The sequence below is a fragment of the Hemitrygon akajei genome, chromosome 15, assembly GCF_048418815.1.
Source record: "Hemitrygon akajei chromosome 15, sHemAka1.3, whole genome shotgun sequence".
Classification (NCBI taxonomy): Eukaryota; Metazoa; Chordata; class Chondrichthyes; order Myliobatiformes; family Dasyatidae; genus Hemitrygon; species Hemitrygon akajei.
The window spans coordinates 41,172,194-41,316,372 of record NC_133138.1 but is presented as its reverse complement, the minus strand read 5'-3'; the positions used below and the strand labels follow the sequence as shown (position 1 = coordinate 41,316,372).

Here is a 144,179-nt window from a genome sequence, read left to right as displayed (position 1 = left end):
ATCCTGGAGCAACATCTGAGATCTCGGTCCAAAAGAGTGGAAAGCAACTTTGTAAATCTGACAGGAGAAAAGAATGGTGAGGGTGGAGTGCCACAGGAGAGTAGTGGGACAGGTGGCGGAGAACGAGGGCTGGGATGCAGGCTGACAGGGGTGAAGACACACCCAGCCCTAATACACCAGGCAAGGTCATTTGATTCCACACAATTGGTTTATTACGGAATATCTCTCTGGAGCTTCCTGTTTCCTTCCCCCTTCGATTCTCAATTCTCAGTGAACAATAGAGACCCATATCAGAATCAGGTTTACCATCATTCACATATGTCATGAACTTTGTTTTTTTTATGTATCAGCAGTAGAGTGCAATACACAGAGCACCCCCTCCACTCCACCAACTCTGGCATCGCCATCCCTGGGCAGATGCAGCAGGCAATCCTACAGCATGAGGGTCTAATCCACACCACTCAGCTCCCCCACCATTGATCTCACCAATGCACCAGTGAAGCAGACTTGCAGCATTTGACATTACCAATGTCAAACAAGGTCCCGTGATCACATGAAAATGTCTAAGGCAATTCTTTACACCACTTGATTGACCACACATCACCTCTGACACATTCCTCCTTGGGTGACGGTAGTTGCTGGCAACATGGTGCGGAACAGGCCCAGCTCCACTGCCTTTGAGCAGCCTAACAGGATAACAGGCTGTAGCAGTGGTATTTAAAATGTTAGGTGTCAGAGGAATGGGGGATAGCTAATCTTGTTCTGTTGTTAAAGGAAGGCTCTTAAGAATAAGCCAGGAAATTATAGGCTTAACGTCAGTAGTGGGTAAGTTATTGGAAGGTATTCTAAGGGTCTGAATATATAAGTATTTGGGTAAACAGGGACTGATTAGGGATAGTCAACACAGTTTTGTGCATGGTAGGTCATGTCTAACCAATCTTATTTTATAGTGTTTTTTTACCAGGAAAGTTGATGAAGGCAAGGCACTGAATGTTTATCTACATGGACTTCAGCAAGGCCTTTGACAAGGTCTTGCATGGGACGTTGATCAAGAAGGTTCAGTCACTTAATATTCTGGATGAGGTAGTAAATTGGATTAGACATAAGCTTTGGGGGAGCAATCAGAGAATGATTGTAGATGACTGGAGCCTCTTTGACTGGAGGACTATGACTAGTGGTGTGTCAAAGGATTTGGTGCTGTATTCATTGTTATTTGGATCTGCAAGTTTGCCAAAAATGCCAAAATTGGGGGTACAGTGGACGGCAAGGAAGACTATCAAGGCTTGCGAAAGGATCTTGAGGCAGTGATGGAGTGGACAGTCAGAGACATTCTCCCAGGGCAGAATGGCTAATGTGAGGGGGCATAAATTTAAGGTGATTGAAGGAATGACTAGGGGGCGGGGTGTCCGAGGTAAAGTATTTAAGACAGAGATTAGTGGGTGCGTGGAACATCCTGAACAGAGAGGGAGCTCTGTGGACAAGAATGAGATTCCCAGGTGCCAGAGTCCGGGACATCTCAGATCGAGTCCTCAGCATTCTCAAGTTGGAGGGTGAGTGGCCAGAGGTAGTGGTCCATATTGGTACCAATGTTATAGGATGGAAGTGAAGTGAGGTTCTGCAAAGTGAGTTCAGGGCGTTGGTGCTAAGTTAAAGGACAGGACCTCCAGGGATTGCGACCTGTGCCTTGTAATAGTGAGGCCAGAAATGGGAAGATCATACTGTTAAAGTTTCTGTAACTCTCCGAACTGAAACCTTGATGATCCAATGACATGATGTATGCGCACATCAATCATCAGTCAAACCGTTCAATGTGAGGTGGGTCTGTCTCCTCTTCCCATCACCGTGGCAACTCTTCCCGCTGTCCTGTAGCAGACAGTTGATCCCGTAGATGTGTGATCACTGCAGGGTAAAGAGAACACAGACTCAGGAGAATATGGAGAAGAACAGACCTCTGGTGGAACTCAGTGGGTTGGTGGGAACTCGGTGGGTCAGTGGAGTATGGGATGGTTGAAGTTTCAGGTTGAGACCCTGCATTAGGTGTGTTGCACCAGGAGGGTTAAGAGTATCATCGAGGATACTGTGGTTGCATCACCGTCTGGTATGGAGGCACCAGTGCACAGCATCGCAAAAGGTTGCAGAGGGCCATAAACTCAGCCAGCTCCATCATGGGCACAACCCTCCCCACCATTGATATCTTCAGAAAGTGCTGGCTCAGATTTAAGAGGTACACAAACGTAAAGGAGAGTGAAATAATTGATGCTCTGAATCTGATGCAGCGACAAAAAATAAATAAACACAATAAGATAAAGAACACAATAACTAAAACATAATAAAACATAAAAGCATAGCTTATATACATATGTGTTTGTTTGTATGTATGTCCATAAAGTGACACTAGGCACAGGAGTGTCTTCGCATAAGGTGACGGACAGGAAATGATAAAGTATTGGTGGTTGTGGGTGTGGAGGGGTGTGTTAGTGGGTGGAGGTGTTGATCAGCCTCACTGCTTGGGGAAAGTAACTGTTTTTGAGTCTGGTTGTCCTGGCGTGGATGCTATGTAGCCTCCTCGCTGATGCGAGTGGGACAAAAAGTCCATGAGCAGGGTGGGTGGGATCCTTCATGCTGTTACTGGCCCTTTTCCAGCACCTTTCTCTATATAGGTCCTTGAAGGTTGGTAGGCTGGTGCTGGTGAAGAGTTGAGAAGAATTAATGATCTGATGCAGAGCTTTCCTGTCCAATGCAGCTTAGACCATAAGACATAGGAGCACAATTGGGCCATTTGGCCCGTCAAGTCTGTTCTGCCATTCTATCATGAGCGATCCTTTTTTTCTCCTCCTCAGCCCCACTCCCCAGCCTTCTCCCTGTAACCTTTGATGCTCTGTCCAATCAAGAACTTAACAATCTCTACCTTAAATACACCCAGTGACTTGGCCTCCACAGCTGGCTGTGGTAACAAATTCAACAAATTCACCACCCTCCGGCTAAAGAAATTTCTCCACATCTCTATTGTAAATGGACGCCCCTATATCCTGAGGCTCTGCCCTCTTGTCCTAGACCCCCAACATGGGAAATATGCTTTAAACATCTACTCTGTCTAGGCCTTTCAACATTCGAAAGGATTCAATGAGATCCCCCCTCACCCTTCTAAGTTTCAGTGAGTACAGACCCAGAGGCATCAAATGTTCCTCGTATGATGATCCTTTCATTCCTGGAATAATTCTTGAGAACCTCCTCTGAACTCTCTCCAATGCCAGCACATTTTTTCTTAGACGAGGAGCCCAAAACTGTTCCCAATACTCTAGGTGATGCCTCACCAGTACCTTATAAATACTCAGCATCACATCCTTGTTCTTGAACTCTAGACCTCTTGAAATGAATGCTAACATTGCATTTGCCTTCCTCACCAACAACTCAATCTGCAAATTATTCTTAAGGGTGGTCTGCACAAGGACTCCCAAGTCATATTGCATCTCAGTTTTATGTTTTTTCTCCCCATTTAGAAAATAGTCTGCATGTTTATTTCTTCTACCAAAGTGTATGACCATGCATTTTCCATCATTGTATTTCATTTGCCACTTTCTTGCTCATTCTCCTAACACTAACTGCCCTTTCACCGATCTTCGTATCATCTACAAACTTGGCAACAAGCCATGTATTCCATCATCTAAATCATTTATATACAGCATAAGAAGCAGTCCCAACACCAACCCCTGCGGAACATCACTAATCACTGGCAGCCACCCAGAAAAAGGTCCTTTTATTCCCACTTGCTGCCTCCTACCAATCAGCCAATGCTCTAACCATGCCAGTAACTTTACTGTAATATCGTGGACCTTAACTTGGTAAGCAGCTTCCTGTGTGGCATCTTGTCAAAGGCCTTCTGAAAGACGAAATATACAACATCCACTGTTTCCCATTTAGCTATCCTACCTGTAATGTCCTCAAAGAATTCCAACAGGTTCATCAGGCAATATTTTCCCTGAAGGAAACCTGCTGACTTTGTCCTATCTTGTCCTGTGTCACCAAGTACTCCATAACAATTGACTCCAACATCTTCCCAAACACTGAGGTCAGGCTAACTGGTCTATAATTTCCTTTCTGCTGCCTTCTTCCTTTCTTTAAGAGTGGAGTAACATTTGCAATTTTCCAGTCCTCTGGCACCATGCCAGGATCCAATAATTTTTGAAAGATCATTTCTAATTCCTCCACAATCTCTACTGCTACCTCTTTCAGAACCCTAGGGTGCATTTCATCTGGCTCAGGTGACTTATGTACCCTTAGGTTTTTCAGCTTTTTGAGCAGCTTCTTCCTTGTAACAGTAACTGCACCCACTTCTCTTCCCTCACACCCCTCAACATCTGGCACACTGCTAATATCCTCCACAGTGAAGCCTGAAGCAAAATACTCATTTAGTTCATCTGCCATCTCCTTGTCCCCCATTATTATTTCTTCAGCCTCATTTTCTATATCCACTCTCCTCTCTTTTTTATTTTTTACTTTTACTATCCATGTTGATGATGTTTGATAGCTTGCTTTCATATTTCATCTTTTTAATCCTGATGATTCTTTTAGTTGCACTCTGTAGTTTTTTAAAAGCTTCCCAATCCTCCATCTTCCCGCTAATTTTTGCTTTGTTGTATGCCCTCTCTTTTTCTTTCACATCAGCTTTGACTTGACAGCCACAGTCTTACTATTCTGCCATTTGAGTATTTCTTCATTTTTGGAATACATCTGTGCTGCACCTTCCTTGTTTTTTCCCAGAAACACATGCCATTGCTGCTCTGCTGTCATCCCTTCCAGAAGCTTCTTCCAATTTACTTTAGCCAACTCCTCTCTCACTCAACTACAATTTCCCTTACTCCACTGAAATATTGCTACGTCAGACTTTACTTTCTCCCTATCAAACTTCAAGGTAAACTCAATCATATTGTGATCATTGGTTCCTAAAGGGCTCTTTTACCTTAAGCTCCCTAATCACCTCCAGTTCATTACATAACACCCAATCCAGTACAGCTGATCCCCTAGTAGGCTCAACGCCAACCTGCTCTAAAAAGCCACCTCGTAGGCATTCAACAAACTCACCCACTTGAGATCCATTGCCAACCTGATTTTCCCAATCAACGTACATGTTGAAAACTCCCATGATTATGGTAACGTTGCTCCTTTGATAGGCTGTTTCTATTTCCCGTTGTAATCTGTGGTCCACATCTCAGCTACTGCTGGGAGGCCTCTACATAACTACCATCAGGATCATTTTACACTTGCAGTTTCTTAACTCAACCCACAAGGATTCAAGGTATTCTGATCCTACATCACATCTTTCTACTGATTTGATGCCATTTTATACCAGCAGAGCCGTGCCATCCCCTCTGCCTACCTTCCTATCGCTTCGATATAACGTGTAACCTTAGACATTCAGCTCCCAAGTACAACCATCCTTCAGCCACGATTCAGTGATGGCCACAACATCATACCTGACAGTCTGTAAAAGTGCAACAAGATCATCCACCTTATTTCGTATACTCCATGCATTGAAATATAACACTTTGAGTGCTGTATTTGCTACCCTTTTTGATTCTGCATCCCTAATGCACTGAAGCACACCCTGCTGGCTGCAATATTGTCCTATCGTCTGCCTGCCCATCCTGACAGTCTGACTGCATGCTATCTTTGCTTTTTCACCATCCATGCCAGAGTCGTTTAAACCCTCCCCAACAACTCTAACAAACCTGTTAGGATACTCTCTACTGTGCCTCTGTAGAAAGTCATGTGTACTGATTATCAACCTTGAGATTCATTTTCTTGCAGGCATTCACATTATTTATGCTGTATTGGATACAGAGTAACAGTTATTTTCTTCTCCTTTACACTTGTGTACTGGAAATTACATTAAACAGCCTGGAATGTACATACTTTGATAATAAATTTACTTTGACTTTGATGTCCTACTTAATGTAATCTGCCCTTTTATAGAATTCCCGGTAGAGTGTAAATAATCTCTCGCTGTTCTACATTTTAGCTGATTTAAATTACTTTCTCTCTTTCTCCACTGCACTCTTTTAGGACCTCATTATCCAGATTTACTTTGATATATTCAACTGAATGTTGATACATTAGGGACATTTAAGAAACTCTTTGATAAGCACATGGATGAAAGAACATGGCAACAAAGCGTTGGTCAGATCACACTTGGGAGTTCGTGAGCTGTTTTGGGCCCCTTATCTAAAAAATGTGCTGGCATTTGAGAATTATCCCGGAAATGAAAGAGTTAACGTACGAGGAGCGTTTGATGACTGTGGGCCTGCACTCACTGGAGTTCAGAAGAATGAGGGGGGATCCCAATGAAACCTACCGAATATTGAAAGGCCTCAATAGAGTGGATGTGGAGAGGATGTTTCCTACAGTGGGGGAGTCTGGGTCCAGAGAGCACAGCCTCAGAATAGAGAGACGTCCATTTAGAACAGAGATGAGGAGGAATGATTTTAGCCAGAGGGTGGTGAATCTGTGGAATTCATTACCATAGATGCCTGTGGAGGCCAAGTCATTGGGTAGATTTAAAGTGGAGGTTGATAGGTTCTTGATTAGTCCGGTTGTCAAAGGTTAAGGGGAGAAGGCAGGAGAATGGGATTCAGTGGGATAATAAATCAGCCATGATGGAATGGTGAAGCAGACTAGATGGGCTGAATGGTCTAACTGTGCTCCTGTGCCTTATGATCATTTGGTCTAAACTTGATTTTGACATTGAAGGTTGGCTTCATCAATCACCTTAACCTCCCTCACTCCAAACCTCAACCTCAGCTGCACTCTCCTCCATTCAGATCCCATCTGCACCAGCCCCTTACCCCTCCTCAGCTCTTTCATTCCCAGCTCCAGTTGGTGCTTCTGTGTCGCGAGGTAAACCGCGTCTGTAATCGCCTCTTGCAACAGACGCCGGTAACGCTCTTCCAATGCGCTCTGCTGCTGTCGAGACGCCTCTTCAAATTCGTGCAGGACCTGGGAGGTGGAGAGAAGAATGGATCCTTTTATAAAACTGTTATTAAATACCTTGTATTTTGTTCTCTAGACAAGTTATGTAATCAGGCCACACTCAGGTTGGAGGAGCAACACCTCATATTCCATCTGGGTAGCCTCCAACCTGATGGCATGAATTTCGATTTCTCCAACGTCTGAATACAGGAGGATGGGGTTAAGAGTGGAAATGGATCAGCCATGATGGAATGGCAGAGCAGATTCGAAGCCCAAGTGGTCTAATTAGAAGATCAAACTATAAGACATAGGAGCAGAATGAGGGCCATGTCTGCATAATAACAGAGGCCACACATTCACACATCTGCTCCACCATTCCATCATGGCTGATTTACCTTCCCTCTCCACCCCATTCTTCAGTCTTCTCCCTGTAATCTTTGATGGCCTGACAAATCAAGAACCTATCAACCTCTGCTTTAAATACACCCAATGATTTGTCCTCCACAGATGCCTATGGCAATGAATTCCACAGATTCACCACCCTCTGGCTAAAGAAATTCCTCCTCATCTCCGTTCTAAAGGGACAACTCTCTATTCTAAGGTTGAGCCTCTGGTCCCAGACTCCCCAGTGATTGGAAACCTCCTCTCCACATCCATTCTATCTAGGCCTTTCAATATTCGATAGGTTCATTGATATCCCCCCTCATCCTTCTAAACTCGTGTATACAGGCCCAGAGCCGTTAAACGCTCCTTGTGTGTTAACCCTTTCATTCATGGAAACATTCTTGCAAATCCTGCTCCTGTCTTAAGGCTGTGCTTTCAGAGTAGCTTGCCAGGCTGTGTTCCTCCTTTCCACATTGACCTGCAAAGCCTGCAGTTTGTGCTCCTCCAGTTCTGCTCTGTACTTCCGATGCATTGCTTGCAGGTCGTTCTCTGCCTCCTGCTTCTCCTTCCTCAGAGCCACCAGCTGTAGAACCATCACATCTCGCTCCCTCCTCAGCCTCGCGGCCTCGTCCGCCGTCTCTGTCATGGTTCCACTTCCGCCGGCCTGCTGAAATAGACCGTTGACCAGCTTTACACAGAGATTCAAGCTCGAGTTTATTGTCATTCAACTGTATAATGTTTATCACCAAAGGAAACAGCATTCCTCTGGACCAAGAACAATGGAGTACATACAGTATGACTCATAAGTGATATTATCACAAATAAATTAACAAACAATAAGGTGCACTTATAACACAAGTTAAAAAGTAAACAGTACAATCGTACTAGCGCTTCATTCGCAATGAGACCTGGGTGGTGACAGGGAGTTCAGTAGCCACGCAGCCTGGGGGAAGAAACTGTTTCCCATCCGAACAGTTCTTGTCCTAATGCTACGGTACCTCCTGCCTGATGGTAGGGGGTCAAAGAGAGATGGCAGGGATCATTAACAATGATAACAGCTCTGCATACCCAGCCCTCCTGATAAGCTATCTCAGCCGGGCGGAAGAGAGACCCTGATGATCCTCTCAGCAATCCTTGCAACTCTTTGTAAGAATTTGCAGTCAGATGCCTGACAATTTTCATGTGCATTGGGTCAGGACACCCTTGATGGTGTTCTTGTAAATTGGAAAGATAAAATAAAGCATAAAACTCCATCCAGCATTTCAAGTTCAAGTTTAATTGTCATTCAACTATACACATGGATACAACCAAACGAGACAGTATTCCTCTGGGACCAGGGTGCAAATCACACAGTACCAACAGTCACAAAGCATATATAATTACAATTAAAGAAAAACATACAGTCACGAAAGAAAAATTCACACAAGCCCCTGAGTGCCATGGTCTGTACATTGATGGTACATGGGATGTTGTCCTGGAGCCAGGTTTCTGCAAGGAAAAGCCCACAGCAGTTCCTCATCTCGCACCAGTGCGGCCACAGATGAATGCAATCCAGCCTGTCTTCCACTGAGCCAACACTGAACAGCAGCACCGACGGGAGGGACCAGCACGGATTCCTGCGTGTCCGAGGCACCTTTGCTCCCCACATTGCCTCTGGCATCTTCTCCTCTGGCTGGCCGCAACAGGCAACCCCGCAGCACGAGGGCCTACTCTGCGCAACGACCGTGGCCACACAGCTCCCCCACTTTCAGTCTTGCCAATGAACCAGCCAACTGAACTTGAAGTATTCTACATTACCAATATCCATCAGGGATTGTCATTAGGTAACAACCACCCAACACCCCAACCCCACCAACCCCACTACACCTCCATCAACGTTGCATCATGTTTGCAGAGTGAACCATTCGCACTAGCCCAGGCTTCCCAAAATGCTTCTTCAGGAGGGCAGGGTGGCAGGTGAAGGGGAATATGTTTAGAGGCAACATGGTAGCATACAGCTAGCGTAACACTTCACAGTGCCAGTGATCATCAATCAGGATTCAATTCCCACTGCTCTCTGTAAGGAGTTTGTACATTCTCCACGTGACTGTGTGGCTTCCCTCTGCTTGCTCCGGTTTCCTCCCCACTCGGACCGTGTTGGTCATTGACGAGAAAAGCCCCAATCAAGTTGATAGGGTGGTTAAGGAGGCATTTGGTGTGTCGGCCTTCATTAGACGGGGGATTGAGTTCAAAAGCCATGAAGTAATGTTTCAGTTCTAAAAGAAAAAACTACAAACTACACTTGGAATATTGTGTCACCTCATTATAAGAAGGATGTGGAAGCTTTAGAAGGTGCAGAGGAGGTTTACTAGAATGATGCCTGTATTAGAAAACATGTCTTATGAGGATAGGTTGAGTGAACTGGGACTTTTCTCTTTGAAGAGAAGGAGGATGAGAAGTGACATGACAGAGGTGTATAAGATGATAAGGGGCATAGATAAAGTGGACAGCCAGAGACTTTTTCCCAGGGTGGAAATGGCTAATACAAGGGGGGAATAACTTCAAGGCAACTGGAGCAAAGCATAGGGGGGGTATGTTTTTTACAGAGAGTAGTGGGTGTGTGGAACACACTGCCAGGGGTGGTGGTAGAGGCAGATACATTAGGGGGCACTCCAGATGCTGTTAGTTAGGCACATGGATGAAAGAGAGATGAAGAGCTAGGTAAGAGGAAAGGGTTAGATTGATCGTAGAGTAGGTTAAAGAGTTGGCATGATGTTCTGTACTGTGCTGTAATGTTTGATCATCTATCGCCCTCATGAATATTTTCTGCACCTGTTTCAGTGTGGTGACATCCTTCCTATGGTACGGTGGCCTGAGCAGCACGCGTTACCAAGTGTGGTCTCACCAATGTCTCATCTTCTCTGATAGCCTTTGTGGAGTGAATCATTTGTAACACGCTGTAAGAATTCACTGCTAATGTAATGGCTTCTTTGTAATGTTCCACTGCTAAGGCTAAGGTAATGGCTTCTCTGTGATGTTCACTGCTGAGGTAATGGTTTCTCTGTAGCAGCAATGTTTGGGTTATGGCTGGAGATAACAAGACTGTGGTATGCATGTTAGCCAATTGGAGATTGTTGCTCTGTCTTGTGAATCTGGAAGGATGTGTTTTCGCGGTCTTTTTGTCGAGGAGAGGTGAAGAGGGAAGACACATGTGGAGAGAGCTGGTAGACCACCGGACGGAGTGGACTGGGATCTGAGAGGCGAAGATCGGCAACGCTCGGAAGAGACCGATGGAGGAAGAAGGACTACTAAGTGAGCTCCAATGTGAACTTTTGACTTTTTCTTGAAATGGGCCCCTTTTTAAAATTTTCATTACTAACCCTATATTGAGATTAAGATTCATAAAGTTCAGTCATTTAATTGCATATGGTGTACAGTCTGATATTTTATATTGTGGGTTTGTAACTGGGCAGTACATTACACAGCATCCCCACAAACGTGAATTCTCAGTTTGGTGGGGCCAGAGGCTGTTTTCCCCTAGATGACCACGAGCTGGCCGAGCCTGAGTGTTACACCTACCTGTTGGAGCTCCAGCTCCTGCTCCATCCTCAGCAGTTCCTGTTGTACCAGGGCAGCATTATCTTCAGCCAGTCTTGTCCTCCTCTCCTGTGCCTCTGTATAGAGTCGGTCAAGGTCAGATTGCAATGGTACAGTGTCCTTATGTGTGTCATAGATAAAATCAAAGCATGAGGTAAGGATGACTGTGGAACTCAGAACAGTACAGCACAGTACAGACCCCTCCCTCCTACATCGTCCTCCATGTTCGTGTTTCTAACATCCATGTGCCTGTCTCAGCGTCTCTTTGATGTACCTGATGTATCTGCCTCTACCCCCACCCACCACCCTCTGTGTAAAAACTAGGACAAGCACCTCCAATCTGACAGCATGAACAACAGTTTCATTTTCTAATAATTACTCCCCTTCTCCCTTCTATCTCTTTCTCCATTCCCCATTCTGGTTTCCTCTCATCCCTCCTCTTCTCCCCACCTGCCCATCACCTCCCTCTGATGCCCCTTCTCCTTCATTTTCTCCCATGGTCCACTCTCCTCTCCTATCAGATTCCTTCTCTTCAGCCCTTTGCCTCTTCTACCTATCACCTCCCAGCTTGTACTCCTTGCTCTCCCCCACCTTCTAAGTCTGGCTTCTTCCCCTTCCTTTCCGGCCCTGATGAAAGGTCTCAGCCTGACCTGCTGAAATTGGTTTGAGGCAAACGAAGCATTTCATTATGTTCCTCGATGTACAATTGACAAATGAAGCTGATCTCTCTCTTTCTTTCCACACCAGCTCGAAAGCAAATAAAGCAAGCATGCGAATTATGTAGCCGAGTTAACTGACCCCAGAGCATAGACGGAATGATTGTCGATGGTGAGTGACACACACCTGGCTGAGTTCGGCCACGCTCTCCAGCGACTCCAGTTCCTCCCTGACGTGCTGAAAATGCTCTGTCTCCACCTGCAGCCTCTCCCTTAACTGCTGCATGTTGCTGAGCAGGGCCGCCTTCGCATCCGTACTCCTGCTCCCGGCTTTCCCCAAACAGTTAATGGGAAGAATGTAAACAAATGGAATGACTTCAGAATCAGGTTTAATATCACTGGCAAATGTTGTGTTGCTCTGCAGCAGCAGTACATTGCAGTACAGAATATTTATTTTTACAACCTATAAATTATACATATATACACATATCTATGGCAGAGGGGAATAAGCTGTTCCTGAATCATTGAGTGGGTGTCTTCAGGCTCCTGTACCATCTCCCTGATGGTAGCAATGAGAAGAGGGCATGTCCTGGGTGATGGGAGGACGGGAAGTCCTTCATGATGGAGTATTGCCTTTTGAGGATGTCCTCATTGTTGGGGAGACTAGTGCCTATGATGGAGCTGGACGAGTTTACAACTTTCTGCAGCTTTTTCCAAAACTTTCTGAAGTGGACCTTCCACACCAGATAGTAATGCAACCAGTTCAAATGCCCTCCACTAACACTGCAAAAAGTGTTTGGTGACATAGTGTCTACCTGAACTCCTCTTTGTTTATTTAATATTTCAATAATATTTCAGTAATCTTGTATATATATATATGAAACAGCAGAGCAGCCGGGATGTGGATTACAAATTACAGAAGGAGATAGAAACAGTGTGCCAGAAGAGAAATGTCATAATAATCATTGCGGATTTTAACATGAAAGTGGATTGGGAAAAGCAGGCCAATACTGGACCTCGAGAGAGAGAATTTGTAGAATGTCTAAGGGATCACTTTTTAGAACAGCTTGTTTTGAGCCCACTAGGGGATCGGCTGTGCTGGATTGGGTGTTGTGCAATGATCCGGAGGTGATAAGAGAGCTTAAGGTTGAGGAACCCTTGGGGAAAAATGATCACAATATGATTGAGTTCACTTTGAAATTTGAGAAGGAGAAACTAAAATCCAATGTGTCGGTATTTCAGTGGAATAAAGGAAATTACAATGGCATGTGAGGGGAACTGGTCAGTGTTTACTGGAAAGAGACACTAGCAGGAAGGACAGCAGAGGAGCAATGGATGGAGTTTCTGCAAAAAATGAGGGAAGTGTAAGACAGATATATTCCAAATTTTTTGAAATTTTTGAATGGAAGGAGGACACTACCATGGCTGACAAGTGAAGTCAGAGCCAAAGTAAAAGCAAAAGAGAGGGCATACAAGGAAGTCAGAGCTATTGGGAAGATAGAAGATTGGGAAGCATTTAAAAACTTGCACAAGGAAACTAAGAAGGTCATTAGGAAGGAAAAGATGAATTATGAAAGGAAGCTGGCAACTAATATCAAAGAAGATACTAAAAACTTATTTAAGATTAAAAATATAAAGGGTAAAAGAGAGTTGAGGGTAGATTTCGGACCAATACAAAATGATGCTGGAGATATTGTAATGAGAGATGCAGAGATGTCAGCCAAACTGAATGTATAATTTACATCAGTCTTCACAGTGGAAGACATCTGCAGTATACCAGACATTCAAGAGTGCCAAGGAAGTGAAGTATGTGCAGTGAAAATTATGACTGAGAAGGTGCTCAAGAAGCTTAATGGTCTGAAGGTGGATAAATCTCCTGGACCTGATGGAATATACCCTCAGGTTTTGAAGGATGTAGCTGGAGAGATTGCGGACAATGCATTAACAAAGATCTTTCAAGGGTCGATATACCTGTATTCTGGCTTTGTAGTGGATGACTGGAAAATTGCAAATGTTACTCCGCTATTTAAGAAGGGTGGGAGCCAGCAGAAAGGAAACTATAGACCTGTTAGCCTGACATCAATGGTTGGGAAGTTGTTGGAATCGATTGTTAGGGACGAGATTATAGCGTACCTGGAGGCACATGACAAGATAGGCCAAAGCCAGCATGGTTTCCTGAAAGGACAATCCTGCCTTACAAACCTACTGCATTTTTTTTTTGAGGAAATTACAAGCAGGGAAGACAAAGGAGATGCAGTAGACGTGGTGTACTTGGATTTTCAAAAGGCTTTTGACAAAGTGTCGCACATGAGGCTGCTGAGCAAGATAAGAGCCCATGGAATTACAGGGAAGTTACTAGCATGGGTGGAGCATTGGCTGATGGCAGAAAACAGAGAGTGGGAATAAAGGGATCCTATTCTGGCTGGCTGCCAGTTACCAATGAAATTCCACAGGTGTCGGTATTGGGACTGCTGCTTTTTATGATGTATGTCAATGAATTGGACTATGGGATTAATGGATTTGTGGCTAAATTTGCTGATGATACAAAGATAGGTGGAGGAGCAGTTAGTGTTCAGGAAACAGAGAGCCTGCAGAGAGATTTAGATAGTTTATGGGAATGGGCAAAGAAGTGGCAAATGAAATACAATGTTCGAAAGTGTATGGTCATGCACTTTGGGGGAAGAAATAAACAGGCAGACTATTTAGATGGGGAGAGATGCAGAGATGCAAATGGACTTGGGAATCCTTGGGCAGGATACCATAAAGGTTAACCTCCAGGTTGAGTCGGTTGTGAAGAAGGCGAATGCAATGTTGGCATTCATTTTTAGAGGTACAGAATATAAGAGCAGGGATGTGATGTTGAGGCTCCATAAGGCACTCATGAGACCACACTTGGAGTATGTTGTGCAGCTTTGGGCTCGTTATTTTAGAAAGGATATACTGACATGGGAGAGAGTTCAGAGAAGATTTACGAGAATGATTCCAGGAATGAAAGGGTTACCATATGAGGAACGTTTGGCAGCTCTTGGGTGTATTCCCTGGAGTTCAGGAGAATGAGGGGGGGATCTCATAGAAAAAGTCCTGAACAGATTAGATATGGCAAAGTTATTTCCCATGGTAGGGGAGTCTAGGACAAGAGGGCATGACTTCAGGATTGAAGGATGTCCATTTAGAACAGAGATGCAGAGAAATTACTTTAGTCAGAGGGTGGTAAATCTGTGGAACTTATTGCTACGAGTGGCTGTGGAGGCCAAGTCATTGGGTGTATTTAAGGCAGAGATAGATAGGTTCTTGATTAGCCAGGGCATCAAAGGGTATGGAGAGAAGGCAGAGGAGTGGGGATGTCTGGAAGAATTGGATCAGCCCACGGTTGAATGGCGGAGTACACTCAATGGGCCGAATGGCCTACTTCTGCTCCTATATCTTATGGTCTTCTGCTGCTGTAGCCCATCCACTTCAAGGTTCTATGTGTTGTGCATTTGGAATTGCTCTGCTGCACACCACTGTTGTAACGTGAGATTGTTTGAGTTACTGTCACCTTCCTGTCAGCTCGGACCAGTCTGGCCATTGCCCTCTGACCTCTCTCATTAACAAGACACTTTCACCCTTAGAACTGCTGCTCACTGGATGTTTTTTGTTTCTTGCACCATTCTCTGTAAACTCCAGAGACTGCTGTGTGTGAAAATTCCAGGAGATCAGCAGTTCCTGAGATACTCAAACCACCCTGTCTGGCGCCAACAATCATTTCATACTCAAAGTCACTTAGATTACATTTTTTCCTCATTCTGATGTTCAACAACTGAACCTCTTAACCATGTCTGCATGCTTTTATGCATTGAGTTGCTGCCACATGATTGGCTAATTAGATATTTGCATTAACGAGCAGGTGTACAGGTGTACCTAATAAAGTGGCCACTGAGTGTATATGTGTATGAGGAATTTGCTGTGGTGTGTTGGTGCAAGGTGTAACAAAAAATGACAACTTTCAACAATTATACAGAATAAAGAATTATATAAAATTAAAGTTCAGAATACAGATATGAATTTTATGTGCTAAACCTGTCGGTGCTGTGGGGCTTTCTCTCACCTTTGAGAGATTCTGCAACCTGATCTCTCAGCTCCTGCTTCATCTGCCTGATTTTATCCTTTTCCTGACTGTATCTTTGAAGGAGCACACATGGTGACTGTATGGAGCAATGCCGGTCTTCCAATGGGAGATTTCTGGGATCTGTGACCTGCTGGGAGAAGATGGGCACAGTCAACACATGACTTTGTGTCTGGTCAGCAGTCTGGACACATAACACATAGAATACACTGGACAACAATGATTTTGCTTCCTGAATACTCTAGGGGGTATCTCATAGGTTTTGGGAGGCTGGTCATGAAAATCACCCTACCATGCAGTATTTTTTCATAATTGTCTATACGTTAATTCAGCTCATAACTCAAATCAGAATAACTGATGCCAAGATTAAGGAAGGCATTTTTGTTGTTCCACAAATCAAACAGGTCATCAATGACAGGCAATTCTAGTGGGACTGGAGAAAATCGCAAGGAAGACATTCAAAAATGTTGTTTAAAATTTTCTTGGCAGCGACAAAGTACCAGACTACATGCAGCTGGTTGACAACATGCTTCAAGCATACAAAACCATGAAGTGGAAAAAGATTCATTTTCTGCAATCCCATTTAGACTTCTGCCCTGCAAATCTTGGTGCTGTCAGTGACGAGCATGGTGGAAGGTTTCACCTGGACATTGTGGTCATGGTAAAGTGATACCAAGGCAACTGGAATTCAACAATGCTGGCAGATTATTGTTGGACACTAAAGCGAGAAGCCGCAGACACTGAGTACAAACAAAAATCATCAACCAAACATTTTTAGCTTAATTGAACTATTGCAAAGTGTCAGCACCAGTATGCGTTTAAACACATTATAGTCTATAAAATTTAATTTCTTGTTTCTCCAGATTCTTATATTACACAAGTAGTCTGAAATTATAATTGTGTTCAGCTTCAAGAAGTCTTTCATAAATGAAAAGAATTCTGAGGAAGCAGCCCTTTTGGAAAAAAATTATTGTCCAGTGATATAAAACATAGATCAGTGCAGCATGGTACAGTACCCTTTGGCCCAAGTTGTTGTGCCAACCTTTAACCTACTCTAAGATCAATCTAACTCTTCCCTCCTACACAGTCTTCCATTTTTCTATCATCCCATTTAAGAAACTAAGTGTTTCTTAAATGCCCCTAATATATCTACCACCACACTTGACAGCACATTCCACACACCCACCACTCTCTATGTGAAAATCCTACCTCTGACATCCTTCCCCCCCCCCCCCCCCACCAATCACCTTAAGATTATGCCCCTTCGTATCAGCCATTTCCAATCGGGTGAAGTTCTCTGGCTGTCTGCTCGATCTATGACTCTTAGCATCATTTACCACATTGGAAATACTCAGCCAGTCAAGATCAAGTTTAACGTTGTCTGCACGAGTCCACGTGCAGTGAAAAACTGACTTTCAGCAGCATCTCCGGCACAGAGTGTGAGTTAAGCAGCATTCACAAGAAAAACAATATATATATTTTGTAAGAAAGAACACATTTGGAACTACAAAACCCGAAGTCTATTTAGTGCAAAATAATCAGTGACTCATGGAGAGAGGATCACATTCTGCTCTCTCTCCTGTGTGGGGGTGGAGCCTTGAATTGATCTTGGAGATTAAAAGGTTGACACACATTGTGGGCCAAAGGGACTGTAATGTTCCATGTTTTCTCTTCTCCCCTCTCCCATCGGGCAGAAGATACAAAAGCCTGAAAGCATGGACCACCAGGCTCAATGACAGCTTCTATCCCAGTTATCCAATATAGATGCACCATGGCCTGGTATGGAAACACCAATGGCCAGGAAAGGAAAAGTCTATAGAGAGTGGTGGATACAGTCCAGTCCCCCCCTCCCCCATTTACAAGGAGCGCCACCACAGGAAAGCAGTGTCCACCATCAGTGACCTCCACCATCCAGGCTAAGCTCTCTTTTCACCACCTTAAGTCCCTCACCACCAACTTGAGGAACAGTTATTGCCCCTCAACCATCAGGCTCCTGAACCGGGGGGATAACTTCACTCACCTCAGCTCAGAACTGATTCCGCAACCTATGGACTCACTTTCAAGGTTTCCACAAGCCATGTTATCAGTATTATTTGTTTTTAATTGTCTTCTTTGCACAGTGGTTGCTTGTCAGTCTTTGTTTAGTACACTCTGTGGCCACTTTATTAGGTACACCTGTATACCAGTTCGGTAATGCAAATATTTAATCAGCCAATCATGTGGCAGCAACTCAATGGAATGATTGTTGAGCCAAAGCCTGAACTCTCTATCACTGTCCACTCACACAATGGCACTCTGCTCACACCTCACTTCTTTTACTTGGCCCTGGCTAAATTACTATTAGCCCACACAATTGCCTGCTCTGAAAACAAGTCCCAACAGGCCTTGCTCGCTTTTAAAACAAGCGCGTAAGATCCACAAGGAACTGTCTCCTACTCACTCCACGATCTCTCGCTCTGCAGACAAGTCGCCTTCCTGTCAGCTTGAACCAGCCTGTCCATTCTGCCTTGACCTCTCTCATTAATGAGGCAATTTCACTCACAGAATTAGGTGCTCACTGGATTTTTTTTTGGTTTTCCACATTATTCTTTCTCCATAAACTCTTCCAACTGTTGTGTGTGAAAATCCCAGGAAATCAACAGTTTCTGAGATACTTAAACCACCCCATCTAGCATCAACAATCATTCCACAGTTAAAGTCATTTGGAACAGGAAAGTCTGTATATAAGGTGACTCGGTACATGGAGCTTAGAAAAACAGAGAGCTATGGGTAACCCTAGGTAATTTCTAAAGTAAGTACATGTTCGGCACAGCATTGGGGGCCAAAGGGCCTATATTGTGCTGTAGGGTTTCTATGTTTCTGTGTTCCCATGAAATGATAAAGTAGCGGTGGTTGGGGGTGTGGAGGGGTGGGTTAGTCTGTGGGAGTGTTGATCAGCCTCACTGCTTGGGGAAAGTAACTGTTTCTGAGTCTGGTGGTCCTGCCGTGGATGCCATGTAGTCCCTTCCCTGATGGAAGTTGGATAAACAGTCCATGAGCAGGGTGGATGGGATCCCTCGTGAAGTTACTGACCCTTTTCTGGCACCTTTCTGTATGTATGACCTTGATGGTGATGTATTGGAGAGTTTTGACTCCCCATTATGGAGTCTCCATGTCTGCCACAATGGAGTTTCTGTAACATGCAGTGATGCAGCTTGTTAGGATGTTCTCTACTGCACATCTGTAGACAGATGTCCGTATGTATGTTGATGGGTCTGCCTTTAACCCTTTCCTCCCTTTAATTCTTGCCCCTTGATAAAAAGAAATACTTTCTAGAATTCAGGAGGTTCAATCAGCAGGTGACTCGGAGGTCACAGACTCAATAGATTCTGCAGATGCTGGAAATCCAGAGTAACACACACAAAATGCTGGAGGAACTCAGCAGGCCAGGCAGCATTTTCAGAAATGAATAAACAGTCAATTTTTCTGGCTGACACCCTTCGTAAGACCATAAGACATAAGAGGAGAATGAGGCCATTTGGCCTGTCGAGTCTGCTCCACCATTCTATCATGGCTGATCATTTTTTCCCCACCTCAGCCCCACTCCCCAGCCTTTTCCCCATAACCTTTGATGCCCTGGCCAGTCAAGCTCTGCCTTAAATACTCCCAATGACCTGGCCACCACTGCCTGTGGTAATAAATTCCACAAATTCACCACCTACACGCTAAAGAAATTTCTCTGCATCTCTGTATTAAATGAACGCCCCTCTATCCTGAAATTGTTCCCTATTGTCCTAGGCTCCACCACCATGGGAAACATCCTTTCCATATGTACTCTGTCTAGCCATTCAACATTCAAAAGGTTTCAATGAGATCACCCCCATCCTTCTAAATTCCAGTGAGTACAGACCCAGAGCCATCGACTGTTCCTCCTAATGATAACCCTTTCTTTCCCAGAATCATCCTTGTGAACCTCCTCTGGACCCTCTCCAATGCCACCATATCTTTTCTTAGATGTGGACCTCAAAACTGTTCACAATACTCAAAGTGAGGCCTCACCAGTGCCTTATAAAGCCTCAGCATCACATCCCTGCTCTTGTATTCTAGATATCTTGAAATGAATGCGAACATTGCATTTGCTCTCCTCACCACCGACTCAAACTGCAAGCTAACCTTTACGTTGTTCTGCAAGCCCAATTGCATCTCAGATTTTTGGATTTTTTCTCCATTTAGAAAATAATCTGCACATTTATTTCTTCTACCAACGTACTTGATAATGTATTTTCCAAAATTGTATATCATTTGCCACTTTCTTGCTCATTCTCCTAATCTGTTTAAGTCCTTCTGTAGCCTACCTGTTTCCTCAACACTACCTGTCCTTCCACCAATCTTTCTATCATCTGCAAACCTGGCAACAAAGCCAAATATTCCATCATCTAAATCATTGATCTACAGCATAAAAATAAGTGGTCCCAACACCGACCCCTACAGAACACCACTGGTCACTGGCAGCCAACCAGAAAACAATCCTTTTATTCCCATTTGCTGCCTCCTACCAATCAGCCAATGCTCTAACTATGTTAGAAAATTTCCTGTAATACCATGAGCTTTTAACTTGGTAACCAGCCTCATGAGTGGCACTTTGTCAAATGCCTTCTGAAAGTCCAAATATACAACATATACTGCATCCCCTTTATCTATCCTACTTGTAATCTTCTGAAAGAATTCCAACAGTTTGTCAGACAAGGCTTACCCTTAAGGAAATCCTGCTGACATTGTCTTGTGTCACCAAGTACTCCTAACAATTGACTTCAATGTCTTCCCAACCACTGAGGTCAGGCTAACTGGTCTATAATTTCCTTTCTGCTGCCTTCCTCATTTCTTTAAGAGTGGAGTGACATTTGCAATTTTCCAGTCCTCTGGCACCATGCCAGAGTCCAATGATTTTTGAAAAGTTAATTATTAATGCCTCCACAATCTCTACCGCTACCTCTTTCAGAACCCTAGGGTGCAGTTCCTCTCGTCCGGGTGACTTATGTACCCTTGAGTCTTTCAGCTTTATGAGCACCTTCTCACTTATAATAGTAACTGCACTCACTTCTCTTCCCACACACCCCTCAACATCTGGCACACTGCTAGCGTCTTCCACAGTGAAGACTGATGTAAAATACTCATTTAGTTCATCTGCCATCACTTGTGCCCCATTATTATTTCTCCTGCCACATTTTCTAACGATCCTATATCCACTCTCATTTCTCTTTTTTTTTACATACTTGAAAAAGCTTTTATGATCCACTTTGATACTGTTTGCTAGCTTGCATTTATATTTTAACTTTTCACTCCCAAGGATTCTTTTAGTTGCTCTCTGTAGGTATTTAAAAGCTTCCCAATCCTCTGTCTTCCCAAGAAAATTTTGCTTTGTGTTATGCACTTCCTTTTGCTTTTACAATAGCTTTGATTTCCCCAAGTTACTGTTTTGCCATTTGAGTATTTTTTTGTTTTTGGAATGCAAAAACATGCATTTTCCTCATTTTCCCCAGAAACTCACACCATTTCTGCTCTGCTGTCATTCCTGCCAGCATCTCCTTCCAATTTACTCTGGTCAACTCCTCTTTCATACCACTGTGAATTCCTTTACTCCACTGAAATATTACTATGCCAAATTTTACTTTCCCTTTATCAAATTTCAAGTCGAACTCAAGCATATTGTGTTTACTGTCTCCTGAGGGTTCTCTTACCTTAAGCTCCCTAATCACCAGTTCATTACATAACACCCAATGTAGTATAGCTGATTGCCTAGTAGGCTCAACAACAAACTCCTCATAGAACATAAATCCTCATAGAGGGATCAGAAGTGGAGAGAGTGAGCAGCTTCAAGTTCCTGGGTGTCAGGATCTCTGAGGATCTAACCTGGTCCCAACATATCAATGTAGTTATAAAGAAAGTAGGACAGTGACAATACTTCATTAGGAGTTTGAAGAGATTTGGTATGTCAACAAATACACTCAAAAACTTCTATAGTTGTACCATGGAGAGCATCCTGACAGGCTGATTAACAGTCTGGTATGTATGGGGGGGGGGGGTGCTACTGCACAGGACCGAAAGAAGCTTCAGATGGTTGTAAATCTAGCAAGATTTTGGGAACTAGCCTATAAAGTACCCAGGATATCTTCAGGGAGCAGTGTCTCAGAAAGGCAGCTTCCATTATTAAGGACTCCAACACCTGGGGCATGCCCTTTTACTCACTGTTACCATCAAGGAGGAGGTACAGAAGCCTGAAGGCACACACTCAGTGATTCAGTAACAGCTTCTTCCCCTCTGCCATCTGCCATCAGGAACAGCTTCTTCCCCTCATTCCATCATGATGGAATGGCTGAGCAGACTTTATGGGCTGAATGGCCTAATTCTACTCTTATGCCTTATGTTTTCTGGTCTTATCATGACAAGAAAGGAATGGGGCAGAGGGGAGCTCTGCTGGTGCCCCTCTTCCTTCCCTTTCTTCCATGACCCACTGTTCTCTTCCAATCAGAATCCTTCTTCTCTTGATCTTTACCTTTTCCACCTATCACCACCCAGCTTCTTACTTCAACCCACCTTCCTCCTCACCCGGTCTTACTTCTCACCTGCCAGCTTGCACTCCTTCAGTGTGTTAGGTTTTGTGATGTGAACTGTCAGTGTGGTGCGATTGGTAAGTGCACTGTCCGTGAGGTGGGATTGGGATGTGAATGATTAATGTGGTGGGACTGGGATGTGGACTGTCCATGTGGTGGGATTGGGATGTGAACTTCAGTGTGGTGCGACTGTGAAGTGCACTGTCTGTGAGGTGGGATTGGGATGCGAATGGTTAGTGTGGTGGAGTTTGGATGTGAACTGTCAGTGTGGTGGGATTCAGACTGGGATGTGAACTGTCAGTATAGTGGGACTGGGATTGGGATGTGAACTGTCAGTATAGTGGGACTGGGATTGGGATGTGAACTGTCAGTATAGTGGGATTGGGATTGGGATATGAACTGTCAGTGTGGTGGGATTGGGATTGGGATATGAACTGTCCATGTGGTGGGATTGGGATGTGAACTGTCCATGTGGTGGGATTGGGATGTGGACTGTCCATGTGGTGGGATTGGGATGTGGACTGTCCATGTGGTGGGATTGGGAACAGTCAGTGTGGTGGGATTGGGATGTGAACTTCAGTGTGGTGGGATTGGGATGTGAACTGTCTGTGTGATGGGATTGAAAACGGTCAATGTGGTGGGGTTGGGCTGTGAACGGTTAGTGTGGTGGGATTGGGATGTGAACTTCAGTGTGGTGGGACTCAGACTGGGATGTGAACTGTCAGTATAGTGGGACTGGGATTGGGATGTGAACTGTCAGTATAGTGGGACTGGGATTGGGATGTGAACTGTCAGTATAGTGGGACTGGGATTGGGATATGAACTTTCAGTGAGGTGGGATTGGGATTGAGATGTGAACTGTCTGTGTGCTGGGATTGAGAACTATCCGTGTGGTGGGGTTGGGAACAGTCTGTGTGGTGGCATTGGGATGTGAACGGTCAGTATGGTGAGTATGTGAAGTGAACTGTCAGAGGAAGTAGTGGTGGTGGAGAAAATTCCAAAATTTCATGGCCATTTGGACAAGTTCATGGATAGAAAGACTTTAATATATGGTCCTAACAGAGACAAATGGGAGCAGCTCAGATAGACATCTGGGACATGAGTCAGTTCGGGCAAAGGTTCTGTTTATATACAATAACACTATTACAGCACCAGTGACTGCAGTTCAATTCCTGCTGCCGTCTGTAGGACGTTTGCATATTTTTCTCATGACGATGTAGATTTCTTCTGGGTGCTCTGGTTTCCAAAGGCATATGGGTGATGGTCACTCAGCCGTGTGCCGGTTATGTTGGTACTGGAAGCATGACAACACTTGCGGGCTGCCCGCAGTACGTCCTCTGACTGTGTTGGCCATTTACACAAACAACACATTTCACTGTATGTTTTGATGTACACGTGACAAATAAAGCTAATCTTTATCTTTCTCCGTGACTACAATATCAACAAAGGGTGCCACAGTGACACAGCAGTTAGCACAATACTATTACAGCTCAGGGCATCAGTGCGCAGAGTTCAATTCCGGCATCCTCTGTAAGGAATTTGTACGTTCTTCCCGTGTGTGCATGGGTTTCCTCCCACAGTCCAAAGACATGCCGGTTGGTAGGTTAATTGGTCATTGTAAATTGTCCTGTGACTAGGCTAGGGTTAAATCAATGTTTGTTGGTCTCGTTAGATTGGATGGCCTGTTCCACACAGTATCTCTAAATAGTAAATATATATTTGAGGTCAGTACTGAATACTGTATCTGATAAGGTTCTCAGTGGGGGGATTGACTAATTGTGTACACGCCTGCGAGTTCACCACTGGCCTGTAATTCCTGTACAAAGCGTCCTAATTGTTCCACATCTTGACCGCAGAGGTCGTTGGTCTTGCTCGCCCTCTTCCGCAGCTCTCCAATGGCGGAGCGGAGTTTCCGTGTGACCTCCTGCCAATCCCAGCAGAACCGGGACACCTGGTTTGTCAGTCCCGTCACTCTGTGGGCAAGGGACAGTGCAGAGACTGTCTGTCCAGTCCACAACTCTGGGAGACAGAACACACACACATTGTTAGACAAGGGAGAAAGTATTAGGACCACTCACACAAAATGCTGGTGGAACTCAGCAGGTCAGGCAGCATCTATGGAGATGAATAAACAGTCGATATTTCAGGCCTGAGTTCCTCCAGCTCTTGTGTACGTTGCTTGGATTTCCAGCATCTACAGAATTTCTCTTGTTTATAGTTGAAGTCAGGTGGGTGGGGGAGGGGGGATGAAGTATTAAGCTGGGAGGTGATAGGTGGAAAAGGTGAAGGTCTGGAGATGAAGCAAACTGATAGGACAGAAGAGTGGGCCATGGGGGAAAAGGGTAAGAGCAGGAGCAACTGGGAAAGTTGATTGACTGGTGAGGAGAAGAGGTCAGAGTGAAAACAGAAGAAGAGGGAAGGAGGAGGGAAAAAATTGGAGAAATCAATGTTCATTCCATCAGTTTGGAGGCTACCCAAACGGATATGGGGTGTTGTTCCTCCAGTCTGAGTGTGGCTCATCTTAGCAAAAGTGGAGGCCGTGGACTGAAAGGTTGGAATGAGATTGAGGATAGGTATTAAAATGGTTGGCCACTGGAAAATTCTGTTTCTTATGGATGGAACGGAACTGCTCGACAAAGCGGTTTCACCGATGTAGAGGAGGCCACATCGGGAGCACAAATACAATAGACAATACCAACTGATTCACAGGTGAAATGTTGCCTGTTTGGGGCCCTGATTGGAACAGCCTCTTCTCCTCTACCATAGATTTCTGAATGGTCCATGAACCCATCAACACTACCTCACTATTTTGCTCTGTTTTTGCACTATTTGTTCATTTACTGTATTTCCTATTTTAATTAATAGTAAATTTTATGTAGTGCACAGAATTTATTTCTCACACAAAACAACAAATATCATGCATATGCCAGTGATTATAAACCTGATTCTGATTGTAGGAGACACAAAAGACTTCAGATGTTGGAATCTGGAGTGAAAAAACAAACTGTTGGAGGAACCCCAGGACTTTCAAATATGGAAAGGTTAGAGAGGACAGGGAGAAAATGTTTCTATCAGCCTGGAATCTAACGGAGATGTAGGGGAATTTGTTCAGTCAGAGGGCGGTGAATTCATAGAAGTCTTTGCCACAGATCACTCTGGAGGTAAAGTCACTGGCAGAGATTGATAGGTTTTTCATAAACAGAAGAGATTTGAAAATCCAAAGCAACACACACAAAAGCTGGAGGAACTCAGCAGAGGTCAGGCAGCATCTATGGAAATGAATAGACAGTCAACGATTCAGGCCAAGGCCCTTCATCAGGACTGAGAAGGAAAGGGGAAGATGCCGGAATAAAACGGTTTTTGATTGGTAAGGGAGTTAAGGTTTACGAGATGAAGGTGAGAGAATGGGACTTGAGAAAAACAATGAGCCATGACTGAATGATGGGGCAGACTCCATGGACCAAATGGCTTGATTCTACTTCTATAGTTTATGGACTTATGGTCTAAGTCAGTGGGTTAGGCAGCATCTATGAAGGAAACCAGACAGTTAACACAAAGAATCCAGACAGTTGATGCCTCAGTCAAGACCTTATCGTTGAGCATAATGAGTTCACCTCATTGAGGTAACAGCTTTCTCAATATCAGTATTATCAATATCCTTTGATCTTTGTTACAATTCTGCATCCTGTAATGGTTTTTCTTTGTGCAAACTTAATAAATCTATGTTTTGGATTGATCTGTCTGGATTCAGATACATTTATTTATCACATGTACATCAAAACATACAGTGAAATGTGTCGTTTGTATTAGCATAATTGCATTATGTCCTGGGCCCAACATATGCTGTAAGTGCAATTACAAAGAAAGCATGGCAGCACCTCTACATCCTTTAGACTTTGCAAAGATTCAGCGTGACGTCTAAAACTTTAATGTACTTCTATAGATGTGTGGTGGAGAGTATATTGACTGGTTGTGTCACAGCCTGGTATGGAAACACCAATGCCCTTGAATGAAAAATCATACAAAAAGTAGTGGATTTGGCCAGTCCTTCATGGGTAAAATCCTCCCCTCCACTGAGCACATCTGCACAGAACATTGCTGCAAGAAAGGAGGATCCATTATCAGGGACCCAACCACCCAGATCATGTTCTTTTCTCACTGCTGCCATCAGGAAGAAGGTACAGGCGCCTAAGGACCCACACCACCAGATTCAGAAACAGTTATTACCCCTCAAACATCAGGCTCCTGAACCAAAGGGAATAACATCACTCAATCCACTTGCTCCATCATTAAACTGTTCCCACAAACTATGGACTCACTTTCAAAGACTCTTCATCTCATGTTCTCAATATTTATTGCTTATTTTTTCATTATTATTATTATTTTCTTTTTGTATTTGTAGTTTGTTGCCTTAAACACACCGGTTGGACATCCAAGTTGGTGCGGTCTTTCATTGATTCTGTTATGACTATTATTCTATGGATTCAGTGAGCATGTCCACAAGAAAATGAAATGAATCTCAATGTTGTACTTGGTGATACAGGTATTTTGATAATAAATTTACTTTGAACTTTGATCAACCAACACAACCTGGCGATAAGCTGAGGGCAGCCCAAAAGTGTAACCACACATTCCCTCATCAACAGAGCATGCCTCGGTGTTCAGCAGAACAACAGCCAAGCTAATCTCATCCCACCTCCCACCCAAACACACCGACAGATCTCCAGCCCCAGGATGGCATGTGGAACACTGTCAGCAAGCATTTGACATTAGCAAACCTACTGTGTTTACCTTGTCCAACAGCTACATGCTGCAAGCTCACAGAGTTAACCTGTCATTTTGAACTGTTCAGACATTCATTCAGTATTTTACAAAATTTAATACAACACACCCCTCAAGTTCTCCTTAAACATTTTACCTTTCACCCTTGACCCATAACCTCAGTGGCACATCCTGAGGGTATGTTGGTTGTTAATGCAACCAACGTTTTTCTTTGCATGATTTGATGTACATGTGATACGTAAATCTAAATCTGAATTTCCACATCTTTTCAGTAATAGGGATGAGCAGATTCACACACAACACTCCGTATGCAGCTTAACAATGGTTCTCCAATTCGAGATTACCTGGCAGTGTCAGGCAGCAGATCAAAGCTGAACAGCTGTTTCCTCGGAGACTCTGGTGCAGAAGTTGTTCTAAGGGTTTCTGTGTTGGTCCTTCACTGAGTACATTCTCCAGTGCGGAGACTCTACAGAGAGAGACAATGTCCATGTGATCAGTCCAGCACACAGGGAACTGCACAGGAAGGCACTAAGCGGGTAGTCAAAACTGCCCAATGCCTCACCAGCACCAGCTTACCCACCATCAAGGACATGTATACAGAAAGTTGCCAGAAAAGGGCCAGTAACATCATGAAGGATCCCATCCACCCTGCTCATGGACTGTTTGTCCCACTCCCATCAGGGAGGAGGCTACATAGCATCCACGCCAGGACCACCAGACTCAAAAACAGTTACTTTCCCCAAGCAGTAAGGTTGATCAACACCTCCACCCACTAACCCATCCCACCACAGCCCCAAACACTACTACTTTATCATTTCCTGTCAATCACCTTATGTACAGACACTCCTGTGCCTAGTGTCACTTTATGGACATAGAATCAATCTATGTGCATAAACAATATTATGTATCTACAGTATATTTACTATGTTTTTTTATTATTGTGGTCTTTATCTTATTGTGGGGTTTTTTTGTGCTGCATCAGTTCCAGAGTAACAATTATTTCATTCCCCTTTACACTTTTGTACTGGTAATGTCATTAAACAATCTTGAATCTTGACTCCTGAGTAACACACACAAAACCCAGCTGGTCAGGCAGCATCTATGGAGGGGAATAAACAGTCAATGTCTGGGCTGAGACCCTTCATCAGGACTAACACACAGGAGAGGTCTCCTAGCATGTCTATCAGCATTTCCACCAAGAGAAAGCAATACCAACTCTGATGCCTAAGGTCATTCAGATGCCTAACTCATCTCCCCAAACAGATCCTTTACTCCCAGCTGAAGGTCAGTGAGCCCCTGGTGGGGAAAGAAAACACTTCAACGGTAACATCAAAATCAGTCTGAAGAAATTCAACAACACATCTAAAAACTGGGAAGACTTTGCACTAAATAGATAGACCTGGAGGAAATCTGTTCAAGAGGGAGCTGTCCTACGTGAAAGTGACCTCTGCTGTGCCGCAGAGAATAAACGGCAGCTCTGAAAGGAGAGAATGAACAACCAAAAGACACAAACACTAACCACAGCCACCAGTTAACTTGTGTCACCCTACACTAGAATATGTGGATCCTGGATCGGCACCTATAACCCTGTTCCCTCTAAGCTGCCCGGGTGCCCGGCCACACAGTAACTGACGTGCTCCCCCATACATAGCCTTTGTTGCCGCACAGATGGAATTTTCTTTTATCTAATGTTTTAATAAAGTGCCGCACAGTTTTCAGGCTGCATGGAAATTTCCTGCTCAGAGCAATGGTTGGTACGTGAGGCTGTATAAAAAATTAGCAGGAATTTTATTCTAAAGCCAACTGAGGACCCAACAACAGGACAACCCCATAAGGAGACGATCATACTCGAATGAACTACTACTACCATACAGTGCAGAAGCAGGCCCATTTCACTAGTCATGAGCCAACGGCCAATTCCTCAATAATCCCATTTTATTCTCCCCACTGCTGGAAACCACTGCTTTTTTAAATAATATTTTTATAAGATTTGTACTTTTTAAACAAACCATTGTGTTTTTTACTCACTGACAGAAAGCAGTATGGCAGCTAAGCTATCGGTTTATTACCTTTCTCATTTTTAAGTGGCTAAGTATTAGCACATTACCCACGTGATGTAATTGTTTATTTATGTAGCCGCTGAACTAGTTTATTCACTACCTAAGGAATCTCCCTTATTTTATCTCTGTGAACGATTTTTCAGAGGCACCATCTTGGCTTTTTAATTCCTTTTGTCTCGGCTGCACATTCACCTCTCTGCATCATTTCTCAGCTCTTTATTTCATTTGCTTAGTATTTGTGTTTTTTTTGTACTCAAAAAAATATAAAATCCTGGAATTACAACTGCTCGTCATTCCTGATTCCTGGAAGAACACAAAGGATCAGAAGATGAGCAGAGGCCCAAAATTACATTCTGATCAATTTGCTACCCCCCCTCCCACCTTACATTCCAGATTCTGTCACTCACCCCTACACCAGGGGGTGACTTACACTGACTGATTAACGAATAAGCTCAAGTCTTTGGGATGTGGAAGCAAAACACACCTGAGGGAAACCGGGAAACACACACAGTCTCCGGTGGGGAGGTGGTGGGGGGTGGTGAGGAACATATAAACAAACAAACACACGAAATTAGTATTGGTTTACTGTCATCACAGTGAGAATTTTGTCTTGCACACTGTCCATACTGATCAGATCATTACACAGAGCACTGAGGTAGAACAAGGGAAAACAGTAACAATGCAGAATAAAGAAACAGACTCTGGTCTAATATCACTGGCATATGTCGTGAAATTTGTTGTTTGTGACATAAATTACAATAAGAGTATATATTAAAAATAAGCAACATGCACAACACGCTGGAGGAACTCAGTAGGTCAGGCAGCATCCGTGGAAACAAGCAGTCAACGTTTTGGGCCGAGACCCTTCGTCAGGACTGAAGAGGGAGGGGGCAGGGGCCCTATAAAGAAGGTGAGGGGAGGGTGGGAAGGAGAAGGCTGGTGGGTGTCAGGTTTGTTGTAATGTGAGTATTATTAAAAGCAAGTTAATACTAATCAGGAAGCTGTTGGTAGCAAGAAGCGGGATCCGGGGTTGGTGGGATTTTTACTTCCGCTCTTTTTACTCCCAATATGCATTGTATATAGTTCCTCCACCCATGCCGCACGAGGTACCTGGAAGCCTCTGTATTGTAAATATCATTTGCCGTCCCAGATAAAGATGCTCTTTTGGCCATCAAGTTGTCGAGTGGTCTTTTTGTAAAGTAGAAGTTACCACAAGGTTAAAAACCAATCAGAGGAAAGATCAAGGGGTGGGGGAGGGGAAGCAGGGAGGGGATAGGCAGGAAAGGTGAAGAAAGAACGTAAGGGGGAAGCACTGTGTAGTAGAAGAAGGCAGAATCATGAGAGAGGTGATAGGCAGCTGGAGGAGGAGGCAGATTGAAACTGGGATGGGGGAAGGGAGAGGGAGGGAATAACTGGAAGTTGGAGAATTCAATGTTCATGCCAAGGGGCTGGAGTCTACCCAGACGGTATATGAGGTGTTGCTCCTCCAACCTGAGTTTGGAACTCACACTGGCTCTCTGCCAGAGCGAGCTGGTCAACCCCATTCCAAAACTCATGAATTCAGCCATTCCTGCCCTTAGATGGAAGGTACATGGAGATTCTGGGTGGAGGGATGTAGGCTGAACGCAGAAGATTGTTGGGCATCGTGATCAGCAGGACCTGGATCCACACTGTACTCCTCTATGACTCTAAAAGTTGGGTGAGCATGGTTGCGGACTTACCCATTCGCCACGTCTCCCGGTGGGCCACCTGTCAGGTCAAAGATCCAAAAACAAGAACGTACACAGGCAGTGGCAGTCTCCTGTCGCTCCAGTGTTACAGTATTGCACCTGATACACAGAGGACAGCAAATGAACAGATTCTGCACTTGCATTGTCCCCCTTTAGGACCTGATACACAAAGGATAGCAGAAGCAGCATCCATCATTAACTATCCCCACAACCTAGGCCGTGCTCTCATCTCGCTGCTGCCATCAGGAAGGAGGTACAGGAGCCTCAGGACTCACATCACCAGGTTCAGGAACAGTCATTACCCCTCAACCATCAGGCTGCTGATGTAATGAGCTCTTCAAGCCTGTGTGGGGCGCCAGAGAGCATTGGGCTCAGGGATTCCTGCCTCTGACAATCGCGCTCCCTCACCCCACCCCCCTGTATTAGTCATTTCCGCCCTAGGAAAATGTCTGTGGCTTTTCTTCTCATGGAAATACAATTTGAGGTGTCTGTATGGAGACTGTACCACAGTGATCCAGTCAGCCATGTTGAAATTAAACTGCAAGAAGGAGCTCCTACCTGTCAAGATGTGCTCCTCCTAACCTCCGAGCTTCTGACCCCTGTTGGTACAAGCTCCAGGCATCTTCAGAACTGGACACAACCATCTCACTCAGCTCTGCCAGGACTCTGTAAGCAAAGGAGATGAAAGGAATGGACATCCTCTCAAAAATGCAGCACAGAAACTTACCAAAGCAACACTGAAAGCTCCGGACATTCTCTCTTCTCCCCCTTCCCATCCAACAGGAGATACAAAAACCACAAGGAACGAGTCCTAGAGCTGGGAGAGTGTCCATGTACATGGATGAGTGGGTGGGAGGGATGAAAGGGGATTCCCTTGTTGTTGCTTGTTGTGTTCTGTGTTGTTCTGCCGAGCATGGTGGACACTGGAACATGTGGTGACACTTGGGGGCTGCCCCAAGCACATCGTTAGGTTGTGTTGGTTGTTAACACAAACAACATATTTCACTGTGTGTTTCGATGTACACGTGATAAATAAATGAATCTGAAAGCACATACCACAAGGCACAAGAACAGCGTCTATCCCAGCCATAAGATATAGGAGCAGAACTGTGCCATTTGGCCCATTGGGTCTGCTCCACCATTTCATCATGGCTGATCTACTTTCCCTCTCAACTCCAATCTCCTGCCTTCTCTAAGACTACTAAATCGCAGCAGGAGTAAGCCATCTGGCCCATCAAGCTTGCTCCGCCATTCAATACGATCATGGCTAATCTGGCCATGCACTTATCTCCACCTACCTGCCTTTTCCCCATAACCCTTAATTCCCCTACTATGCAAAAAACTATCTAACCTTGTCTTAAATATATTTACTGAGGTAGCTTCCACTGCTTCATTGGGCAGAGAATTCCACAGATTCACCACTCTTTGGGAAAAGCAGTTCTTACTCACCTCTGTCCTAAATTTACACCCACGAATCTTGAGTCTATGTTCCCTATTTCTAGTCTCACCTACCAGTGGAAACAACTTTCCTGCCTCTAACTTATCTATCCCTTTCATAATTTTATATGTTTCTATAAGATCTCCTCTCATTCTTCTGAATTTCAATGAGTACAGTCCCAGGTGACTCAATCTGTCCTCACAGTCTAACCCCTTCATCTCTGGAATCAACCTGGTGAATCTCCTCTGCACCGTCTCCAAAGCCAGTATCTCCTTCCTCAAGTAAGGAGACCAGATCTGCACACAGTACTCCAGGTGCGACTTCACCAGTGCCCTGTACGGTTGCAGCATAACCTCCCTGCTCTTAAATTCAATCCTTCTAGCAATGAAGGCCAACATCCCATTTGCCTTCTTGATAGCCTGCTGCACCTGCAAACCAACCTTTTGTAATTCATGGACAAGCACTCCCAAGTCCCTCTGCACAGCAGCATGCTACGTACAATTTTTTACCATTTAAATAATAATCTGCTCTTTCATTTTTCCTTCCAAACTAGATGACCTCACATTTACCAACATTGTACTCCATCTGCCAGACCCTTGCCCACTCACTTAACCTATCTATATCTCTCTACAGACTCTCTATATCTTCTGCACAATTTGCTTTTCCACTCAATTTAGTATCATCAGCAAATTTAGATACACTACACTCAGTCCCCTCTTCCAGATCGTTAATGTATATCGTGAACAGTTGTGGGCCAGCACCGACCCCTGCAGCACACCGCTCACCACTGATTGCCAATCAGAGAAATGCCTATGTATCCTAACTCTCTGCTTTCTCTTAGTTAACCAATCCTCTATCCATGCTAATACATTACCCCCAACTCTATGCATCCTTACCTAATGGTAAGTCTTTCATGTAGCACCTTATCAAACTCCCTCTGGAAATCCAGTAAATAACGTTCCTCTGTTCCCCTCTATCCACTGTGCTCAATATATCCTCAAAGAACTCTGGTCAGTTTGTCAAACGGGACCTGGCTTTGCTGAATCCATGCTGCATCTGCCTGATGGATCCATTTGTTTCCAGATGCCACGCTATTTCTTCTTTAATGATAGCTTCAAGTATTTTCCCAATTATAGATGTTAAACTAAATGGTCTCTAGTTACCTACCTTTTGCTTACATCCTTTTTTTGAACAGTGGTGTAATATTCACCATCTTCCAATCTGCTGGGATCTGCCCAGAGTCCAGAGAATTTTGGTAAATCATCACCAAAGCCTCTACTATAACTTCTGCTATTTCTTTCGGTACCCTGGGATGCATTCCATCAGGACCAAGACACTTATCTATTTTCAGGCCCACAAGCTTTCTCAGCACCACCTCTTTAGTGATAACTATTGTATCGAGGTCCTCACCTCCCATCACGTCCATAACATCTTCTTTGGCATGTCTGATGTGTACTCCACCGTGAAGACCGTCACAAAGTAGTCATTCAAAGCCTCGGCCATTTCTTCAATACCCAATATCAATTCCATCTTCTCGTCCTCCAATTACTTAAGCCACCCCCTTCTGCTTTATATAATTCTATAATTACAAAATCTTTTACTATCCATTTTTAAATTTTGTGCTAGTTTATTTTCATACTCTATCTTCCCTTTCTTTATTGAATTACAACACGTAGGATTTGTGTAAATGGGTGTTGGTTGCTGCAGACTGGGTCAGCCAAAGGGCTACACTGTATTATGTGTCCGCTATGTCTTGGGGATGTAAAGGAGACAGGAGCACCGGGGGGAGGGGGGATACACATGCAGGGACAGGGAGTACGTGCAAACTCCACACAGACAGAGCTGATGTTGGGATTGAACCAGGGATCCTGGCACTAAGAGGCAGCGGCTCCCGGTGCATTTCCATGTCTTGGTGTAGCAATTAGCATGACGTAATGAGCACTCATGGCAATTACAGACAGAATATGGACACACTCAAAGCTTAACATGGGTTACATGCATCGACACCCCTGACATGCACAGGGCAACAAACCAGACCCCCGATTGAACGTTCCCAGCGCGTGCCCTCTCTCTCTCTCTCTCTCTCTCTCTCTCTCTCTCACACACACACACACACACAAACACACCCCCCCCCCCCACTTACAGCCCCAGTACTGAGTGTTGTAGGCACTGTATCTCTCTGGCATGGGGGCTCAGCAGGTCTACAATGGAACCGTCAGGACGAAACTGCGGAATTATAAAGAGCTGAATCATGGGCCGGGTTGAAAAATTACCTGTACTTCCACAAACACAAGAGATTCTGATCCGCCATTTTGCAGCGCATGGAGTAAGTCGCATTCTACAGCGGCTCCACTTTTCTTTATATTTTATATTCCACTGACAGATTCCTTTTAAGTTTGATGATTTATTACTTCTACTGAAGGATTTACGATTTAATTACGATGGCCGAAAGAAATCATTCTGGTATTGAACTGAGAAGTGGCAAGACTTTTCCTGAAACGGAGCAAACTGAACCAATAAAAAAGCGGAGGAACATGTTACTTTAGCAGGAATATTTTCTTCAATACAAGACATGAAGTCGGAATTCGGATCGCTTAACACTAAGATTGATAAGCTGATGGACTCCAACGGGAAGCTTGAAAAATCTATTTCTACCGTTCAAGATTCTCTAAAGAATTTGGACTTTCAACTTCAGACGCTTAAGCAGACTACAAATCGAATCAAGAACAAACATGATCAATTCAGGCAAACTATTAAAGACCAAGGAGTGAAGATGTCTTCGATGGAAAAGAAAATCAATGAAATTACCTCTGAACTATCTAAAACAAAGAAAAAATGGTTGATTTAGATAGTAGAGGGTGTCAGAGGAATTTGCGTATACTAGGACTGCCTGAAAATACTAAAGCTGGCGATCTGTTAAAGTTCTTTTCAGATATGTTGTATTCACTTTAGCCCTTTATTTGATAGAGTCCATAGAATTCCATTTTCTCGGCATTCATCTGAATTACATCCTCAACCAATTGTACTTTGTTTGCATTATTATACAACCAAAGAAGCCATACTTCGAAAGGCCAGAAGAAAGCGAAACATCATCTTCAAATCAACAGAAATTCGTATTGTTGAAGATTACCCCCCTGAGATCTTTGCCGAAAGAAGGAAATACCAAGGTCATGAGTGAAATGTATAAATTAAATTTACACCCCTCTCTTCGGTAACCAGCACGGCTGATAATTTTTCCTGAAGGGTCTAAGTCACTGAGAATCTACTCTCCATAGGAGAGGTGGGAGTACATTAAAAATCTTAAAGTTAAGCCGATTACTGAAGAGGTAATTCTGATGTATGAGATGTTTATAGATATCCTGAGTTAAGTCTATTCGATGCTTTTTAAGTCTTTGATATGAGACGTGGCCGAATAAACTTTTCTTTACTCATTAATAATTAGTGTGTGTATATATATAAATAAACAACTGTTTTGTGGAGAACTCTTACAGTATTATACTATAAAGGTCTGTATAGGATGTCGTGTATTCTTTTTATTTCTTTTGTTTGTTTCAATACTAATATAGTTTTAGGTTTGTTTTATATATATACTCATTTATCTTTTCTCCTTTTTTGAGAGAAAGAACTCTGTAATATTATTTGCTTGGATTTATTTTTCTTTGAATATGTGATTAATATATTTTAGACAAATTTAAGATGGCTGTCGCCAATTATGTTTTTACTACTGTTAGACATAACATTGTAACATTTGAAATCTGTTTGTTCCTTTTATTATGTCTATTTTGGGTGGGATTCATATTTTAAATTTAATAGAAGTAGCTGCAAAATGGAGGATAGGGTCAAGGGTTATCAGGTTAGCATGTGGCCAGTCTATTGGTTACTGTCTTTCTTGCTTTGTGGGGGGGTGGGGGGGATATTAGAATAGGTTTTTTTTCTTGATTGGGTGGGTCTTTTGATGGATTTTTTTTGCAAATACATCACTCCTTCCAGTTGTACCTGTACCTTTTGGATCAATCAGTGCTTGTGTAATAGTTTTTTTTCAAATATTAAATTTTAAACATGGATGTTAATAAAATTAATATAATCTCTTGGAATCTGAATGGTGTGAATCATCCTATTAAGTGTAAAAATATTTTTAAGAAATTAAAAACATTTAACGCAGATATTATTTTTGCACAGGAAAATCATATACGGAAACAGGATGAGGACAGGTTTTTCAAATTTTGGAAAGACCCTTTATTTCACTCGTTGTCGACTAATAAAGTTAGAGGCTTATCTATTTTTGTTAACTCCAAAATCCCTTTTGTACATTTTAATACTATTACTGATTCAATTGGAAGATATTTAATTGTTATAGGTTTATTATGCGAGCAAAAGGTAGCTCTGGTGTGTGTATACGCACCTAACGTAGATAATTCTGATTTTTTTAAGAAGCTTTTTTCTGAGCTACCGAATTTGAATGAATACAAGTTGATCATGGGCGGTGATTTTAATTGTTGTTTGAACCTGGTGATTGACAGGTCATCAACCAATCCGTCGCTTCCTAATAAAGCGGCTGTTTGTATTAATTCTTTTTTACTAGAATATGGCCTGGTCGATATCTGGAGATATAAACACCCTAACGACAAAGACTTCTCTTTTTTCCCCACACGTTCATCATAAGTATTCCAGAATTGACTACTTTTTTTTTAGATACACATTTGCTACACTCCGTTGTTGAGTGTGCGTATAACGTCATTGCGTTGTCGGATCACGTGCCTTTGAAGTTAACCCTGAAGCCCTCGGATAGCTTTTTGAAAATGTCACAGTGGAGATTGAATCCCATATTGTTACATGATCCAGCTTTTGTTAGTTTTATTAAGGAGCAAATTTCTATATTTTTTGAATTTAATACAACTGAAGGAATGTCAAACCTGGTTATATGGGACATGATGAAATCTTTTCTTAGGGGACAGATAGTTTCATACTCAGCAGCTTTAAGAAAGAAAACTAAAGCAGAATTGTCAGTGCTTACTAATAAAATTAGAGAGATAGATAAAGCGTATTCAGTTAAACCTACTGAAGACCTATATAAAGAAAGGGTCGAACTTCAATCGCAATATTTTGACCATTCCCATTGAACAGCAAATTCTTAAATCTAAAAGTTTATTTTAAATACATGGAGATAAATCTGGTAAACTTTTGGCAAGTCATTTAAAGGCTGGTAAGGTCAGAAGATAGATTTTAAAAATCCGTAGACCAGATAGAATTGAAACATAGAAACATATAAAATAGGTGCTAGAGTAGGCCATTTGGCCCTTCAAGCCTGCTTCAAGCATGATCATAGCCTTCAGTATGATCATGGCTGATCATCCAACTCAGAACCCTGTACCTGCTTTCTCTCCATTCCCCCGATCCCTTTAGCCATAAGGGCCATATCTAACTTTTATATGCATTTCAAGCAGTTCCTTCTTTTGTAATTTTAATACCAAGATAAGTGAAATAGTTTTTAGCAATATTAAAGGGTATTTGATCATAATAATCAGAATAGTTATTAATAGGAAATAATTCACTTTTGTGTAAGTTAAGTTTATATCCAGAAAAAATACTAAATTCCATAAATATAGATAACATAAAAGGAATAGATTTCCTAGGGTCTGAAATATAAACTAATAAATCATCTGCGTATAACAAAACCTTATGTAATTTATCCCCTCTTTTAATACCCTGCACAGACTTAGAATCCCTAAGAGCGATAGCAAGTGGTTCTAAAACCAAATTAAATAATAAAGGACTGAGAAGACAACCCTGGCGGGTTCCTCTATATAATCAAAAATAAGGAGATTTTTGATTGTTAGTTATGACTACAGCCGGGGTTTGATAAATCAATTTAATCCATGAAATAAATCCCGGACCAAAACTAAACCTCTTCAAAACCTGAAACAAATAAGGCCACTCCACCCTATCAAAGGCTTTCTCTGCATCCAGAGATACAATACATTCAGATTCTTTAACTGAGGGTGAATAAATGATATTTAACAGTCTTCAAATATTAAAATGTGAGTACCTATGTTTAATAAATCCTGTTTGATCATTTGAAGTAACAGTAGGCAAAATATTCTCAAGTCTATTAGGTAGAATCTTAGAGAGAATTTTAAAATCTACATTCAACAAAGAGATAGGTCTGTAGGATGTACATTCCAGTAGGTCTTTTGCTTTTTTTTAGGAATCAATGAAATTAATGCCTCATAAAAAGTTTTTGGGAGATTCCCAGAGGGCATAGAATCAGTAAAGTTAGTATAAGCATTTCATGAAAAGTCTTATAAAATTCCACCGTATAACCATCAGGTACCGGAGCTTTCCCGAATTGCATAGAGGATATAGCTTTAGCTATCTCCTCTTGTTTGATAGGTGCATCTAACATATCAACATCTTGAGCCAAAATTTTTGCTCCAAAAATATTTTCTGATAAAATAGATTCTATGATTTTGTCTACATTTGGAATAATAAAAGCTCCAGAGTGAATAAATTTTTATTGTAAAAATCAAAAACAGATGGAGGACTAGTGCTACCAAACTTTAGATTTTATTATTGGGCGATCAATATTCGTTATATCACTTTTTGGATTTATGGTATAGATAATCAGGATTGCCCTTCATGGTTACATTTGGAGGAGAATTCGGTAACGGGGTTTTCTTTAGTTTCTTTATTAGGAGCTCCCTTTCCTTTTTCCCTCTCCAGAATAGGTAGACAAGCTTTCAATCCGATTGTTAAACATACTTTAAAAATCTGGTTTCAGTTTCGTAGATTTTTTGAATTAAATAATTTTCTACTCTCTAGTAATATCTATTCTAATTTTTTCTTTAAACCATCAACTCTGGATAAGGCTTTTTTAACATGGAAAACTATGGGAATAAAAACTTTTTTAGATTTGTTTTCAGAGGATTGTTTAATGTCTTTTCACAGTTAATGGATAAATATGATATATCTAATACACATTTTTTAGATATTTACAAATTAGGAATTTTTTACATGATTTTTTACCGAATTATCCCCTGGCTTACCCATTAAATTTAGTTTATGCTATTTTTCAGCTTAAACCATTTCAAAAACGATTAATAGCTATTATTTATAAACAGTTAGTGAAAGCTCACATGTCGCCTAATGATAAGGTTAAACACACTTGGGAAATGGAACTTCAATATTCACTTTCAGATGATCAATGGAATAAAATTTATTATCTAGTTAATAATTCATCTATCTGTGCACGTCATTCCTTAATTCAGATTAAGATAGATTAAGATCTTTTGGCCCATATGTCAAAAGATAAATTAGCATATATTTTTTCTAATATAAGCCCTATTTGTGACAGATGCAATGCAGAGGTGGCTACTCTAACTCATATGTTTTGGTCCTGTGAAAACTTGAATAATTTTTGGAGGGATGTGTTTAGAATATTATCAAGTTACAGGTGTGGATTTACAACCCAATTCACTCACGTCAATTTTTGGGATTATTCCAGAGGAAACAGGTAGAGTTTCCGCTTCTGCTCAACATGTGATAGCCTTTTCAACTTTACTGGCTAGGAGAGCTATCTTGTTATACTGGAAAGATTCTAATTCACCTACTGTTTTTAACTGGCTCTCCTCTATTATGTCCTGTTTAAGTTTGGAGAAAATTAGAAGCCGGACCTTTGATACATCTTTTAATTTTGAGCTAGTCTGGCAACCCTTTATTCAATATTTTCATATGATTTAATATTTTATTTTTATTTATTTATTTGTTTATTTTTATATTTTTTATAAGGGAAATTTTTTCCTTATCCGTAAAGGTTCGCAGATGACTGGAAGGATGTTTTTTTTCTTCTTTTTTCTTCTAATTTTATCCTCAAATGGACTGCCCAATCTTTCTTTTTTCTGTTTTAGGTTAGTTTACCAGGGGGGGTTTTTCTTGTTATACAATAAAATTTCCAATCTTTTTTTTATGATTTATCTGGAGAAGTTGTGGTTTCTTGTTTATATTATATATACAACAGTGTAATACTATACCTAATTGACTTTGACAATATATACTTTTTTTTTGCTGTTTATACGTCTTTTGTATTATGTGTTTGTTTAAACTTTTTCATTGATTTATAATTTTTTCTTTATTGGAAAAGCATTAAGAAAAGATTGAAAATGAGAAAAAAATGAAAAAGCGATTCTGTAGATTCTGCAAATCCAGGCTGGAGAAGCAACCCCTCAAATTCCATCTTGGTCACATCCAACCTGATGGCATGAACATTGATTTCTCAAACTTGCAGTAATTTCTCCCCCTCCCCCTTCTCTCCTCCTCACCTACCCATCACCTCCTTCTGGTACCCCTCCTCCTTCCCTTTCTCCTATGGCCCGCTCTCCTCTGACAGATTCCTTCCTCCTCAGCCCTTTATCTCTTCTACCTGTCCCCTCCCAGACTCACTTCATCACCCTCCACCACCCACCCATACTCCCCCTCATCTGGTCTCACCTATCACCTCCCAGTGTCTCACTTCATCCCCCTCCCCCACCCACCCACCTTCCCCCTCACCTTGTTTCACCTATCACCTCCCAGTGTCTCACTTCATCCCCCCCCCCACCTTCCCCCTCACCTGGTCTCACCTATCACCTCCCAGTGTCTCACTTCATCCCCCTCCCCCACCCACCCACCTTCCCCCTCACCTTGTTTCACCTATCACCTCCCAGTGTCTCACTTCATCCCCCTCCCCTCCCACCCACCTTTCCCCTCACCTGGTCTCACCTATCACCTCCCAGTGTCTCACTTCATCCCCCTCCCCTCCCACCCACCTTTCTCCTCACCTGGTCTCACCTATCACCTCCCAGTGTCTCACTTCATCCCCCTCCCCTCCCACCCACCTGCCCCCTCACCTTGTTTCACCTATCACCTCCCAGTGTCTCACTTCATCCCCCTCCCTACCCACCCACCTTCCCCCTCACCTGGTCTCACCTAACACCTCCCAGCTGGTACTCTTCCCTCTCCCCCCAGCTCTTTATTCTGGCGTTTTCCTCTTTCCTGTCCAACTCTGATGAAGGGTTTCAACCCAAAACCCAACTCGCTATTCCTCTCTATAGATGCTGCCTGACCTGCTGAGTTCCTCCAGCATTTTGTGTGTGTTGCTCTGTGATCTCATATCACTCTAAGTGGCTTGCTACATTGTGATGATATTGTTGACGGTGTGGAGAGAAGTCTTACTGTTCACTGATTACCTGTGCTGTGCACTACATGTACTTTGAATTAGGGTTTATTTATGGTAATATTTTGTTTTATGTGCTGCGTGTGGTATTTGTATTGCGGTGCACCATTGTCTGGAGGAACCTAGCTTCCTTTGGTTTTATATATGTGTACAGTCAATTGACAATAAATTTGAACTTAATCGGGATATCAATGAGATGGGCTGAGAACTGGTGGATGGATAAATATGAGGGTGCACTTCCATGTCTCGGTGCACATGTGTAGCAGTTAGCTACACATGTAATTACAGCTCAGGGCGTTCCGGAGTTTGGAGTTCAATTCCAGCGCTGTTATGTAAGGAGTCTCTGTACGTGGGATTTCTCTGAGTGCTCCGGTTTCCTCCCACAGTCCAAAGACATACCAGGTAGGTTACTTGGTCATTGTAAATTGTCCTGTGATTAGGTTAGGGTTAAATTGGGGTTGCTGGGGTGGTAAGATTCAAAGGGCTCTGTGCTTGATCTCTAAATAGATAAAAATAAAGTTCATCTTTAAATCTCTTTAAGTTGCTGGTGTGGCCACACTTGGAGTACTGAGCACAGTTTTGTCACCATTACAGGGAAGATATGGCTGGACTGGAAAGAGGGCAGAGAATATTTACAAGTATGCTGCCAGGACTAGAGGGTCGGAGTTATAGGGAGAGGTTGGACGGTCTACGTCTTTATCCCTTGGAACATAGGAACATGATGGGTGACCTTCTGGAAATGCTTAAAGCTATGAGAAGTACAGATAACAGTCTTTACCCCAGGGCAGGGGAGTCCAAAACTAGAGGGCACAGATTTGGGAAAAATCTTTATGGGGACCTGAGGGACAACTCCTTCACCCTGATCCCGGTGAGTATATGGAACGAGCTGCCAGATGAAGTGGATGAGCCAGGTGCTTCTGTATTCTTTAAGAAGCACATAGAGAGGTTTCTGGAGGGTCAGGGCTTACAGGGATATGAACCGAAAGCAGGAAATTGGGACCAGCTGGTTGGGTACAGTAGTCAGCAAGGGCGAGTTGGGCCGAAGGGCTTGTATCCATGTTGTGTTGCGCTGCAACTCTATGACACATTTTGGTTACCAGTGAGGATAGGATCGACTTTTAACTCTTTGACACATTTTGGTTACCAGTGAGGATAGGATCGACTTTTAACTCTTTGACACATTTTGGTTACCAGTGAGGATAGGATCGACTTTTAACTCTTTGACACATTTTGGTTACCAGTGAGGATAGGATCGACTTTTAACTCTTTGACACATTTTGGGTTACTCGCTGGAATTCAGAAAGATGCGGGGGGAGGTGGTTCCTCATTGAAACCTTTTGAATATTGAAAGGCCCAGACAGAGTAGATGTGGCAAGGATGTTTCTCATGGTGTGAGAGTCTAGGACAAGAGGGCATAGCCTTGGGATAGAAAGGTGCCCTTTCAAAACAGAGATGTGGAAAAATTTCTTTAGCCAAAGGATGGTGAATTTGTGGAATTTGTTGCCACATGCAGCTGTGGAGGCCAGATCGTTGGGTGTATTTAAGATAGATTCTTGATTGGACACGGCATCAAAGGTTACGGGGAGAAGGCCGGGAAATGGGGTTGAGGAGGAGATAGAGAAAAAAGGATCAGCCATGATTGAAAGGCAGAGCAGACTCGATGGGCCAGATGGCCTAATTCTGCTCCTATGTCTTATGGTCTTATGAAAAGTTTTAACTCTATGACACATTTTGGGTCACCAATGAGGATAGGATCTATTGTACACTATGAAAGATTTTGCTCCAGGGAGTTCTGAACAACAAAAGGACCTCAGAGTGCAAGTCCAAAGATATTTGAAGGTAGCAGTACAAGTAGATAAGAAGGCACTCCAGAATCAGAAATCAGAATCCAGAAATCAGAAATCAGAATCAGAAGCAGAATCAGGTTTATTGCCACTGACATACAGTACGTCCTGAAATTCATTGTTTTGGGCAGCAGTACAGTGCAAGTCATTAAAACATCACTGTAAATTACAATAAGAAATACATAAATTAGAGCAAAAAGAGAACAGAATAGTGAGGTAGTGTTCATGGACCATTCAGAAAGCTGATGTTGGGGGTGGGGTGTGGAAGAAGCTATTCCTAAGATATGTTCAGTGCATGTCCTCAGGCTCCTGTCCCTCCTCCCTGATGTAGCAATGAGAAGGGGGCATGTCCCAGAACGTGAGAGTCCTTAGTGATGGATGCCACCTTTTTGAGGCATCACAGTTTGAAGATATCCTGGACGCTGGGGAGGTTAGTTTCGGTGACGGAGCTGGTTGAGTTTGTAACTTTCTGCAGTTTTTTCTGATCCTGTGCAGTGGCCTCTCCATACCAGATGGTGATACAACCAGTTAGAATGCTCTCTACATACAGTATGTCAGTAGAAATTTGCCAGTCTTTGGTGACATAACAATTCTCCTCAAACTCCTAATGAAACAGAGCCACTGGCATGCCTGCTTCATGATTGCATCAATGTGCTGGGATACTGGTCTTCATTAGTTAGGACAATAATTCTAGCAGCAGGGAGATTATGCTCTCAATTTACAAAATCTTCTTCCAAGAGGACTGCAACCTTGTCATACAGTTTGGAGGCTTGTGTGCCTCAATGATCCAGAGAGCTATCTTGGCAGGAGTCAGGGCATCATGCTTTGACGCTTGGCAAGGTCACCTATGCCAAACAGGTCAAAAGGTACAGTCCAGACTCAGAATGGTCCACCAGGCTAACAACCCTGACTGGTAAAACAAAACTGTTACAGAAGCAGCAATGAAGAATCCTTCTACATCTGAATGCAATGGTATCCCTGAGTCACCACACAGGACTTGCATGACTGACAGTAGTGCAAACACAGAGGAAGCTACTGACATGATGAAAGAAGTTCTGAACATCACCAGAGATGGAGGACCTTCATTGCTGCCCTAAACACCAGCGATGTAATGGGCAGTAAGTAAGTTACAAAAACCTTGCTTAGGCATCAGGTGAAGTCACTGGCGCACTACGTGTGGGTACAATTACAATGTTTAAAAGACAAACACGTGGATAGTGAAGATATTGAGAGATCAATGACACATGTAGGGAAGTGAACCCATGAACATTACCTCATTATTTTGCTCTCTTTTTGCACTATCATCAGCATCATCATTATGTGCCATGTCGTATGACATCATCATTACATGCCGTGTTGTGTGACATGGGTGATCATGGTCTTTCCATGACCATGATTGTTCTTGGCAAATTTTCCTACAGAAGTAGTTTTCCATTGCCTTCTTCTGGACAGTGTCTTTACAAGATGGGTGACCCCAGCCATTATCAATATTCTTCAGAGATTGTCTGCCTGGCGTCAGCGGTCGCATAACCAGGACTCGTGAAGTGCACCAGCTGCTCATACGACCATCCACCGCCTGTTCCCATGGCTTCATGTGACCCTGATCAGGGGATTAAGCAGGTGCTACACCTTGCCCAAGGGTAACCTGTAGGGGAGCGGAGGGAAGGAGCACCTTACACCTCCTTTGGGAGAGACTTATCTCCATCTGACCACCCATTTTGCACTGTAGTTTTAAAAAAAATTTTATTCTAGCTTTTTTTAAATATATTTCTTATTCTGACTTATAATTCTGCAGAGGATCACAGATTCAGCCAACTCTGACATGGGCACTAGCATCAAGGACATCTCGAAAAGGTGGCATCCATCACAAAGGACTCACACCACCCAGGACGTGTCCTCTTCTCATTTCTACCATCAAGGAGGAGGTAAAGGGGTCTGAAGACACACACACAGCATTTTAGAACAGCTTCTTCCCCTCCATTATCAGATTTCTGAATGGACCATGAACACCAAAGATTCAAAGTATGTTTATTATGTATGTATGCAGTACACAACGCTGAGATCCATCTTCCCCATAAACAGCCACAAAACAACCGAAACCACTGTGCAATTCATCTTTTGCATTATTCATTATTTTTTTAATTGTAACTCATAGTATGTTTTTAATGTCTTGCAATGTACTGCCGCTGTAAAACAGCAAGTTTCATGACATAAGTCAGTGAGATAAACGTGATTCAGATTTTTATCCTGACAGGACAGGTTTGGAAAGTTGGGCGAAAGGCCAGTTTCTGTGCTCTGTAGCTCTGTAGCTCTGTGACAGAGGCAGTGATGTGATTTCAACCTCCAAAAGCCTGGTCCAGTGAAGGCTGCTTCTGTAACAGAAGCCCAGTGCTGCGGTGCTCTGACATTCACCCAGCATTCTTGGTTTGTCACTGCTTCGGTACCAGCCTCGTTTTCGCAAATTACCGGCACTTTAGAAAACCCAAGCAACTTCACCTGAATGTCAGAGAAGGTGATGAGTTCTTTGCGGTGATCTTCCTCTGACCTTCGCTCTGTAAACACATCATCCAACATCTGCAAAGCATAGAGGATAACAGTACTCATTTAAATGTTATTCATAAAAAATATGTACCAGGAACTCAAAAGCAGTACATGGCTTTTGTTACACCATTCAGATTACCCTCAGATTTCAGATTCATTTACTGTTCACAAAGATTCAAAGTACATTTATGATTTAAGTATGTATGCAGTACCAACCCTGAGATTTGTCTTCCCCGCAGACGGCCATAAAACAAAGAAAACCATGGAACCCGTTCAAAGAGTAAAAATCAAACTCCACCCCCGCCACGTTCAAAACAAAGAAATCGCGCAAATGGCAACAAAAAATGAGCGAAAAACACAGCATATAAAACACAAAATTGAAAGAGTCCAGGTGTACTCAGTTCAGCACCTCTCCCCCGATCAAACTCACCCAAAAAAGCAACGAAAATAGGAGCAACCAGAAAGACATCATAGAGAATCCAATCACAAATATCAGAACGTACAGTGAAATGCATCATTTACATTAACAGCCAGCACAACCTAACAGTGAGCTGGGGGCAGCCGCAAGTGTCACCACGCATTCTGCGCCAACATAGCGTGCCCACGATGCTCAGCAGAACAACACAGAACGCAATGAGCAACAAAACAAGCCCCGTTCCTCCCTCACTCTCTCTCTCTCTCTCTCTCTCTCTCACACACACACACACACACACACACACACACACACACACACACACACACACACACACACACACACACACACACACACACACACACACACACACACACACACACACACACTTCTCGAACCCGCGTCATTGCGGTGATTGTGTATGTCCCGCCGCGTGCCGACGCAACGGTAGCGTGTGACGTCATCAGCTCCGCCGTTGCTAAGCTTCGGACACAACACCCTGAGGCACTGGTGTTAATTACAGGGGACTTCAACCATGTGACTTTGGACAAGACACTACCTGCTTTCTCCCAGTACGTGGATTGTTACACCAGGGGTAACAGGACTATTGACCTGCTGTATGCAAACGTACAGGATGCATATAGTGCATCCCCGCTGCCTGCACTGGGGAAAGCTGATCACAACCTGGTTTTGTTACAGTCAAGATATAAATCAATTGTGATGAGGCATCCCACTACCACACGCTCTTTTAGAAAGTGGACTCCTGAAGCTGAACAGGCCCTGAGAGATTGCTTCGGTACTACTAACTGGGATGTACTGCAAGGAGGGATCTGTGGGGGCGTTGAGGAGGTCACTGAATGCACAACGGACTATATTAATTTTTGTGTGGATGCGGTTGTTCCTGTTAGAACTGTTCGCTGCTATCCCAATAATAAGCCCTGGATCACTAGTCACATCAAAGGCCTCCTAAACCAGAAGAAGAGGGCCTTTAAAGATGGTGATCGGTTGGAGCTTAAAAGAGTTCAGAAGGAACTCAGAGTACAGATAAGGGGGGCAAAGGAGCAGTATAGGAGGAAGTTAGAACAAAAGCTGCAGGAAAAAAGCATGAAGGAGGTGTGGGATGGGATGAAGATCATCACCGGATGTGGTGCAAAGCGGGGGGCAAACATAAGTGGAGATGTGGAGAAAGCGAACCAGCTGAACAACTTCTTCAATAGGTTCGACAGCACAATCTCACCCTCACTGCAGAACTCCACACCAGGCTTACTTCCCTCACAGGAAAATATCCACTCACAGGAGACCTGGCCCACGCCCAGGTTTACGGCTGCACAGGTGGAAGGTCAACTGAGGAAGATCTGTACCAGCAAGGCGGCTGGACCGGATGGAGTTTCCCCACGATTACTGAGGGCCTGTGCAACTGAACTGGGAGAACCACTACAGCGCATCTTCAACATGAGTCTAGATCAGAGAAGAGTACCCAGACAGTGGAAAACATCTTGTATTGTCCCGGTACCGAAGAAACCACAACCAAAGGAGTTGAATGACTTCAGACCTGTTGCCTTGACGTCGCACGTGATGAAGACCATGGAGCGGCTGATAATACAGAATCTGAGGCCACAAACCAGGCACGCCCGGGATCCGCTTCAGTTTGCGTATAAGGAGAAGGTGGGAGTGGAGGATGCTATCACGTATTTGCTGCACAAATCACTCTCTCACCTAGATGGGGTCAGTTGTGCTGTGAGGATTACATTCCTTGACTTCTCTAGTGCCTTTAACACCATCCAGCCCAAGATCTTAAAGCACAAACTAACGGAGATGGGAGTAGACTCTCACATGGTGGATTGGATAGTGGACTACTTGACAGATAGACCTCAGTATGTGCGGTTGGGAGACTGTAGGTCTGACACAGTGGTCAGCAGCACAGGAGCGCCACAGGGAACCGTACTCTCTCCGGTCCTGTTCACCCTGTACACATCTGACTTCCAATATAACTCAGAGTCCTGCCATGTGCAGAAGTTCGCTGATGACACGGCCATAGTGGGGTGTGTCAGGAATGGACAGGAGGAGGAGTATAGGAAACTGATACAGGACTTTGTGATATGGTGCAACTCAAACTGCCTGCGTCTCAATGTCACCAAGACCAAGGAGATGGTGGTGGACTTTAGGAGATCTAGGCCTCATATGGAGCCAGTGATCATTAATGGAGAATGTGTGGAGCAGGTTAAGACCTACAAGTATCTGGGAGTACAGTTGGACGAGAAGCTAGACTGGACTGCCAACACAGATGCCTTGTGCAGGAAGGCACAGAGTCGACTGTACTTCCTTAGAAGGTTGGCGTCATTCAATGTCTGCAGTGAGATGCTGATGATGTTCTATAGGTCAGTTGTTGAGAGCGCCCTCTTCTTTGTGGTGGCGTGTTGGGGAGGAAGCATTAAGAAGAAGGACGCCTCACGTCTTAATAAGCTGATAAGGAAGGCGGGCTCTGTCGTGGGCAAAGTACTGGAGAGTTTAACATCGGTAGCTGAGCGAAGGGCGCTGAGTAGGCTACGGTCAATTATGGAAAACCCTGAACATCCTCTACATAGCACCATCCAGAGACAGAGAAGCAGTTTCAGCGACAGGTTACTGTCGATGCAATGCTCCTCAGACAGGATGAAGAGGTCAATACTCCCCAATGCCATTAGGCTTTACAATTCAACTGCCAGGACTTAAGAACTTTTTTAAAGCTATTATTAATGCTTTTTGAGTTAGTGTTTTAGATGCATATCATATTATTACTGAGTTAAGTATTGTATGTAATGAGTTTTTTGCTATAACAAGTGTATGGGACATTGGAAAAATGTTGAATTTCCCCATGGGGATGAATAAAGTATCTATCTATCTATCTATCTATCTATCAAAGTAGATTCATTATCAAAGTACATATACGCCACAATGCACAATCCTGAGATTCACGGTAAATATGAGAAACACAATACAATGAATGAAAATCCGCATCAACAAAGATAGACAAACAGATGTGCAAAAGACAACAAACTGTGCAAACACAATAAGAAAAAGCAATAATAATAATAATAAAGTAAGCAATAAATATCAAGAACATGAATTGAAGAGTCCATGAAAATGAGTTCATGGGTTGTGGGAACATTTCAATGATGGGGCAAGTGAGGTTGAATGAAGTTATTCCCTCTGAGCCTATTGAGGAGTCTGATGTTTGAGGGGTAATAACTGTTCCTGAACCTGGTGGAGTGAATCCTGAGTTTCCTGTAACTCCTTCATGATGGCAACAGTGAGAAAGGAGCATTGCATGGATCATGGGGTGGGGGGGGGGGGGATGGTTCTTGAAGATGGGTGCTGCTTTTCTGTAACAGTGCTCCATGTAGATGTCATCAATGGTGGGGAGGACTTTTCTCATGATGGACTGGGCCGTAACCACTACTTTTTGCAGGATTTTCTGTTCAACAACTGGCCTCTAGCCTCCAGTCTCTGGGCTTCGGGCATCAGGCTTTGAGTTTCACACTTCTGATACCTTTAGGTTTTGATCTTCTATATTGGTCCCCAGTCTAGGTGATGACAGGACCCGAAACATCATGGCCAAACTCCAGGCTTACCAACTCACTGACCCTCATGTGGTCTGATCCCAGTACCCACCGAACGGGGACAGCCCAACATCCTTGCAGTTCCTTCCCCACCTGTCAGTATCACTGGCTTTTGAGTGAGGAGCATGGAGGGAGGCCAAGCTTCCAGATGACCTTCCTCACCCGTCGAAGTCACTGACCTTCAAGTGTGGAGCATGGAGTGAGGCCAAGCTTCCAGATGACCTTCCTCACTCGTCGAAGTCACTGACCTTCAAGTGTGGAGCATGGAGTGAGGCCAAGCTTCCAGATGACCTTCCTCACCCGTCAAAGTCACTGACCTTCAAGTGTGGAGCATGGACTGAGGCCTAGACTCCAGAAACCTTTCCTCACCTGTCCACATTCCTGTCCTTCCAGCTCAGAGTAGAGGTCTGGATTCTCAATGCCCTTCACTTGTCCATGTCGCTTGCTTCAAGCGTGGAGGCCTAGACTCTGGATGTTCTTCATCACAGTCCACGTCACTGATCTTAAACACCAAGTGGAGACCTAGATACCGGCCTGACCTCTAAATTCCCAACATTCCTGTCCCTAAACTCAACCTGACCCCTAACTTCCCTCTCTATCCTCAAAATCAACCCTACCTATGAACTTAAAACAGCAATCAAGTTTGAGTCATAATGTTCACAGAGACCACAGCTCACCGTCATCTCAATCAGAACTCAGAGACCACAGCTCACCTTCATCTCAATCAGAATTCGACAGAGACCACAGCTCACTTTCATCTCAATCAGAACTCAGAGACAACAGCTCACCTTCATCTCAATCAGAACTCAGTGACCACAGCTCACCGTCATCTCAATCAGAACTCAGAGACCACAGCTCACCGTCATTTCATCCAGAACTGAGAGACCACAGCTCACCGTCATCTCAAACAGAAATCAGAGAAGATTGCTCACAGTCATCTCAATCAGAACTCACAGTCATCTCAATCAGAACTCAGAGACCAAAGCTCACTGTCATCTCAACCAGACCTCACAGACCACAGATCACAGTCATCTCAATCAGAACTCAGAGGCCAAAGCTCACCGTCATCTCATCCAGAACTCAGAGACCACGGCTCACCTTCATCTCAATCAGAACTCAGAGACCACAGCTCACTTTCATCTCAATCAGAACTCAGAGACTTCAGCTCACAGTCATCTCAATCAGAACTCAGAGACCACAGCTCACCGTCATCTCAAACAGAAATCAGAAAAGATTGCTCACCGTCATCTCAATCAGAACTCAGAGACCACAGCTCACCGTCATCTCAAACAGAAATCAGAAAAGATTGCTCACCGTCATCTCAATCAGAACTCAGAGACCACAGCTCACAGTCATCTCAATCAGAACTCAGAGACCAAAGCTCACTGTCATCTCATCCAGAACTCGGAGACCAAAGCTCACTGTCATCTCAATCAGAGCTCAGAGACCACAGCTCACCATTATCTCATCCAGAACTGAGAGACCACAGCTCACCGTCATCTCAATCAGAACTGAGAGACCACAGCTCACCGTCATCTCAACCAGAACTCAGAGACCACAGCTCACGGTCATCTCAACCAGAACTCAGAGACCACAGCTCACCGTCATCTCAATCAGAACTGAGAGACCACAGCTCACCGTCATCTCAATCAGAACTCAGTGACCACAGCTCACCGTCATCTCAACCAGAACTCAGAGACCACAGCTCAACTTCATCTCATCCAGAACTCGACAGAGACTACAGCTCAACGTCATCTCAATCAGAACTCACAGACCACAGCTCACCGTCATCTCAATCAGAACTCGACAGAGACTACAGCTCACCATCATCTCAATCAGAACTCACAGACCACAGCTCACCGTCATCTCAATCAGAACTCAGAGACCACAGCTCAACATCATCTCAATCAGAACTCAGAGACCACAGCTCACCGTCATCTCATCCAGAACTCAGAGACCAAAGCTCACCGTCATCTCAATCAGAACTGAGAGACCACAGCTCACCGTCATCTCAATCAGAACTGAGAGACCACAGCTCACCGTCATTTCATCCAGAACTCAGTGACACAGCTCACCGTCATCTCAACCAGAACTCACAGACCACAGCTCAACTTCATCTCATCCAGAACTCGACAGAGACTACAGCTCACCGTCATCTCAATCAGAACTCACAGACCACAGCTCACCGTCATCTCAATCAGAACTCAGAGACCACAGCTCACCGTCATCTCATCCAGAACTCAGAGACCACTGCGCACCGTCATCTCATCCAGAACTCAGAGACCAAAGCTCACCGTCATCTCAATCAGAACTCAAGAGACCACAGCTCACCGTCATCACATCCAGAACTCAGAGACCACAGCTCACCGTCATCACATCCAGAACTCAGAGACCACAGCTCACCGTCATCTCAATCAGAACTCAGAGACCACAGCTCACCGTCATCTCAATCAGAACTGAGAGACCACAGCTCACCGTCATCTCAATCAGAACTGAGAGACCACAGCTCACCGTCATCTCAATCAGAACTCAGTGACACAGCTCACAGTCATCTCAATCAGAACTCAGAGACCACAGCTCACAGTGATCTCAATCAGAACTCAGAGACTACAGCTCACCATCATCTCATCCAGAACTCGACAGAGACCACAGCTTGCTGCCATCTTGACTGTAACTTCAACCACAGCCTTCACAGCATTATGAGGTTTATACATACATACTGTCATCAAGTTACTAAGGGAACAACCCTCCGCACTATCAAGGACATTTTCCAAAGGTGGTGCCTCAAGAAGGTGACATCCATCACACCTGCTCCTTCTCCACGGTTACACGGGTACTGATAACTGTCAGGCTTCGGTCCGGAACCGCTTTCCGGGTTTTGATCCGGTCCGAGGGCTCCAGACTCCGGGTCCTGCAGTTGTCCCTCCCGTCACCTGTGATCTAGTTAAGATCCTCCTGGTTCAAGGAGACACATCTGTAACTCATTGAGCTGCAGGTGTTTATAAGGGGCCTTGGGACTGGGACCAGGCGGGTGCTCGTTTTGTTCTGTTTCCCGTTTCTCCGCCGGCTCTGAACTCTGCTTTGCATTCTGTGATTCCGCCCGGGCTCAGATCTTCTCTTCATCATGCTTCTCTGCCCCGTGCCTGTACTACCAGGTTGGTCCGCTGCCCCACCTTTCCTCCAATGCACTGGTCCTGCTTCTCTGCTCGTTTGTTTTGTTAGCGCGGTTGCGCTGTCTGCCAGTCATTTCCGATTTTCCCGTTATCGTGACTGTTGTGTTGGTCACCCTGGACCTATGCCCGTTTCTATCCCTTGCCTCCGTCAGGCAGGTCCGACCGACCTGCTGCTGCCCGGCAGTGGTTCTGCCTGTTCCTAACCCTCGTCTCCATCGGGCAGGTCCAGCCGACCCACCGCGGCCCAGCGGGGGTTCTGCCCCATCCTCCTCTTCCGCCCGAACCCTGGGATAGTGCCCCGCACCCGCCTAGGGGTCCGTTAGTGCCCAGGCCTCCGGTGTTTCCGCCTGGGGGGCATCCCTACCCTCATATTTATTTGCCTATCTAAATGTCTCTTAAATGTTCCAAATGTTTCTACCTCTACCACCACCCCTGGCAGTGCATTCCAGACACCCACCACTCTCTGTGTGAAAAACTTGCCCCTCACATCTCCTTTGAAATTACCCCCTCTCACCTTAAATGCACGCCTCTGGTATTAGGCATTTCAACCCTTGGAAACAGATATTATTTATCTACTCTAGCTATGCCTCTCATAATCTTATAGAACTTTTATCAGGTCTCCCCTCAGCCTCCACTGCTCCGGAGAAAACACCCCAAGTTTGTCCAACCTCTCCTTACACCACATGCCCTCTAGTCCAGGCAGCACCCTCTGCAAAGCCTCAACATCCTTCCTATAACAGGGCAATTAGAACTATATACAATCCAGACAGCACCTGGTAAAACCTCTTCTGCACCCTCTGGAAAGTCTCGACATTACTCAGACAGAAGCTGTAAAACCCTCACCCTCTGTACTTTGTGATTTACTGACTCCTCCCAACCACAGAACTGACAGGTGGTTAGGGGAGGCTGCAAACCCGTTTGAGAATCTGGTTCACAGTACGGCTCTGTGCAACACATTCCACCCCACAGACTGAGCCTCACGTACACAACACACAAACCTGCAGAGGGTCAGAGTATTAGGGGTGTTTACAACACCTCAGTAATTCTATGGCTGTTATTGTTCAGACAGTAACAGCACAGTAGCCTAGCGGTTAATGTTTTGGGGTTCAATTCCTGACACTGTGCATACTCCCCCTGGCTTTCCTCTGGGTACTCCGGTTTCCTCTCACATTCCAGTCATAGGGGTTAGGGTCAGTGAGTTGTGGGCATGTTATGCTGGTGTCAAAAGCATTGCAGCACTCGCGGTCCGACCCCAGCACATCCTCGGACAGTGTTGGTCATTATTGCAAACAACACATTTCACTGTATGTTTCAAAGTACATGTGACAAATAAAGCTTATCCCTTATAAAAAGACGTCATGACAACATAGACCATGGATACAGCAAGCCTTACCTTACACATGATGCCCTCCTCTCTCCCCTCTCCCTCTAGCAGTTTGCTCTTGCCAGAGGTACTGCACACAACCAGCGACACGTTGTATCCGAGCCTCACCCTAGTCAGCAGTGGCTTCACCAGGGAATTGTACACTCTCTCCTAACATTGGAAATAACCTTCATGAGATCAGTGAGAACACAAGAGGCTGCAGGAATCTGTTGCAACATTAAAGGTGTTGAAGGAACTCAGTGGGTCAGGCAGCATCTGTGGAAGGAAATGGATTGTCAACATTTTGCTTGAAACCCTTCATCCAGTCTGAGTTCCTCGGCACCTTTTGTGATCATAAAATCAATGGAACAGGGGTCTGAAGACCCACAGTGAATGTTGTATATCTGGTATGTAGTTAGGGAAGGGGGGGGGGGTTCAAGATCAGTTATTACCCTCAACCATCAGGCTCTAGAACCAGAGGGGATAATAAAGGGCCAAATACTTACTCCTAGAACTACTTCCCCTCCCCCTCTGTCTTATTCTGGCATTTTCCTCACTTCTTTTCCAGTCCTAAAGAAGGGTCTCCCCTCGAAACGTTGACTGTTTATTCTGCTCCATAAATGCTGCCTGACCTGCTGAGTTCCTCCAGCATTTTGTGTGTGTTATTCTGGATTTGCAGCATCTTGAGTTTTTATACACTATTTCAGAAGCAACACCTGGAACCACAGTTTTGTACTGTCTACAGTCCAAGTGTAGAGACACCCTCTGGAGGTGCGAGCGAACACTCCTCACCTGATCAGTATCCTGCTCGAAGACACAGTTGAAAGTGAAGTTGCTCTCCTGCTGGTAAAGGAAAAAGATTTGTAATCACACTGATGATCCACTGAGCTCAGAGATAGAGGGTTTGATATAACCCAGAGTCCTGCAGGCTTGGGGAAGAATGAATCCCAGCCACTGGACATTTCCACCTGCCTCAAATTTCCCTTAACTTCTCGCTCAGCTACCGCACCTGATCCATTTAAACATACAACATATATGTTCATAGAACACAGACATCATGGCAGTGTAGTGTTTAGCGCACTATTATTACAACTCGAGACATCAGAGTTCGAATCCAATTCCAGAGTCCTCTGTAAGAAAATTTGTATGTTATTCCTGTGGGCACGTGGGTTTACATCTGTTTCCTCCCATAGTTGAAAGACATACCGTTGGTCACTGTAAATTGTCCCGTGATTAGGCCAGGGTTTTATGTATTTGTTCACTTATTGAGGTACAATGTGGTAAATGCCCTTCTGTCTCATCGAACCATGCCACCCAGCAATCCCCCAATTTAATCCTAGCCTCATAACGGGACAGCTTACGATGACCAATTAAACCACTATCCTATACGTCTTTGGACTGTGGGAGGAAACTAGAGCACCCGGAGAGAACCCATGAGGTCACAGGGAGAACATACAAACTCCTTACAGGCAGCGGTGAGAATTGAACACACCTCAATGGCACTCTAAAGCACTGCGTTACCGTGCTCCTCTTGACCCTGTGGGTTTCCTCCAGGTGCTCTGCTTTCCTCCTACGCTCCAAAAACATATAGGCTAGTAGGTTAATTGGTGACATGGGTGTCATTGGGAGGCGCAGGCTTATAGGGCCAGAAGGGCCTGTTACTATGCTGACTCTCCAAAATAGAAATAAAGAATAAATAAAATAGATTAACTTATGATCTCTAGTTCTAGTCTCACCAAACCTCAGTGGAAAAGCTGCTTGTATTTACCCTGTCTATACCCCTCATAATTTTGTATACTACATGCTTAGATAAATTTCTAATAAGGTCACCTCTCAGCTTCCTATGCTCTATGGAATGAAGTCCAAGCTGATCTCCTTATAACTGTTTGAAACCACTGTTTTCTTTAATAATACTTTTTATAAGATATTAGATGAATTAATGTAAGACTAATGTTGTAGTTTAATGGTTTGTACTTTTTAACAAACTCCTGTATTTTTCACAGTCTGCAGTGGTTCATCCCCACTCACTGGCAGAAAGCGGTACAGCCATTAAACTAACTATCACCTTTCTGATTTTTCATTGGCTAAGTGTTAGCACAGTACCCACGTGGTGTAATTGTGCAACCACTGATTGGTTTATTTTAACTGAGGAATTTTTCTTATCTCAATTATAAAAGTGACGGAGTTTTCAGAGGCAGCATCTTCTCCTTTTACCTTTGCCGTCTTAGCTTTTCATTCACCTTTTCCTTGTTTCTCAGCTCTGTACAGTACTTTGTTTGCTTAGTATTTGTATGTTTAAACTTTAAAATAAATGATCCTTAAGAATTAAGACTTCTGGCCACTCTTGACTCACAGAAGAACCCTAAGGGTCAGAAAATAACAGAGATCCAACAAAACTCAAGCCCTCCATTCCCTGTAGCATCCTTGTGAATCTCGCCTGCCCTCACTCCAGTTTATTAATGACATTCTTCATGCAGCTCGATGACTAAAACAGCACACAATTTTCTGACTGACCTTTCCCTCTGTGTTCTGCTCTAAAACAGTTAGACTTTTAAAATCTTTGATGGTCACTGACGTTGATCTTCCTTCTTCCTCAGCTGCAAATAAACAAAAAGTTTGGAGATTACTGTAAGTGCTGATGCTACCCCACCTGTTCTGATCACAAGACCTTAAGACATAGGAGAAGAATGAGGCCATTTGGCCCATCAAGTCAGTTCTGTCATTCCATCATGGCTGATTTATTTTTCCTCTCAAACCCATTCTCTTGTCTTCTCCATGTAGCCGTAGATGTCCTGACTAATCAAGTTCTGCTTTAGATGTACTCGATGACTTGTCCTTCACAGCCATCTGTGGCAATGAATTCCACAGATTCACCACACTCCACCAACAAAATTCCTTTTTGTGTCTGTACTAAAGGGACATTTTTGTATTCTTAGGCTGTGCCCTCTGGACCCCCTCCCCTGACGATTGGGAACATCCTTTCAACATCCACTCTTCCTAGACATTTCAATAAGTTTTAATGAGATCCCTTCATTCTTCTAAACTCCAGTGAGTACAGGACTAAAGCCATTAAACATTCCTCATATGTTAACCCTTTAAATTTCCAGAATCTTTCTTGGACCCTCTCCAACGCCAGCACATCTTATCTTAGATAAGGGGCCAAATCTGCTCACAATTCTCCAAGTGCAGTCTGACCAAGCCTCAGCATTACATCCTTGCTTTTATAATCTCGTTCTCTTGAAACACATGCTTCCTGACCACCGGCATAACCTGTAATTATCTGACTGATGTGTCACAGAATCATACAGCAGCTGTGCCAGGTTTGATGCCAGTCTATGCTAATCCTGTGCCAGCTGTGATCCCAGTCTACGCTGATCCTGTGCCAGCTGTGATGCCAGTCTACACTGATCCTGTGGTGATGCCAATCTATACTGATCCCATTCATCCACGTTAGCCTGTATCTCTCGGTATATTTCCAATCCAAGAACTTTTCTGAATGCCTTCTTAAACACTGTAATTGTACCAGCATATATCACTTCCTCTGACAACTCATTCTGGATACGGTATTCCCCTCCCTCTGTGTGAAAAACAAAGCACTCAAATATTCTTTAAATGTTTCCTCTCTCACTGAAGACACACGCGCTCACATCCTCCTCTGTGAGTGTAGTGGAAGCAAACAATCGTCAATTATTGTGGGACCCGCAAACAAGCCACATGTGGGGCAGGAGATGCCGGATGGGGAGGGGTGGTAGTTTGGGAGGTAGAATGCTCTCTCAGTCTCAGTCTCTCTCTCTCTCTCTCTCTCACACACACACACACTTACAGAGCTTCTCTCACTCACACACATACTCAGTCTCTCTCACACAAAAACACACACACACGCACAGAATCTCTCACTGTGTGACTGTGTATGTGTCGGGGGAGGAACAGTGTGTATGGGAGAGTCTGTCTCTGTCTGTCACACACACAGTCTCTCACAGAAAAACACACTCACACAGTCCCTCTCTTACACACATATTCAGTTTCTTTCTCACACACACATAAAATCCCTCTTTTCCCTCTCTCACACACACAGTCTCTCACAAAAACCACACATTTACAGTCTCTTTTCTCTCTTTCTCTTACACCGTCTTTCTCTCTTTACTTCCCTCTCTCACAGTCTCTCAAACACACACATAAAATTTCTAACAACACACACAAAATGCTGGTGGAACACAGCAGGCCAGGCAGCATCTATAAGGAAAAACACTGTCGACGTTTTGGGCCGAGACCCTTCGTTAGGACTGTTACGTATCCCATAACTGGATCACTTACCAGCAAAGATAGAGAGGTCCGCTGAAGTCTGATGGTACCATTTTTAAATGTTTTTATTTATAAAGGGGCACAAAAGTAAGGTTAATACAAACATTCAGATAATATACGTCGTCAATACTCAATCTAAAGCACGGGTATAGTAATAATCAACAATTCGAAGTAGCTCTATCATTTGTCTAGGAGTAACACGATTGTCCGATGGAAATATAAAAAGTCTCGCCAGTTCATGAAGGCTTTTAGCCATTTGAGGGACCGCTGAGTGTTCACAGGTTGGAGAGAGAAAATAAACTTGCCAGCCTGTTGGACTCAAATCGTGTTCGGGACCGTGAGTTCCCCGTTGTCAGTTCGGAATCCTTTTCGGGGTTATTAGCCATTCGATTCCCTAGCTAGGGGAACCAAATCACACATGGCTCCTGAGCAGCGTTCCCGTTCATACGGGTATGATCAGCGATGGTGTCTCCGTCTGGTGCGTTGCTGGAGTACCGCCTCCTGCAGTCTCCATTTTATCATGGCTGGCAGATTTGTAAATGTCAATCAAGGTAGGGTGATACCATTCCCACACCACATTGCCCGAGGGTGTCCATGTCCCTGATAGCTGGCACGTACTATAGAGTTGCAATTCACACAGGTGCCTCTAAGAACAATGGTCAAATCCGTTGCATTGTCTCTCCTTTCCTGGGTCCAAGACCCGAATTAATAGCGATCTTGCAATTCTCCGGAAGGAGGGGGCTGGTCCCACACCCTTCGGCCCCTCAGAGCTGTGGTACATTCATAACACCCCCTTTCTTCAGAGCGTTTTCACCAGTGGTGGAAATGAAGTGATACAGAGTCTTACAGGATTTTAGAATCTAACACAATACACAAGCTTTCCGTGTCACTACAGAGCTATACAGTCATACATTTAGTTCAGCATCTAAACAGGTAACGAGTACAGTGGCACTTCCTTTACTATTTTTTTTTGTTTCTCTTGTACCTGACTAAAGGCTGGTAGCATCAGATTTCAGCTTAACAGGCAGGTTCCAAGGGGGTTGTCTTGGTTATTCACATGCTTTGTCAAAATCCCGTACAGCCAGTTTTCCTATTTAAAATGGCGCCCCCATTAACCATTGATGCACCATCAACAACTCACTCTGAGACGTAGGAAGCGAGGTATCGGCTTTTATTGACTGGAAGAATGAACAACACTACATCCTGGGGAATGAGACTGGGCAACAGGCCTCAGTCGCCTTTATACAGGGGTCTGTGGGAGGAGTCACAGGAGCAGTCAGCAGGGGTCTGTGGGAGGAGCCACAGGAGCAGTCCAGACAGGTATATGTAGTTCACCACAACCATCACCTTTTTTCTGGTGAGCTTCTATGGTAGGAACTCGAGTAGTTTGGCAGGGTAAACTCCCGTCCGCCTTATTCATAGGAGTTCTCGTATCAACACTGGCTCCCAGACCTAATCCATTCCTACCCAATTCTTTAGTTTTAAGCAAGTTGCTATTTTTCTCTTCAGGACCCATCATGCTATTAGTTTCCAATTTAAGATCTGCAAGCAATCCCGCTTTTCCCAGACAGCCTGTCAAGTGCTGCCTGTTCACTCCACATCCTTGAATAACAATAGCGTATGGGGCCCCGGCAGCTCTCGACTTACTCGGTAAGCGAGCTGCCGGGTTTAAATTTTTTTCATTCGATTTGGGAACTACGGTACAAACTTTCCATTCCCTTCAATAATAATGTTTATCCCCCCATGGTCGAGTTCCACTTTAAGGTTCACCACCCCTTCTTGTACAAACACCTGGGAACCCTCCCTTCCCCCAATTACCAGGGTTAACCCTGTCTTCACTGAACCCAGTCCATCTGACCCACAGGGACTGCATTCCTTTTCAACTGAATCAAATACCTCAGACTTTTTCTGAGCTCCATTACTAGGTTCAGTACCACGTGCATCCACATCTTGGACACACTCAAACGGGACCTGCCTCTTCCAGGCTTTCAATACCCGTACCATTTTCAAATTCTAAATTCCCCTGATCCTCCCAGTTCCTCTCTGGGCAACTCCCTTCTGGAGTAAACTCAACCCCGCGGGCTGAAACAACCTCATCTGCCAACCCAGCAGACCTCTCCAAGGTAATGGCATCCTTTTCATCTAGGACTGCCTTCATCTCATTATCGGGAACCCCTTGATAACTCTCAACTTCTTCAAACAGGGCTGCCACCCCCGACAGATCATCCATGTCCAACTCTGGACCTTTTAACAGCTTTTTCCGTTTCTCATCTTTATTTCCTACCTCTAGGACCTTTCTCTTCGCTAAGGGAAGATCTAACTCCTCTCCCTTAACCCCTTTCACTTTACTACTCTTCGGTTTACCACCCTCAGAACCCTCATGGTACAGGGTCAGTAGGACCGTCTTGGCCAAATCAATACTGGCCGGATTTAAACTGCTCGCTTTCTCAGCTGCCTTTCTCGACAGGCTGCGAATGCTTGCGCCTGTGGTACAGACTGGAGATGCGAGGGGCGGGGCTGCAATCCTCACAGGCTGTTTGGGCCGTGTCACCCTTGTCCAAACCTGCCCCCCCGGCTAAATCATTTCCAAGGAGGATGTCTGCGTCAGTTCTCGGGAATTCTGATGGCACCCCTATTTCGACTGGTCCAGATACCAGCTCACAATCCATAATTACCTGATGTAGGGGCACCATTTCTATTCTGGTACCTATCCCCTTCACAGCGACCATTCCCCTTCTCCGACCGAAATCTAGTATCTCACAGCGGATCAACGACAGCTCCACCCCGGTGTCTCGCCAGATTCGGACGGGAATGGGTGGGTCTCCCCCCTTCACGGACACGGTTCCGGGTGACAGCCAAGTCTCTGACCCCTCTCGTACTCTGTCTACCCGGGGCTCTCTCGTCGATTTACTGATTACCACGGCACACCCGATAGGGACCTCTGCTTTCCCTTTTTTTGGCTCCTTTCTCGAAGCAAAGCACCTAGAGGCAATATGTCCTCCCTTCCCACAATTAAAACAGGTCAAGCCCGGAAATCTCGGGCCGCCTGGCCTTTCCCCCTCAACCTTACCACTAGCTCCCGGCGGGACCTCTGCCTCAGCCGGCGGACTTTCTCGGTCGTTCCCACGGTCTCTCGGGTAACCTTTTGGCGAGGAAAACTTTGTCCTGTGGGTTAGGGCATATTCATCTGCGAACCTAGCAATTTCCGAGATGGGCTTATTCGCCTTCTCATTCAAATACATCCGGATCTCCTCCGGACACACCCTTTTAATTCCTCAATCAAAAATAACTCCCTGATACGCCCATAATCCCCGTCCACCTGTTCCACGGTGCACCAACGGTCCAAGAGCACACCCTTTTCATAGGCTAGCTCGGTATACGTTTGATTCCACCCTTTTCGTAAATTTCTGAACCTTTGTCTATAAGCTTCAGGTACTAGCTCGTAACTCTGGAGAATGGCCTCCTTTACTTTGGCATAATTCTCCTCTTCCCCCTCCCCGACGGACAATGCCGCATATGCTCGTTGTGCCTTCCCTTTTAACACACTTTGTAACAACGCCACCCACTGCTCTTTGGGCCACTTTTGATTTACTGCCACTTTTTCAAAAAGCAAGAAATAACTATCAACATCCGACTCTTCGAATGGAGGTACTACCCTCAACTCCCGACTAACATTAAACCTCTCCTTTCGATCTAACCCTAGATCTCTTCACTCTTTCTTTAACTTCTCCAACTCCAAGTCATGTTCCCTCTGTTTCTGTTTCTCCTCATACTCTCTTTGCTTTTCAGCTCGGTCCTTCTCTTTCTCGGCTCGTTCTTTCTCTTTCTCGGCTACTTCTAGCTCTTTTAGCTGAATTTCATGCTGTCTTTGCTTTTCAGCTTGGTCCTGCTCTGTTTTCACCTCTAACCCCTTTAGTTGGAGCTCCTGGTCCTGTTTCACCTCTAACTCCTTTATGTGGAACGCCTGCTCCCTTTCTCTCTCAGCCCGTTCTTTCTCCTTCTCAGCTGCTTTATTTTAAATTCATGTTCCAATCTTAATTTCTCCAACTCTAGCTGATCCATCCCACTAGCTGGTACTTTTTCAGGGATATTTTCCAATACCTCAGCTTCGAACACATTCTTCCCAATGTAATACTGAGTTATGACCCTTCGCACTTCCCGCTTTTTCATTGATGACCTCACCTCTGTGAGGCTTAACCCCTTCGCCAGATTTACCAAGACTAATTTTGTAGCTGCCTCTAGCGCCCCCAGAGTCGGGTTTTTCATAAATTCATCCATGTCCATCTTTGCTGGTTTCCCGTCTGGCTACCCGCGTACCAGATCCAAATTTTTTGACTTACAAACCCAATTCACTGACCTCCCAATTTGGTTTCAAATCTCGAGACGAGGCCCCACGTTGTTACGTATTCCGTAACTGGATCACTTACCAGCAAAGATAGAGAGGTCCGCTGAAGTCTGATGGTACCATTTTTAAACGTTTTTATTTATAAAGGGGCACAAAAGTAAGGTTAATACAAACATTCAGATAATATACATCATCAATACTCAATCTAAAGCACGGGTATAGTAATAATCAACAATTCGAAGTAGCTCTATCATTTGTCTAGGGGTAAAACGATTGTCTGATGGAAATATAAACAGTCTCGCCAGTTCATGAAGGCTTTTAGCCGTTTGAGGGACCGCTGGGTGTTCATGGGTTGGAGAGAGAAAATAAACTTGCCAGCCTGTTGGACTCAAATCGTGTTCAGGACCGTGAGTTCCCCGTTGTCAGTTCGGAATCCTTTTCGGGGTTATTAGCCACTCGATTCCCTAGCTAGGGGAACCAAATCACACGTGGCTCCCGAGCAGCGTTCCCGTTCGTACGGGAACGATCAGCGATGGTGTCTCCGTCTGGTGCGTCGCTAGAGTACCGCCTCCTGCAGTCTCTGTTTTATCATGGCTGGCAGATTTGTAAATGTCAATCAAGGTAGGGTGATACCATTCCCACACCACATTGCCCGAGGGTGTCCATGTCCCTGATAGCTGGCACGTACTATAGAGTTGCAATTCACACAGGTGCCTCTAAGAACAATGGTCAAATCCGTTGCATTGTCTCTCGTTTCCTGGGTCCAAGACCCGAATTAATAGCGATCTTGCGATTCTCCGGAAGGAGGGGGCTGGTCCCGCACCCTTCGGCCCCTCAGAGCTGTGGTACATTCATAACAGGACTAACTGAAAGGAAAGATAGTAAGAGATTTGAAAGTAGTGGGGGGGAGGTGGAAATGTGAAATGATAGGAGAAGACCAGAGGGGGTGGGATGAAGCTAAGAGCTGGAAAGGTGATTGGCGAAAGTGATACCGAGCTGGAGAAGGGAAAGGATCATGGGACGGGAGGCCTCGGGAAAAAGAAAGGAGGGGGGGAAGCACCAGAGGGAGATGGAGAACAGGCAAACAACTAAATATGTCAGGGATTAAAATTTCTGTAAAAGAGAAAGCAGGATCTCCCAGTGGCTACACATTTTAATTCCACGTCCCATTCCCATTCTGATATGTCTATTCATGGCCTCCTCTACTGTTAAAATTAATCCAAACTCAGGCTGGAGGAACAACACCTTATATACCGGCTGGGTAGCCTCCAATATGATGGCGTGAACATTGGCTTCTCTAACTTCCATTAATGCCCCTCCTCCCCTTCTTACCCCATCCCTGACATATTTAGTTGTTTGCCTGTTCTCCATCTCCTCTGGTGCTTCCCCCCACCACCCTTTTCTTTCTCCTGAGGCCTCCCGTCCCATGATCCTTTCCCTTCTCCAGCTCAGTATCACTTTCGCCAATCACCTTTCCAGCTCTTAGCTTCATCCCACCCCCTCTGGTCTTCTCCTATCATTTTGCATTTCCCCCTCCCCCCACTACTTTCAAATCTCTTATTATCTTTCCTTTTGGTTAGTCCTGACGAAGGGTCTCGGCCTGAAACGTCGACAGCGCATCTCCCTATAGATGCTGCCTGGCCTGCTGTGTTCCACCAGCGTTTTGTGTGTGTTGTTTGAATTTCCAGCATCTGCAGATTTCCTCGTGTTTGCACATAAAATTTCTTCTCTCTCTCGCCCCACTCACACTTACACACATAATTTCTCTTTCTCTCTCTCTTTCACTTCTCACACACACAGTCTCACAAAAACACACATACACACAGTCTCCTTCTCTCTCTTCCCCCCTCTCCCTCTCCCACACACATAAAATCTCTCCGTCTCTCTCACACACACATTCCATCTGCCTTACTTGCACACAACACACACAAAGGCTCTCTTTTTCCCTCTCTCTCTTTCCCTCTGTCTCTCACATATACACTCAATCCGTCTGACACACACACAGAGCCTCTCTCTCTCTCTCCCTACCCACCACCATTTACCTACACAGCCCCCAGCCTGAAGTGCTCCACAAACCACCAGAAGAGCCCCACAAACCCTGTTGAAGACACAAACCTCTGCCCTATTGACCACAGAACCTGAACACCACACTGTTCCCACAGCACACTGTGAGGTGCCTGACTTGGAGTACTCACCTGGTGTCTGCTGGATTCCAACGGCTACCTGAACGTGAATCTCTTCAGACATCTGAGGCAAAGGAAACAAGCAGCTGAGAATTCCACGTTGTGACTGTGGATCCAATTTGCAATAATTCAAGTCTATTGTCATTCAACCGTACACATGTTTACTGCCAAACAGAACAATGTCCCTCTGCACCAACGTGAACAACACAGTACAAATAACTCACATACATTGCATGTAAAGTAACATTACCACAAATAAATTAACAAATAATAAAATACATTACAGAAGATTGAGATTTAGCATAACGTACTATTGGGAGCATTTAATAGGGAGGGGAGTCTATCCCCACTACACCCCCTGGCTATAATAACCTTAAGGTACATAGCACTTTTTTATGGAGCTTCAAACACACTGCTTGAGGACCTCAGTGGGCCGAGCACCCCCTGTGTATGTGGAGGGAGGAGTGGGTAAGGAATTGTTGATGTTTTGGTCTGAGAAGCAGAACTAGAATCAGATTCAGGTTTACTTTCTCTGATTTATTTGACATGAAATTTGTTGTTTTGTGGCAGCAACACAGTGCAAAGACAAAAATTATTATATATTACAAAATAAATAAATAATGCATATAAAGAATTAGTGAGGTACTCTTCATTGTTTTTTGTCAATTCAGAAATCTGATGGTGGAGGGGAAGAAGCTTTTCCTGAAATATTGAGTGTGCGTCTTCAGGCTCCTGTACCTCCTCCCTGTGGTAGCAATGAGAAGAGGGCATGTCCTGGATGGTGAGGGTCCTTAGTGAGGGATGCTGCCTCCTGAGGCACTGCCTCTTGAAGATTGTGGGGAGGGTTGTGGCTGTGACAGAGCTATGGCCTCTTGTGATATAGTGCTTTGGTGCCACCGTACCAGAGGGTGATGTAACTAGTCAGAATGCTCTCCATGGTATATCTGCAGAATTTTGGGAGAGTCTTTGGTGACATACCAAGTCTCCTCAAACTCTAAACCAAGTTTAGCCATTGGCGTGCCTTCTTTGTGATTGCATCAGTCTGTTGGACATCGGACTGAGAATGGAGGTGGAAGGTGACCAGTAGGATAGGTGTTTCCACCTATCATCCACCTGCCCGATTCCAATCTTCACCCCACCCCACCCTACACCCTCCCCCATCTGTCCATCATCCCACACCTGTCTTCATCCACCTGTCCATCTCTGATCTTCACCCCACCCCACCCCACACCCTCCCCCATCTGTCCATCATCCCACACCTGTCTTCATCCACCTGTCCATCTCCGATCTTCACCACACCCCACCCCACACCCTCCCCCATCTATCCAACATCCCACACTCGTCTTCATCCACCTGCCCGATTCCGATCTTCACCCCACCCCACCCCACACCCTCCCCATCTATCCAACATCCCACACTCGTCTTCATCCACCTGCCCAACTCCGATCTTCACCCCACCCCACCCCACACCCTCCCCCATCTATCCAACATCCCACACCTGTCTTCATCCACCTGCCCGATTCCGACCTTCACCCCACCCCACCCCACACTCTCCCCCATCTGTCCATCATCCCACACCTGTCTTCATCCACCTGTCCATCTCTGATCTTCACCCCACCCCACCCCACACCTCTGTCTACACTTCTCACTGTGTCAGTAAAGCAACCAGCATAATCAAAGACCTCAACTACATACCTCATGTTTTGTATTTAATATTTCAGTAATATTTGAGCAATCTTGTATATATTATTTGATTAAGCATTCTTGTTCATTTAAAAAAATCACTACGGGTTATATGTATAAATGTGTGAATTGCATAAGACATCACATTACCATGTGATACGCGTGCAACTCGCTTAAAGTAAACTCGAAGCTAGACACACATTTCAGTCTTCCGTGTTTTCAGTTGAACTAGTTTAATGTTTTGAAGTGTTATGATCCCAGCCCCCTCCTTTGTGAGAATCACAAGAGCCCTAGTGAAGGGGGGGTCAATGACCCAAGAGAAGAGAGAGATACGTGCGGTGTCCCTCGTTTCACGGCAAGGCAAAAGCTGGCGACTGTGGTCATTGTCTCGTGGAGACACCTTTGTGAATTGGGAACTGTACTACGTGTATACCCTCGGGCAATGTGGGTGGAGAGATGGAGAGAGATTGCATCATCCCAACCTGATTGACATCTGAGACCCCGTGAGCTCAGATAAAAGAGGGATTGTAAAGACGGCCCCCCAGACGCACCAGAAGACATGCTAGAAATCCTGTGACAGCGTTTAATAGCGACAGCCGGTGGGGAGGTTCGTGTGTGTCTTTTCCTTGCCTGGGATTGGTGACCTCACCATGAAATAATGGCTTCAGCTACAGGAGAGGCCACGAGTGAACGGCCACCCCCCAACGAGACTCCGACGGATCGAACTCCTAAAGGTTGGAAAAAACCCGCCGGGTAACTGTTTCATTCAAGCTCTATCTCTCTCTCTATAACAAAAGTGCACCACCGCGAACCCCCAAAAGACGGCAGCTGGTGGAACTGCAGTGAACGCAAGACTTTTAGATATACAGCGGACAATATATATATTACCCCTAGACAACGATAGAGCTTATTTCTTATTGATTATTACTATACCTGCGCTTTAGATTGAGTATTGACGACGTATGTTATCTGAATGTTTGTATTAACCTTACTTTTGTGCCCCTTTATAAATAAAAACATTTAAAAATGGTACCATCAGACTTCAGCGGACCTCTCTATCTTTGCTGGTAAGTGATCCAGTTACGGGATACGTAACAGAAGTTACAAAAGATAACTCCCCAGATATTCTCTCCTCTCCCCTCTCCCACCGGGAGGGGAGTTAACGGTGGATGGGCAGGGTGATTGTCTTCGGCAAGAGACAGAAAAGCCTTTCAAGTTCCAACAGGCTGAGGGACAACTCCTGTTATCAGATTTCTGAACTGACCTCCCACATGATAAAGAATAAGAACATAAGACATAGGAGCAGAAACAGGCCATTCAGCCCATTGAGTCTGCTCCACCATTCCATCATGGCCGATTTACTACCTCTCTCAATACCATTTCCCTGCCTTCTTCTCATAACCTATGTCACCCTTTCTAATTAAAACCTATCAACCTCTGCTTTAAATATACCCAATGACTTGGTCTCCACAGCTTTCTGTGGCAATGAATTCCACAGATTCATCGTCCTCTGACTAAAGAAATTCCTTCTCATCTCTGTTCTAAATGGACGTCTCTCTATGCTGAGACTGTTCCCAATGGTCCAAGACTCCCCCATGATTGGAAACATCCTCTCCACATCCACTCTACCTAGACCTTTCAATATTCAGATGGTTTCAATGAGATCCCCCTCATTTTTCTAAATTCCAGTGAATACAGGAGACATCAAACGCTCCTCATACGTTAACTCTTTCATTCCTGGAAAGAACTCTTAATCACTGATTTACCTCATTGTGGTCCTTGTATTTCATTTGTCCAACTGCACTGCACGTTCTCTGTTACTACAACTCTTTCTTCGCTGTTCCATTTTCTGTTTACACTACACACTATTACACAATAATACCTGGGGGCACAATTTTAAAGTGAATGGATATAGGGGGGATGTCAGAGGTAGGTTTTTTTGCACAGGGAGTGGTGGGTGTGTGGAACACCCTGCCAGGGGTGGTGGTAAAGGCCATCCAGGACATTAAGAGCCTCTTAGATGGGCACAAGGATGATAGAAAAATGGGCAATATGGTAGGGAAGGGTTAGATTAATCTTGGAGTAGGTTAAAAGGTTGGCACAACCTTGTGGGCCAAAGGGCCTGTACTGTGTTGTAGTGTTCTATGTTCTTTATATAATAGTATTTTCCATTCCAGGATCAAGGATCAACATTATTCGCCTTATTGCTGGGGTGGAAATACATCTCTACCAAAGGAGGGGAAAAGCACTAGCCTAGGGGTCACTCATGGGCACCTGCTTAGCACCCCCCCCCCCCACCGATCAGGGTCATGTGAAGCCATGGGAATGGGTGGCGGATGGTCGTATGAGCAGTCGGTGCGGATCACAAGTCCTGGTTCTGCGACCACTGACGCCAGGCAGACAATCTCTGAAGAATACGGATAATGGCTGGAGTCATCTGTCTTGTAAAGACACTGCCCAGAAGAAGACAATGGCAGACCACTTCTGTAGGGAAATTTGTCAAGAACAATTGTGGTCATGGAAGGACCAAGACCGTCCACGTCACACGACACGGCACTTAAGAAACGAACATTTACATGTATTAGTAATTTGCTGTGGTGAGTCGGTCAGGGCACTACATGCAACATTCAATCATTATAAACACGAGAACATCAGCAGATGCTGGAAATCCAGAGCAACACACACAAAACACTGAAGGAACTCAGCAAGCAGCGTCTGTGGAAATGAATAGATTGTTGACATTTTGGACAGACACCCTTCATCGGGCCTGGAAAGGAAGGGGGAAGGTTCCAGAATAAAAAGGTGTGGGGAGAGGAAGGAGGCTAGCTAGAAGGTGATAGGTGAAGCCAGGTGGGTGGGAAAGGTCAAGAAATCTGATAGAAGAGGAGAGTGAACCACTGGAGAAGGGAAAGGAGGAGGGGACTGAGGGGAAGTAATAAGCAGATGAGAAGAGGTAAAAGGTCAGAGTAGGGAATGGGGGGGGGGGTGTACAGGCGTAATTTCTTTACTAGAAGGAGAACTCAAAATTCATACCATCAGGTTGGAGGCTACCCGGACGGAATATGAGGTGTTGCTCCTCCACCCTGAGGGCGGTCTCATCATGGCAAAACTGGAGGCCGTGGACCAAACACACAGGAAAGGGAATGGGGATGGGAATTAAACTGTTTGACCACCGGGAAGTCTCACTTGTGGCGGATGGAGTAGAGGTACTGGACAATTATAAAGAATAAAGAATTATGTAAAAAATAAAGTTGAAAGTATAGGTTTGGAATATGAATATCAAATTCTGCTTTCTTTTAACTAATGTAATTATACAAGGCATCATGTGTCTGGATGCTCACAAATGCTTTTCATTGTATCTCAGTACATGTGACAATAATAAATAAATAAACATCAAAAAATTCTTCAGAAACTTACTTTGACCAAATGCTTCTCTCCTCTGCGTGATGTTTGTTCCGAAAACAGGCAGAGAGTCTGGAGCAACGTTCGCTGATCAGGTCTTCATTAGCTAACAGCAGCCGTTGCTTTTCCAAATCTCATTGAATCAACTGGGGATTTGCAAACTCCTGGTGAATACTCAGCAGATTAAAAATTAAAACTTGGCCTGTCCGAGTGCTCCAACATTACAATGAATGTTTCATCAGGCTGGGAATCATTTTACAATGGAAAGACTGTGGAGTTAAATTATAAATAACGCTTCAATTTATCTGGCTCTAATGTTTGTTGTAACTGCTCAAACCTTTTTTTGGGTTGCATCCCCTGACTTTCCTTCCTTCCATTAGCGAGTTTTTATGCTCCCACATAAAAGCACCAGAGTAGGGAATGGGGGGGGGGGGGTGTACAGGCGTAATTTCTTTACTAGAAGGAGAACTTAAAATTCATACCATCAGGTTGGAGGCTACCCGGACGGAATATGAGGTGTTGCTCCTCCACCCTGAGGGCGGTCTCATCATGGCAAAACTGGAGGCCGTGGACCAAACACACAGGAAAGGGAATGGGGATGGGAATTAAACTGTTTGACCACCGGGAAGTCTCACTTGTGGCGGATGGAGTAGAGGTACTGGACAATTCCCATACTCCCACAAGGTGCTTTTACAAATCTGGTGAAGTTCCTTTAAAAGTGTTTTATGGATTTTGCTCACTGTGGCAATATGATGGGAAAATCTTTCACCAGGAACCAGAGTCATAGAGTGCTACAGCCAGAAACAGGCCCTTCAGCCCATCTAGTCCATACCAAACTGCTGATCATCCTAGTGCCATTGACCTGCACCTGGACCTTCACCCTCTGTACCCCTGCCTGTATTTCATTAATATTATTACTAATATTATTGAGATACAAAGTGGAACAGGCCCTCCTGGCCCAACGAGCAGCACCACCCAGCAAGCAACCGACTTTTCCCCAGCCTAATCACAGGACAATTTTCAATCACTGATTAACCTACTAACCAGTACACTGTGGGAGGAAACCAGAGCACCTGGAGGAAACCTCATGCATTTCATGGGGAGGATGTACAAACTCCTTACAGAGCATGCTGGGATTGAACTCTGAACTCTGGAGGCCTGAGCTGTAATAGCATCGCATTAACCGCTGTTCTCCCGTGATGCCCCCTCATATACCTAACCAAACATCCCTTAACTGTTGCAATTAAACGTGCATCCACCACTTCCACTGACAGCTCATTCCACTCTCATCACCCTGAGTGAAGAAGCTCCCCATCAAAGGTAGTGTAATACTTCACCTTTCACCCTTAACCTATGACTTTTATTTCTAGTTTTAGTGGAAAAAGCCTGTTTGCATTTACCCTGTCTATGCCCTCGTAATTTTGTATATCTCTATCAAAAACCTCCCCTCAATCTCCTATGCTCCAGGGAATAAAGTCCCAACCTATTCAACCCTATAACTCAGGTCCTCAAGTCCTAGCAAAGTCCTCGTAAACTTCCTCTGCACTCTTTCAATCTTATTGATACCTTTCCTGTAGGTAGGTGACCTGAACTGGACACGATACTCCGAGTTAAGGCTGACTAGCATCTTATATAACTTCAGCAAAACATCCCAACTCCTGTACTCAATAAAAGCAACACACACAAAATACTGGAAGTGCTCAGCAAGCCAGGCAGCATCTATGGAAGAGTACAGCCAATGTTTCGGTCCAAGACTCATCAGCAGGTTTACGTACGCCCAGATTCTGATTGAAGTTTATTTATCCTGGGAATCATTTTACAATGGGAAACAATCAGAAAAAGAGCAATTGCTCAAAAACTAATATAGTTGTACCATGGAGAGCATTCTGACAGGTTGCATCACTGTCTGGTATGGAGGGGCTACTGAACAGGACCAAAAGAAGCTGCAGAAGGTTGTAAATCTAGTCAGTTCCATCTTGGGCACTAGCCTACAAAGTATCCAGATCATCTTTAGGGAGCGGTGTCTCAGAAAGGCAGAGTCCATCATTAAGGACCTCCAGCACCCAGGGCATGCCCTTTTCTCACTGCTACCATCAGGTAGGAGGTACAGAAGCCTGAAGGCACACACTCAGCAATTCAGGAACAGCTTCTTCCCCTCTGCCATCTGATCAGACAGACATACTTTATTGATCCCGAGGGAAATTGGGGTTCGTTACAGTCGCACCAACCAAGAATAGTGTAGAAATATAGCAATATAAAACCATAAATAATTAAATAATAATAAGTTAATCATGCCAAGTGGAAATAAGTCCAGGACCAGCCTATTGGCTCAGGGTGTCTGTCACTCCGAGGGAGGAGTTGTAAAGTTTGATGGTCACAGGCAGGAATGACTTCCTATAACGCTCAGTGTTGCATCTCGGTGGAATGAGTCTCTGGCTGAATGTACTCCTGTGCCTAACCAGTACATTATGGAGTGGATGGGAGCCATTGTCCAAGATGGCGTCCCTAAGTGGATATTGAATCTTTGGACACTACCTCACTTTTTTTTAATATACAGTAGTTCTGTTTTGGAACATTTTTAAACAATCTATTCAATATACGTAATTGATTTACTTGTTTATTTATTATTATGTCTTATTTATTATTATTATTTCTCTCTGCTAGATTATGTATTGCGTTGAGCTAAGTTAACAAATTTCAGGTCAGATGTCGGTGATAATAAACCTGATGCCCTCTGCTCGTTGCCACCGTCAAGAACGGGTCCAGAAGTCTGGAGACATGGACACACAAATTCCTCCCGTCCGCCATTCGACTTCCGAACGGCCCTCGAATGAATACACAACTCTACCTCACTATTCCTTTTTTGCACTATCGATCTATCTGACCATCTCAAAGTAGATGCTTAACCGCTGAGGACAAGATTTAAATTAATAAAAGAATCACATAGTTGCACCAATACTTATGAAACCAGAGCGTGTCAGGTGGAAATTCCAGTTCCCACACCTCCTCCGAGGCTGCAGGGGGCGACGAGGAGCCGCGAACGTCATCAGCGCGCGACGGAGGCAACAAGCCCAGGTTAATAGTGCGCGGCAGTGGCGGCGGCGGAGCGGGACGGGACGAGACGAGACGAGGGTGTCTTCAGTGTGGAACCGCCGACATGTGGCGGGGGAGCGGAGCCGTGAGCCGGTCCCGTGGCGGGGCTGCGGCCGTGGACGAGATCAAAGCCCGGAGGAGGCAGCAGGAGTGGGGTGAGCCGAGCTGGGGGGACGTGAGGATCCTATCGCTCTCCTCCCCACCCTGGTCCCTCTTCCCCCGTCTCTCTCCTAGCTTTGGTCCTTTCCCCCTCCCCCCCACCCTGTGTCTCTCTCCCAGCTCCGGTCCTTTCTCCCCACCTTGGTCCCTCTTCCCCCTTGTCTCTCTCTCCCCCACCGGTCCCCATGTTTGGAGGGGTCGACGTTTTGAGCTGAGACCCTTCATCAGTCCCATTGAAGGATCTCAGCATGAAGCATTGACTCTCCATTTAGCCCCCACTGACGTCCTCCAGCTGTTTGTTTTGCTCTTTGAATTCTTAAACTACTTTCTTTTGATGTTTTAAGTTCAATTTCAGGTTTTATTGTCATGAATACAGCCAAATGAGACAATATTCCTCCAGTGCTATCATGTTTGCTGTTGTGTGCTGGGGCAGCAGGCTGAGGGTAGCAGACACTAACCGAATCAACAAACTCATTCATAAGGCCAGTGATGTTGTGGGGGTGGAACTGGACTCTGATGGTGGTGTCTGAAAAGAGGATGCTGTCCAAGTTGCACGCCATCTTGGACAATGACTCCCATCCACTCCATAATGTACTGGTTAGGCACAGGAGTACATTCAGCCAGAGACTCATTCCACCAAGATGTAACACTGAGCGTCATAGGAAGTCATTCCTACCTGTGGCCATCAAACTTTACAACTCCTCCCTCGGAGTGTCAGACACCCTGAGCCAATAGGCTGGTCCTGGACTTTATTTCCACTTGGCATGATTAACTTAGCATTATTTAATTATTTATGGTTTTATATTGCTATATTTCTTCACTATTCTTGGTTGGTGCGGCTGTAACGAAATCCAATTTCCCTCGGGATCAATAAAGTATGTCTCTGTCTGTCAGTGCACAACACATTACCAACAGCACACAGCACATATAACTATGCAGTCACACAAAAAATAATAGAGCCTGTCCCCGAGTGGTGTGGCATGTGGACTGATGGTGCGTCAGATGTTACTTACTTAGAGGTATCACAAGGAGTAGACCTTTCCGGCCCTTTGAAGTGTGCGCTCCAGCAACCCCCGATTAACCCTTGCCTAATCACATGACAATTCACAATGATCAATTAACCTACTAACAAACGTCTTTGGACTGTGGGTGGAAAGCAGAGCGCCTGGAGGAAGTCCACATACTCGGAGAGGATGTATAGAGACTCCTTACAGACAGCGCTGGAATTGAACTCTGAACTCCCAAACACCCAGAGCTGTAACAGTGTCGCACTAATCATAACTAACATGGCACTACTGTGTTGTTCTAGTCCAGCTTGTTCCAAATCAAGCAAGCACTGGAGGCAGGGGGGACCAGTCCCCAAAGTAGTATGCAGTCCAGGCCTTTGCTTTCTCCCACACCGCCTCTGGCATCTCCTCTCCTGGATGGCTGCAGCAAATGACACTCTGTCATGTGGGTTTGTGCAATAGCTGAGGCAATCTGCCATCAGTCTCACCATCCTTTTGTTAAAAAATAGGAAGACTTTCCCGATGTTCTGGGATTAATTTTTACCCTTCAAACCAAATTATTGCTGTCAGTGAGAACTTTATTACACCTTCCATCACCCCCATCTTATACTGGCATCTTCCCTCTTCCTTTCCATTCCTGATAAAAGGGTCTTGGGCTCAAAACGTTGACTGTTTATTCATTTTTGTAGATGCTGCCTGATCTGAGTTCCTGCAGCAATTTGTGTGTGTTTCTCTGGATTTCCAGCATCTGCAGAAACTCTTGAGTTGACTTTCCTAACTGATCCTTGGTTCACTGATCATACCTTGTGTCTCCTCCCAACTGCATGTGGGTTCACTGTTTCTTTCCATGAGGTTTTCAGTGGAAAATCCCCTCAGTAGTGTGAGGGTTGTACCATGGCTGTGTGCCACAGGGTGTCTGTGTAAATGATGAATTCCTCACTCATTGGCTTTATATTTTTAATTGTGATTCAGTGCAGTTAGTGTTTCCTGCATGACAGCATTTACCAATTTAAAAGTATTTAGTAAGTTGAGACTGAAAAAAGAATGCAGCTCTTTTAACACCTTCATAGTGCTTTGGTGATATAACTATAGCGGTAATATTTAAAGACAGAATTAGCAATACCACGTGGAATAGGCCCTTCCAGCCCTTAAAGCTGCCTCACTCGGCCATTCCCCATTGTAATCCTGGCCTAATCTCAGGATTGCTGGCCGGTGGTGTAGTGGCATCGGATTTCGAGGCGAGTGGTCCAGAGTGATCCAGCCGGCTTCCTTCGTGCTTTTCATCCATGCTGGTTCAGCGTTGAGCTAGCAACTTGGCTTCATTTTTAAAAAAGACAGAGAAAAATGCTAAAGAAACTGCAAGGTTGCCAACTGATGCGCCAGAAGGCGCGGAAAAGATCACAGGACAATTTGCAATGACCAATTAACCTACCAACCATTACGTCTTTAGACTGTAGGAGGAAACCAGAGCATTCAGAGGAAATCTTCACCTGACAGGGAGGAACATACAATCTCCTTAGGCAGCAGCGGGAATTGAACCTGGGCCATCTGTACTGTAAAGCGTTGTGTTAACCACTACACTGCTGTGCCACCTGTTCTTGACATAAATCCATAAAATTCCAAACAACACTTAGTTTACCTGCAATGTTTGGGTTGGTTGACACTCAATGTTACTGCTCAGCAGTTTGACTTACAAGCTGCTCAATTTTCCTTTTGTGCTCAGCTCTGAGAAAGGCACGGAGGGAGAAGCAACTCGTCAGCAAGAGACTGCTGAGGGAGCTTCAAGATGACGGAGAAGAGATGGAGATAAGAGAGCCCTTGGTCACCCAAGACGAGGTAAGACCCACTCAGTCCTGGTTCTGGCCTGTCCTGTGATGACCAACGTTCCCTCTAATTTTTGTTAACGTTTTCACAGGCCACCCATTGTTCTGAGCAGGACATTTTTAAATGGCATGAAAATGGCACAACACTTTAAATGTTTTCTTTTATAATTGTGTACTGTGAATATTTTGGATGAAAATTGAAAAGTCTCATACTTTTGATTTTATTTATTAATTGAAGGGGATAATGAAATGCAGTACAAAAAAGAAAATCTTTCACATTTTGTAAATGCTTAAACTTAGACGGCATCAGTGGCTGCTTGTTTATTAACAATGAGCTACCAACTTCCATATTGTGTTTATTCTTCAGAGTAAATTTATTACATATATACATGTATACTTGTATGTCATCATATACCCTGTACAACCCTGGAATTCACTTTCTTGTGGGCATACTCAGTAAATCCAATAACCATAATAGAATCAATGAAAAACCACACCAACAGGTGGACACCAGTGTGCAAAAGACAATAAACTGTGAAAATACAAAAAAAAAGATAAAAAGAAATAAAAATAGATCAATTATATTATGACTGATCCATTATTAGCAATAGGACAATCCATAATAACCATCTGGATATAATATTACAGGATAAATAAGCAAAAACAACTTACTTAATAGATATAGCCATTCCAAACACACATAACATACAGAAATCAGTAAGTGAAAAACACCAGAAATATTCCATAATTGAAAGAGGAAATTGAAAAACTTTGGAACATGAACAAGGTATACAACATAGAAACATAGAAAACCTACAGCACAATACAGACCCTACAGCCCACAAAGTTCTGCTGAACATGTCCCTACCTCAGAAATTACTAGGCTTCCCTATAGCCCTCTATTTTATTAAACCATGTATCTATCTAAAAGCCTCTTAAAAGACCCTATCATATCCACATCCACCACCGTTGCCGGCAGCCCATTCCATGCACTCACCACTCTCTGCGTTTTTAAAAAAAACAACAAACAAACAAACAACTTCCCCTGACCTCTCCTCTGTACCTACTCCCCAGCACCTTAACCCTGTGTCCTCTTGTAGCAACCATTTCAACCCTGGGAAAAAGCCTCTGACTATCCACACGATCAATGCCTCTCATCATCTTGTACACCTCTATCAGGTCACCTCTCATCCTCCTTCGCTCCAAGGGGAAAAGGCCGAGTTCACTCAACCTATTCCCATAAGGCATGCTCCTCAATCCAGGCAACATCCTTGTAAATCTCCTCTGCACCCTTTCTATGGTTTCCACATCCTTCCTGTAGCAAGGCGAACAGAACTGAGCACATTACTCCAAGTGGGGTCTGACCAGGGTCCTATATAGCTGCAACATTACCTCTCAGCTCCTAAATTCAATTCCACGATTGATGAAAGCCAATACACCGTACGCCTTCTTAACCACAGAGTCAACCTGCTCAGCTGCTTTGATTGTCCTATAGACTCGGACCTCAAGATCCCTCCACGCTGTCAAGAGTCTTACCATTAATACTATATTCTGCCATCATGTTTGATCTACCAAAATGAACCACTTCACAATTGTCTGGGTTGAACTCCATCTGCCACTTCTCAGCCTAGTTTTGCATCCTATCGATGTCCCGCTGTAACCTCTGACAACCCTCCACACTATCCACAACACCTCCAGCCTATGTGTCATCTGCATACATTGCACCGATAGTAATACAGTTGGCCCTCCTTATCCACGGATTCCGCATGCGTGGATTCAACCAACCGTGGAGCAGGAAAACCCGGAAGTTCTCTCTCCAGCACTCATCGTTTGAGCACGTACAGACTTGTCATTTTTCCCTAAACAATACAGTATAACAACTATTTACATTGTATTAGGTATTATAAGTAATCTAGAAATGATTTAAAAGTACAGGCAGTCCCCGGGTTGTGAACGAGTTCCATTCCTGAATCCGTCTTGAAGTCGGAACAGGTACATCCGGTATTATTTAGCCTCAGTTAGTAAAACGTTTGTCTTAGTATATAGTATATATTTTACCTTTCTATGCATATAAAATACTTAAGAAACATACGTATTTCAATAATTAAACCACTGCGTTGCTTAGTAAAAATTTTAGCTTTCATCGGGGCAGGGCCTTTCAAATGCTCCATTAAAATTGTTCCGATCGTTGACTGGCTGTAGTCTTAAGGCTTTTCCAATGACCGATGGTGTTTCACCTCCTTCCGATCGCTTTATTACTTCCACTTTATTTTCAATTGTGATCGCGATTATTTTCGTGAACAGACACTGCGGATTCAGAGCTGCGCCAGGTCCTAAAGTCCACCGCAGTGATACATGTTAAATAAGGTCTGGTGTTCCGCTTGGTCCTAAAGACCACCGCATTGAGACAGGTTAAATAAGGGACTTGAGCATCCGGGTTTTTTAGTATTCGCAAGGGGTCCCGGAACCAATCCCCGTTGGATAAGGAGGGCTGACTGTATCTACAAAAGTCAGTACACGATAGCGTTAAGCAATTAGGGCTACAAAAACAATATCTCTGTAATCTTCAGAAAGTCACAATACTAAACACTGCTAGAATAGCCCGGAAGTTCCTAGCAATTGAGAAACGAGTGTCCCTGGCTATGGCCGTATCTCAGGATTTACCAGCTTGAGCTGAGGAAAAATTAAATAATAATAATAAATAAATAAGCAATAAGTACCAAGAACATGAGATGAAGAGTCCTTGGAAGTGAGTCTGTAGGCTGTGGGAAGGTTACAATTTGTAATGTTGTAACTTGAAACACTGACAATATAAATATGTTGAAGCTCTGAACTGTTGTGGAATGTTTATTATTAAATGAATATTATATAAAAGGAAGTTCCGCAGTATGGCAACAAAATCTCTGTGCATGGATGCATTGCAGTTACTGCGTCACCACACGCCTTTGCAGATCAGTAGGAGCAGTGACGATGGTATACCTGAATATCATTGTGAGAAATGGTATACTGTTTACTATACAACCCGTTCCATTCTGTTACTTAGTTTTATTTGTAGAACATTACGGCACAGTATCACTCAACAGTTACAGCCACACTCAAAGGTTACTTGTACATTGTGACTTATGGTCTCATAAAAACAATCCTATAAGACATAGGAGCAGAATTAGTTCATTCAGCCCATCGAGTCTGCTCTACCATTCAATCATGGCCGATTTACTATCCCTCTCAATCCCATTCTCCTGTGCCTTCTCTCCGTAACCTTACTAATCAAGAACCTATCCACCTCCACTTTAAATATACCCAATGACTTGGCTTCCCCAGCGGTCTGTGACAATGGTTTCCACAGATTCTGTGCCTTCTGGCTGAAGAAATTCCTCCTTGTCTCTGCTCTGAAGGGACGTCCCTCTGTTCTGTTTAATTCGTATGTCTCTTATTCCTTTTATGTTATTCTGTTTTATTTCTTAAAACATAGTACAGTACAGGCTCTTCGGCCCACTATGTTGTGCTAACATTTAAACCAACTCTCTTCCCTCCTACAGAGCCCTCCATTAGTTTTCTATCATCCATGTGCATATTCTGTATATGCAAGCACTCTTGAAAATACAACAGGTAGTTTTGTTTTATAGGATTGCTTTTAGATTTATATTTATTGTGTAGTTTATGTTTTTTATACTGCATCAGATCTGGAGTGACAATCATTTCATTCTCATTTACTCTTATCTACTGAAGAATGACAATTTAAAAAAACCTTAAATCTAAGTCTCTTAAGTGTCTTAATTACTACTACCCATGGCAATATGTTCTACACACCCACCACTGTCTGTGTTATTTTTTTTTAAACTTACGTCCGACTTCTCCCCTATGCTTTTCTGCAATTACCTTAAAATTATACCCTTTCATTTACCATTTCCACCCTGGTAAAAAGTCTCTTGATCTATACCTCTTACCATCTTGTACTTTTCTAGCAAGAGATTTTTGATTTATGAGATTTTTATTTATTTTGTTAATTAGTGTCTATCATCTGTTCCCTATTTGACCATTTATCTTGGAGCAGACTCAGGAAAGGAAGTTATAAGCATTTAGATTTAAGAGTACGGTCCTGTGAATAAGTTTGAAAAGCAAATCTGTGGATGCTGGAAATCCAAGGTAATACATAAAATGCTGGAAGAACGCAGCAGGTCAGGCAGTATCTATGGAGAGGAATAAAGAGTTGACGTTTCAGACCGAGACCCTTTCTCATCACGCTGATGAACTAAAGTCGACTGTATATTCTCTCCCATTGATGCTCTTATCAGCGCAGAACAGGCCCTTCTGGCCCAACGAGTCATACTGCCCAGCAACCCGCCAATTTAACCCCAGCCTAATCACAGGACAATTTACAATGACCAATTAATCTACTAACTCGTACATCTTTGGACTGATGGAGGAAACCCATGCAGTTTACTGGGAGATCGTACAAACTTCTTACAAAGGATGCCAGAATTGAACTCTTATCTCCCAACAATTCAAGCTGTAATGATGTCAGGCTAATGGCTACGTTACTGCATCACCCTGCTTCTGCCGTATTTTGTGTGTGTTGCCCTGTGTATAAGTGCTTGTAAGGAACAGATAATTTGACGATCTATGTTCAGCACAGTGTCCTGTTTTTCTGCAGGTATCGCAACTGTACCAGAGGATTCAGCGTGGATCAGAGGATCGGGTAACTGCATTACGATCCCTGTGTCAATTGCTGCACCAGAGGGAGGCACAGAAGATGTTTGTCAGGTACCTGTACTATAATGTATTTGTCAGGCACCCGTACCTGCTTTCTCCTAAATACACTTCACAAAATTCTGCAGTAACTCCAGATGAAGAGCCTTGGCTAATACAGGTTGACCACCTCGAATCCGGCAATCAGTAATCCAGTTCCACCGCTGGTTTGAACATTATTTTTACCAGCCTAATTTCAAATTTCCTGCGTGGCTGCATCAAACTGTCGCCATTATTTTGGTGCCACCATTATTAGAATCAGCTGTTGGCAGAGTCTTTAAATGAAGCAAGTCGTTCCTCTCTGTTATTTTGCATTTATTTTTATAACCTGTGCTTAATGAGCCTCAGACATGGCTTCAGTGAATAAAGGAAGTGTTTCTCGTGGTGTAAAGCACAAACACCATATGTTATCTATACAAGATAGGGTAGAAGTTCTGAAAAAATCTCAAAAGTGGAGTGTCTGTGAAAAGCATGTCATTTGTATAACACTGGCTCTGCCACAGTTTATAATACAACGAGACAAAAAAAAGTTGCTCCAGTTCTTTGTTGACAGCAAATAAAAAAAAATAGATGTGCATTAGGAAAACAATGAAAGATATTCACAACTACATAAAGCTGTCATAAAGTGGTTTAAACTGTCAGCGAAAGTGTAGAACTGTCAGGAGAGAGGAGTGAAATTATTTCGTGAAGAATTAGGATTGCATTATGAGTGATTACCGTGAAGGGTGGCTTCAGTGTTTCCAGCAGTAACGTGACATAACATTTCGTGCAGTGTGTGATGGAAAACGGTCAGCAGACAGACAGGGAAGCAGCTGCCGAGTTTGTTCAGTTTGCCAAGTTAGTTCCTGATGAGAATGTAAGTCCCGAACAGCTCTACAATGGGGCCCAAACCGTTTATATTGGCATTGCATTCCAAGACGAACACTGACTACAGAGGATGCAGAGTCAGCAGCTGGTTAGAAAGCATCACAAGTTTGTGTCACTCTGCTCTGATGCTGCAGGAACCCACAGGTGTAAGCTGTTAGTCATCGGCAAAAGTTCAAGTCCCAGAGCTTTCAGAAGTGTGAAGCAGTTTCCAGCAATTTACTGTCTTTAACAAAAAAAGAATGGGTTACAACTGACATGACATTGGAATGGTTTCATCTCTCCAGGAGCGAGAGCTCACTGTGACTGTCTGGACAAAAACTGTAAGATCGTGCTGATTTTGGATAACTGCTCTGCACATCCAAAAGCAGAACTCTTGGTAAAGAATGATGTTAACAGTACGTCATTAATTCAACCCCAGACAATGGCATACTACACTTTCTGAAGGGTAAATATCTATCCCTGTTTATGAAGCAGCTACTTAGTGTAGTTGACTCTGGCAGACCAGTACAATTTGTTGTTTCTTTTTTTTATTATCCAAGGATGAGATGATCATCAAGTGGGTCAGAGATGTTCATTTATTTAATCCTAACCTAACCATCTTTGATACAGCAAAGTCACTAATCTGATACTGCACAGGTCTGGATCATTCAGATTTGTGGTGGTTAACCTGTATCTGCATCAACACACACAAAATGCTGGAGGAACTCAGCTGGTCAGGCAGTATCTATGGAAAAGAATAAAGAATCGATGTTTCAAGCTGAGACGATTCATCAGGAAGCGGAAAGAAGCCAAAATTCCTTTTGAGATTGTGGAGTTGCTGAGGCCAGCCTGTAAGTGTCACCACGCTTCCAGTGCCAACATAGCATGCCCACAACTAAATAACCCTAACGCGTTCGTGGGAGGAAACCAGAGCACCTGGAGGAAATCCACGTGTTCATGGGAAGAATGTGCAAAGGATACAGAGGATGCCAGAATTGAACACCAAACTCCTGTGACCCAAGCTATAATAGCGTCAGACTAACCGCTATGCCACCGTGGGGCTTTGATGCACGTCAAAACGTAGAATGATAGTGTCAATGACCAACACAGCCCGTGGATTGTGCTGGAGGCAGCTCGTAGCTGTTGCCATGCTTTCAATGGCTATATGGCAATTCCACACCTTAGCTGTCCTAAGCTGTACGGGAGGAAACGAAGCTGAGGAAATCCACAGTTACTGGGAGAATATACAAAGTTCTTGCAGGCAGACAAGTGAGAATTGAACCCCAATTGAGATTGCTGGCACTGTAAAGCGTTACGTTAACTTCTGTGCCATCGTGCTGCTTGCTTATTAGATTGTTTAGGTAAGGGAACTATTTTGCTGTCGTAAGAATTGGGGGAAATGATAAAATGGGTTGAAAGGGATAATGAATCAGCCGTGATAGAATGGTAGAGCAGACTTGATGAGCCAAATGGTCTAATTCTGCTACTCCTTATGTTTTCTGTCTAATTCACGCAGCCAGCATTCATTTTGAGAGGACTGGAATATAAAAGCACTTGGAGTATTGTGAGCAGCTTTGAGTTTGTTATCTGGGAAAAGATGTTCTGACATTAGAGAGGGTCCAGAGGAGGTTCTTGAGAATGACCCCAGGAACAAAAGGGTTAACATATGAGGAGTGTTTGATGGCCCTGGCCTGTACTTACTGGAGTCTAGAAGAATGCGGGGGGGTGGGGGGGGGGTTCTCATTGAAACCTATTGAATATAGAAGTGGCTTGATAGAGTGGATGTGGAGAGGATGTTTCCTATAGAGGGGTAGTGTAGAACCAGAGAACACATTCTCAGAATAGAAGGATGTCCCTTCAGAACCTAATTGAAGAGGAGCTTCTTTCGTCAGAGAGTGGTGAATGTGTGGAATTGATTGCCATGGACAGCTGTGGAGGCCAAGTCATTGGGTATATTGAAAGTGGAGGATGATTATGTTCTCAGTTTGTAGGGGTGTCTATAGGGAGAGGGCAGGGTAATGGGGTTGAGAACGATAATAAATGATGGAATGGCAGAGCAGGCTCGATGGCCAAATGGCCCAATTCTGCTCTTACATCCTTCGTCTTATCCTTGAAGATGACCACAACATTCTCAGGGTTTGCAGGCCTCAATGACCCGGAGAGCTGTGCTGGCCAGCGTCTGGGCTTTATGCTGTGGTTCTTGCTAGGCTCTCCCATACAAAACAGGTCAAAGGGTAGAGAGGGGCTAGAGTAGGAATAATCCACTGGGTTTATTCTGACCGGTCAAACAGAACTTTTACAGAAACAGACACGAGGTTTGAACCTTAGTTTCCGCCCTAAAAACTTTGGCGTAATGGGAAGTAAATAAGTCTGATTCAAGCAGTCGGCGAAATAAAAACAGATTCAGTAAGTGTAATCTGAGTGTTTTATTTCTGCTTCAACCCCATATATAGTTTGGAAAACAGTATCCACGTTCTCATTGGGCTCTTCACCAGCAACCTGGCGTCAGTTCAGCTTGAAGCCGCACGGTGTTTGCTAAAGCTCTCCCATGCCAGTGATCCCAGCATCTCGCTCGTGTGTTTGCCAGCAACACCCTACCTATTGACGTACCTCTCGGGTCAGAGTGCAAAGTTCACGGTAAGCCTCAGATTATAGAAAAGATCTTCACGCCATGTTCTTAGCTGCAGCCTGGCTTTGAGTTCATGGGTTGAGCATCATTTAGGATCCCGCCCACCCTGCTCGTGGACTGTTTGTCCCACTTTCATCAGGGAGGAGGCTTCGTTGTATCCACGGCAGGACCACCAGACTCAAAAACAAGTAGTAACTCACTAACCCACACCCCCAACCACTACTACTTTAACATTTCCTGTCAAAGTTCAAACATTTAAAGTAAGTTTGTTATCAAAGTACATATCTGTCACCATGAGATTTGTTTTCTTGCAGACAGACTTATTGAATCCAATAACCATAATAGAATCAATGAAAGACTGCATTAATAGGGTAGACAACTAGTGTGCAAATGCAACAAACTGTGCAAATCCAAAAACAAAGAAAAAAAGTAATAACAAATAAATAGCAATAAATATTAAGAGCATGAGATGAAGAGTTCTCAAAAGTGAATCCATAAGTTGTGGGAACTGTTCAGTGATTGGACCAAGGACACAGACACTCCTGTGTGTGCCGTCACTTGTTGAACATACAATTAATTTATGTATATAAGCTATCATCTGTGTTTATATTTATTGTGTTCTTAAATTTAATTGTATTTTTTCGTGCTGTATCAGATCTGGAGTAACAATTATTTCATTCTCCTTTACACTTATGTACTGGAAATATCTTGAATTTTGTGGTTAAGATTTCATAAGGAATTTGGATTTATTTATATTTTATTCACCGGGTTGATTCCGGAGATGAGAGGGTTAGCCTATGAGGAAAGATTGAGTCATCACGGACTATACTTGCTGGAGTATACTTCCCTTTAGTACAGAGATGAGGAGGAATTTCTTTAGCCAGAGGTTAGTGAATCTGGAATTAACTGCCCTGGGAAGCAGTAGAGGCTTAAATATTTTTAAAGACGTATTTAATGTACTTAATGTATAACTATGTTAAATATCATTAAATAAACTATATTTAAATGTATTGTATACACTCGCTGGCCACCTTATTAGGTACACCTGTACACGGCGTTGATGCAAATATTTAACCAACCAATCATGTGGCAGCAATGCAATGCATAAAAGCATGCAGACATGGTCAAGAGGCTGTGTGGTTGTTCACACCAAGTATCAGAGTGGGGAAGAAATGTAATCTAAGTGACCTTGACCGTTGTTGGTGCCAGATGGGATGGTTTGAGTATCTCAGAAACAGCTGATCTCCTGGGATTTTCATGCACAACAATCTCTAGAGTTAACAGAGAATGACTTGAAAAAGAAAAACAAAACATGGAGTCACAGCTCTGTGGGCAAAACCAGCTTGTTTCTGAGAGAGGTCAGAGAATGGCTACTCAGATTCAGTCTGACAGGAAGCTGACAGTAACTGAACTATCCACACGTTACAACAATGGTGTGCAGAAAAGCATCTCTGAACACACAACACATCAAACCTTGAAGTGGATGGGCTTCAGCAGCAGAAGACCACGAACATATAGGCCTCATGTACTTAATAAAGTGGCCACAGAATGTACATTAAATATATTTTAGATGATTATAGTATAGCCTTTGATATTCCTTTTAGGATATCCCAAACCATTTTAGTTTGTAAAGTACTTTACAAAGTATCTTGAGGGTGCATGGTAGTGTCGTGGTTAGTATAATGCTATTACAGCAGCAGCAAACTGGGTTCAATTCCCAACGCTGTCTGTAAGGAGTTTGTACGTTCTCTCCGTGACCATGTGTGTTTCCTCCGGGTGCTCCGGTTTCCTCCCACAGTCCCAAGACGTAGCGGTCAATCGGTCACGTGGATGTAATTGGGCAGTGCATGCTTGTTAGACCAGAATGGCTTGTTTCCATGCTGTATCTTTAAATAAATATTGTAAACAGTCACTTGGCTGTACTGCTCAAAGAGGCACTAGGAGTGGCCTTGGCGCTTTGTAAATAAATGCACTAATGTGATGAAGTTACAGAACGTAACCAAAGACATGCTGTTTGTATTGTAGACCAGTACAGCACTGGGACAGGCCCTTCAATGTGCCGATCATGAAGCCAATTTAAGCTGCACATCTGCCTGCATATGGTCTGTATCCTCCGTTTTTATTTGTTTATTTAACGGTGCAGCGAGGAGTTGGCCCTTAGAGCTGCATTGCCCCAGCCCTGATCTAATGATGGGACAAGTTACAATGACCGATTAACCTACCCAGTACATGTTTGGACTGTGGGAGGAAACCAGGGGACCTGGAGAAAACCTACACACTCCATGGGGAGGACATAGTCTCCTTGCAGAAAGGCAGCAGAATTGAGCTCCCAACTCCAGAACTCCTCAAGCTGTAATAGTGTCGCGCTAACCCTACGCATCTGTGACGCCTGTTTCTTGTCCATTCATGTGTCTGTCTAGATGTCTCTTAAAACAATGCTTCATGCCTACAGTGGTGCTAGAAAGTTTGTGAACCCTTTAGAATTTTCTCTATTTCTGCATAAATATGACCTAAAATCAAGTTAAGTCAAGTCACTTTTATTGTCATTTCGACCGTAACTGCTGGTACAGTACATAGTAAAAATGAGACAATGTTTTTCAGGACCATGGTGTTACATGACACAGTACAAAAACTAGACTGAACTACGTAAAAAAAAAAACAACACAGAGAAAGCTACACTAGACTACAGACCTACCCAGGACTGCATAAAGTGCACAAAACAGTGCAGGCATTACAATAAATAATAAACAAGACAATAGGCACAGTAGAGGGCACTAAGTTGGTGTCAGTCCAGACTCCGGGTATTGAGGAGTCTGATGGCTTGGGAGAAGGAACTGTTACAAAGTCTGGTCGTGAGAGCCTGAATGCTTTGGTGCCTTTTCCCAGATGGCAGGAGGGTTAAGAATTTGTATGAGGAGAGCGTGGGGTCCTTCATAATGCTGTTTGCTTTGTGGATTCAGCGTGTGGTGTAAATGTCCGTGATGGTGGGAAGAGAGACCCTGATGATCTTCTCAGCTGACCTCACTATCTGCTGCAGGGTCTTGCGATCCGAGATGGTGCTATTTCCAAACCAGGCAGTGATGCAGCTGCTCAGGATGCTCTCAGTACAACCTCTAGAATGTGTTGAGGATGGGGGGTGGGCGATGGACTTCCCTCAGCCTTCGCAGAAAGTAGCGTGCTGCTGGGCTTTCTTTACTATGGAGCTGGTGAGATTCTCCGCCAGGTGAACGCCAAGAAATTTGGTGCTCTTAACGATCTCTACCAAGGAGCTGTCGATGTTCAGTGGAGAGTGGTCGCTCCGTGCCCTCCTGAAATCAACAACCATCTCTTTTGTTTTGTTCACATTTCAGAGACAGGTTGTTGGCTTTTCACCAGTCCGTTAGCCGCTGCACCTCCTCTCTGTATGCTGATTCATCGTTCTTGCTGATGAGACCACAGTCATGTCATCGGCAAACTTGATGTGGTTCGAGCTGTGTGTTGCAGCACAGTCATGGGTCAGCAAAGTGAACAGCAGTGGACTGAGCACGCAACCCTGGGGAGCCCCCGTGCTCAGTGTGATGGTGTTGGAGATGCTGGTCCTGATCTGGACTGACTGAGTTCTCCCAGTCAGGAAGTCTAGTATCCAGTTGCAGAGGGAGGTGTTCAGGCCCAGTAGGCTCAGTTTTCCAATCAGTTTCTGAGGAATGATTGTGTTGAAAGCTGAACTGAAGTCTGAACAGCATTCAAACGTACGTGTCTTTTTTGTCCAGGTGGGGGGTAATGACAGTGACGTCGTCTGTTGAACAGTTGGGATGATACGCAAACTGCAGGGGGTCCAGTGAGGGGGGCAGCAGGGTCTTGATGTGCCTCATAACGAGCCTCTGGAAACACTTCATGACGATGGATGTGAGTGCAACGGGACGGTAGTCATTGAGGCAGGACACTGAAGACTTCTCCGGCACAGGGACGATGGTGGCAGTCTTGAAGCACGTTGGAACGGTGGCGCTGCTCAGGAAGATGTTGAAGATGTCAGTGAGAACATCTGTTAGCTGGTCTGCTCTGAGCACTCTGCCAGGAATATTGTCTGGTCCAGCAGCCTTCCGTGGGTTGACCCTGCACAGGGTTCTCCTCACATCGGCCACAGTGAGACACAGCACCTGCTTATTTGAAGGAGGGGTGGACTTCCTCACTGCCACGTCATTTTCCACCTCAAAACGAGCGTAGAAGTTGTTCAGCGCATCTGGGAGGGAGGCAACACCCGAACAGTCAGGTGATGTTGTCTTGTAGTTGATGTCCTGAGTGTCCTTCCACGTGTGCGCGTGTCGCCACTGTCCTGGAAGTGGCTGAGGATGCGCTGGGTGTGTGCACACTTTGTCTCTCTTTGAGCATAAACCCAAGTTTATGATCTTTAAATAGAGCAGGGCCTCCCACACTCACATCTGATTGTTATCCCATTGATTGAAACACCTGACTCTAATTTCCCCTTTAAATGAACTGAATCCTTGAGGCTCACATACTTTTTCCAACAAATACATGTAATATTGGATAATTTTTCTCAAATGAACATGTATATAGTGTTACTTGTGTTATTTATTTCATTGGATTCTCTTTTTCTAGTTTTAGGACTTGCTTAAAGAACTGATCACATTTCAGGTCATTTCTGCAAAAATAGAGAAAATTCTAAAATATTCTAAAATACAAGAGGACATGATTTGAGAGTTAAGGGGCAAAAGTTTAGGGGTAACATGAGGGGGAATTTCTTTACTCAGAGAGTGGTAGCTGTGTGGAATGAGCTTCCAGTAGAAGTGGTAGAGGCAGGTTCATTATTGTCATTTAAAGTAAAATTGGATAGGTATATGGACAGGAAAGGAATGGAGGGTTATGGGCTGAGAGCGGGCCAGTGGGACTAGGTGAGTGTAAGCATCGGCATGGACTAGAAAGGCCAAGATGGCCTGTTTCCATGCTGTAATGGTTATATGGTTATTCACTTGTACTTCCACCACCTCCTTTGGCAGTGTGCTTCATTGTGCGCACCACCAGGGGGCAGGCTTGTACCTAGAATCACAGACTCTTGAGTCAAAATCGAGTTGTTATATGCATAAATAGGTCTGCACAAGTGCAATGAGAAACTTAACCGCTGCAGTATTACAAATACCAGATAGCAGCATTCACAAGAAAAGCATAAATTAACATAAATTGTTTTTGCTCATCATTGTAACATCGTCTTCATCTCTGCCATCAGATTTCTGTACAGCCCATGAATGCTTCCTTACCATTATGCTTTCTTTTTGCACTTTTTTCATTCACATCATCATTATTATGTGCCGTGTCGTATGATGTGGGCAACAATTGATCATCATGATCGTGATTGTTCTTGGCAAATTTTTCTACAGAAGTGGTTTGCCATTGCCGCCTTCTGGTCTTTACAAGACGGGTGAGCCCTGCCATTATCAATACTCTTCAGAGATTGTCTACCTGGCGTCAGTGGTTGCATAACCAGAACTTGTGATAGGCACCAACTATACGACCGTCCACCACCTGCTCCCATGGCTTCATGTGACTTATCGGCGGGGGGGGGGACAAGGGCTAAGTGCACCTTGTCCAAGAGTGATCTGCTGACTAGCAGAGGGAAGGAGTGCCTTACACCTCCTGTGGTAGAGACGCATCTCCACCCACCACCTATTTTATATATAGCGCTATGCACACGTCTTTTCGGCAAGGACTAGAAGGGCCGAGATGACCTGTTTTCGTGCTGTAATTGTTATTTGCTTATGTGGTTATGTACACATCAGAATCACCAGCATGTGATGTGAAATTAGTTATTATGTGGCAGCAATACACTACAGTACATAAAAACTGTAAATTTAGTAGACATAAAAATAAGCAGTGCAAAAAGAGAGTAAAAGAACATGTAGTGAGGTAGTGCTCATGGGTTCATTATCCATTCAGAAATCTGATGGCAGAGGGGAAGAAGCTGTGCCTTAAAAGTTGAGTGTATGTCTTCAAGCCCCTGTTCCTCCTTACTGACAGTAGCATTGAGAAGATGGCTGGGTGATGAGTGTCCATAGTGACGAGTGACTTTTTGAGGCAATGTTCCTTGAAGATTGTCCTGGATGCTGGGAAGGCTTGTGCCCATGAGGGAGTTAACTGAGTTTACAACTTTCTGCAGTTTGTTTTGATCCTGTGCTAGGGTGCCTAAGACTTTAGCACAGCACTGTATTTGTCAATGTAGAGCGAAGAGTGAGAATCCAGAATAAGGTGGAGGACTATAGAACTGTGCAAAAGTTTTATAGCCAGGGAGCCCAAGACTTTTGCACAGTACTGTATACTGTGATTCATAGTAATTTTTGTCTTGCACTGTACTGTTCCTGCAAAACAACAAATTTCTTGACATTTGTCAGTGATAAATGTTCCTGATTCTGGCACAATTTTTACAAGAATAACAATATAAGCACAATAAAAAAAGACAAATTCCACTTTAGTACAAAGTGGTTACAGTGTCACCGTACTGAGGTCGGTTGTGATTAGGGTTCGGCTGGTTGGTTTAATGACTGAATGGTTGAAGGGAAGTAACTGTTCTTGAACCTGGTATTGTTCAAAAGTTCAAAGTAAAATTTATTATCGGAGTGCAAACATCACCACATACAACCCTGAGATTCTTTTTCTGCAGGCAAACGTGACTAATATATAGACCAGTAACTGTAAACAGGATCAATGGACAACAAACTGCAAATGTAGCCATAAATAAATAGCAATAAATAAGAGTCCTTAAATGAGTGTCGTTATCCCCTTTTTTCAAGTCTGATGGTTGAGGGATAGTAAAAACACAAACACGAGGAAATCTGCAGATGCTGGAAATTCAAGCAACACGCACAAAATGCTGGTGGAACACAGCGGGCCAGGCCTGCTGCATTCCACCAGCATTTTGTGTGTGTTGGTTGAGGGAAAATAACTGCTTTTGGACCTGGTGGTGCGAGCCCTGAGACTCTTGCACCTTCTTCCTGGGGCAGCAGCAAGAAAAGACCATGGCCTGGGTGATGAGGATCTTTGATGGATACTGCAGTTCATGTAGATGTGCTCAATGGTTGGGAGGGTTTTACCTGTGATGTACTGGGCCAAATCCGCTACCTTTTGTAGGATTTTGCACTCAAAAGCATTGATGTTCCATAATTTAGCCAGACGGCACACTGATGTGGGACTTCAGGCTTTTGAACCTCTCGCCTGATGGTAACTGAGAAGATGGCATGGTCCAGGTGGTCAGGGTCTTCGACAGTGAATGTAGCCTTCTTGAGGCTGTGCCTCCTGTAGATGCAGAGATGAGAAGGAATTTCTTTAGCCAGAGGGTGGTGAATCTGTGGAATTCATTGCCATAGATGGCTGCAGAGGTCAAGTCTATGGGTATATTTAAAGCAGAGGTTAATACGTTTTTGATTGGTCAGGGTGTCAAATGTTACGGGGACAAGGCAGGAGAATGGGTTTGAGAGGGAAATGGATCAGCCATGATGAAATGGCAGAGTAGATTAAATGGACCAAATGGCCTAATTCTACTCCTGTATCTTGTGGTCTAATCATTAAAGGACTGGAATGGCTGTTTTTGTGCTGGAGCTGCTGGTTATACAGGGTATTGATCTTGGATGGATTTGATGATATAAATCGCCCTAATGATTCTGGAAATGCTTTCAGGAGCAGTGTTTATACATCCTGGGCAACATGGCGGCAGAGAATGAAGCTGTTCGGAGTCAGCTCCTGCTTCAAGGCGTGATTCAAGCACTGGCAACCTGTCTGCAGGTGAGACACGTTCCCCAAAACCCCATTGGTCAGCCTGCTTTCAAAAAAATGTTAGCAGACCACTTAAGTGCAACAGATCAGCAGATCTAGAGGCACAAGGGAAGTTGCAGGTGCTGGAAATGTGGAGCAACACAAATCCAAAGCAACAACATCAGCCTCAGTTTCCCACCTCCTTGCTTTTATTTCACTATCCTCCCTTAGTGATTCCTTCTGCAACCTCTAATGCCTATCAGTTCCCTCTGTCCCTTTCTTCCATCCTCCACTCTCCTCTCCTATCAAACCTTTGGTCATTTATACCCCTCCCCATTCTCGCTCTTTCTAATACCTGTTCTGGTTCCCCTTTTACCTCTTTTTCTCCTCACCTGTCCATTGCCTCCCTTTGGTGCCTTTCCTCATTCAATTTCTCCCCGGTCCAGATTCCTCCTTCAACCCTTTTACCTTTTCCTTTGTGTCACTTCCCAGCCTTTTACTTCATCCACCCTCCCTCACACACTCACCTGGTCTCGCCTCTCACCTCCCAGCTCTCACTTCGTTCCCCCTCCCTCCCCCACCCACCCATAGAGTTTCATAGAGCTGCAATGTTACCTCATGGCTCTTTATTGACGTGCCTCAAGTATTGTTGCTCTCTTTCAGTCTCCTCACGAAGCAGTCGTGGAGGCAGCGGCTTACTCACTTTCCCAACTGCTCCAGGCCAAGGAAGCAGGAGAGAAGATCGTGCCGTAAGTTCTCTTCTCAATCCGGCTCTCGGGAATGGAACATGGAACGGTACAGGCCCTTCAGCACACTATGTTGTGCTGACCTTGTAACCTACTCCAAGATCAATCTAGCCCTTCCCTCCCATTTACCCCTTCATTTTTTTTTAATCATCCATGTGATCTTAACTCTGCCTAATGTATCTGGTACTACCAACAACACTGGAACACGTTCCAAGTACCCAACGTTTTCTGTGTTTTTTAAAAAAAACAACTACCCCTGTCATCCCCCAATCATCTGTTGTATTACCCATTTCTGTCCTGGGAATAAGTCTCAGGTTTCCCCCAGCAGTCCAAAGATGGACCGGTTTACAGGTTAACTGGTCGTTGTAAATTGTCCTGTGATTCGACTGTGGTTAAATTGGTGGGCTGCTGGGTGGAGTGGCTCATTGGGTCAGAAGATCTGTTCTGCGCTGTATCTCTAGTCTAAGTAAATAAGTAGATCAGCACAACACTTTTAGAGCTTGGGGCATTTGGAGTTTAATTCTGGTGCCATTCCTTAAGGAGTCTCTGTGTGTCTACAGAGCTTTTTCAAGTATGTAAGAAAATAAAAGAGATGAGAGTGGATATAGGGCTGCTAGAAAATGAGGCTGGAGAAATAATAACGGGACAAGGAGATGGCAGGTGAACTAAATGTGTATTTTGTATCAGTCTTCACTGTGGAAGACACTAGCAGTGTGCCAGATGTTGTGTGTGAAAGAAGAGAAGCGAGTGCAGTTACTGTTACAAGGGAGAAGGTACTCAAAAAGCTGACAAACCTAAGGGTACATAAATCACCCAGACCAGATGAACTGTACCCTAGGGTTCTGAAAGAGGTAGTGATAGTGATTGTGGAGGCATTAGTAATGACCTTTCAAAAATCATTTGACCTTGGCATGGTGCCAGAGGACTGGAAAGTTGCAAATGTCACTCCACTCTTTAAGAAAGGAGGAAGGCAGCAAAAAGGAACTTGTAGCCCAGCTAGCCTGACCTCAGTGGTTGGGAAAATGTTGGAGTCATTTGTTAAGGATGAGGTCATGGAGTGCTTGGTGACCCGGCAAGATAGGACAAAGTCAGCATGGTTTCATTAAGGGAAATCTTGCCTCACAAACCTATTGGAATTCCTTGAGGAGATTACAAGTACGATGGATAAAAGGGATGCAGTGATTATTGTATATTTGGACTTTCAGAAGTTGCCACAAATGAGGCTGCTAACCAAGTTAAGAGCCCATGGGGTACCAAGCATTGGCTGATTGGTAGGAGGCAGTGAGCGGGAATAAAAGGATCATTTCTGGTTGGCTGCCAGTGATTGGTGGTGTGCCAGATGTTGAAGGGTTTGAGGGAAGAGAAGTGAGTGCAGACCAATCCTCAGAGAGGGATCAGAAGTGGAGAGAGTGAGCAGCTTCAAGTTCCTGGATGTGACCTGTTCCCAGCATATCAATTCAGTTATAAAGAGGGCAAGACAGCGACTATACTTCATTAGGAGTTTGACGAGATTTGGCATGTCAACAAATACACTCAAAAACTGCTATAGATGTTCCATGGAGAGCATTCTGACAGGCTGTGTTGCTATATGTAAGGGCTACTGCACAGGTCTGAAAGAAGCTGCTGAAGGTGTTGGAAAAGAGAGAGAGAGAGATACCACTTCTACCTCTTCCAACGATTCTGAGTGAGACACAGAGAGATCGGTATTTACTGACAATTACCTTTATTGTTCAAACTAACAAATACGTGAATTCATACATCAAATACCTTGTGCGCACAACTGCTAAGTACCCCTGACTCTCCTGGATAGTCAAAGAATAGCAAAGGTATTACCGGGGCGGAGGAATTTACGCTGGCCAGGCGCTCCTTGTTCCTCGTGGTCCCGACTCACACTCCACGTGTTCACGCAGGGTTCTTCTCGCTTGTGTCTGCGATGGTTATTCTTCGAAGTTACCGCCACCGGCACACATAAAGCATCCACTTTTATATCCATTGCTTATCAATTCAAATGTCCCATTCCCGTGTCATTGGCCGCAGGTCATGTGTCTGGCCTTTAACACCTGGTCATTGGCTCTGGTCCAAAGCAGCCTCCATCTATTGTCCTCTTCCCATCAAGGGACAGTTGCTGACTCATGGCTCATTGTTCTCAGTCAGCAATGAGCTTGAATCACCTCAGGCATTCACGTCTGCATGTTATAGCCAACCAAAGAACACCTCACAAACAACTCCTTATTTGGAAATGCAGAAATGCAGTCCAGCAGATGCACCTGAAGAGTCTTAAATAGATAGATACTTTATTCATCCCCATGGGGAAATTCAACATTTTTTCCAATGTCCCATACACTTATTGTAGCAAAACTAATTACATACAATACTTAACTCAGTAAAAATATGATATGCATCTAAAATCACCCTCTCAAAAAGCATTAATAATAGCTTTTAAAAAGTTCTTAAGTAGTTTACTTAAATACATTGAGTCCTAACCCCGGCACTTTAACATATCTTACTCCTGGCGGTTGAATTGTAAAGCCGAATGGCATTGGGAGTATTGATCTCTTCATCCTGTCTGAGGAGTATTGCATCGATAGCAACCTGTCGCTGAAACTGCTTCTCTGTCTCTGGATGGTGCTATGTAGAGGATGTTCAGGGTTTTCCATAATTGACCGTAGCCTACTCAGCGCCCTTCGCTCTGCTACCGATGTTATACTCTCCAGTACTTTGCCCACGATAGAGCCCGCCCTCCTTACCAGCTTATTAAGACGTGAGGCGTCCCTCTTCTTAATGCTGCCTCCCCAACACGCCACCACAAAGAAGAGTCTTTGTGTCTTCTTTAAAACACTAATGAAGTCCAGCATGTCAAGCTCACAAAATGGAGAATCGAGTGTCTTCACAAAATGGCAGCCTCCATCCCCCAAGCACACGGCAAGAACAAAGACTGCTTCCACTGTCCTTGATTCATTTGAATTCACCGATTTGAAGATTGTCATTCTTTCTGGCCAACAAGGTTGTAAATTTAGTCAGCTCCATCTTGGGTACTAGCCTACAAAGTACCCAGGACATCTTCAAGGAGCAGTGTCTCAGAAAAGCAGCGTCCATTATTAAAAACCTCCAGCACCCAGGGCATGCCCTTTTCTTACTGTTACCATCAGGTAGGAGGTACAGAAGCCTGAAGGCACATAGTCAGCGATTCAGGAACAGCTTCTTCCCTTCTGCCATCCTATTCCTAAATGGACATTTAACCCTTGAACACTACTTCACTTTTTGAATATATATATTTTTTGTACGATTTTTAATCTATTCAATATACCTATACTGTAATTAATTTACTTATTAATAGTTTTTCTTCTATATTATGTAATCCATTGAACTGCTGCTGCTAAGTTAACAAATTTCATTTCACATTTTAAACCTGATTCTGATTCGCAGGGGTTGGTGTTGAGACCGTTTCTTTTTATGCTCTATATCAATGATTTAGATATTGGAATAGACGGCTTTTTTGCCAAGTTTGCAGATGATACAAAGATTGGGTGGGGGGGGGGCAGATAGTGTTGAGGAAACGGATGCTGCAGAAGGACATAGACAGATTAGGAGAATGGGCAAGAAAGTGGCAAATGAAATACAATGTTGGAAAATACATGGTCATGCACTTTGGTAAAAGAAATAAACGTGCAGAATATTTTCTAAATGTGGAAAAAACAATCCAAAAATCTGAGATTTAAAGGGACTCCGGAGTCCTTGTGCAGAACACCCTTAAAGGCTAACTTGCAGGTAGAGTCAGTGGTGAGGAAGGCAAATGCAATGTTAGCATTCGTTTCAAGAGTTCTGGAATACAAGAGCAGAGATGTGATGCTGAGGCTTTATAAAGCACTGGCGAGGCTTTTCCTTGAGTATTGTGAACAGTTTTGGGCTCCTCATCCAACAAAAGATATGCTGGGATTTGAGAGGGTTCAGAGGAGGTTCACTAGAATGATTCCGGGAATGAAAGGGTTATATGAGGAACATTTGATAGCTCTCGGTCTGTACTCACTGGAATTTAGAAGGATAGGGAGGATCTTATTGAAACTTTTCAAATGTTGAAAGGCCTAGACATGGTAGATGTGGAATGGATGTTTCCCATGGTGGGGGAGTCTAGGACAAGAGGGCACAGCCTCAGGATAGAGGAGTGTCCATTTAACAGATGCGGAGAAAGTTCTTTAGCCAGAGGGTAGTGAACTTGTGGAATTTATTACCACAGGCAACTATGGAGGCCAGGTTGTTGGGTGTATTTAAGGCAGAGATTGATCGGTTGATTGGCCATGACATCAAAGGTTATGGTGAGAAGGCTGGGGAGTGGGGCTAAGGAGGGGAAAAACTGATCAGCCATAATTGAATGGCGGAGCAGACTCGATGGGCCAAATGGCCTCATTCTCCTCCTGTGTTGTCTTATGGTCTTATGGAATGCATAGGTTTTCCACAGTCCAAAGACTTAACTGGGTAGGTTTTAAATTGTCCCATGATTGAGGTAGGTTAGGATTAAATTGGAGTCATGGAGTTCCTGGGGCAACATGTCTCAAAGGGCCAGAAGGCCTACTCCATTCTGCGTCACTAAATAAATAGATAAAATTAATTTACTGTGAACTTTGGAGAGCGGCGAGTGCTCTGATTGGTTGTGTCTCTCCCTGCTTATCGTACGGAGAATGTTCTGTCAGTGCAGTTGCTCTGTTTTGTCACCAGAGGGTAATTGTGCACCATCTGAATAACTGATTTACCAGCCTACTAGACAGCATTGGAACAATCAACCTTTGCTAGGGAGGAGTTCAAAATAAATTTATTTTCAAATTACATCCGATTGAAGGATATCAGCTCAAAAATCGATTGTTTATTCCCCTCCATTGATGCTGCCTGGCCTGCTGAGTTCTTCCAGCATTTTGTGTGTGTTGCTGTGGATTTCCATCATCTGCAGAATCTCCTGTGTTCATATGCTATCTTGAGATTTGTTTAATTTCAAGCATATATAGGGAAAAGTACAATAGGATATATAAAAATCATACATAAAGACTGTGCAAAAGAAGGTAAACTGCAAATAAATATTAAGATTGAGAACATGAGTTGTAAAGAATCATTGAAAATGAGTCTGTAGGTTGTGGAATCAGTTCAGTGTTGAGGTGAGTGAAGATATTAATACGGGTTCAGGAGCCAGCTGATTGAAGGATAATAATTGTTCCTGGTCCTGATAGTGTGGGACCCAAAACTCCTGTACCTCTTGCCCAATGGCAGCTGCACAAAGAAAACATGGCCCAAATGGTGGGTTCTTTGTACTGTAGTGGGTAGCATTACACTCTTACATCTTGGTATCGGAATTTTATTCTGGTGTCCTCTGTAAGGAGGTCTTGCGTTCTTCCCACGAGCACATTCCCACAGACCAACGATGTACCAGTTTATTCCAGATCCAGAGGTCTGTAATTAGGCTACTGTTAAATTGGTGGGTTGCTGGGCATTGAGGCTCGTTGGGCCGGAAGGAGCTGTTCCACGCTGTTTCTGTAAATAAATAAATGTCAGTTCTTTTAGTCAATTTTGATTTTTTTTTCAAACTTGTGCTTTTGTTGTTTACAATCATTTCTCTCCCTGACTTGTGTATAATTATTTTGAATCTCAACAGTGCGGTTCTGGAAGCCAGCTTGACTCCACGTTTGATTCATCTGTTGGATCCGGATTCGGAATTTGGGATGCCAACGGCTGTGGAGTCCGCCTGGTGTCTGCATTACATCGTGAGTAGGTAACAAGCTCACACAACTGGCTGTAGTCCCAATCCCCGTCCTGTTCAGATATAAGAGCAGTGTTAAGCCATTTGGCCCAACGAGTCTGTTCCACCTGTCCTTCATGGCTAATTTATTACCCCTCTCAACTCCATTTTCCTGCCTTCTCCCCATAGCCTTTGATGCCCTGAGTGATCAAGAACCTATCAAGCTCTTCTCTAAATCTACTCTATGACTTGGCCTCCACAGCTTTCTGTGGCAATGAATTCCACAGGTTCACCACCCTCTGGCTAAAGAAATTCCTCATCATCTCTGATCTAAATGGATGTCCCTCTATTCTGAGGCTGTGTCACTGGTACTAGACTCCCCCACTATTGGAAATATCCTCTCCACATCCACTCTATCTAGACCTTTCACTATTCACTAGGTTTCAATCATTGAAACTGACTCCCTCATTCTTCTGAACTCCAGCAAGTACAGGCCCAGAGCCATCAAATGCTCTTCATTTGTTAAACCTTTCATTCCTGGGATCATTAGGTAGGTTAACTATTACATAGAACAGTACAGACCCTTCAGCCTACTGTGTAGTACTCGCCTTTTAACCTACTCCAAGATCAATCTAACCCCTCACACATAGCCCTCCATTTTCCTATCATTCATGTGGCTATCTAGTAGTAGGCAGCTGTCAATCCCAGGGGATCATGAGCTTGTGCATCTGATGGACTGTGTCCTCTCCAGTGTGGGAAAATTTGAAGCACTGGCTGTTGCCCAGGCAGCAGGTTCCCCTCTCCACGTCACTGATGTAGTCCAAGGGAAGGGTAAGCACCGATACAGCTTGGCTCCAGTGTCGTCACAGAGGTTGCCAGTGAAGTTGTAAACAGCATCAAACTGCCTTAGTTTGCCCTGCTCCAGATTGCTCCCTCGGGGTTTACTCCCAAAGCCTTTCTTGGGTATGGTATGGGTATGGCCACAAGGCAGCGGAGGTTTAAAATCCGTGTTTTCTTTCTCCTCGGCGGGCTGCCAGCCAAGGCTCATGAGCCCCACCTACCCAAAGCAACTAGTTTTATGGCACCAGTGTTCCATCGTTGCCCCTTCTCTTGTCAGTAGAAACAGTTCCGCCAGGCCTAGCCACATGTGAAGGCCAAGACTTGGAGCTGGCTGTTAGAGACACACCCCATTTTGAGCACTTCCACTTCCAGCTATGATAACCTTAGGAACCGTGTCTTAAGAGTTTGGTAAATGCCCCTACTGTGTCTGCCTCTACCACCATCCCTAGCAGGGCATTCCATGTACTCACCACTCTGTGTATTAAAAAAAAACAACAACAAACAAGCAACAACAACTACCTCTGACATCCCCCCCTCTACTTTCCACCAATCACCTTAAAATAAAGTGCTCTTCTGCTAGCCGTTTCCACTCTGAGGAAAATCTCTGGATATCCACTAAACTATGCCACTTTCCATCTTGTTTACCCCTGTCAGGCCACCTCTTATCCTCCTCTCTAAATAGAAAGACCCTAGTTTGCTCAACCTATCCTCATAAGACATGCTCTCTAATCCAGGCAGCATCCTGATAAATCTCTGCACCCTCTCTAAAGCTTCCCCATTCTTCCTATTATGAGGTGACCTGAGCTGAACACAATACTCCAAGCATGGTTATTCTATGGATATGATTCCATATGACACAGCTGCAGTTATCCATGTGTCGTTGTCTTTTGCAGAGTGACATACTAGGACATATTGTTGACAGCAAAGATTTAACCCTTTGAATATGGGTCTAAAGTCACATCTAGGTCTGGACCAGGTAGAAACAGTTGGTTCACTTCTCCAAAGGGATATTCAAAGTTCATAGTAAATTTATTATCAAATATATATATATACACACACACACACACACACACAGTATTTCAGCATGTACAACCCTGAGATTCTTTTTCTTGCGGGCATACACAGTACATACAAAAACCATAGTCGAATCAAAGACCACACCCAACAGAACGGACAAACAACCAATGTGTAAAAGACCACAAACTGTGCAAATACAAAAGAGAAAAATAATAATAATAAATAAATATTAGGCAATAAATATCAAGAGGAATAGATGAAGAGTCTTTGAAAGTGAGTTATAGATCATGGGTACAGTTTAGTGAAGTTGAGGTAAGTTATCCCCTCTGGTTCAGGAGCATGATGGTTGAGTGGACATTGGATAACACAGTACAGAAACAGGCTTTTCAGACCATGATGTTATGCTAAGCTAATTGAAGTTGTAATTAAATACCCAACTAAATTAATCCTATCTGCTGACACAATATCCATATCCCTCCATTGTCTGCATGTTCTTTGAATCTCCCTTTGCCGACCTAAGAGCTTTTTCAATGCCATCATTACACCCACCATTCTCTGTGTGTTTAAAAAAAAAATAATAATAACAGCAACTTGTTCCAGATATCTCCTTTAAAGTTACTCCCTCTCACCCTAAATCAGGGGCGCCCAATCTTTTTTTATGCCATGGACCTCTACTATTAACCAGAGGGTCCATTATACTTAACACAAAGTACATTTACAACACAAGTTTTAAAAATAATCAGTATAACACTACTGGCACTTCATATGCGATGATTAATACGTGAAAATTACTAGAAGTTACAATAAGTACAAACAGAGAGCAAAAATAGTGAGGTCATGTTCCTGAACCTTTTAGAAATCTGATGGCTGAGAAGAAGAAGCTGTTCCGAAAACGTTGAATGTATGTCTTCAGGGCTCCTTTACCTCCTCCCCGAAGGGGAAGAGGGCTAATTGAAACACTCATCTCTCTCTCTCTCTGTTTCCCTCGCAGTGGTGTCAACTGTGAATGTCTGGTCTCTCAGGGCCTTGTGCACCAAGCTGTACGACTGCTGATAGCTTTGGGCAATGCCATTGATTCCAGCACAACAACAGATGGTGTGGAATTGGTAAGTAAAGCTGGGAGATCCTTTAATTTATCCCCACATGCCCATCGTCAGTGCCATTTCAGAGTAGGACAGGATCCATCTAATGCATAATAGAAAGAAAAATCACTGTTTATGCAATGCCGTTTATAGCCTTGGGACTTTCTGAAGCACTTTACTGCTTGTTTTTATGAAGCGTGGATGTTGTGAAGTGGGAAATGCCACAGTTTCTTATATAGAAAGATTAACTTTATTTGTCACACATGTGTTGAAACTTGGTGAAATGCGTCATTTGCGCCAACGACCAACACAGTCCAAGGATGTGCTGGGAGCAGCTATGCTTCCAGTGCCAATGCAGCATGCCCACAGCTTACTAATCCTAACCCAAACGTCTTTGGAATATAGGAGGAAACCTGCATGATCACGGGGAGAGTACAAACTCCTTACAGAGATCAGCAGGAATTGAACCCCCAATTGCTGGTGCTGTAACATTGAGGGTCTATGACCGTGAACTCCAAAACCCCTCTTCTAAATACTAAATATTTAGTAAATCTCATTATCCACTTCAGGGATAAAGGAAGAACTTGAGTTTTTACAGAATCTTTTGCGTCTGAGCAGCGTCAGTGATAAGGACCATTAGTAATATAATCCTGGGCAGTTGGTCCTGCTGTTCCTTGGAAATTTTCTTCCCTCATTCAAAGTATACTTTGCCATGATAAATCGAACTCGGGTTGGAGGAGCAACACCTCATATTCCGTTTGGGTAGCCTTCAACCTGATGACATGAACATTGATTTCTCTGATTTCTGGTGATTTCTCCCCCTCCCCATTCTCTTCATTTCCCTTTCTGGTTCCCCTCTTACTCCTCCTCATCTGCTCATCGCTTCCCTCTGGTGACCCTCCTCGTTCCCTTACTCCCATGGTCCACAGTCCTCTCCTGTCAGATACCTTCTTAAGCCCTTTTTCTCTTCCACCTATCACCTCCTATTTGTGTAGAGAGAGAGAGAGAGATTAAAAGAAGCAAATGGGTCTATTTGACACATTTTGTATGGCATGTTCCGGAGGAGACACAGGATTGCATAGGTGCAGAGTTTCAAAGAAGCAAGCAGGGGCAGTCAGCACATTTTGCATGCCACAGTTCCCCAGGAGACACTGGATCGTGCATAATTGGGCAGTTGGCAAGGTCCAGTAAAATCAAGTTTAAGTGGAGTGGCCATTGTGAAGGGGGCCAGTGTTAGAGGGGGGAGCTGAAGTTCGACTCATCGAGCCTTTGGCAAAGACCAGTCAAGATAGTGGAATGTTCCTCTTGCAGGATATGGGAAGGCAGGGGACCTCCAGTGTGCCTGATGACTACACCTGCATTGTTGGAGCTGGAACTGGATGAATTCTGGACCATTTGGGAAGCTGAGGGATTGGTAGACAGGACATAGAGGTAGTTACACACAAGGTGTAGGACATAAATAACTGGGTGTCCATCAAGAGGGGAATAGGGGATGGATAGCCAGTGCAAAGTGCCCCTGTGGCCATTGCTCTCAACAACAGGTATACTTGTACTCTTGATACACTTTGGGTATCACTGAGGGGTTGACCTCACACAGGAAAGCCACAGCAGACAGGTTTCTGGCAGAGTCTGGCTCTGTGACTCCGAAGGAAAGGGGGGGGAGAAGATGTAAGCTGTAATAATATGAGATTCATTGGTTAGGGGAATGGGCAGGAGGTTCAGTGGACGCGAATGAGATTCCCAAATGGTATGTTGCCTCCTGGATGCCAGGGTCAGGGACATCACAGATTGAGTTCACAGCATTCTAAGTGGGAGGGTGAACAGCAACAGATCATGTTCCACATCGGTTCCAATGACATGGATAGGATGAGTGAAGAGGTTCTGCATACAGAATGCAGGGAGTTACATGATAAGGTAAAAGGCAGGTCCTACAGGATTGTAATCTCAGAATTGCTACCTGTGCCATGTGCTAGTGAGGCCAGAACTAGGAAGACTGTACAGTTTAATATGTGACTAAGAAGTTGGTGTAGGAGGGAGGGCTTCAGATTTTTGGATCATTTGGCTCTCTTCCTGGAAGGTAGGACCTGTACAGAAGGAATGGTTTACACCTGAACTGAAGGGGCACTGATACCCAAGTAGGAAGGTTTACTAATGCTGCATAGTGGAGTTTAAGCTAGAATTACAGGGGGATGAGAATCAGGGTACCAAAACAGTTAGTGGAGAGGTTGTGCAGACATGTGTTGTTAAGCCTACATATAAAACCAGGAAGCGAAAGGTTGAACATGGTGTGTCTAATGTTCTCAGCTATGTACATTTCAAGGCCGCCACCATCATCCCCGTGCCAAAGAAGTCTTCAGTGTCCTGCCTAAATGACTACAGTCCCGTTGCACTCACATCCATCATCATGAAGTGTTTCGAGAGGCTCATCATGAGGCACATCAAGACCCTGCTGCCCCCCTCACTGGACCCCCTGCAGTTCGCGTATCATCCCAACCGCTCAACAGACGACACCATTGCCATCACCCTCCACTTGGCCCTAACCCACCTGGACAACAAAAGACACATACGCTCGGATGCTGTTCATAGACTTCAGTTCAGCATTCAACACAATCATCCCTCAGAAACTGATTGGAAAGCTGAACCTACTCCCTCTGCAAATGGATCCTAGACTTCCTGACTGGGAGACCTCAGTCAGTCCGGATCGGGAGCAGCATCTCCAACACCATCACACTGAGCACGGGGGCTCCCCAGGGTTGCGTGCTCAGTCCACTGCTGTTTACTCTGCTGACCCATGACTGTGCTGCAAGACACAGCTCGAATCACATCATCAAGTTCGCCGATGACCGTAGTGGGTCTCATCAGCAAGAACGATGAGTCAGCTTACAGAGAGGAGGTGCAGCGGCTAACGGACTGGTGCAGAGCCAACAACCTGTCTCTGAATGTGAACAAACCAAAAGAGATGGTTGTTGACTTCAGGAGGGCACGGAGCAACCACTCCCCACTGAACATCGACGGCTGCTCTGTAGAGATCATAAAGAGCACCAAATTTCTTGGTGTTCACCTGGCGGAGAATCTCACCTGGTCCCTCAACACCAGCTCCATAGCAAAGAAAGCCCAGCAGCGTCTCTACTTTCTGCACAGGCTGAGGAAAGTCCATCTCCCACCCCCCATCCTCACCACATTCTACAGGGGTTGTATTGAGAGCATCCTGAGCAGCTGCATCACTGCCTGGTTCAGAAATTGCACCATCTAGGATCGCAAGACCCTGCAGCCGATAATGAGGTCAGCTGAGAAGATCATCAAGGTCTCTCTTCCCGCCATTACAGACATTTACACTACATGCTGCATCCGCAAAGCAAACAGCATTATGAAGGATCCCACGCACCCCTCATACAAACTCTTCTCCCTCCTGTCGTCTGGGAAAAGGCACCAAAGCATTCGGGCTCTCTGACCAGACTATGTAACAGTTTCTTCCCCCAAGCCATCAAACTCCTCAATACCCAGAGTCTGGACTGACACCTTGTCTTGTTTGTTATTTATTGTAATGCCTGCACTGTTGTGTGCACTTTATGCAGTCCTGGGTAGGTCTGTAGTCTAGTGTAGTTTTTTTTCTGTGTTTTTTTACGTAGTTCAGTCTAGTTTTTGTACTGTGTCATGTAACACCATGGTCCTGAAAAACGTTGTCTCATTTTTACTGTGTACTGTACCAGCAGTTATGGTCGAAATGATAATAAAAAGTGACTTCACTTGACATTTCAATGCAAGGAGTATTGTAGGAAAGGCAGGTAAGCTTAGGGCATGGATCAGCATGTGGAATAATGACAATGTAGCCATTGCTGAGACTTGATTGCAGGAAGGGCAGGACTGGCAGCTCAGTGTTCTGGGGTTCTGTTGCTTCAGACTTGATAGAGTGGGAGGAATTAAGGTGGAGGGGTGGCATTACTAATCAGGGAAAATGCCACTGCAGTGTTTAGTCAGGACCTACTGAAGAGCTCGCCTAGTGAGACTTTATGGGTAGAACTGAGGAATAAGAAAGGTACCACCACATTAATGGGATTATATTATAAACTAGCCACAAACCGTGGGTTTTTTGAGGAGAAAATCTGTTGAGAGGTCGCAGACTGTTGCAAGTTTGTGATATGAGGTGATTTTAACTTTCCACATACTGTCTGGGAGTCCCATACTGTAAAAGGGCTAGTTGGGAAATTCCTGTGGCTTAATCAGCGGCAGGAGCAGGCCATAGCGATGAGCTTTCTCGCAGGTCGCCGATGCTTGTTTAAAAGTACACAAGTGACAAGTGTGGCGGCCGTTATTGGGATTAGGTCAGTGGTGAGGCTTTGGCTCAAAAGAGGCATTGTCTCTTAGTAAATTTCTGTTAAAGTTCCCTTTTTTCCCCCCTCTTGTTGTACCTAGTGTAGTAAATGGCTGTTGTGTTCTCCGTGCCAGATGTTGAAGTCCTGGGAGACTCTGGATCTCCCAGGGAACTACATCTGTCTGAAATGCCTTCAGCTGCAGCTCCTTGAAAACGGTGTCAGGGATCTGGAGCAGCAGCTAGATGAGCTTCCACTTGTACGTGAGAGCGAGGAGATAATCGATCAGAGTTACAGGGAAGTAGTCACTCCTACTTTGTAGGAGGTGAGTAGCTGAGTGACTGTCAGGAGACAGTGAATAGGCAGTGTATAGTTGGAGACCAAGTTGCTGGCGCTGAAGGTAAGTCCGTGGTGCTTAAGGGAAAGGGGGAGAAGGGAGGAATGTAGTGATAGAGGATTCAGTAGTCAGGGGAAAAGACAGGCAATTCTGTGGATGTGAATGGGATAGTTGAATGATATGTTGCCTCACAGGTACCAGGGTCAGAGCCGTCTTGAATCGCGTCCACAGCATTTTGGAGAGAGGGAGAGAGAGCCAGGTATTGTGGTACATATTGATACCAATGACATAGGACGGAAAAGCACAGGTTCTGAAGAGAATATTTAAAGAGCTAGGTAGAAAGCTGAGAAGCAGGACCTCCAGGGTAGGAATTTCTGGTTTGCTGTCTGTGCCATGCGCCAGTGAGGGCAGAAACAGGATGATTTGACAGATTAATGTGTGGCTGAGAAGCAGGTGCAGGGGAGAGGGTTTCAGGATCTTTGATCATCGGAATCTCTTCTGAGAGAGGTATGACCTGTTCAAAAGCGATGGGTTGTACCTGAACCCAAGGAGGGCCAATATTCTCGCAGGCAGGTTTGAGAGGGTTTAAACTAATTTGGCAGTGGAGTGGAAACCAGAGTGAAGGGACTCAGGATAGGATGGATTGTAAAAAAGCACAGATAGCGTACAGTCAGACTGTCAGGAAGGGCAGGCAGATGATAGGACATAATTGCAGCAAGCAGGGTGAGTATCAGTGCATTAGGGATGCAGAATCAAAAAGGGTAGCAAATACAGCACTCACCAAAGCGTTGTATTTCAATGCATGGAGTATACGAAATAAGGTAGATCATCTTGGTGCACTTTTACAGACTGTCAGGTACGATGTTGTGGCCATCACTGAATCGTGGCTGAAACATGATTATAGTTAGGAGTTGAATATACAAGATTACACGTTGTATTGATGGGTTACAAAGATCAGCAGAGTGGATGGCATGCCTCTGCTGGTAAAGAATGGCATTAAATTATTAAAAAGATGTGACCCAGGAGTGGAAGATGTCAAATCCTTGTGGGTTGAGTTCAGAAACTGCAGGGTAAAAGGTCCCTGATGGCAATTAAATGCAGGCTCCCAACAGTAGCTGGGATGTGAACTACAGATTACAACAGGGAATAGAAAAGGTGTGTCAAAAGAACCATGTTATGATGATTATGGGAGATTTCAACATGCAGATTGATTGGGAAAATCAGGTTGGTAATGGATCTCAAGAGAGTGAGTTTGTTGAATGACAATGAGATGGCTTCTTAGAGCAGCTTGTATTTGAGCACACTGGGGGATCAGCTATGCAGGATTGGGTGGTATGTAATGGACTTTAGGTTATTAGGGAGCTCAACGTAAAAGAACACTTAGGAAACAGTGATCGCAAAATGATTGAGTTCAACTTGAAATTTGATAGTCTGACGTAGCAGTATTTCAGTGGAGTAAAGGAAATTACAGTGGTACGAGAGGAGTGGCTAAAGTAAATTGGAAGGAGCTGCTGGCAGGGATGACAGCAGAGCAGCAATGGTGTGAGTTTCTGGGGAAAATGAGGAAGATGCAGGATAAATAATATTTGAAAAACTAAGAAATACTCAAATGGCAAAATAGTACATATGTGGCTGACAAGGGAAGTCAAAGCTCATTGAAAAGCAAAAGAAAAGGCATACAACAACACAAAAATTTGTGGTAAGACAGAGGATTGGGAAGCTTTTAAAAACCTAGAGAGAACAATTAAAAGAATTGCTAGGAGGGAGAAGATGAAATATGAAAGCAAGCTAGCAAACAATATCAAAGTGGATAATAAAATCTTTTTCAAATTTACAAACAAGCAGAGATAAGAGTGGAAATAATGAGGCCAGAGAAATAATAACAGAGAACAAGGAGATGGCAGACAAACTAAATGAGTATTTTGCATCAGGCTTCACTGTGGAAGATGCTACCAGCGTGCCAGATATTGAAGGGTGCGAGGGAGCAGAAGTGAGTGCAGTTACTGTTACAAGGGAGAAGGTGCTCAAAAAGCTGAAAGACCTAAGGGTACATAAATCACCTGGGCCAGATGAACTGCACCCTGGGGTTCTGAAAGAGATAGTGGTAGAGAATGTGAAAGCATTAGAAATGATCTTTCAGAAATCATTGGATCCTGGCACGGTGCCAGAGGACTGGAAAATTGCAAATGTCACTCCACTCTATAAGAAAGAAAGAAGGTAGCAAAAAGGAAATTATGGACCAGTAAGCCTGACCTCAGTGGTTGGGAAGACGTTGGAGTCAATGGCTAAGGATGAGGTTGTGGAATACTTAGTGACAGGACAGGATAGGACAAAGTCGGCATTGTTTCATTAAGGAAAAGTCTTGCCTGACAAACCTGTTGGAATTCTTTGAGGAGATTACAAGTAGGATAGATAAAGGGGATGCAGTGGATGTTATATATTTGGATTTTCAGAAGGCCATTGATAAGATGCGACCCATGGGGCTACTCACCAAGTTAAAGCCCATGGTATTACAGGAAAGTTACTAACATGGTTAGAGCATTGGCTGATTGGTAGGAGGCAACAAGAGGGAATAAAAGGATCCTTGTCTGGTTGGCTGCCATGACTAGTGGTGTTCCGCAGGGGTCAATGTTGGGACAGCTTTTTATGCTGTATATCAGTGATATAGATGATGGAATCATTGGCTTTGTTGCCAAGTTTGCAGATGATACAAAGATTGGTGAAGGGGCAAGTAGTGTTGAGGAAACAGGTAGGATGCAGAAGGGCTTAGACAGATTGGGAGAATGGGCAAGAAAGTGGCAGATGAAATACAATGTTGGAAAATGCATGGTTATGCACTTTGATTGAAGAAATAAATGTGCACGACTATTTTCTAAATGGGGAGAAACTCCAAAAATCTGAGATGCAAAGGGGCTTAGGAGTCCTTGTGCAGAGCACCCCAAAGGATAATTTGCAGGTTGTGTCAGTGGTGAGGAAGGCAAATGCAATGTTAGCATTCATTTCAACAGGTCTAGAGTTCAGGAACAGGGATGTGATGCTGAGGCTTTATAAGGCACTGATGAGGCCTTACCTTGAGATTTGTGAACAGATTTGGGCTCCCCATCGAAGAAAAGATGTAGTGACATTGGAGTGGGTGAAGAGGAAGTTCACAAGGATGATTCTGGGAAGGAAAAGGTTATCGTACGAGGAAGGTTTAATAGCTCCGGGCCTGTACTTGCTGGAATTTAGAAGGATGAGGAAGGATCTCATTGAAACCATTCGAATGTTGAAAGGATTAGACAGAATAGATGTAGAAAAGATGTTTCCTATGGTGGGGGTTCAAGGACAAGAGGTTACAGCCTCAGGATATAAGACCATAAGATATAGGAGTAGAAGTAGGCCATTCGGCCTGTGGAGTCTTATCCAATTCCTCCAGTCATCCCAACTCTCTGCCTTCTCCCCATACCCTTTGACACCCTGGCTAATCAAGAGCCTATCTATCTCTGCCCTAAGTGCCTCCACAGCCATTTGTGGTAACAAACAGATTTATCAACCTCTGATGAAAGTAATTTCTCCGCATCTCTGTTTTAAATGGATGTCCTTTAATCCTGAAGTTGTGCCCTCTTGTCCTAGACTCCCCTACCATGGGAAATAACTTTGTCATATCTAATCTGTTCAGGCCTTTTAATATTCAGAATGTTTCTATCAGATTTCCCCCCTCATTCTCCTGAACTCCAGGGACTACAGCGGAAGAGTGCCAGAAGTCCCTCATGCGGTAACCCTTTCATTCCTGGAATCATTCTTGTGAATCTTCTCTGAACCTTTTCCAATGTCAGTTTATCCTTTCTAAAATACAGAGGGGCATCCATCTATAACAGAGATGCTGAGAAATTTCTCTAGCCAAAGGGTGGTGAATTTGTGGAGTTTATTACCACAGACAGCTGTGGCCAGGTTGTTGGGTGTATTTAAGGTGGAGCTTGATTGGACATGGCATCAAAGGTTATGGGAAGAAGGCCGGGGAATGGGATTGAGGAGGGGGAAAAAGGATCAGCCATGGTTAAAAGGCGGAGCAAACACGATGGGCCAAAAGGGATAATTTGACTCTTGTGTCTTATGGTCTTATGGAAAGAGTTTGTAAAATGTCTTCAGGAAAGTTTCCTTGATCAGTACATTCCAGTTCCAACAAGAGAGCGTGATATGAAATCTTGTATTAGAAAATGAGACAGGGCACGTGACAGAAGTTTGTGATACTTTGCATTTAGTGAATGTAATGACATTAGTTTCAAAGTAATTATGGAAAAGGATAGTTCTGGTCTGCAGTTTGAGAGTCTAAATTGGAGAAAGTCCAATTTTGATGGTATCTGAAAGGGTCTGGCAAATGTGGATTGGGTAAGGCTGTTTTCTGGCAAAGGTGTACTTAGTAACTGAGGCCTTCAAAACTGAAATTTTGAGAGTGCAAAATTTGTGTGTGTGTCTATCAGAATAACAGGCAATGATAACAGACCTTGCTTTTCGAGAGATATTGAGGCCCTAGTTAAGAAAAAGAAGGTGCTGCATACAGTTGCAAGAAAAAGTTTGTGAATCCTTTGCAATTACCTGGTTTTCTGCATTAAAATGATATCTGATCTTCCTCTAAGCCACAATAGTAGACAAACGCAATCTGCTTCTGCTAATAATAGCCTAGACAGCTTGCAACTGTTGAGGGAACACAATGAATTCAAAATTGTATCAGGATATTTCACAGGATAATGTCAGGGTAGCAGTCCATTATCTGAAGGTTCGTAGAAGTTCGATGATCAACAAGACAATGATCCAAAACACAAGAGTAAATCTACAACAGAATGATTTAAAAAAGAAAATTTGTGCTTTGGAATGGACAAGTCAAGAGTCCAGACCTTAACCCAACTGAGATGTTGTGGCATGATCTGAAGAGGGCTGTTTATGCAAGGTATGGCATAAATACTGATGAATTGAAACGGTTTGGTAAGGAGGAATGGTCTAACGTTCCTACTCGCCGTTGTGCAAGTCTGATCAGCAGCCACAGGAAACGTTTGGTGGAGGTTATTGCCGCTGAAGAGATTCTATTAGTTATATACAAGCGTTCACATACTTTTTCCAGCCTGGATTGTGAATGATTAAACAATGTGTTCAATTAAAACATAAAAAGTGTAATTGTGTGTTATTACTTTAGGCAGATTTGTATGACTTAGATGAAGATCAGACCACACTTTATGAGAAGTTAATACAGAAAAACAAGGTAATTGCAAAGGGTTCACAAACTTTTTCTTGCAATTGTAGCAGGTATAGGCAGACAGGAACAAATGAGGTACTTGAGTTTAAGAAATGTAAGAGAACACCGAGAAAGAAAATCAGGAGGGCTAAAAGAAGGCATGAGGTTGCCCTAGCAGACAAGGTGAAGGTGAACCCCAAGGGCTTCTACAGATATATTAAGAGCAAAAGGATAGCAAAGGACAAAATTGATCCTCTAGAAGATCAAAATGGTAATCTATGCGTGGAGCCAAATACAGTGAGGAAGGTCTTAAATTGACTTTTTGCATCTTTTGGGAGGCGGGCATGGAGTCTGTAGAAGTGAGGCAAAGCAGCAGTAAAGTCATGGACCCTATACAAATTATAAACAAGGAAGTGTTTGCTGTTTTGAGGCAAATTATGGTCAATAAATCTCCAGGGTCTGACTAGCTGTTCCCTCGGACCCTGTGAGAAGCTAGTACAGAAATTGCAGTGACCCAAACAGAGATATTTAAAATGTCCTTAGAGACAGGTGATGTACCAGATCATGTTGTTCTGTTGTTTAAGAAATGCTCTAAGAATAAGCCAAGGATTTATAGGGTTGTGAGCATGACTAACATCAGTAGTGGGGAAGTTAGTGGAAGGTTTTCTAAGGGATTGGATATATAAGTATTTGGATAGACAAGGACTGATGGGGATGGTCCACATGGCTTTGTGCATGGTAAGTTGTGTCTTACAGTGTTTTTCAAGGAAGTTACCAGGAAAATTGATCAAAGCAAGGCTGTGGATGTTGTCTACATGGACTTTAGCAGGGCCTTTGGTAAAATCCCACGTGGGAGGTTGATCAAGATTCAGTCATAAAGAAAACTTTGGCACATTGGCCAAAAGTCAACTGTCCATAGTGTTACGAAAACCCCGTAACCAGGTAACTTACCAGCAAAGATAGATGGATCAGCTGAGTCGGATGCTACTATTTTCAACCGTTTTATTCAAAAAAAGGGCACAAACGTATGGTTAATACAAAACATTCAGATCATCAAAACTTAATCTAAAACACCGGTGTAATAATAATCATTCAAAACACAAGCTCGATCGTCGTCTAGGGGTAATGTAGATTTTATATCGTTCACTGGATAGCTAAAAGTCTTTTAGATCACGGCAGTTTCACTTAGTTGTCGGCGGAAGTGTCGCGTTGGTGCACGTTTAGTTAGAAAGACAGAGAACATGAAGCATTTACCCGACAGGTTTTCCAACCTGTAGGAGGTAGTCGGAAGTCTCGTTGGGGGAATGGACTCATCTGTGGCTTCCCCTGTAGCTAGGCCATCTTCCGTGGTGAAGTCGCCAATCCCAGGCAAGGGAAGGACGCACACGAACCCCACCACCGGCTGTAGCTATTAAAACGCTGTCGCAGGATTTCTAGCGTTTCTCCTTCGTGTGTTTCCTTGGTGCATCTGAGGGTCCTCCCCTCAGACCCGCCTTTATACTTCTTCACGAGATCGCAGGTGTCAATCAAGTTGCAGGTAATGCGATCTCTCTCTCAACCAGCCCACTTTGCCCGAGGGCTTTTCAGGTGGTCTCCATGAGACAATAGTCAAAGTCACTTTTATTCTGCTTCTTGGAAGAACGTGGTCTTTCGCACGTCTCTCTCTCTTGGGTCAGTTGACCCCCCTTAACTAGAGTTCTTGCGATTTTCACAAAGGAGGGGGCCAACGGCATAACAATAGATTCTGCCTGACCTGCTGAGTTCCTCCAGCATTTTGTGTATGTTGCTCTGGATTTCCAGTATCTGCAGACTCTCTTATTCAAGGTTCAAAGTAAATTCATTGTCAAAGTACAGTACATGTATGCCACCACATACAACCTTGAGATTCATTTTCTTGTGGACATTCAGTGTAGAGCAGAGAAATGCAAAACTACACTGTAACAAAGGTGGGCAACCTACCAATGTGCAAAAGACTGTATGCAAATATAAATAAATACTGAGAACATGAGTCGTAGAGGCTTTGATAGTGAGTCTGTTGGTTGTGGATTCAGTTCCGAGTTGAGGTCAGTGATGTTATCCCTTCTAGTTCAGGAGACCGATGGTTGAAGGGTAATAACTGTAGACCTGAGGCTCCTGTACCTTCTTAACAATGGTAGTAATGAGAAGAGAGCATGACCTGGATGGTGAGGATTTCTGAGGATAGAAAGTTTTGTTTATACTTTTCTCCTTACTCTTTCAGCTCATTTACCCTGTGGCCCGTTGCTTGGGAAATCTGACGGCGAGCTGTGAATCAGTCCTGAGCAGAGACCGGCTGTTGGACTGGCGAGTGCTGCAGGCACTGAGTTCAATCATCAACAAATTCCTACAGTCGCACCAGTCCCTGACGCGGGAATGTCTGTGGCTCCTCAACAACTTAACCGGTGAGTCTGTGTTAAGATGTTGTACCCACCACTCAAGGACTGCAGCCGTTCTAGAAGAAAGCTCAGTGCAACTTTTATTTTTATTTTGGTGATGCAGTGCGGTAACTGGATCTTTGACTTCCTCACTGGCAGACCACAGTCTGTGTGGATCAGAAATAGAATTTCCTCCATGCTAACAGTCAACACTGGTGCACCTCAAGGATGCATGCTTTGCCCACTGCTCTACTCTGTGCACCTACAGACTCAACCTGCAAACTAACCTGCAGAGGGACTCCCAAGTCGGTTTGTACTTCAGAGTTTTGTATTCTCGCTCCATTTAGAAAATGGTCAACCCTTTAATTTCTTCTACCAAAGTGCATGACCATGCACTTCCAGACATTGTATTCCATCTGCCACTTCTTTGCCCATTCTCCTAATCTGTCGAAATCCTTCTGTAGCCTCTCTACTTCCTCAAAACTATCTGCCCCTCCATCTATCTTCATTTTGCCCGCAAACTTTGCAACAAAGACATCAATTTCATCATCCAAATCATTGATATGTAGACGCTGGAATTGAACTTAACTTGGACAGCCCAAGCTGTTCATGTCACGCTAACTGCTGTGCTATTGTGGCACCTCAACTGTCGGGAATGTTTGACATTCCCCGTTCTTCCTGGCTTTGTTTCAGATTGTGTCTTTCAGTGATGTCCAGTCACTAACTGTCCATTTGCTTGTTCTCTGCAGCTGCTGATGACCAGTTGTGCTCAACCATCTTCAGCCTGGACCTGGTGCCCATGGTACTCCAGCTGATGCTTTTCTCTGGCGGCATTAACACTCTGGTGAGTCTCTGCCTCTCTGCTTGTCCAGATTTGACGTCTCTGCTGTTCAATACTGATTCTGAACTCCATAAGCCTTAGGAATCTGCTCCACCATTCTATCATGGCTGATATATAATCCTGAAATAGATGTTGCCTGATGGCATGAACACTGATTTCACTAACTTCGAGTAATTTCTCTGCCCAATTCCAATTCCCTGTTTTGGTTCCCCTCTCATCTTCTCCTCACCTCATTACCTCCCTCTGGTTCACTTCCTTAAATTACTCTCATGGTCCACTCTCTTCCACTATCAGTTTCCTTCATTATCTCTTCAACCTATCTCCCTCAAATCACTTTTGACTGAGCCTTCAAACCCCTCACCTGGTCTCTTCTATTGCCTGCCAACTTGTATACGGGTCCCTCCCTTCACCTTGTTCTCGCTTCTTCCCCCTTCCTTTCTAGGCCTGAGGCTCTATAGATGCTTCCTGATCTGCTGAGTTCCTCCACCATTTTGTACATGTTGATCCATTAGATTCTTTATTCCTTGTGAACAAGAATTTGTTTATGATTGTACATTCTGCCAGTTTCCTTCAGTTTGAACATAATCATCACTAAATGTCAACAGCGATGCCACACAGTCCTGAAGAAGGGTCTTGGCCCCAAATGTCAACTGTTTATTCTTTTCCATAGATCCTGCCTGACCTGCTGAGTTCCTCCAGTATATTGTGTGTTTACTTTGGATTTCCAGCATCTGCAGAATATCTTGTGTTTCTGATAGTTTTGTTCACCTGAAGCCTGACTGATTCACAATTGTTAGGCACCGGTTGCTTTTACCAGCAACAGCTGAATGGACTGAATTGTGTGCATTTTCAGAGGTCTTCCCTTTAAAGGCCTATGTGGTGGGTGTGTGGAATGCCCTGCCAGGGAGGTGATAGAGGCAGGTACATTAGGGACATTTAAGGATGATGGAAAAATGAAGGGCTATCTGGGGCGGGGGGGGGGGGGGGCAAAAGGGTGACTGACACAACATCATGGGCTGAAAGGTCTGTACTGTGCTGTTATGTTCTATGTTCTCATCCCTTTTCTTTTCATCTGCCTATCTCCCCCCTCCCCCCAGTTCCCTTCCTGTCCTTTGTCCCATGGTAAAATCTCCTCTCCTATCAGATTCAGGAGTATTTAATCGTATCCATTGAGGGTACTGTTGCTACTTCAGTCGCACCTAGGCACCCCGGAAGATTCTTTCTTCAGACGCTTGCCTCTTCAACCTAGCCCTTCCCAATCCCTCCCCCACTCAGCCTCCATCTCACCTCAACTTGCCTATCACCTGCCAGCTTGTCCTCCTTCCCTTACCCCCACCTTCTTAGTAACACACACAAAATACTGGAGGAAGTCAGCAGGCCAGGCAGCATCCATGGAAAAGAGTACAGTTGACTCTTTCGGGGTGAGATCCTTCATAGGACAGGTCAGAGTGGGAGCAGTGAGAGAGGGTTTCACTCAACTCCCATCAAAGGCAAGATTTAAATTTCTTCAGGGTAGGCATTCCTGGAAGAGACTTTGCGGTGTAGTTGTCAAGTCACAAACAAGAGAGAATCTGCAGATGCTGGAAATCCAAGTAACACACAAACAAAATGCTGGAGGAACTCAGGTAGCCATGAGGCATATTTGGAAAAGAGTACAGTTGAGGTTTCAGGCCAAGACCTTCAACAGGACTGGTGACGCCATTTTCTCATTCTGGCTTCTGTCCCCTCCCTTTCCAGCCCTGATGAAGAGTCTTAGCCCAAAACATCAACTGTTTGTTCCCCTTCAAAGAAGTCCACCTCTGGCCTATTACCCTTCAAGATCTCTGCCAAAAACCATAGGAACAAAATTGAACCACTTGACCAATCACGTTTGCTCTGCCATGGCTGATTTATTTTCCCTCTCAACTCCATTCTCCTGGCTTCTCTCTGTAACCAATGAAGAATCTTTCAACCTCTGCTTTAAATATACCCAATGACCTGGCCACCACAGATGTCTGTGCTAATGAATTCCACAGATTCACCGCTCTCCATGGCTTAGAGTGGACGTGGAGAGGATGTTTCCAAGTTTGGTGGCTGAAATTATTTGTTGTTATGTGCTAACCACTAAAAACGCCCGAACATTTTCATACAATTTCAACATCACTGAAATAAAAATTGCTGGAGAGCAGTTAATGTTTCAGGCCATTGACTTTTCATTGTTCCTCTAATTGCATTCTGACAGAAGTGTAATGTGGCTTTGCATTACATTTTGACTTTTGCAATGATCGATGGAGATCATTAAACACAACATACTCAGTTATATTACATCGTTATCCATTTCAGTCCTGATCCACTCTCCTCCCCTATCAGATTCCTTCTTCAACCCTTTACCTCTTCTACCTATCACCTCCCTCCTTCTCACTTCATCTCCCTTCCCCTCCCACTCACCTTCCCTCTCACCTGGTCTCACCAGTTTGTACCACTTCCACTCTCCCCACCTTATGCTGGCTTCTGCACCTTCCTGAAGGGCCTCAGCCCAAAATGTTCCCTGTTTATTCTCCTCCCTAGATGCTAGCTGGCCTGAGTTCCTCCAGCACTTTGTCCAGTTTAATCCAGTAGATTTGTTATTTTTCATATCTTGTGAACGAGAATGTTTTGTGCTTTCACATTCTGCTGGTTTCCTTCAACATGAACATAATCACCATCAGTAAGTGTGAATAACAATACCCCACAGTCAGGCTGTCTGAAGGAAACTGCATCTTAACTCTTTCTTAGTGTGTGAACTAGAATTTTAAACCTCAAGAGTTGTAAATTTTTAAAGAGGATTTAGCTTAATTACTTGATGGTGCCGTGCCAAGGGAGTAACTTTAGTTTACTGAATATTTGATTTTATAGCTCATTGGGTTTCAGTCATTAAGGTATCCAACAGGGATAGAAATTTATTAACAGAGAAGAACTTGCATTTCTCTAGCCCTCTTTGAGGAGATCATAAAACTGTTTACTTGTACACTTTTCTCCACTGGCTGTTGAAGAAACGCAGTTACTAAAATTCACACAGCAATCTCAGAAGCTGCATTGTGAAAATTTGTGAAGTTGATTTACTGTTGTCACAGTACAGTGAAACACTGTTTTCATGCTGTGGATATAAGCTGTTTCATTGCAACAGTGCTTCAACGGAGTACAACAATAACAGAACACAGAATAAAGTGTTACAGTTGCAGAGAGGGTGCAGTGCAGCCAGACAACAAGGTGCAAGACCATTGGCCATAATGAGATAGTTAGTGACATTAAAAGTCCACCTTATCAAGGAGGTTCATGAGAATAATTCTGGATTGAAAGGGGAGCATTTGATGGCTCTAAACTTGTACTTGCTGGAGTTTAGAAGAATGGGGGATGGGCAGTGGATCTCATTGAAACCTATCAAATGTTGAAAGGCCCAGATAGAGTGGATGTGAAGAGGATGTTTCCAATAGCGGGGGAGTCTAGGACCAGATGGCGCAGGGTCAGAATAGAAGAACATCTCTTCAGAACAAAGATGAGGAGGAATATTTTATAGCCAGAGGGTAGTGAATCTGTATAATTCATTGCAACAATGGCTGTGGAGGCCAAGTCATTGGGTGTATTTAAAGCAGAAGTTCATAGGTTCTTGGTTAATAAGGACATCAGAGGTTATGGGGAGAAGCCTCGAGAATGGAGTTCTCCAGCCGCGATGGAACAGCAGAGCAGTCTCAATGGATTGAGTGGTCTGATCCTACTCTATTGTCTTGTCTATGGTTTGAGGAACATATGTATTTCCTCGAACCATATATGGAATACATTCAGCATATGTATTTACATGCTCAGCAATCAGAAAGGATAAAGAATTATATAAAACTATATTAGAGGTTGAAGTATAGATTCAAATATAGAATCATTTTGTGGTGCATCTACAAAAATTATGACCAGTTTATCTTTCTTTAAGTAGCAAATATTGGCCAGGACTGGATGAATAACAACCCTGAGAGTTCTCTTGAACATAGATGTTCTACAGAAGTTCTCCTGAAGGGCTGCATCTCAGCCTGGTTTGGCAGCTGCTCTGCTCCCTACCCTCAGAACATGCAGACAGTGGTAAGCAGTTAGCACGTTCGGGGTCAGTGGCCTGCCAGGGTCCAAACAAAGGTACAATTGTTCATCCTTTGTCTTTTTTTTTCACGATTGCAAGACACTGGTTATTAAGGGCAGCAGACTCTGCAGGACCACCCTACTAAAGAGTTGCTGGATAGGGAGGGAGCTGGACTTGTTGCACACCGTGTTCCAGCCTGCTTCAGTAACTTGGGGAAGAAGGTATCCCAGGCCGTGCGTGGAGCGTGATCCAACAAACGGTGGAAGTGATTGTCTTGGATGTTTTACCGCAAGACCCCGTTGGACATTGGTGGTGCAGAATACTGACACTTTGATTCACTGGTTCATTGGCAACAGTGAAGGAGATACTAGAGGAGGCTGGGTGCCACTCAGTACTGTGCTGGGTTGTGGCCTGGCCCCTTCCGTCAGTGCCGCTCTCCACTGTCCGTTCAGTTGGAGACAAGCTGGATTGCATTTGTCTACAGCTGCACTTGCTGTTGAGGGCTTGTTCTTGCAGAAACGTGGCTCCAGGACAACCATCAATGTACAGCCCATGACACTCAGGGACTTGGGCTAGATTATTATTATTTTGTAACTGTTTTTCTGCTGTCCTAATATCACATGCTCTGTGTGCTGTGTCTGATAGTTCTTTCTTTCTTTTTTCAATCTTTTTATTGATTTAAAAAGAAGTGTGTATACAAACAGGAGGAGAATATCTCTGGTATATACTCTGGTCAGTAGCAGTACATACAGAAGGTAAAATAAACAATATCAGAGTCACGTGATTGTTGGTATGGCACCTTGGCCCCAGAGGAGCACTGTTTCGTTTGCCTGTGTATGGTTAAATGACAATTCAACTTGAACTTGAGACAGTCCAGTGCATCACATGCTCATTGCTTCCTTCCATCAGCCATCTGCTCAGTGTTGCTCTGGGAGGCGAACAGATAAGTCCAGTATGGACTCTTGACTTCAATCTACCTCATTATGGTCTTCGCACATTACATCTATCTGCACTACACTTTCTCTGTACTTTATTATACATTTTGATACCGTTTTCCCATGTACTACCTCAGTGTACTGTTGTAATGAAATTATCTGTATGGATGGTATGCAGGACAAGTTTTTCACTGTCCTGTGGTATTTCTGACAAAATAAACTTATCAGTCTCACACAACACTTTATTTGGCATATGTATTTACGTGTATTAGGAATTTGCTGTGCTGTGTTAATCGGGGCGTGGCATCCAATAAAAATGTGCCATGAGATATGATGTAGGCGATTGTGGTCTTGACCATGATTGTTCTTGGCAAATTTTTCCACAGAAGTGATTTGCTATTGCTGCCTTCTGGGCAGTATCTTTAAAGACGACTGACCCCAGCCATTATTAATACTCTTCAGAGACTGTCTGCCTAGCATCAGTGGTCACATAACCAAGGCTTGTGACATGCACCGGCTGCTCATACAATCATCCACCACCTGCTGCCATGGCTTCACGTGACCCTGATCGGGGGCTAAGCAGGTGCTGCACCTTACCCAAGGGTGACCTGCAGGCTAGCAGGAGAAAGGAGCGCCTTACACCTCCTTTGGTAGAGATGTAACTCCACCCTGCCACCCAACTATAAGAGTTAAGAATTTTATTTTAAAAAAGTTAGAGGTTATAGTACAGATATGGAATAAAATGTGCAAGAATACATAAATACCAGTGTATAGTTACAATGTAGACAGCACTATAAAATGTGGTTTAAAGTATTTACAGTGCAGTGACAGGAGTAATAGATAGTGGGGGGGCGGGGAGCTAACTAGAATGGTTGATTAGATGAACTGCGTGGGGGAGGAAACTTTAAGATGACGTGAGTTTTTTATTTTAATAGTTCAATAGTTCCAGCAGTTCCATTTAATGAAATCATGCGTTCCTCATTTTCATTAAGCCATGAACACCTTTGTTATTCCTTTCAGGTTTTGCAATACAGTGCATTCTGGATAATTTGGAACACATCAGGACCAGTAAATTTTGGCCCAATTGAGCAGCTGCCCCAATTAGCCGAAATTTCACGGAAGTAGTTTAAAGGTATAAAAAAGACAAACTAAGTAGCAAGTTATATATTTAAATGAAATACAGAACAAATTAGGACACTATGAATACTATTACACTAGTTCTTAATGGTTATCAACAGAGGAAATCATCCAGTTTATACAATGGACTGCCTTCATACAATGCTTTCAACAATTGCATCCTCCAAATCTTCAGTTTTGATTGATGTTTGTCAATACCTTCAAATTCCTTGTTGTTCCTAACTTGTTGAAGTAATGAAATAGTCTCATTTTCACTCCTGGCCGTTTTTTGCATTTCCAAGCCTGAATGCTTGAAACAGCAGTGAGCAGAACAGTTCTGAATTGTCTTACTACTTATTTCTCGTCGATTATCAGTGACAAAAATCACTGCTTTTTGAGCACTATTTTAAAAACTGTTCATTATAAGTATCTACTAATGGCTACACAAGTACATGCAACTGACACTAGTTAGAAACTGTTCAGCAACAGTCTCCTGCTCCAATAAGTGGCATATTGTCCCAAGTGGGCGGCTGCGCCAATTAACCAGAGTCCACTGTGTTTATTTTGTAATTCATAGTAGTTTTTATGTCCTCGCCTGACCTACTGCCTCAAGACAATAAATTTCATGACATAGGCCGGGTATAATAAATCTGATTCCAGATGTTTTTTTAGAGGTTAGAATACGGATATGGATTTTGTATGTCTTTGGTACAGGTGCTGATACTGTTGGGTAACATTGCGGAGAAAGGGCCAGCACACTGTGACAGACTACAGCAACACAAGGAGTTGTTTCCTGCGCTTTGCAGCACCCTCCGAGCGGCCGACGCAGAGGTTGTGCGCCTGTCGCTGGAAGTACTGAACCTGATCTTCTCGCACTGTGTGCAGGTAAGTCCGTCTCCCCAGTGAAATGGAAAGTTGTCATTCTACATTGAAGAGGTTAAGGTTAGCGTTATTTGTCACGTGCTTTGAACAAATGGTGAAATATGTCATGAAATGTGTTGTGGGCTGCCAAGAACATAGTCCGAGGATGTGCTGAGTCGGCCCACAAGTGTCACCAAGTTTGCTCCATTAACATAGCATGCTCACAACACATAACCCTAACTTGTACATTCTTTAGAATATGGGAGGGAACCAGGGAGAATGTACAAACTCCTTACAGACAACGGCAGGAATTGAACCCAGAGCTTACTCCCGGCGCTGTAAAGTCGGACACTAACTGCTACACAAGTATGCCATCGGCACAATACTAGAAACCTATAGCAACTTACACAGGATGCTAGTATCTTTCCTGTAATACCATGGTCTCTTATCTTGTTTAGAAGCTTCATGTGCAGTACCCTGTCAAAGGCCTTCTGAAAATCCAAGCAAACAGGCAATGATGCAACCTGTCAGAATGCTCTCCACTATACACCTATAGAGATTCGCAAGAGCCTTTGTTGTCATACTAACTCTCCTCATAGTCCTAATAAAGTAGAGCTGCTGGCATCACATCTTGTTCATCATTCAACAAGGCTTAGTTGATCTCCTGCGATGCCACTCTCCAGCATTTTCCCTTGTACAAGAGGCCACATTGGGAATGTTGTGTTCACCTTTGGTCTTCTTGCTATAGGAAAGCTGAACTTAAGATGGAAAGAGTGCAGAGGAGATTGCTGAACTCGGGGAACTGAGTTATGGAGAGAGGTTGAACAGGTTGGGACATTTTTCATTGGAGCATTGGAAAATGAGGGGTGAGCTTATTGAAGAGTATAAAATCGTGAGAGGCATAGATAAGGTGAATGCTCACTCCTATTTTCCCAGAGTTGGGAATCAAGAACCAGAGGGCATAGGTTTAAGGAGAGTGGGCAAAGATTTAATTGGAACGTGAGGGACAACTTTTCTCCTAGAGATGTGGAATGAGCAGCCAGAGGAAGTGGTTGAGGCAAGTACATTAGCAACATTTAAAAGCCGCTTGGACAGGAAACTTTAGAGCAGGGTTTCCTAACCTGGCCTCTGTGGACCCCTTGCTTAACGGCATTGGTCCATGGCATAAAAAATTGAATCAGTTGGGCTGAAGGGCCAGTTTTTGTAGCATAGTGTTTAATGTGACACTATTATAGCTCAGGGCATTGGGCTTCAGTCCCGGTGTCCTCTGTAAGGAGTTTGTATGTCCTTCCCGTGAATGGATACGCCTCCACCGGGTGCCCCAGTTTCCTCCCACTATCCAAAGGCATACTAGGTTAGAAAGTTAACTAGTTATTGTTAAATGGTCCCGTGATTAGACTTGGGTTAAATTGGTGGGTTGCTGGCGGCACGGCTCAAAGTGCCTGAAGGACGTATTCTGCGCTACATCTCTAAATTTCAAAATTATAAAATAAATAATCCCTTAATTCCTGATATGTTACAGTAACTCTATCCTACAGCATTGACTGTTAGCTGCCTCTGAACTAAGATTCGGCCATATTTCTAATGTCACGGCGTTTTGTCTCATTAGAATTCAGCCAGTCTGTACAAGCTTGCTTATGTATAAAGAGTATTTAGTGACAGACGCAAAGGTCCAATACTTGGCTCCCTGCGTGTCTCTCGTTAAAATTTATCAATTCCTTTCATGTATCACTGAAAGAACAGATGCCAGAAGCTGGTCGTTAAGTAGCTTTGCCCATTAAACTTCTGATTGAAATCTGCACCGATTCAAAAGCTTAAAGGGCCCTGGTGATGCTGCTGGAACACAACGCCAGTGCCTGGTACTTTGATTTGAAAACAGACTGCGTTCCAGGACCTGAAGGGAAGTTATTGTGTCCATGCCGTAGAATTAAATTGCCTAGATGAATCTTCAAGTTGCATAATTTGTAAAGAAATGCATTCTGCATTATGGGAGTTGATAAAACTCTGTTAACAAAGTCACATAGTAAATGGTCTTGTAAGAGTGTGGGGTTGAGAGGGATAATACATCAGCCATGAAGGAATAGCAGATCTGACTTGGACTGAATGGCCTAATCCTATTCCTGTGTCTAATGGTCTTATATAGCAGGGAAACAGGCCTTTCAGCCCATCAAATCCACACCAACCCCTTACAGTTACGCGAAGGGAACACTCCACAAGTTTGGAAAAGGCTGCAGAGGATTGCAAACTTAGTCAGCTCCATCAAGGGCCCCCATCACACAGAGCATGCCCTCTTCTCATTACTACAATGAGGGAGGAGGTGCAGGAGTCTGAAGACACACTCAACATTTCAGGAACAGCTTTTTCCCCTCCACCATAAGATTTCTGAACCCATGAGCTCTACCTCACTGTTTTGCTCTTTTTGCACTATTTACCTTTTTATCTACACTTAGTGGCCACTTTACTAGGTACAGGAGTTCGTTTGTGTGTACACGCGTGCATCCCATTGAGAACTATGGGATTTTAGTGGCACATTGAGAATTACATTGAGGCTGGTCTTGGTCTGTGACAAAGAGAATCCATGATAGAATGTGGGGAGTGTGAATTAATAATCTGATCATTTGATTTAAAAATCTGTGATTGTGACAGGCCAGTGCGGAGTTTGTAAATCAAAATGGGATCCCGGCTCTCGAGGCGATTCTGTATAACAACAATGAGGAAATCAGAGTGCGAGCCAATTTTCTGATGGACAGATACTTCACAGACAAGGTATGGATCTGATCCTCACATAGGGAATGAATGAATGATCTTTATTGTCATTATACAATGAAACTCTGTTTGGCTTCCTCTCAGGCAAAGCAGAAAATAAGTTGCAGCAGCACCAGAATATCACAGTAATGCACAAAGTGCCATTAGTGCAAGTATTTGACTCCATGTGTGTGCTCACAGTTTCAGTCATTGTTCTGTGGGAGTGGTGTGATGGAGGCCACAGCTCTGGGGCAGAAGCTGTTCCTCAGTCAGTTTGTTCTGGCTTTTAGTGTCCTGAACCTTTTGCTGGACGGCGACCACTCAGCCTTTCTCATACATTAAGTCAGCTCATTGACCAATCTGACAAAAGTCCATTTCCCTGTCACCTTCTTATATCTTTTATTTTTTTTCAACACAGGATACAACACAGTAACAAGGCCTTTGCCCAATGAGCTCACGCTGCCCAATTACACCCATGTGACCAATTAACCTACTAACCCGTGTGCCTTTGGACTGTGGGAGGAAATGTGAATTCATACAGTTTAATACATGGTTAAGGAGTTGTTTTAGGAGGGAGTGCATAAAATTTTTGGATCATTGGGCTCCCTTCCAGGGAAGGTGGGACCCGTACAGGAGGGAAGATTTGCACCTGAACTGAAGGGGAATTAATATCTAGCAGGAAGGTTGTTAGTGCTGCACAGTGGAGTTGCAGGGGGATGGGAACCAGAGTACCAGAAGAGTTAGTGGCGAATCTGTAGAGGCAGATGTTGGTTAGACCTCAGACAAAGTTAGGAATTAAAAGGTTGAACATTGTGTGACTAGTGTCCTGAGATGAGGTAGCTGGTTTACAAATGGAGCAATGTTTAATGAGGAGTGGCTGTTGATAAGACAAAATAGCAGACAGCAGGATGAGTTGCAATGTAAAAGGCAGACAAAATCAAAAGGGTGAAAACAGGAACAAAGGTGTTGTATTTGAAAACACACACAATACGGAATGAGGTAGATAAACTTGCAGCGCAGTTGCGGGGTAGTAGGTAGTATGTGTAAGCATAACTGAATCTTGGCTGAAAGAAGATTATAGTTGGGAGCTTAATATCCAAGGATACACATTCTATCGAAAGAACAGGCAGGAAGGCAGAGGGGGCAGCATTGCTCTGTTGGTAAAAAATGAAAAATTAGAAAGGGGTGATATAATGTTGGAAGATGCTAAATGATTGTGGATGGAGCGAAGGAACCACAAGGGTAAAAAGCCTCTGATGGGTGTTGTATACAGACCCCCAAACAGTAGTAAGGATGTGGTCTACAAATTACAAGGGGAGATGGGAAATGCATAACAAAAGGGCAATATTACAATAGTCATGGGACATTTCAATATGCAGGTAGATTGGGTGCATATTCCCAAATCAGGTTGGGGCTAGATTCCAGGAGGGGGAATTTCTAGAGTGCCTACAAGATGGTATTTTAGAGCAGCTCATGGTAGAGCCCACTAGAGTATCAGCTATTCCGGATTGTTATTCAGTGAAGAGAGCTAAAGTCAGATGTATCAGTATTACAGTGGAGTAAAGGGATTTACAGAGGCATGAGAGAGGAGCTGGCCAGAACTGATTGGAAAAGAACACTGGCAGGGATGACGGCAGAGCAGCAATGGCTGGAATTTCTGGAAGCAATTTGGAAGGCACGGGATTTATACATCCCAAAGAGGAAGAAGTATTCTAAAGGAAAGATGACACAACAGTGGCTAACAAGAGAAGTCAAAAGCAACATAAAAACCAAAGAGATGGCATATAATAGAGCAAAACTTAGTCAGAAGTTAGGCTTTTAAAAACCAACAGAAGGCAACTAAGATAGTCATTAAGAATGTAAAGATGGAATATGCAAGTAAACTAGCCAATACAATTTAAGAGGATGTTAAATGTTTCTTCAGATACAAAAGAAGGCAAGAGTGGATATCAAATAGCTAGAAACAATGCCAGGGGACAATGAAATGGCGGGCAAACGGAATAAGTATCTTGCATCAGTCTTTACTGTGCAGTGTGGTGTAAATTTCAGGCAACAGACGTCATGGAGTGTTGAAGTTACCATAACTAGAGAGAAGGTTCTTGGGAAACTGGAGGGTTTGAAGGTAAATTAGTCACCTAGACCAGATGGTGTACATTCCAGGGTTCTGAAAGAGGTGGCTGAAGAGATCGATGAGGCATTAATAATGATCTTTAAAGAATCACTATGGAATGGATCTGAAAGACTAGAAAATTGTAAATGTCACTCCACTCTTCAAGAAGGGAGAGTAGCAGAGGAAAGGAAACTATAGGCCAGTTAGTCTGACCTCAGTGATTGGGAGGATATTGGAGTGAGTTATTATGGGTGAGGTTTCAGGGTACTTGAAGGCACATGATAAAATAAGCTGTAGTTAGCATACTTTCCGCAGGAGAAAATCCTACCTGACAAATCTGTTGGAATTCTTTGAAGAAGTAACAAGCAGGATAGACAAAGGAGAATTGGTTAATGTTGTGTACTTGGATTTTCAGAAGGCCTTTGACAAGGTGACACACATGAGGCTGCTTAACAACATGTAAGCCGCTGGTATTACAGTAAAGATGCTAGCATGCATAAAGCAGTGTCTGATTGGCAGGAGACAGAATGGGAATAAAGGGAGCCTTTTCTCTTTGGCTGCCGGTGACTAGTGGTGTTACACAGGGCCTATTTTGGGACAGATTCTTTTTACGTTATTTGTCAATGATTTGGATAGTGGAATTGATGGCTTTGTTGCAAATTTTGCAGACTATATGAAGGTAGGTGGAGGGGCAGGTGGTTTTGAGGAAGTAGATAGGCCACAGAAGGACAAATGGGCAAAGAAGTGGCAGATGGAATGAAGTGTAACAGTCATGCACTTTGGTAGAAGAAATGAAAGGTTTGACTATTTTCTAACTGGAAAGAAAATACAAAAAGCTGAGGTGCAAAGGATCTTGGGAGTCCTTCTGCAGTATTCCCTGAAGGTTAATTTGCAAGTTCAGTCTGTGGTGAGGAAGCCAAATGCAATGTTAGCATTCATTTTAAGAAAACTAGAATATAGAAGCAAGTATGTAACGTTGAAACTTTAAAAAGCACTAATGAGGCCTCACTTAGAGTATTGTCAGCAGTTTTTGCTCCCTTAGAAAAGATGTGCTGAAACTAGAGAGGGTTCAAAGGAAGTTCACGAAAATACTCTTGTATGAAGAACATTTGATGGCCTAGGTTTGTATTCACTGGAATTCAGAAGAATGATGGGTGACCTAATTGAAATCTGTTGAATGGTGAAAGGCCTTGATAGTGTCAATGTAGAGAGGATGTTTCCAATGGTGGAAGTGTCTAAGACCAGAGGGGACAGCTTCCAAATAAAGGGGCATGCTTTTAGAATGAAGATGAGGAATTTCTTTAGCAAGAGATTGGTGAATCTGTGGAATTATAGAAACATAGAAAATAGGTGCAGGAGTAGGCCATTTGGCCCTTCAAGCCTGCACCGCCGTTCAGTATGATCATGGCTGATCATCCAACTCAGAACCCTGCTTTCTCTCCATACCCCCTGATCCCTTTAGCCACAAGGGCCATATCTAACTCCCTCTTAAATATAGCCAATGAACCGGCCTCAACTGTTTCCTGTGGCAGAGAATTCCACAGATTCACCACTCTCTGCGTGAAGAAGTTTTTCCTCATCTCGGTCCTAAATGGCTTCCCCTTTATCCTTAAACTGTGACCCCTCGTTCTGGACTCCCCCAACATCGGAAACAATCTTCCTGCATCTAGCCTGTCCAATCCCTTTAGAATTTTATACATTTCAATAAGATCCCCCCTCAATCTTCTAAATTCCAGCGAGTATAAGCCAAGTCGATCCAGTCTTTTTTCATATGAAAGTCCTGCCATCCCAGGAATCAATCTGGTGAACCTTCTTTGTACTCCCTCTATGGCAAGAATGTCTTTCCTCAGATTAGGGGACCAAAACTGCACACAATACTCCAGCTGTGGTCTCACCAAGGCCTTGTACAACTGCAGTAGAACCTCCCTGCTCCTGTACTCGAATCCTCTTGCTATGAATGTCAACATACCATTTGCCCTTTTCACCGCCTGCTGTACCTGCATGCCCACTTTCAATGACTGTGTACAATGACACCCAGGTCTCGTTGCACCTCCCCTTTTCCTAATCAGCCACCATTCAGATAATAATCTGTTCTCCTGTTCTTGCAACCAAAGTGGATAACCTCACATTTATCCACATTAAATTGCATCTGCCATGAATTTGCCCACTCACCTAACCTATCCAAGTCACCCTGCATCCTCTTAGCATCCTCCTCACAGCTAACACCGCTGCCCAGCTTTGTGTCACCCGCAAACTTGGAGATGCAGTATTTAATTCCCTCGTCTAAATCATTAATATATATTGTAAACAACAGGTCCCAGCACTGAGCCTTGCGGTACCCCACTAGTCACCACCTGCCAATCTGAGAAGGTCCCGTTTATTCCCATTCTTTGCTTCCTGTTTGCCAACCAATTCACTATCCACATCAATACCATACCCCCAATAATGTGTGCTTTAAGTTTGCACACTGATCTCCTGTGTGGGACCTTGTCAAAAGCCTTTTGAAGATCCAAATATACCACATCCACTGGTTCTCCCCTATCCACTCTACTAGTTACATCCTCAAAAAATTCTATAAGATTCGTCAGACATAATTTTCCTTTCACAAATCCATGCTGACTTTGTCCGATGATTTCACCTCTTTCCAAATGTGCTGCTATCTCATCTTTGATAACCGACTCTAGCATTTTCCCCACTACCGATGTCAGGCTAACCAGTCTATAATTCCCTGGTTTCTCTCTCCCTCCTTTTTTAAAAAGTGGGGTTACATCAGCCACCCTCCAATCCTCAGGAACTAATCCAGAATCTAAGGAGTTTTGAAAAATTATCACTAATGTATCCACTATTTCTTGGGCTACTTCCTTAAGCACTCTGGGATGCAGACCATCTGGCCCTGGGAATTTATCTGCCTTTAATCCCTTCAATTTACTTAACACCACTTCCCTACTAACATGTATTTCCCTCAGTTCCCCCATCTTACTAGACCCTCGGTCCCCTACTATTTCCGTAAGATTATTTATGTCCTCCTTAGTGAAGACAGAACCAAAGTAGTTATTCAGTTGGTCTGCCATGTCCTTGCTCCCCATGATCAATTCACCTGTTTCTGACTATAAGGGACCTACATTTGTCTTGACCAATCTTTTTCTTTTCTTTTCACATATCTATAAAAGCTTTTACAGTCAGTTTTTATGTTCCCTGCCAGTTTTCTCTCATAATCTTTTTTCCCTTTCCTAATTAAGCCCTTTGTCCTCCTCTGCTGGACTCTGAATTTCTCCCAGTCCTCAGGTGTGCTGCTTTTTTTTGCTAATTTATATGTTTCTTCTTTGGACTTGATACTATCCCTAATTTCCCTTGTCAGCCATGGGTGCGCTACCTTCCCTGGTTTATTCTTTTGCCAAACTGGGATGAACAATTCTTGTAGTTCATCCATGCAATCTTTAAATGCTTGCCATTGCATATCCACCCTCAACCCTTTCAGTATCATTTGCCAGTCTATCTTAGCTAATTCACATTGCATACCTTCAAAGTTACCCTTCTTTAAGTTCAGAACCTTTGTTTCTGAATTAACTATGTCACTCTCCATCTTAATGAAGAATTCCACCATATTATGGTCACTCTTACCCAAGGGGCCTCGTACGACAAGATTGCTAACTAACCCTTCCTCATTGCTCAATACCCAATCTAGAATGGCCTGCTCCCTAGTTGGTTCCTCGACATGTTGGTTCAGAAAACCATCCCGCATACATTCCAAGAAATCCTCTTCCTCAGCACCCTTACCAATTTGGTTCACCCAATCTATACGTAGATTGAAGTCACCCATTATAACTACTGTTCCTTTATTGCATGCATTCCCCAACCTCAATACTACTGTTAGGTGGCCTGTACACAACTCCCACCAGCATTTTCTGCCCCTTAGTGTTATGCAGCTCTACCCATATCGATTCCACATCCTCCAGGCTAATGTCCTTCCTTTCTATTGCGCAGGCAGCCTTGGAGGCCAAGTCTTTAAGTATACTTAAGGCAGAGCTTGATAGATTCTTGATTGGTTAGGGCATAAGGGGATATGGAGAGAAAGCAGGAGACTGGGGCTGAGAGGAAAATTGGATCAGCCATGATGAAATAGCAAAGCAGACTCGATGGGCCAAATGGCTTAATTCTGCTCCTATATTTTATGAAACTGGTACACCTGGAGGAAACACACACGGTCACAGGAAGAACATACAAATTCCTTACAGACAGTCCTGACGAAGGGTCTCGGCCCGAAACATTGACAGTGCTTCTGCTTATAGATGCTGCCTGGCCTGCTGTGTTCCACCAGCATTTTGTGTCTGTTGTTTGAATTTCCAGCATCTGCAGATTACCTCGTGTTTGTTCCTTACAGACAGTGGTGGGAATTGAACCCAGGTCACTGGCACTGTAAAGCATAATGCTAACCGCTACACTACAGTTAGCAAAGATCTGAGAATCTCTGAATTAAAGTTAACATTGGCCTGAGATGAGTGGTCCAAATATATAATGTTCTTTGTCTAAAGCATGGGTTGTCAGACTTTTTTTATGCTAATACCATTAAGCAAGGGGTCCATGGACCCAGATAGGGATCACCTGGTCTAAAGAAATGTTTCCTAATCTCAATCCTGAGGGTGCTGCCTCTAATGTTTTATGCTCTCTGTATTCATTAAGTCCTTACAGTACAGAAACAGGGCCTTCATTCTAACATTGCGAGTAGTGTTGGATCCTGATGCATTTGTGAAATGTTTATTTTGGTAAATTTTAATGAGTTAAAACTACAACATGAGTGGAAGCACCCCTCAGCTTTCTTCTCTCCAGGGAGAGCAGTGACATCCTCTCCAGGCTCTCCTTATAACTCGAGCCCTCTATCCTCGTAAATATTCCCTGCACCCGTTCCAGCTTAATAATTCCTTCCTGATGTTGGATTCGGGTGTTCTCACAACCATCACCCCTACTGGGGCGTAGATTCATCGGAAGTTAAGAATGAGCCTAGACATTGAATTTTGGAGTTTAATTCCGACACTGTAAGAAGTTTACAAACTTACTAAGTTAATTGGCCATTGTATATTGTCCTGTGATTGGGCTAGGATTAAAAATAATTGGGTTACTGGGAGGTGTGGCTTATTGGGCCAGGAGGGCCTGTTCCACACTGTATCACGAAATAAATGAATGAAATGTATATTGTTTATGATTGTTTAAAAGTTTAAAAAGTAGGCAGCATAATGCTACTGGTGCTTCATACGTGATGAGTCGTGGGTGGTGTTAGGTAATTTTGAAGAGAGGGGATCTGATTGAAACATATAAGATTATTAAGGGATTGGACATACTAGAGGCAGGAAAAATGTTCCCGATGTTGGGGGAGTCCAGAACCAGAGGCCACAGTTTAAGAATAAGGGGTAGGCCATTTAGAACAGAGTTGAGGAAAAACTTTTCCACCCAGAGAGTTGTGGATCTATGGAATGCTCTGCCTCAGAAGGCAGTGGAGGCCAATTCTCTGGAGGCTTTCAAGAAAGAGTTAGATAGAGCTCTTAAAGATAGCGGAGTCGAGGGATATGGGGAGAAGGCAGGAACAGGGTACTGATTGTGGATGATCAGCCATGATCACATTGAATGGCGGTGCTGGCTCGGAGGGCCGAATGGCCTACTCCTACACCTATTGTCTGGTGTTAATTTCCTGGCCTGGGGGAGGAAGCTGTTTTCCATCTTAACCCTGTACTCTGCCTTCAAGTTCGATCTTGCAAGGTGAATCACTCCACATGTTACAGGTAAGTTGTCTAGCTGCTTTAAGGAAAAGCTATCTGCAGTTATTGAGGGCAGAGTGAAATGGAGTTTCTGGCAGTGAAGGAGGGTCTCTGCTTTCATAGTCAGGCTGACAGATGGGGATGAAAGCCTCACCACTCTGGCTACTGCTACAGGCCCCTTTCATCCATCTGTCTGGGGCTGCAATTTGATGCTTTTGGACCGCTGGCACCGTCCGAATGCATCAATTCCTGGCAGTCTCTGCTCCACTCTCGGGAGAGCCCAACAATAAAGCATTCTCCCGATTGGGAGGTTGAGGGGGTTTACTGCAAACCAAAGATTAAAGGCTGTGCCTGTGGTAGCCATGGAAACAGGTTTTCTGATTAGAAACCCAATGACAATTCACAGACTTGAGTCAAACAACATGGCAGGCAAATCCTCTTCAACTAATTACTTCCTTTTCTTCTCTACAGGCAGTTTGATGAGCTGTTGGCTCTGGCCGGAATCGTAATGAAGCTCATTTAAAAGTGAGATTATGGAAATGGGTCTTTATCTTCCTCAATCTCTTGAGGGTGAGAGATGTCCCTCACCCTCTCGGCCTCGCCTTCGTATGAAGAATTTGAACACTTGCCACTTCCGTTTTGAATGTGAGCATCACTGCCTCTCCTCGGGTTTTGGCACTCCAACTGTCTTTGACGGTAGATGAGAGGATGCATCGATTAACCAAGATCTAATTTGACCCCCGTCCAGGGCCGTGGATTTGTAGTCGCACCTCCAAAATGCCGCGCAAGTTGTTTGGGTGGTTAAGAAGGCCTATGGTGTGCTGGCCTTCGTTAGTCAGGGGACTGAGTTCAAAAGCTGCGAGGTAATGTTGCAGCTCTATAAAACCCTGTTACATCACACTTGGAATGTTCTGGTCTGCTCATTCTCGGAAGGATATGGAAGCTTTAGAGAGAATGCAGAGATTTACCAGGATGCTGCTTGGATTAGAGAGCATGTCTTATGAGGAAAGGTAGAGTTAGGAGGATGAGAGATGACTTGATATGAAACGATAAGATGCTTAGATAGAATGGACAGCCTGAGACTTAAACAGGGTAGAAAGAGCTAATACACAGAGGCATGATTTTAAGGTGATTGGAGGAAAGTGTGGGGGGGGGGTGGGGGATTCAGAGTTTTTTTTTACAGTGTTGGGTGCACAGAGCGCCCTGTCAGGTGGTGGTCGAGGCAGCTACATTGGGAGTATTTAAGAGACTGATAGATATGCACATGGATGATAGAAAACTGGAGGGTGCTGTAGGAGGAAAGTGTTAGATTGATCTTGGAATAGGTTAAAAAGTCAGTACAATATTGTGGGCCAAAGGGCCTGTACTGTGCTGTAGTGCTCTATGTTTTACCACATTCAAAGTACCAGTACTGTGGAAAAGTCTTAGGCACCCTAGATATTTCATATGGTTTCAGATGGTATGGCCTTCACAGAACCCTAATCACAACATCCATCAAAGCTGCCTGTGATTACTTGGAAAGATGGAAGCAAGTGAGACAGCCAAAGTCTGCAGAAGAACTGTGGAAAGCTCTCCAAGATGCTTGGAACAACCTACCAGGCAATTTTCTTATGATACTTCACGACCGTGTACCTAAGGGAACTGATGTAGTTTTAAAGGCAAGGGGTGGTCACACCAAATATTGATTTGATTTAGTGTTTTTTTTACTGTTTACTGCTCTTCATAGTAATTTTTTGGTATTTAAAAACTTCTCATCATTTTTGAAAGCATCTTCACTTTACAGATGTTTTTACATGACCTTTGCTCAGTAATGAACAGTTCTGTTAACTGAGAGCAGAGGCGGGGAGTGGATCTTGGTGCCTTTCCAATTGTGTAGTTTGTTTGTTTATTTAGCAATACGATGTGAAATAGGCTTTTCTGGCCCTTCAAGCGCCTCCGCAGCAACCCCCGACAGCCCCAAATTAGCCCTAACCTAATTTACAGGAGAATTTACAATGGCATTGAACATACCTGTGGAAGGAAACTGGAGCATCCAGAGACAACCCACACATTCCATGGGTCCACGGGCAGGACGTGCAGAGACTTCTTACAGATGACACTGGAATTGAACTCTGAACTCTGACTCCTTGAGCTGTAATTGGGTCACATGAACCGCTACGCCACTCTGGTTCACGTGGGTGTCATGTGTTTTCAAAAGGAGGTTGTCCAGCCGTGAGCAAAATCTCCCCATAGGACATCACCTCATTTACTTGAACATGTAGTACTGTAAACACAAGAGATTCTGCAGTTGCTGGAAATTCAGAGCAACACACACAAAATGCAGGAGGAGCTCAGTGGGTCAGGCAGCATCTATAGAGAGGAATAAACAGTCAATGTGTCGGGCCAAGACCCTTTATCTGGACTGGAAAGGAAGGGTGAAGAAGCCAGAATAAGAATGGGTGGGGTGTGGGATGAAGTATGAAGCTGGGAGGTGATTGGTGGGAAAGATAATGGATTGAAGAAGAAGGAATGTGATGGGGGGGGGGAGGAGAACCAGAGGGAAGTGAGGAGCAGATGAGAAGACATGAGGAATGGAAAAAGAGAAAGTGGTAAGGGAAATAATTACTGTAAGTTGGAGAAATCAATATCCATGCCATCACGTTGGAGGCTGCACCTTGTATTCCATCTGGGAAGCACACACAAAATCCCAGAGAATCTCAGCAGCATCTACGGAGAGGAATAGAGCCGACATTTCAAGCTGAGTCCTGATGAAGGCTTGAAATGTGAACTGTTCATTCCTCTTTATAGATGCTGTCTGACCTACTAAGTTCCTCCAGCATTTTGTGTGTGTGTGTGTTGCTCTGAGTAATGTGTATGGTCTCTCATAATGTACAGGGACCAGATCTACACCTGGTTTCACTGCAACTACTCTGCGTGTTGTGTCTCACCTGTTTCTCAATGTTCTTTCAGTAGAACACTGATCACCCAACCCATCGCTGAGTGCCATGGTTCATAGTGCCAACAACCTGGGTTTAATTCCTATCATTGTCTGTAGTTCTGCCCAGGGTTTCCGCTGGGTGCTCTGGTTTCCTCCCAAATTCTGAAGACCTATGGGTTAGTACTGTAGGTTAATTGGTCACATAGGTATAATTAGGTGCATGGGTCTGTTACTGTAATGAATCTCTAAATAAATAAGTAAACTCAATTGCTCCCAGCCGTGTAACAGTTCAAGAGGAATGCTTGTAGTGTTCTGAGGTAAAAAGACAGGAATGTCATCCAGTAGCGACCAGGTATCCCTTGTTACAAGATGACTCTAACACAGCATGTTTACAGTGTTCAACAGAGCAACAACAGCAAGATAAACCCCTTTACATACACACCCACCCATCCCCAAGATAGGTCGACTCTGGGCCTCCAGCGACCTCACAGATTTGCAGACATCAGGCCTCTGAATTCCAGACACACTGACCCAGGAGCATCCACTGTCCGGTCATGACTAATGAACTCGCTGACATCTGTCTTCAGCCGGCACAGTATCATTATGAAAGTCATCAAAATCACATAAGACTGATGAGAAAGAATATTCACAGAGTGAGGAGAGAGGAGACCACTTCTGCCATTGGTGGAATGGATCTTGGCCCAAAAAGTCAACTGTTTATTCCTCTCCATAGATATTGCCTGACCTCTTGAGTTCCTCCAGAATTTTGTGTGTGTTGCTGTGGATTTCCAGCATCTGCAGAATCTCTTGTTTATGAACGTATGTGCACCTGACTTTTGGAGTTAATAAATGGTTATTCTCAAATGTTCTGAGATACAATGGAAAAATGTTCCATACTGTCCATGCAGATCGATTCACAACATCATTAAGGTTTTACAACATATATGTCAAACTCAAGGCCCGCGGTGGAATTATCTTTGGCCTGCGAGATAATATCTAATTACTATTAAAGCTGGCCCCAGTAATCGGAGCGCCTATGGCGTATGATATGGCTAATGCTGAGTTTATTCAGGTACCAGGTTTTCAGGGTTTTTAGTGTTTATTCGGCAGTCTTCTTCATAAGAAACGGAATTTGTAAAGTGAAACACTTTGTAGTTATAGCAGAGACTGAGACACATGAGAGCAGGCTGAAAAAACGGAGGCGACGAAAGCTGCGTTCGCACGCGTCCGACTGATCCGGCCTGCATGAAGCTGCATTTTGCTCAATCCGGCCCGTGACCTAAAATGAGTTTGACACCCTGTTTTACAAGGTAGAACAATAACAATGCAGAATAAAGTATTACCGAGAAAGTGCAGGCAGACAATGCGGTATATTGTGAAGTACCATCTTACTGTACCAGTGGGGTAGAAGCTGTCCTTGAGCCTGGTGATACATCCTTTCAGGTTTTTGTATTTTCTACCTGATAGGAGAGGGAGAACAATGTCTGGAGTGGCTAGGATCTTTGATTATGCTGGCTGCTTTACTGAGGCTTCAGATAGGCAACATCCATCATTAAGGACCCCCATCCCCCAGGCCATGCCTTCTCTTTGCTATCACCAAGGAAGAGGTGCAGGAGCCTAAAGTCACACACTCCACGATTCAGGAACAGTTTCTTCCTCTCTGCCACTAGATTTCTGAGCTATTTTTGCTTATTTAATTTTTTAATAAATATTTCTTATTGAAATTTATAGTATTTTTATGTCATGCACTGTACTGTCACAAAACCACAAATTTCACAACATATAGAGTGCCTGTAAAAAGTATTCACACCCCCACCCTCTTGGAAGTTTTCATGTTTTATTGTCCTACAACATTGAATCTCAGTGGATTTAATTTGGCTTTTTTGACACTGATCAACAGAAAAAGACTTGTGTCAAAGTGAACACGAGGAAATCTGCAGATGCTGGAAATTCAAGCAACACACACAAAATGCTGGTGGAACTCAGCAGGCCAGGCAGCATCTATAGGGAGAAGCGCTGTTGACGTTTCGGGCCGAGACCCTTCGACAGGACTCAAGTCAAAGTGAAAACAGATCTCTACAAAATGATCTAAATTAATTACAAATATAAAACACAAAATAATTGATTGCATTAGTACTTACCCCCTTCAAGTCAGTATTTAGTAGAAGCACCTTTGGCAGCAATTACAGCCTTGAGTCTCTGTGGATAGGTCTCTTATTAGCTTTGCACGTCTGGACACAGCAATTTTTCCCCATTCTTCTTTACAAAACTGCTCGAGCTTTGTTAGATTGCATGGGGACCATGAGTGAACAGCCATTTTCAAGTCCAGCCACAAATTTTCAATTGGAATCCTGTGTATCATTGGCTTTATGCATGGGATCGTTATCTTGCTGGAAAACAGATCTTCTCCCAAGTCGCAGTTTTTTCCATTTCTTGATGATTATTTTAACTGTACTCCAAGGGATATTCAGTGACTTGGAAATGTTCTTGCATCCATCTCCTTACATGTGCTTTTCAATAACCTTTTTGCAGAGTTCTTTGGTGTAGTGTTCAATCAATTGAAATACCTTGAATGCACAGGTGATCTCCTTTTAACTAACTATGTGACTTCTAAAACCAGTTGGCTGCACCGTATTAAAGGGGGTGAATACTTACAATCAATCAATTATTTTGTGTTTTATATTTGTAATTAATTTAGATCACTTTGTAGAGATCTGTTTTCATTTTGACACAAGAGTCTTTTTCTGTTGACCTATGTCATAAAAAAACAAATCCACTGTGATTCAACGTTGTAAAACAATAAAACATGAAAACTTCCATGGTAGGTGAATACTTTTTATAGGCACTGTATCAGTGATATTAATTCTGATTCTGAACAACCCTCCATGTGGTTCAATATCAGGTGTCTGTAAATGTTTCCATGAAGGGCCATGCGATGCTTCATTCTTGAGTTTTGTGTAAATCCAGGTTGTTAATGTGCAGTCTCAGAAACACCATCTGGACAGGAATGATATAAACTTCCTTGTAAATAGTTCACACACTCTGTAGACTGCATCACAATTTTTTTTGAATTCTGATCTACCTTAATATGTTTATTACTTTTAAAAGATTCTGTTCTTGCCAGCGCGAAGGATGAGGAAACAGGACAATGCTGTCAACTAGCAGGTGCTATCTGAACAGTAAACAGCTCAGACGAATAAAAAGCTGATTATAATTTAAAATAAACTACATGTGGAAACTTCCAGAACACCAAATATGTATCTAATAGGGATGAATCCGTTCTGGTTAGACCCAGTGACTTAGCAATTTCGTGTCCTGGCCGCAGATACAGAAGTCAGCAGGAACCCGCCGACTGCATCACAAATTGATAGAACTGATTTTCCCCTGAAAACATCAGACAGCAGTTAGGCTGTGGAACTCGTTATGACATGGGATTCTTGAAGTGTGTAGCAAAGGGTAAACTGGTATTTGGGGCAGCACAATAGTGTAGTGGTTAGCACAACACTTTACAGTACCAGCAAGCTGGCTTCAATTCCCACCGCTGTCTGCAAGAAGTTTGTATGTTCTTTGCATAATTGCGTGTATTTTCTCCAGGTGCCCTGGTTTCCTCCCACGGGCCAGAGACCTATTGGTTGGTAGGTTAATTGGTCATTATAAATTGTCTTGAGTTTAGGATTAAATCAGGGGATTGCTGGGCAGCACTATCTCTGTCTCACTATCTCTACCTCTGTCTCTCTATCTATATATCTATCACTCTCATCTCACCAGGGTACAGTAAAAAGCCTGTTCTACATACCATTCATACACAAGTTTACAGCCCATATGCCACAGTGTCCTATAAACCACTTTACTTTGAAGATTATGACATTAAACAAAATCTGATTTTTTATAACCAGACAAATCTGCACTGTTATTTGTTTTGTGCTTCGCCAGTATTAAATCTATACATCAGAAAAGCTTTCCAGTTTTCCTCTGTACAGCTCCAAATCACCTTGGGGCACTGAACGGCATTAAAGAATCGATATAAATGCAAATACTGTCAAGCTACGTGGTCCAAATTTGTAATTCTTCTAATTTGGTTAGCTGGAGAACTACCAATGTGGGAAATGGTAAAAAAAAAGAGCATTTGAGTGCTGCTCGAGTTGAGAAGGAAATGTTGCTCTGTGGCACAAAGCAAACTATTGCTCAGATTTTAACACCAGTTCACAAAAACAAAGCTACAACCATCTGCTGCAGGATCTCGGCTGTAGGGGAGGGCAGGAGATGTCGGCGTCTCGGGTCAGAACCCCGCACCAATTCCTCTCCACACAGATGCTGCTCAATGCGCTTCCCTCATGGGATTGTTCATTTGTTTGGATTCCAGAATATGCAGCCCCTCTGTAATGTTTCACCAAGGCGTCAGGCCGATCAACAGCTCTAGCCATTAACCCACCCTCCCACCACTACAGCACATCACCTGGTGTCACTTTATGTACATACATTTGGTATATGTATATAACAGGTACTTGTTTTATAGGATTGCTTTTATATTTATTATGTTTTTGTGTTTTTTATTTAGCTCCTTATGGTCATTAAATTTTTATTCTGGGTTCGTTGCCAAAATGTAGCCATTGTAAACCCAGCAGGTCAAGTTGCATCTATCAAAATGAAGAAACAGTCGACATTTTGGGCTGAGTCCCCATACCAGGACCCTCACTTACATCTTCTCACCTGCCCGTCACCTCCCCCTGAGTACCCTCCTCCTTCCCTTTCTCCCATAGTCTACTCTTGTCCCATCAGATTCCTTCTTCAGCCCTTTTCCACCTATCACCTCCCAGCTTCTTACTTCATTCCCCCTTTCCCAACCACCTTCTAGCTTTTACTCCTTCCCCGCCTCCGAACCTTTTTCTGGAATCTTCCCCCTTTCATTCTAGTCCTGATGAAGGGTCTCAGCCCTAAACGTCGACTGTTCATTCATTTCCATGGATGCTGCTTGACCTGCTGAGTTCCTCCAGCATTTTGTGCGTGTTGTTCTGGATTTCTGGCATCTGCAGAATCTTGTGTGTTAAGTTACACTCTGCCTGGAATGGGTTACCAGTGGATAGTGGTGGAAACGAGCAGATTGGCGGAGTTTAAGAGGCGTTTAGTTGGGCATATGATCATCGATGGAATGGAGAGATATGGATCACACACAGGAGGGCAGTGTATTACACCTCGGGACATTCTGGAGTTTGGACTTCCGTCTGTAAGGAGATTGTATGTTCTCCCCATGACCACGTGGGTTTCTTCGGGTGCTCCGGTTTTCTCAAGACAAAAGCTAGGGTTAAATCGGTGACTTGCTGGCGCCGAGGTCCACAGTGTAAAGATGGACCAGTTAGTTCAGAATCAGGTTTATTATCACCAGCATGTGACATGAAATTTGTTAACTTAGCAGCAGCAGTTCAATGCAATACATAATGTAGAAGAAATAATAAATAAAAAAGTAAATCTTACTCCATGTACAGTATACATATATTGAATAGATTAAAAATCATGCAAAAAACAGAAATACTATATATTTTTAAAAAGTGAGGTAGTGTCCAAGGGTTCAGTGTCCATTTAGGAATTGGATGGCAGAGGGGAAGAAGCTGTTCCTGAATCCCTGAGTGTGTGCCTTCAGGCTTCTGATGGTTACAGTGAGTGCCAGGTTGTTACTGTGGTACCACTCCACCTGTTGGCATATCTCACTTCTGTACGCCCTCTCGTCCCCACCTGAGATTGGAGTATCGTCAGCAAATTTATAGTGGTATTTGACCTATATAGAGAGTAGAGCAGTGGGCTAAGCACACACCCCTGAGGTGCGCCAGTGTTGATCGTCAGAGAGGAAGACATGTTATCACCAATCCGCACAGATTGTGGTCTTCCAGTTAGGAAGTCGAGGATCCAGTTGCAGAGGGAGGTACAGAGGCCCAGGTTCTGCAACTTCGCAATCAGGATTGTGGGAATGATGGTGTTAAATGCTGAGCTATAGTTGATGAACAGCATCCTGATGTAGGTGTTTGTGTTGTCCAGGTGGTCTAAAGCCGTGTGAAGGGCCATTGAGATTGCGTCTGCCGTTGACCTATTGTGGTCAGTGGGTCATTGTAAATTGTTCTGTGATTAAGCTAGAGTTAAATCGGTGGTGCGGCTCTTTGGACCTGAAGGGCCTGTTCCACACGGTCTCTGAATAAATAAATAAATGATCAGGCATAAACAGTCAAAAACATTTCCCCCCCCCCCCCCACTGGTGTCAGAAGCAAGTCAGTGAAGGCTTAAGGTAAGAGCAAGTGCTTTTAGAGGGGATCTCCAAACATGCCTTTAAACATAAGGTTAGAGGGGAATATGGTGTTTCCTTCTCCTTTACACTTGTGTACTGGAAATGACATTAAACAATCTTAAACCTTGAGAAGTTTAAAGCAATGGTTTACCGGGGTTAGTAGAGAAAGCAAGCAGTTTAGTGAGGTTTAAGAGGCATTTAGGCAAACATGCAAATATGGAAAAGGATCTACTGCTTTCCCGGCATATATGGCGAATAAACCTTTCTCGGGCTTCAAGCTGGGTTCAGTTATTGATTATAACCGACACTTCGATGACAAACTGCCACCTTCATCAGGGATGATGCCTGAACATGCCTAGTCTGGTAGTATTTATACCCCTGTATTCTGTCTCTCCTGATTGGTTAGTTCTCATCCAATCAGTTTCTGCTCTGCCACCTTGTTTACAATCGAATTCCAGTTCTGACTTGGAGCGGGACACTGTTAAAATTCATCTCCTCTGGTTTTATTTCAATGGCTTCCTTTGTCACAATAGTTTTCTGCCTTCAAAGTCAATCCTGTGGCTATTGCGAATGCAGTTTTCTACTAATGCTAATTTCTCTGGATCATCCTGACCAATTTACCTCCTGTGCTCCTTGATGCGGGTTTCCACCGTCAATATACGCTGCTCCACATTCAGAGGAAATCCTGTCAGTGCCAGCCGACCAGAGTCCCAGGCCGTCTTTGACCTGCTTCAGCTGTGACTTGAGCTTCCCCGTGGGCTTGTGGTGCTACTAAGCCAGTACTTCTTCTGGATCCTGGCGATCCTTCCAGAAATCGTGGAAATATAGAGAAGACAGGCGGTAGCCTCGTTGTTAGGTCCTGACTTTTTTGTCGGCCCTTTTAAGAGCCAGATTGATTTTCTTCACCTTATAGCAATTCCGTAGGAATGTTGTGTGTAATCGTCTTATTTTCTCAGGGAGACTCTCTGGTTCCAAAACAGGCTTTGCACAGTTAAAGTAGAAAGAACTGCTCTATGTTGGAAGGCGTGATGGTGGCTGTTATCGTTGAGGTATAAGTCCTGTTCGAGTGAGCATCCGACAGACGTCATGCCTGAGGCTACCATCCGGTTTTAGTCATATTAGAATGTCCAGGAAATGGAGGCAACCCCATTCTCCTCTGTCGCCATCGTAAATTGAATGTTTGAGTGCATACTGTTCCGATGGTCGCAGAACTGTTGGAGTGTCTGGAGTCCGTAAGGACACGCTATGACGGTGTCATTGACATGTCTGAAGAAGCATTTGGGGCATAGGGGTGATGAACTCAGAGCCCTCTCCTCAAAATTCTCCATGTAGAAATTAGTAATAGCTGGTGACAAGGGCAATTCCACGGCCACTCCGTCCATTTGTTCATAGTAGTTCCCCTCGTAGAGGAAATACACTGATGTAAGGGTGTGTTCAAAAAAATCAATGGTACGCGTATCAAACCTTTGATCGAAGGAGGACCAAGCTGTCCTTAATGAGAACTCTAGTGAACAGGGACATCACTGTTTTGACCCTCAGCAGATTGTAGATCATGATTCATCCAGGGCTTCTAGTTGAGGAAGTCACTGAATGATTTTGTGGGAACACACTTGTCTATGACTGTTTTTATAAAGTCCATGACAACTCGGATATTCGTTCAGAGCCTCTGATGAATCCTTGAACAGGGCCCAGTCCACCAACTTGAAGCAATTCTGTAGCCGCTCTTTCGCCTCCTGCAACCTTTTTGTTGTCCTTACCTCTGGAGCTTTGCTCCTCAGCCTCTGCATGTATACAGGTAGAAGAATAGCCAAGTGAAAATGTGTCAGGGCTCAGAACAGTAACCATTCCTTATTGTAGTGTAGCAGTGGTCTAGTGTGTTGGGAACCCCAGTGTTGCAGGTTATTTGCTGATGGTAATTGGGTAGAGATTTCATCAAACAAGCCTGATTGAAGTTCCTGACTGACTTGAAATGTGTTGGGGTGGACTGTTTCTTAGACCATTAGATATAGAAGCAGAAATAAGCCATTTGGCCCATTGAGTCAGCTCCACCATTTCATCATGGCTAATCCAATTTTCCTCTCAGCCCCAATTGCCTGCCTCTACCTGTAACCCTTCAACCCCTGACTAATCAAGAATTTATAAACCTCTGCCTTAAACCTATCCATGACTTGGCCATCATTGGCACCTGTGGCAACAAATTCCTCAGATTCACCATTCTCTGGCTAACGAAATTCCTCCTCATCGCTGTTCTAAATTGATGCCCCTCTATTCCAAGGCTGTGCCCTTTGGTCTTGAATTCACCCACCATAGGAAACATCCTGTCCACATCTATTCAATCAAGGCCTTTCACCATTTGACAGATTTCAATAACATTCCCCACCCCCCACCCATCCCAGTGAGTACAGGCCCAGATGCTCCTCATATGACGACACCTTTCAATCCGGGAATCATTTTCAGGAACTTCCTTTGAATTCTCTCCAATGTCAGCATTTCCTTTCTTAGAAGCTC

At 43.9% G+C, this 144,179-nt stretch overlaps 3 protein-coding genes across 3 annotated transcripts in view; 1 reads left to right on the top strand and 2 right to left on the bottom strand.

Moving 5' to 3' along the window:
* golga6l9 (golgin A6 family like 9) overlaps window positions 1-15,816 on the bottom strand; it is an 18,809-nt gene extending 2,993 nt beyond the window's left edge. Inside the window, exons 1-6 of the mRNA XM_073067423.1 lie at window positions 15,670-15,816; window positions 11,770-11,912; window positions 10,909-11,046; window positions 7,829-8,017; window positions 6,843-6,993; window positions 1-1,899 (exon numbers count right to left, since the gene is read on the bottom strand). The exon at window positions 1-1,899 is cut by the window's left edge and continues 2,993 nt beyond it. Coding sequence (XP_072923524.1) covers window positions 1,838-1,899; window positions 6,843-6,993; window positions 7,829-8,017; window positions 10,909-11,046; window positions 11,770-11,912; window positions 15,670-15,712 — 726 coding nt within the window. The 5' untranslated portion in view covers window positions 15,713-15,816 and the 3' untranslated portion in view covers window positions 1-1,837. The remainder of the gene's footprint in view (window positions 1,900-6,842; window positions 6,994-7,828; window positions 8,018-10,908; window positions 11,047-11,769; window positions 11,913-15,669) is intronic.
* Window positions 15,817-24,033: 8,217 nt separating this feature from the next.
* LOC140739065 (uncharacterized) lies at window positions 24,034-67,550 on the bottom strand. The gene is made up of 11 exons (XM_073067015.1): window positions 67,492-67,550; window positions 65,270-65,321; window positions 56,942-57,024; window positions 55,220-55,270; window positions 54,458-54,598; window positions 45,836-45,913; window positions 34,431-34,513; window positions 31,408-31,515; window positions 30,841-30,948; window positions 27,404-27,525; window positions 24,034-24,296 (listed from the first exon to the last, which is right to left on the bottom strand). The coding sequence occupies exons 2-11, from the start codon at window positions 65,319-65,321 to the stop codon at window positions 24,034-24,036; spliced, it is 1,089 nt and encodes a 362-aa protein (XP_072923116.1). The 5' UTR covers window positions 67,492-67,550.
* Window positions 67,551-73,440: 5,890 nt separating this feature from the next.
* On the top strand, window positions 73,441-133,380 carry tmco6 (transmembrane and coiled-coil domains 6). Its single transcript, XM_073067425.1, has 13 exons — window positions 73,441-73,590; window positions 76,325-76,437; window positions 81,079-81,188; window positions 84,473-84,656; window positions 92,311-92,415; window positions 93,049-93,134; window positions 98,770-98,886; window positions 101,702-101,816; window positions 113,888-114,068; window positions 114,791-114,885; window positions 121,729-121,899; window positions 124,522-124,641; window positions 132,952-133,380. The coding sequence occupies exons 1-13, from the start codon at window positions 73,500-73,502 to the stop codon at window positions 132,958-132,960; spliced, it is 1,497 nt and encodes a 498-aa protein (XP_072923526.1). The 5' UTR covers window positions 73,441-73,499; the 3' UTR covers window positions 132,961-133,380.
* Window positions 133,381-144,179: the final 10,799 nt, after the last annotated feature.

Excerpts from the sequence above, each read along its gene's own strand:
- LOC140739065 (XM_073067015.1), bottom strand. The coding sequence starts at position 65,321 with ATGTCTGAAGAGATTCACGTTCAGGTAGCCGTTGGAATCCAGCAGACA. Across the intron at positions 34,514-45,835 it reads TCACCTTCTCTGACATTCAG|TTTCGTCCTGACGGTTCCAT; the intron begins GTGAAGTTGCTT and ends ATAATTCCGCAG. Across the intron at positions 24,297-27,403 it reads CTGCTGCCTGACACTGCCAG|AGTTGTGGACTGGACAGACA; the intron begins GTAATCTCGAAT and ends TCTGTCTCCCAG.
- tmco6 (XM_073067425.1), top strand. The coding sequence starts at position 73,500 with ATGTGGCGGGGGAGCGGAGCCGTGAGCCGGTCCCGTGGCGGGGCTGCG. Across the intron at positions 93,135-98,769 it reads GCAGGAGAGAAGATCGTGCC|TGCGGTTCTGGAAGCCAGCT; the intron begins GTAAGTTCTCTT and ends GAATCTCAACAG. Across the intron at positions 98,887-101,701 it reads CTGCATTACATCGTGAGTAG|TGGTGTCAACTGTGAATGTC; the intron begins GTAACAAGCTCA and ends TTTCCCTCGCAG.